Genomic DNA, 123667 nt, shown 5'->3' with positions numbered 1-123667 from the left:
TTTAATACCTTTAATGTATCTAAGTATTGTTGTCACTAATATTGAAGTTTAATTTTTATTTTTACATAGTGGCATATTTAATTAACACTACAAAATTATTGGTGGCTATACATAAGGTGCTTTACACTTAGCGACCGCAATAACTATAATTACCATTTCTATCATTCGACCTAAGGGTCGTAGTTGTCGTGAGCGATCGTTCGACGTCATAGATGACGTCTCTGTTCGCGACCATATCGCACCTACTTCGCCCACAAAATATAGGTGGGTCAAAATTGGCTTACATCAAAACATGACGGAATTTGAAAAAACAACCGTCAATATCTAATTGTGAATGCTATCTCTCATTCGATTCGGCACAAATGTAACGATAAATTCCCGGGATGTTGAGGTCCCGGGATGATGTCCATGTTGAATTAATTTTTACTCCAATGCAAGCGAAATACTAACTTACAACCTGTTATTACAAGCTGCATGTTTTTATCATGCCGCTTTATTGCGAGCACACAGCACTAAATATGCGTTCCACCCCATGCTTCCACCTATAAAATTCACCTGCAATACCCGCGGCGTTTTTACGTTTATGTAAACTAAAACGGGAACTTCGGTCGTGGTCAATGGCGTTGTAGGCATTATAAGTAAATATACTGTAAAGAGAAATATATATTGTATGTAAGGCCTAGTTCCAAATCAATACCATTTTAGACGTATAAAAAAATCTTATATGTGTATTATATTGATACAGTAGTAGATAATTAGATTAATCAAAAATTGTCCCAGAACATTTTCTTTTAGTATTATTATATAATAATATATTATATTCATTTAATTGTGGTAAGTTTTATAGAAGAAAAAAACCTATTGAGTATATTTCGATAATTTCGAAAGTGTCAAAGTTTTAAAACTTAGTCGTTAGCGTCTTTGTCTCGTCGCTTGTTGCAATGTTCTTCAACAGTAACTTAAATAGCAACACCAAGCCTTGGTCATACTTTATAATATACAAGTTTAGCTTAAATTATATCATAAGCAAGTTATTTTACTCTTTGAATTATATTTTCTTCTGTTCCTAGAGGTGAAGTATATTTATTGTGGAAAATTTGTCTTGATTCTTTATTTAAAAAAATGGTTGTCTGTACAGTCGGTATACGGGCGATAGTTTTACGTGATAACGTCAAAGAAACAAAGTCAAGAATTGAATTATTATCACTGAATCATTTCTAGAAATTTTGAAAGAAGGTCGATTGGCGTTAGCTGTGGTTAACACACGTGTTAGAGAGATCTAATTGTTTATTTTGTATTTTCAATTCGGTTTTATTTGTTTGTCAGTGGAAATAGTTGGTATTTTGTTTTTTTTAATAGCTGTTACTAATATTTATAAGGTTTGGTAAGTTTTTTATTTTTATTTTTCATTATTATATATATTAGGTTATAATTATTTTGTAAACTAAGTTTTTTTTTTTTTTATATTTTATATTTCTTTATTATTCATTCTTGAGATGGATTTAGATCGCCCTCCGGATCCCCCGGATCCTGATGGACCACATCCCTCGCGTAAGCGTCTGGCAGTTGATGACCTATCCATAACTAATCCCTCACCCAAAATCACCGTGAATGATCCATCTACCACTATCCCGTCTATTCAAACTATTTATGTGCATCCCTCTTTCTCCGAAGCTCCTAAGAGCTACTCAGATGACGACAAAGGCCCCTTTTTAGTCCACGTCTCGAGAGAAGCCTCAGACCCGGCTGCAGGAACTACCATCCGAGCCATTAAATTTGGACAATTCCTACATACGCACAAAATTAAATCCATCATCAACGATGGAGTTAAGAACATTGGGCGAAATAAAATATCTGTCGAGTTTTCATCAGCTCAGGCAGCAAACTCTTTTATGTCAAATCCGATTTTAGAAATGTGCAAGTATAAAACTACTGTACCGACGTACAATATCACAAGAATGGGCTTGGTTAAAGGCGTACCAGTAGACTGGTCTATGGAGGAACTAGTCGAATCTCTGGAGCTTCCTTCTGGTTGTGGTCAGGTCATGAAGGCCAGACGCCTAAATAGAAAAGTTAATAATGAAGGTTTGATAACCTGGGTTGCAACTCAATCTGTCGTCTTGACTTTCAGGGGGCAAATGCTCCCGGAAAAAGTTTTTTCCTACCACACCTCCCTTCCTGTAGAAACCTACAAGTTCCCTACAATCCAATGCCTGAACTGCTGTAGGTATGGCCATATCAAAACACAGTGTAGGTCGAAGCCTAGATGTTACAAATGTGCACAACCCCACACAGGTGAGTCATGTGATGTTGCTGAAGACAATGCCACATGTCTTCATTGCTCAGGTAAACACTTCACAACACACAAATCATGTCCTGAGTTCTCTCGCCAGCAGTCCATCAAAATTATTATGTCTCAGGAAAGCATCTCTTACCTGGAAGCATCTTCCCGCATCCCCGCTGCTAACAGATCCTACGCAGAGGTAGCAAAAGACATGTTTACTCCTATTATATACTCCTCTAATATTCCCCCTAAAACTATATCATCCTCTCCTATTATCCCGATCTCTTCACCATATAGGTCCTATCGAAAAACAACGGTCCGAACTCATCGTCCCCAAGCTTCTTTAAGCAAAGGGTATGATATCCAGGCCCATAAAGCCATCATTGGTAACTGCCCCTCTTCTCAACCTAATGGCTGTGCCCTCAACATCAACAATAATCCCATCCCTTTATCTAATAATCCCAGTCTCTTTCAAAATTTAATCCTATCCCTTGTTACTTTCTTTAGCACACATACTGACTCTACTTTACCGACCAACGTTGCCTCCCCTATATGTCAACTTTTAAATGCCCTCAATAATGTCTCAAATCAATCTCCTTCAATGGAATTGTCAGAGCCTACGTCCCAAGAAACATGAACTCCTCTCATTAATTAATCTCCATAATCCCGTTATTATTGCCATTTCTGAAACATGGTTGATCCCGGGCTCCCGTTTTCGGTTCCCGGGTTTTGCCTGTTTCAGGGATGACAGAAGTGACGGCTATGCTGGCAGTGCCATTCTTGTCCGGTACTCCATTCCCTTTTCCCATATTCCTCTTCCCTCCTTGAGTTCTAGTATCAACGCTGTTGCTATTAGAGCTTTTAACATTTCTTTTCTTTCTCTCTATATCCCTCACCCACGTACCTGCCTCGGTCCCGAACTGCGGTCCATTATTTCTTCCCTTCCCAGTCCTATCGTTGTTATGGGAGATTTCAACACTCACCATACAGTGTGGGGTAGCCATTTTTGTGATGGCTTTGCTCCTGTTTTGGTGGACATCATTGATGATGTTAACCTATGCATCCTCAATGATGGCTCGCCGACGCGGAGAGTTCACCCTCACCAGAATCCCAAATCGGTAGTTGATCTCTCTCTTTCCTCTGCTTCTCTCTCTTCTCTAATATCCTGGAAAGTCCTATCATCTTCCTGTGGCAGTGACCACTTTCCTATCCTCTTGTCCATAACCCAAAGCCCCTCCCCACGTATTATCCCTAACCCTTCTCTTAAACAATACAAGCTCTGTGACCCAGATTGGCATGCCTATGCTACATTTGTTGACAACATATTAGATCACCTCCCTGGTTTTGTAGATGATGGAAATGTTCTTATTTACTACAGCAAATTTTATAACGCGATCATTTCTTCTGCAAATAAATATTTCAAAAAAATTAAATTGCAAAAAAAATTATTCATTTATAATCCTTGGTGGGACGAGGAATGCAGTTCCCTTATAAAAGAGAGAAAGAAAGCTGAGCAAACTTACACACTATCTATGACAAGTGAAAATTTTATCAAATATCGACATATTGAAGCAAAAATAAAAAGGGTATTCAGTAAGAAGAAACAAAATGCCTGGACTAGGTTCTGTGAATCCCTTAGTCCCAACTCTCCTGCATATCTAGTCTGGTCGAATCTTAAGAAATTTCGTCGGTCTCTCCATTGTGAAAATCCTACATCCAATGATCCAGCTGTATGGCTTAACGATTTTGCCGATAAACTTGCTCCTCCTTATGCTCCTTCCCAGGACAGCTTTGTAACTTCAACGCCATCATCTAGTTCTGATGAGATGGATGCCCCCTTTTCTTTTTCAGAATTACTTTGTGCCCTAAATGGCCTTAAGGACTCATCTCCCGGGGAAGATGGCGTCCCCTATTCTTTCATTGTTAACCTAAATGATAAAGCAAAATTATTTTTTTTAAATATTATAAACGCCTGTTTCACTTCAGGAATCGTCCCACAACCATGGAAACGTCAAATAGTTATCCCAATACTGAAACCAGGCAAAGATCCCTTAGACTCAAATTCTTACAGACCTATTGCTTTGTCATCTACGTTAGCCAAAATTGCTGAACACCTTATTAAAAACCGCCTGGAATGGATAGTGGAAAGCAGAAATATCCTCTCGCCCTCTCAGTTTGGCTTTCGAAAGGGTTTGAGCACCATGGATAGCTTGGGTATTCTGTCCACAGACATTCGTATAGCTTTTGCTAAGGGCGAGTTCCTGGTGGGGGTATTTCTCGATATCAGATCCGCTTATGACAATGTCCTTCTTCCGTTACTCAGGCAGAAAATGCTCCATCTGAGTATACCTCCGAGGTTGGTTCATTTCATTTGCAATCTGTTATTTTGTAGATCCATAGTGGTTAAACACCTACATCACTCTCTCCCTCCAAGACTTGTTTGGAAAGGTCTCCCCCAAGGCTCAATTCTTAGCCCTCTTCTCTACAGTGTTTACACACATGATCTCGAATTGTCTGTCGTCAGTTTTTGTAATGTCCTACAGTATGCGGACGATATCGTTCTGTACTGTAAATCAAATTCTCCGACTATTATTAGTACTCAACTAAATTCTGCTTTGCACTATCTTGACCAGTGGCTTTCTAACCATGGCCTATCCTTATCAGTCCCTAAAAGCCAAGCGGTTGTGTTCACAAGAAAGAGAAGTGCTCCTCCTTTTGATTTGTTATTGGGGGATCAACGCATTCACCTCACTGATAAGGCAAAATTCTTAGGCATTTTCCTCGATAACAAACTGAGCGGATTTTCTCATATAGATTACATTGCCAAAAAATGCGAAAAAAATATAAATGCTCTCAGAGCCGTTTCAGGTGTTTGGTGGGGAGCACACCCTTACACACTAAAATTAATATACAATGCCATCGTACGGAGCCATTTCGACTATGGTTTATTCATATTAGAACCCCTCATTAAGAAATTTTCAGAGAAATTAAATAAAATCCAATATAAATGCCTTAGAATTATTCTTGGTGCTATGAGGTCCACACCCACAAATGCCTTACAGGTAGAGTGCGTTGACCCTCCTTTACATCTCAGAAGAAGAATGTTATGCGATCGTTTTGTCATAAAAGCTCTGCAGTTGTCGTCCCATCCTCTGTGGTCCCGTCTTATCGAATTATCCTCTCTTTGCCCCAAACGCACGAAAAGATCCCCTTCCCTCCTTTTAGACAGCTTTCTTAAATTCACCAGTCTTCCCCATCCCTTAACATCATTCCCTTTAAATCCTCTTTTCTGCACTCCTTTCCAAGCCCTAGTTTACATCCCTCCTGTTATCACAGATCTTGGTCTAGTCAAAGGTGCATCTGAAACAAAAATAAACTTCCAACATGTGGTCCATCAAAATTGGTCAGACTTCCTCCACATCTATACAGATGCATCTAAGCTCTCCCCAGATAGCTGTGTCGGTGCTGCCTGCTGGATACCTAAATATAAAATTATACTTTCGTACAAATGTCCCCCTCTAACCTCGGTATTCACAGGAGAAGCCGTTGCTTTATTAGAAGCAATTCGTTACACGCTTTCTCATAACATTTTGAAAACAATTATTTGCAGTGATTCCTTAAGTTGTTTGTTAGCAATTAAAAATAACCCTTTCCGTAGTAAATTTAGAATTTCCATCATTTTTAAGATCAGGGAGGCTCTACTCTCATGTTATCAAAATGGTTTACAAGTTGTCTTAGTATGGATCCCAGGTCACTCCGGTATTCCAGGTAACGAGACTGCTGACTCTTGTGCTAAATCAGCAATCCATCTTGGCTCCTTAGACCATTTTTATAACACATGTCTAGACCTGCGGGTTCTGGCGCAAACTCATCTGAACCAATCGTGGAATACATCATGGGCTGAGTCAAAATTGGTTAAAGGCAAATTTTATGCCTCCATCCAACCTTCTATTCCAAGACGCCCTTGGTTTTTTCTTCATAGACATACAGATCGCTGGGTAACATCTACAATCTGCCGTTTGCGTCTTGGACATTCGTGCACTCCAGTTCATCTGGCTAAGATTAGGGTGCGTGATCATTCCCTGTGTGAATGTGGCCTACACGAAGGTACACCATCCCATATCCTTTTCAACTGTCCAAAACTCGTTTGTCCCATCTATGATGTCCTTCCTTGCAAAATCCCCCGTCCTGTAAATATTGAATGTCTGCTAATGCTCGTGTTTAGTCCTTTCTGTCCCTTCTTATGTAAATATATTAAACGAAATAAAATTAAACTGTAAATTTTTGTTGATGGTTCTAACATTACTTAACTATACATAGATTACTAACAATGTTTGGATGTGTTTGTTGTACTCTGTATGTTTGTGTCGTTTTAGGTTACGGGCTAACTATTAAATACCTACTATTACTACGACCTTCAATAGTCTATTGATGCCGTATTCTCAACCGCACCGATTAATCTCCTTCGTGTCTTCTCCATTCTACGTGACATTGGCGAAATCATCTGTGCTAGTTTGGCACTGTTGGAAGCCATTAAGCTGAATGAATGAATGAATGAATCATTTCTAAGTGAACTTTTAGCTCTGACGTTACCCGAGAACAGAGATAAATGTGTCATAAGCCTTTGAATTTAATAGCAAAGTATGATTTTGTCTCACGAGTTCTGTTTGTATTGGTATAAAAAATACAAGAATTAAAACAAAAATTAAAAAGTGCTTACGTACAAAGTATACATGTCAGAAGTGAAACTTTTTGGAAAACTAATTTTTAAGTCTCATTTATATTTATACAAGTCTAAAGCTTTAGATTTCCGTTCCAGCGCCATCGACAAAAACGTTGCCGTTTCATTAAAACGTTGCCGTTTCATCAAAACGTTGCCGTTTCATCCGTAAAAATTTTACCCACATGCGCCTAAAGAAGTTTCACTTCAAAAAATAAGAATTAAATTAACGATATTACACCTCTCGATATCAAAAACTTTTTAGATTCAATTCTAATAAGCCTATTCTCTTGTCTTACTGTCTTACATTCTTACTTACTACTTGGTGCAGACTGCAGTAGGCATGATCGATATTAGAAAAACATCGATGTTGACATCGATGTCATAATCGAAAGCCCAACATCGATGCTCGATATTTATCCAAAACTAAACATCGACGTTGGATAACATCGATGATTTTTACATTAATAATTTACAAAGAAATAAAATGCAGTGAAATAGTTTGAAATAGGGATGATCGATATTAGAAAAGCATCGAGAGTAAAGAAACTATTGGAACAGCTTACTCTGGTTATCATCGGTTACGTCATCGGTGACAACTAGTGTATAATATTTAAACTTAATATAACCCAGCACGCCAGATGGCCCTAAAGAGTATATTGAATTATTGACGTTCCCATATTTTATTCTCAAAATATCGATGTGTCGATATTATCGAAGTTCAAACATCGATGTCAAAACATCGATGTTTTCTAGCTAAACATCGATATTTATTCACCATCGATGAATATCGATCATCCCTAGACTGCAGTTTTTATCTGTGTTTGTCTATAAAATAATATACTTTGTATGCTACTAATTTACTATCTGTATCAGTAAATTAGTTTTTATGCGATTGTAGGAAAAACTGGTATGGTAATTTTTAATGAAAAAAATCTTGATTTGTATAAAGTTATTTACATCTTGTGCTGTAAATCTTTAGTGTGTTAAAATGGGTGATGGACAAAGTGAAACTCAGCCACTTTTAAAAGACGGTGAGTAATTACGATTTTGTTATTTTGACAGCTGATGATTCAACCAAAATTTTATTTATTTTATTTGTTGCTAAACAAAGCATTATAGATAATTTGATAAATGTTAAGTTGTCTGACAACACGATAAGATTATGCAAGTATAGCTGTTACTTAAAAAGTAGCAGCAACGTCGGTTACGTATGACTAAATAATATGCTAAGGATTTTTTACAGAAGAGGAGAATGTCAGCACAATCTCGCCGATTGGGCCCGATGAGCTCCCTCCGCCGTATCAACAGGCAGGCATGCCAATGGTTACCTGTCGTGTGTGCCAAGCTATGATAGATATCTCTGGCAAAAGAGAACAACATGTTGTAAAATGTTCTGATTGCAATGAAGCAACGGTGAGTCTAACATGATATAGAAAAATATTCATTTGTCGCAACTATATATAAACCTTTAAAACTTACCATATATTGTATTTGAAAAACATTATCGATTTAAATAAATTCAATACTTTAATTTTTGCATTTACTTCCTATTTAAAATATTTTATAAAATTAATTTTCAAACTATTGCACACAATCATTCAACTATAAAATAATTTTAAATATTTAATATAAGTATGCTTTTATTGTCCACACAAAACTGTACTCAATAATATGTATGTAAAAAAGCTTTGGTTTTTAAAGAGATAGTTTCTTTAATCTGTAACTCTCCTATAACTACTTATTTAAAAAATATTACATTTATCAGAAGGACAGGTATTTATATGATATAAAATTCCTAGTTTAAATATTTTGGGCTTTTGAGAATTCCAAATAATTTTATAATAATCTTTATTAATTATTTCCAGTAAGTTAAGGTACATATTATAATATTTGTGTTATAATTTTATTATATTACCTTTGTACATTTTTCAATGGATGACGCAATGGTGTAACGGTCATAGCACTGCTTTGTGGCTGTTGTGTTATCGGTCGCGGGTTCAATTCCGCACATGACATAAATTTGTATTAGCCATACTGATGTTTGTCGTGGTCTGGGTGTTTGTGCAGTCTTTGTGAGCTCCCACACCGTGCCTCAGACAGCACGTTAAGCACATTATACTATGGTGTACCAAAAATTATATTATCAGTATATTATTTTTTTTTAAATGTTTTAAAAATTTAATAATAATATGAAAGTGTTATGTTAAAATAAACCTACTGAATTACTATCAACCAATAAAATTAATTTTTATATCTTAGATTTTATTTGCAAATGAATCTATATTTCTTGTTGTGTGCAAATAATGGTTTTTATATATATTGATGGGACTAAACATATAGTTATAAAACATTTTGTTGATTAATCCAAATATGAGTACTATAGTATATAAACTAGCAACCCGCCCCAAATTCGCACGGGTGCAATGCTGATACTAAATATACTAGAGAATGTCTTTATTTATAGTGTGAAGCTAGCATGGTTATTAACATAATAACAACAACATTCAAATATTTGTCGTTAGATTACACGTTGTTACAGAATGAGTTGAAGAAATAAAGGTTCACTGCTCGTTCCCCGTAGGTGATGCGTGATAATATGTATTCTATATGTTGACCCGACTTCTTAATAATATTTGTGCTAAATTTTAAGTAAATCCATGCAGTACTTTTTGAGTTTATCCCGAACATACATACAGACAAACAGACAGAAATTCTAAAAACTATATTTTTGGCTTCAGGTTCGATTGAAGATTACACCCCAAGTATTATTTTAAAAAAATATTCAATGTACAGTTTTGGCTTTCCTACCATTTTATTATATGTATAGATTAGATTTAATATCATATTGTTCAATGACACATTCATACTGAATAAAGACTTCATTAATATTTGAATATAGTTGTTTCTAATTTGAATACTGAGAAACATTGTATTCTTGTCTGAGTTAGAATGATATTGTATTTTGCCACACTGTTATTTGTTGCCCCTGTTATATATTATATAATTATGCAGACACTTGATTTACGTTACGTGTGTATATCTAATTTTATCTTACACTTCTATTCTTACTTTTTTCTAGACACCATATATTGTTAACTAAGTCTTCATATTACATTAATTGTTGATACTTTACAATCAACTTCTTACAAGTCGAGTAATTGTAAACTGTTCTGGTTGGTAAACAAATGATATAAGTTATAAATTGAGTTTGATCATTGATAAACTTGGTAAAGCTTTAGATTAGGTAAAACCGAATTTCGGGACCGTGGGGGGATGGGGGGGGAGAGGGTGGGGAATGCTTCCCCTGGTACCACTGTCACACCTCGGAACCCCATGCTTATGGAGATATAGGGGTAGGACAGACTCAAAACTTTAACCATGGATATCTCCATAACCATGGGGTTTTGAGGTGTGACAGTGTTACCTTGTATAGATTCCCCTACACCCTCCACCCTCCACACCCAAAAACCCCATAATTCGGTTTATCAATTCGGTTTTACCTAATCTAGATCTTAGCCATAAACTTTTAAAGACTGGCAAATTAAACAAGCTAAAAAATCCTGGTAGAAGATGAAATGTTATAGAGATGGATGCACTTCACGAGATGCTTGCCTTATCATTGTTGGTTCTTTCCAATGGTGCTTCCTCACATGATTTTTGCCCGCAGATGCTTCTTTCCAAAAGGAGATAAATCATGATCGTATGTGTGCAGTGTCTCATATTATCTGAGACTTTCTAGAATTATTTAGCTTTAGGTTTTTTAAGTAATTTCCTGCTATTTTATAAATTTTGGGGATTTAAACGTAACTATGAATTGCCTTGTTGTCATGTATAAAAAGTGTTTCAAAAGCACACTGTGGATGTAATTAATAAAGCAAAGTTGCAATTTTATTCACAACAATTTTTCGATCTCTTGCAGCCCATTCGAAACGCTCCACCCGGGAAGAAGTACGTTCGTTGTCCTTGTAACTGCTTGTTGATATGCAAGTCTTCATCGCAGCGTATTGCCTGTCCCAGGGCGGACTGCAAGAGGATCATTAACCTCGCGCCGTCCCCTGTGACGCCACCGGTACCAACCCTACCTGGAATGTGCAGAGTAATCTGTGCCCATTGCCAAGACACTTTCCTAGTAAGTTTTTAACTACATTCATAGTATTCAGTTCATTTTATGGTATTATAAAGAAGTAAGACTTGATTTTTGTTTGTTTGTAATGGATAAACTCAAAAACTGCTAGACCGATTTTAAAAAAATTACATTACTAATATATGTATACACTATATGTTAACAGGAAAAAATGGAACAGCTAAAATCCTTTAATCCACGCGGAAGAAGCGGTCGGAAAGCTATTATTATGTAGATTGAATGATTGATTGGTTTAATGTCTTTCAGTTGTGCTAGTGGAGCACGATATATTATTAAGTAATTACGCAAAGTAATACAGTATAAGTAACGTTAACTTCACTGTATTTCGTAAAGTACCTTCAATCTCATAATTTTTAAATAACAATAAAAATTTTATTTAATTTTATTCGTTAATCTACACTTATGAAAGGTTCATTAATTGCCTTTAAAATAGATATTTTATGAAGTTAAAAAAAAAACATACACAATGTTTATAATTGGTAACTTTTATACTGTGGCATAACGCGTTTGGAACATACGTAACACTCACCTCATATAGGAATACACATTGATATCATTGCATGGTTAACTGACCACAGTAATAATAGATTGCGTTATTATGTAAACTATAAACTTTATAGAGAATATTTATAATACGTTCAATATAGTTATCTAAAATTATAACGCTGAAGAGTTTGTTTAAACACGCTAATCTCAGTAACTATTGTTTCAAGTTGATTTTGGTGTTGGATAGTCCAATTACCGTCGTAGACTATGTAAAATTTTAGTACGTTAGTTCCTCAAATTAACGCTAGCGAAACCGCGGAGCAAAGCTTACTTACTTTCGAGTTTTTACGTAGTAATTCAATAGTATGGCTTAAATAATTTTTGAAGTAACACTTCTTTACACATGCTTGACTTGGGGAGTAAGCTACTGAATGCGCGATGAGAGCGTTAAGAAAAGTGTGATCGAGAGAGGCGAACGAAAGTTGAAAGAGAGATATGTTAGATGAAGCTAAAGAAGTTTTAGTTCAGCCGTATGGTCTAAAGCACACTCATTTTTTTTAACCATACTGTACTCCTCGCTATTAGAGATGCCACGAATAGTAATTTTGCCGAATACCGAATACCGAATGTTCGGCGAGGCTCTTGGCCGAAGCGCCGAACATTCGGCAACCGAATATTCGGCCACACTTAGTACTTTTCGCGGACGACAAGACACAACTCGTCACCGTACGAGTTTAAACTTGCATCGCTGAAGTACCTAATACGTTTGGTAGGCGCGGGCGGTTTTGTTTCATATTTTCATTTGTGATTGTGATTAGGTCACGGTCGTGTCACAACCTGCTTTATTTGTTGATCGTTAGTGCATCGTACGTACTGTATACTAAAATATAACATTTAACGTGATTGATTACCATAAGAAATATCATCGTTTGTTCGAAAAAAGCAAAATGAATCAATTTAATAAGAAATCGCCTATTTGGAACTATTATAAAATTTATAGTGACGACAATAAACTGGCAGTTTGTTGTGTTTGTTTCTTACCACTGGTAGATTTTAAATATTAATTTGTTAGTTCTTTTTTGGTTAAATAAATATCTTTGTGAGTAATATTTTGAGTTTTTTCATAATTTATTTGGTAATCCTTACTGTATTTTATCTTAAATAAGGAAGTAAATCTTTTTATCATGATTTCACGCCCAAACTGCTGAACCGATTTAAATGAAATTTGGTACACAGATACCCTAGAGCCTTAAAAAGGACATGGGCTATAATTTACGCGATGTCGCGGAAAAACAGTTAGTAAGTAATAAAAAAATTGCTATTCGGTATTCGGCCAAATGGTTAACCATATTCGGCCGAATACCGAATAGCGAGAAAAAGAGGCCGAATAGCCGAATACCGAATAATTGCCGAATATTCGTGGCATCTCTACTCGCTATACTGTCAGTTTTTAATCAGCTGACGACCTGGTATGTGTGCGTCAATGTTGCCACTCGTGAGTTTAAAAACGCCAGATTTTGAATGTAGGTCGTAAGTGTGTGATTTTTCTAGAGATTTTTTGAATACGTGACGAAACCCTAAGACCAATCCCCCCGCCCCTGCAACCAATCGTGGTATTAATGAAGAGCTCCTTCCTCCCTGAACGGGTGACGTAGTATGAACTATGAGTATGTAATAAGGCTTAATTTTCACTTTATTTATGTTCAGGTCACCAACCCGCCTGCCCAGCGTGGTGACTATGGGCAAAACACATGAGTTCACGCTATTTTTGGCGTAAACTTGTGGAGGCCTATGTCCAGTAGTGGACTGTAAAGGCTGTAATGATAATGATTATGATCAGGTGAAATTCTGCATTTCAATATGGTATGTGGCTGATGAAATAAATTTAAAAGTATGTACTTAAAAAGTGTTACTCCTTTTATTTCATCACTAACATAGGACGAATTTGAAGAAAAAAGTCTAATCATTGTGTATATATTAATATCAGGCAGATTATCACTTTTTTATTTTGACGAAGCCTTCTTTCATTATAGTGAAATAAAAACTACACACTCAGAAATAAAAAAGAAACAAACGACAGTACATAAATAAATACGAACGAAGCAAGAGCTCTTGCGCGATTTTTGGTGCGGTGATATCGAATAGGTCAAATGACGTCACAGGCGAATCAGATACCGCAGACGTTCCGTACTCAAAATACGTAACCTTCAATCATCTATTTCTAAGTCATTCATTATTAATGGATTTCAAAAATTCTTTCAGTGATCGATTAGTATTGATCTATATTTTAATACCATTACGTTGAATATAATATAAACAACATCATAAAACTTCTCCAATTCTCCCTCTCTCTTACCTCGACCTCTAGTTGTAATAAATGTTTTTAAATATTAATTTTTTGAATCATTAAAGTGTTTACATTATTCCTCCGAGTAGTAGATACTTTTTTCTTCTTTTTTAAAAGTATTAATAATGTTTTATATCTACATATATTGATTAGAAATAAAAATTAGTTTTGAATTTAGTTCGAGTGTTTTGCTTACGACATCAAAACAAAATTGCTTCAAAAGTGAGTTTTGATTATATAATAAGCGTCAGCTTATTTCTTTAATGTTAGTAGATTCTATTATAAAAACTTTAACATTATTAACTGTTTCAAATCAGATATTCGAAATAAACAAATGAGTGTATGTAGCAGTAACGTAATACAGGTAGGGTACTGGGTAAGGGAAATAGGGCATAAGTGTCACCTTTCTTGACAGCCCCGTACCGTAAATAAAAACATTGCATGTTAAGCGTCAAATGGAGCAGTAGAGGAATGTGCAATCGACTTATGGAAAACATTGACTTTATAGGTTTTCAAAGAGCTGTGTAATCTTATAATATTTGAGGTCTTGTGAGAACCTTCGAACAATATTTTTTTAAAAGTACTCGTATATAATAATAGGATGTAACGTGTTAAAATCAACTCACTGTAGGTGTTCTATCTTTATTGTTAAAGCGTTTAAGGTCTTATTTCGTCTTAACGTACTCGTGTACGTTTAAGGGGGCATTCATAAAATACGTGAGATGTTTAAGGGGTGGGAACGAGTCAAATCTCATCTAATCTTACGTTGGAGAGGGTGAGGGGGGCTCGGCAAATATCACGCTATATTTTTTCTGATTGAAACAGCCCACATTGCACCAGCTAATCAAGCGCGTATGTTTCGCAAAGTGCGACCCTAACGGATTGTCACAAGACGAGCTAATGAGTTACTGTACGCAAACGCCAACGGCTTCGTGTGGCTAGATCAGAACGAAGTTGAAGGAGTAGATGATTTTACTGAAAATCATATGGACATGTTGGTTCCAATAGTCTCTCTTGAGACCGCGCATGATTCTCCATGGACTGAATTAGAGTAGATATTCTTTTTTTAATCACAGTAGTTACGATTTAGGTATTCTATTGTTAAATTTTTATTACACTTATAATTAAACTCTTAGCAATATACTAGTCTTAACTAGTCGTAAATAAAAGTATGAAGCAATTTTCTTTTTCTTTTTACAATAACAATCCATCGCGTTTACGTAATAAACCCTCATTTTGAAAAATCTCACGTGAGATTTGGGGGTGAATAAAATTTCACGACAACTCACCAGGGAGGGAGGGAGGTACAGAAAATTTAAAAAACACCTCACGTAATTTATGGACCTAAGATATTTTGAATTTTTATAAAATTGTTTTAATAGTCCTAACAATATTTTCTGTAGTTATTGAAAAGTATATGTTTATAGTAGTATAAGTGTTCTTTATACTTCTTTATGATGTTCTTTGTGAAGACATTTTGAGTAAAAAAATCGGTTAAGATACGAAAAAATTAATCTGACTTTACAATGTCAAAAAACGATGGCAGTAAAAAGTGATATAATACTATTATATTTGTCAAATACGCCTGTATTGAGACAAAGTAAAAAGTATTGAAAAAATATTACTATACTGTACTCACAATTACACTTTTTCCGCCACATTGCTATCCTTACTTAAAATCCTATTATCGGTCAGTACAAAAAAGATCCAATCAAGGAAATTGTCATCAAATTTAAATATCATGTCATCATAACAACAGATAATTATTGAGACGGAAGAATGCTACATTATTGCTAAATCATTTTTCGTTTATTAATATGCATTAAAACCGTGTTAGTGCTAAGAAACGCTTCCGTATACTTTGCGGTTTTGACACAGATCTGTGTCAAAGCGATCAAATGCTTAGGGGAAATAAAAATTACACTTAACTTACCATAAATATTATATGCATTCTTCATATTTATTCATTTCTTTATTCTTAGCATATGTATGTCTCGAGCTTATATTTAATTGGGTCGTCTGGAAGAAATGGCTAAATAGCCATAACCGCCCATTGTACTTCACAGTCTGTAACTGTCTTTAAGTGTGTTTAATGTTAAAAGTGTAGTTGTGGTCTACAATAAAGTATTAATAATAAAATATTATGTCTTTGTTATTGTTGTAAAATAAACACCGTAAACTACGTCGTCATTTTGTCTCAAACTTTAAGCTGCACTAAGCCCGATCCCTACGTTCAAAAGCGATTCTTTTTTATTGAGGTGGGGTACAGCAGGAAATATCTTGCTTAAAATCCGTAGTAGCTCCACTGGGAAAGTTCAAACTAAGTAACAAACGAACAATCAAACAAACAAACCTTACAGCTTTATAATATTACAGAATATAAGTGTAATTATCGATGAATAAATTTTATATTTTAATTTTACGCATACGCTTCAGCCTGTAATTTCCCACTGTTGGGCATAGGCCACTTTCCCCATGTAGGAAAAGGATAGGAGCTGAATCCACCACGCCTCCCATTCGGGTTGGCGGATTCCCTACCATAAGTAACGATCGCTATCAGGTGTAAATGATAATCAGGACCAACAGTTTAACGTGCTCTCCGAGGCAAGGTGGAGAGACCCACAAGGATTAACAACCCGACCGGAAATAAATATTTGTATAAACACAAATATCCACTCCAAGCGGTAATCGAACCCGCGACCGTCGATGTTTAGGCGCCGCCGACAGGGCAAGCGCACCTTTACACCAGCTGTGCAGTGCCCGTGACTTTCCTCCGCGTGGAATTTAACTGTTATTGTTCAGTTCGCAGCGTTACAAAATAAATTTATAAAATAAAAATAGCCTAAATTACTCATTATTATATCAGCTATCTGCCAGTGAAAGTCCCGTCCAAATCGGTCCAGCCGTTTCTAAGATTAGCCGGAACAAACAGACAGACAGACAAAAATGTTATTTTGGTATATGTATGTATGTTTAGTGTATATAAAAAGCTGTTATTTTCATATTACAAACAGACACTCCAATTTTATTTATTTGCGTAAATTATTGCAATGAAAATATTTTATTACAGTATCAACTTCTGAAAAACGCGCCAGTTAGGTGCCCGCACTGCCGGAAAGTTTCATCGGTGGGCGCCCGCATGGCCCGAATGCGGGGCATCTTATTCGCGGTCCTCGGTCTCATATTCCTTGCCATAGCGCTGGGTGTGACGCTCGGAACGCTCTCGGCGGCTCAGACGCACGGCGGCGGCGTTTACGTAGCGTACGTCGGAGCCTTCCTCGTAGCGTTCATTCTCTGCAGCCGGGCCATTTACTACTTCGCTATGAAAGTCAGCACGATCGAGGGGCCCATGTAAGATCATTGACGGATCGCCGTTCGGTTCTTGTGATAGTATGACTAGGAAATATCTCGATTCCATATTGCATTCTGTATACACATATTTTATAGGATTCGTTAGAAATGTGTAACCATTATATTGAATGTGAACTGTGTTATTTTGTTTCAAATTGATTTTATGACAATTATGTAGGTTTGTATACTTTAAACTCTATAGATAGTTGCATGTAATTATATGATTTTATAACCTTGACTGTTACCGAAGTAAATCGATTGGTAATCTTAACGTGACCGGTATGCATTCCGAAATTGAAACTATGTTAAATGATGTATGTCACACGGCGGGAGTAGAAGTCTATAGTGACTACTTGATATTATAAAGAGTATTTGTTTTTGTAAAATTGTACAGTTTAAAACGAATTAATACAAAAACGTTACAAAAATGGCAAATTACTCTTGCTGTAATCTCGGTTGACGAATTTGACAAAACACACTTAACAACTATTTTATATTATGTTGTAGATTTATTTTAAAAGTATTTACAAGAGAGTTATGTAAGTTGAAGGGCGCGTAAAATAAATTTATAAACTAGTTTTAATGCTTGCACATAACCTTACATAGATTTGATGTTGTTTTAGCTTAAATTATCGAAATGTTGAAAATGTACGATTTAACTAACGATATTGATTGATAACGCATGTGAAGTAGTATCAAAATGAAAGTTAGTAGTTAACAGTGACGATTTGGATATTAAATATTTTTCGTTCATAATAAATGTACAGTCAAATATTATATTCCTATGTAAGCCTTCTCTTAAGAATTATTTGATACTTTATTTTGACACTGAAATAATTATACCTAACAGTTTCCGATAAGTAGGATACTAATGGTAACGAAAATAGTAAATATTTATACATTTTATTGACATTATGTGTGTTACCGTAAAAGTCGAAACATTGGTAAATCCTAACAAGTAAATACTTGTAAGTTTTAACTATTATTTATTATGATATAAGTCTATGGTATAAGTCTGATCTGCTGCCATCATTAACTTCAAATATTTACCATTATTCGTTTGGTATATCTTGGGGGTTACCTAAGAAACATGAACTTGTAGCTGGGCGTGGTTCGGCTTCCGCTACCGTAACAAAATGTATGTCTGCGGTTTGTTACGCCGAAGGAAAATTTACTCATACCGCAGCATACCGTCTATACTTTAATACTCACAGTCATATACTAAATTTATTGTAAGTCCTAGGATATACCAAATTATGATGGTAGGTGGCCAGAAAATTAAAATGAGAGATCATTATAAAAATTCTTATAAAGTATGTCCAGCGGAAATTTTTCATCTATAAAATTTAATTTTAAAAAACTATATCGTTTTTATTTGCTTTTATTTCAATAAACTATACCATAACAAAGCGGATATCATTTTTTTAAAATGATATCGGCCAAATGATGGCCGTTTTTTCTTCTTCTAAACACTCATGCAGTCTGGCTCTTGGAATTTTGTTTTGCAAGGCTTCAATTGTTCGGGGATTATTATTGTAAACCTTTGATTTAAGGTATTCGTATAAAAAAATCGCAGGCCAGGCGTCCGAAGAGGCCATGGAATGTCTCCGAACTGGCTTATCAGTTTATTAGAAAAAAATGACTTAAATTTTTCCAACGACGCCCTAGCTGTCTGAGGAGTGCCATCATCTTGCAGAAATAGTGTTCTATTATTATATCCAAGATGCAGCTGTAATTGCGGTAACAGGAACTCGTCTATCATACGACAATATACCGGAGCAGATACTGTTTCTCCTTGGTTTAAAAAAATAAGGGCCAATTATCCCGCTGGCTGGCTGGCACACAAAACTCTCGTTTTTAAACAACGTAATCGTTTTCATGCCGTTCTCTAGGGTGGTCGGAGTATCACTATCGCATATTTTGCTTATAAACATATCCATCCATATAGAAATGTGCTTCGTTACTAAACAAAATGTTTCCAAGCGTGTGAACGATCCAGCATTCTTCTTATAGTCACTAGTATTCGATAGTCACTTTCGTTGAGACCCCAAACAATTGTCATTTTGAATTGATGGAACTTTAATTACTTTTTTAACCGACTTCAAAAAAGGAGGAGGTTACTACATATATTATGTATGTTCGGGGATAACTTCATCGTTTATGAACCGATTTTGATAATTCTTTTTTTTTTTTTTTTGTTGGAAAAGTGCCAAGTGTGGTACCATGATAAGGAAACCAGGATCTGATGATGGAATCCCAAAGAAATCGAGGGAAACCCTCCAAAAAAAAACCCTCGTCTACTTACTTGTCGATATAGGTAATTGAAGTCGGTTTTTGTCGTTTGCGAGCAAACACAATTATTCAAAAAAACATGCACTGATGACTTTTTCATTCCTGTTGAGGCGGCAATTTGTAGTATCGATTTACGTGGATTTCGAATAATTTCATTTCGAACTTGAGACCTATGTTCTGGCGTTGTTGCTGACTGTGATGGTCCCGGAGGAGTTCTGTTGACAATTCCCATCACTTAATCGTCGAATATCAAAATGATGGCAAAAATCGCGACGCGTGCGAACCAAAGATTTATCAACCTTCAAATACTGCTCCAGTGACTCATGGCCACAGGGCGACTAACAAATCGAAAATCTCACGCTACGAATGATACTGCTCCCACCTAACTCACCCCGCCAGTAATTTGATAATTACTATTTAAAGTTGAAAAATTCCCATTGGACACGTTTTATTTACCAACTCATGTCAGATTTATATTATAGTAAAAGTGAAGATTTACTAACTTCTGGCTTTTACAGCAATGTATATTAATATTATGTAATGTATTCTACTATGTACTTGTATGTTAACGTATTAAGTAAACTGGACTTTATAATTATTATCGAATCTATTATTATTTTAGTATAGTATTCATTATCTGTGACAATTTTTGACTCTTAAATATTAAACTAGTCGTTTTCTTTATATATATATTTTTTTTGTTTCAAAATTTTAATACTTAAAAAAAGTCCTTGTTGTAGGGATTTTTTTTGTTTTTATTAAACACAAATTTTTTTCAAGAAATATGCTTAAACTATAGGGCAAATAAAATTTGATACCACAACTAAGGTAATTATTTAGTATAAATAACTAGCTGACCCGGCGAACTTCGTATCGCCTAACAGTCGATTCTTTAATTTTATTAATTTTTTTTTAGAATTTTTCTGTCCGTAAGAACCATCCTCGTACTTCAAGGAATATTTTAAAAAAAGAATTAGCGAAATCGGTCCAACCGTTCTCGAGTTTTGCGCTTAGCAACACATTCAGCGACTCATTTTTATATTATAGATTACCTTAGCTGTGGTATATAAAAATGAAGATCTAAAAAATCTACTGACTCATGAAAATAAAGCGACCTATTAATATATTACTATATAAATTTATTATATTATTAAATAAGTCAAAATCACTATAGAGGATAAACCGTTATCTGGCTTGTTCAAATTAAATATTAAAATTAACTCAATATAACCCGTTTGTGAAATAACTTTTACGCTTCGTCATCGTATATTTCTCTACATTTCTGTAACTAATGTGCTCGAAAGAAGTGAATTTTTTTATTTTTTATATGTATTACTTATGACTGGATCCGCGGTTGCGTTTGGAAAAATGTGTTCTCGTTTAACATCTTTTTAAATTAAATGTTACATGTATAACAACGTAAGTCACTAACTAATTAAGGCAGGTTGCTATATTAAAAAAAAAAAAAATTGTTTTGATCACGGACGTAAATTGACTGGTTCGTGACAAAACAATAGATTTTTCAATATAAGTAAACGGCGTCTACGACGAATATCCGAGTTAAAAGCAGATGACCTAACAAAGAGTGTTTAATTTTAGCTTATTTTGTAATTTGAAAAGATACTGACAATTAGGAAATCATTTCAATAGATTATTAGTCTATTGAAAATGAAACGATTTTTCATTATAGGTAGTTGTTTAAAGATCTTTTTGTACGAGTGCCATGTAATATCACTAATACACGTATTGTCTTTTGTTATTTGACTATTCGATCTTTAATTAGTAGTTAATAATTTGCTATATATCAGAAGCTAATAAACTAAGTTATTATTTTGTAATATGTCAACAGTCCAATAATTAAAAATAATTAGTCATACATTAATCAAATCAAAACCAATCGTTCACACGTACTACACCCGACGTTACATTTAGTACTTGACTAATTTCCCGGACAGACTTCGTTCTGTCAAAAGTTAATAGTAAGAATTTATTTATTTTTTAACTTTTTTTCTTAGTATTAAAACCATCCCTGGCCCTTAAGGAACAGACAAAAAAAAAATTAGCCGAATTGGTCGCTTAGCAACATTCATTTTTTATATAGATAATAAATTTTACAAATTTTTATTTCTATTGTTAATACACAAACATTTATTCAATTGAAGTATTTACGACTAAATCAGTCCTTGAGTCATCATTGAGTTTTGATTTTCGATTCTGGATTATTTATATTTAACGAAAGATTGAAAAGAAAATAAAATACGGTAAAAATATGGTTGAACTGTTTCCTGCCTACCTTAGCTCTTGAATAGTCCTGGGCCGCGGGTATTTTCGAAGGCACTTTTCTTTTTGAGGTAGGTACCTTTTTGGCGTAACGCTTATCTATCTTACGCTATCGAAGTACGATACATAGCACTATACATACCATATTTTAACGTATTTATCAAAGACAAAAAAAAAATCAACAATCGATTTGTCTACACTCTAGATAGAATAAAGGCTAATAGGGTAGGAGATATAACGTCTTACCATAAATACCTTCTACTTAAAATAAAGGATTATTAACTAGCTCTTATAGCTGATTACTATATTCAAGAAACGATTCGTTTTATTCACTAACCGTTAATTTAAAACGTGTTTGAAATGAAAAACAAAACGATTCGTTTTTGGAATATAAAAACTGGGCTTAAGAAAGAAAATGTTTCGTACTATAGAATACGCTGCCAAGAGCTGATAATGAATTAAATTAGGATTTTTGCTCTTCACAAAAGCAATTAAACTTATTTCCTGTTGTTATGACAATAATTCCAATTTTACGGCTAGTTTGCCCTCCACTCTTTTCCTGGTCAACATAAAATACCCAGACGATTTTAATATAAGATAAATTTCTTCATTATTTTTCGTTTCTATTTAAAGAGAAAATCTATCAGTTAAAGTGTGATTATTTTCGACAGGCCAATTAAATATTAAGCTACTAATTTAAAATATATCGTTTTTATGTATTAGCATATACTTATTTATATTTTTAAAGATACTGGTTTTCATTTAAAATATATAACATAACTTTCACATAATTTTTTGTGCATGTTATGTTGATATATATCGAATTTTAGTCTCTACTTTCTCCACTTTTTTTTTATTACAAATTATCTACAATATACTACTTTAAGAACAATGTAATATAAAATATGACATATTACATCTGATAAAAATATGTTTTATGATTAAATTGTGATTAAATTCAATTTGGTTTTATTACGAAGATTTTTACTGTAACTTTATTACACACATTATTTCGATAATTATATTTAAGACGATTGAAGCGTGGTCCCTGTATTTAAAAACTATTCGTTTTAATCACAAAACATTATATTTCGAACACGATATGTTCAAAACTGAACGTTTCGTTCTTCCTTTCGTATCTCGAATATAGGAACTAGGCTTAAAAGTATCTAAATAAGTTTCACTTGTTTTCATCATTATAGACACAATAAATATTTGGCTTCTAAGTTATGAGAGTTTTAATTGTAATTTAATTTTTTTTTTGAGTAATTTTTAAAGGGTTAAAAATAATCGTTTTTTTTCCACAATATTTATTTTATTGCTTAAACAAAAACAAGTTACATTCATGCTTTAATTTTTTTTTTTTTTTTGCCAGAGATACACTAAATTTGTTTGAATTAAAATACAAATATGCAAATATTCAATATTAATAAATAAATAAAACTAATTGCGCTAAACATTAATGTAGGTGTAATGAACATTTTAATTGATATGCGGTTACACGCTCAAACGTCAGTCCGAAACTCCTAATAGGTCTCTTTACTTAGTGCTTGTGTGTATCTGTAGACAAATAGTTTTGCTCTCACCCAATTTAAACTGTTTCTCATATACATAACAATGTCCTTGCATCTTAAAAGAGTGAAATTCGAAATATAATTTGAAATAGTTTCATCGATTTTATCAATTTCAATATATTTTGATTAAAAGTGAGTGTACTTTGCACTTGAAATTTAAATAGAGTATAGCAAATAGCAACATTTTATTTATAAATAGCCTCATCGCATTAAAACCTGCCTGAAACTCTGAACCAATCGGATCATTAATGATACATCCGACGATGGTAAATAAATATATCCACAATGTCCACATTTTTGAGTGCTAAAACGAATCGATGCAAGTAGCCGAACCATAAGGGCTGTTGCAAATTATAATATATTTTTAAAAATATTATTATTATTGTAGATAGTTTACCTACTGTAAGAAATTTTGTATAGTTTTTTATTTTAATTTATATGAAAATAGAACGTGCGTTTGAGGTACCCTTATATTTTTTTGTAAAGATTTTTGAACATATTTATAATTATTTCTTTATTAAAGAATCTAAACTAACCACGACTAGACGTTTATAGAAGACATTCAAACAGCAGTATCTTAAACTCTAATTTATTATTCAATAATTTATTACGTTAAAAGGAATGTTATATCTGAAATACAAAACGTACGTTGATAAAAACATCGAAAATAAGATATAAGTATATAAATTAAAGGCACGTAACATTTTTGTCAGGCTCATGTTCCTAATTCTTTAATGTTTGTTTTAATCTCTATAATCACTTTTCACAGCATAACTATTACTTTAATATTAGGGGCCTGATCATTTCAAGGTTCATGTGACAGAATTTCACCCATAAGAAATCGTTTAAAACCTAGGTAGGTAAATAAAACGGATAATATAAATACGGCTAATGCTTATTATATGTATCCTTGTGCTGGTATCCGGTGACGTAGCCGGAACTGTCGACGAGATCTTTTCTTCCGGCTATCCCCTTGCCTTTGCCGGTTTCGTCAAATCGTTGTTTGTGAGAGCCGGTGTATTTGGTCGTATCTGTCAATCTATCAACGGTCGCAGCAGCAGCGGCAGACTTCGTCAACTGTAATTGAAAAAATAAAATAATTTCAGGGCGATTAATATTGCTATTCTACTACAGTACTACTGCAAGTTGAACGTTGAATAAAGTATGTCTATTCATCTATTTATGTCTATTTGAAGCTTGAAGATTACAAAACGGTCATGTAATATTGTATGTGTAAACTGTAAGTTATGATGTTCTCCACCATTATAGTTTGAGATACATGTAAAAAATTCATAGTAGTAGCAGAGTAGTTATATATAGTAGAGTAAGTATATGTCTCCAAATATATTACACAAAAATTATTATCAGCGTTGCTATGGTTTATTTTTGAGGGCAAGTAGCAAGCTGTCTACTTTTCATATTTGGAACAATCATTAAAATGAGATAACAACTCCATTTACGTTTTTAAATAACAATAGATATGAATGCCCAAACTTACGTGAGTTGATACGCCAGGTTGTCCACAGGTTGTCAATTTTGTCTTTATCTCTTCTAACTCTACCTTCTTGCTCTTAGCCAGGTCTTCTAAGAACTTTTGGTAATCATCAATACCAAGCTTCACTGATTTAAGTTTTTTAAAGTGAATGGCAGTGTCCGTTGTAGTGATTTTCTTTCCGTCGATCACTTTAGCTTGCTTCATCCATTTATCACTTTGTGACAGGGTAATTTGTTTACCATCTGACTTCGGATCTCCGAACTTGGAGAACATCTTAAAAGCATCCTAAAAATCAAAGAATATTTATTTATTAATACTAATAAGCATCCTAAAAATCAAAGAACATTTATTTATTAATACTTATTAATATAATAATATTTATTAATACTATAATTTGTAAAGGGACGGAAATAGGTATAACACGAATATAAATATTACATTAAAAACGGTGAATTTATCGTATTTCATATATCACATTTCTTTCATATAACTATTTTCTGGTACAATGAAACACCTGCCTATGTAAAATCAGATAATGACTTTTTACTCAAGGACGAGCTCTGTGCACCAGTCACGAATCGAGTTAAGTTTACCCACACCTCGACTTATTGCTACTGCATAAACGATGTTCAGAAGAAATAAAGAAGGTGAGCTGTACATTTGTTTGTCGACCATGTTGTATACCTAAATGTGTTTGCTAGCAAACAAAAAAAAATGCCTTCAATTACATCAACAATATACAAATACAACGTAAATAGATTTTTCTGAGATGCCATCATCAGATCCTGGTTTCCTTATCATGGTACCACCAATGGGATATTAAACCTATGGGACAGATACACTAACAAAATCATCAAAATGGATTCACAAACGGCGAAGTTATCCGCGAACACTTAAAAAAAATATACATATACGGTCTAACTGAGAAACCTCCTCCTTTTTTGAAGTCGGTTAAAAAACCACTGTCTTTAAAAGTGATAAACTCAATTGCAATTACTTTTGAAGCTTAAATTGAACTTTAAAAAAGTCATAGTTCTTTGTTTTTTATAGACTTCATTTTATTATATTAAAAAGTTAAAGAAGATTTTATAAGTATATTGCTGCAATATTGAAATCAACACTAACTAAAATATTTAACTATTTTTACAAAAATTATTAAGACAAAATTTAGAGCCTCTGTTTTTCATGCACTTATTGGATTGCGTATATTAATTAGTCTATTTCGTCGACAATTTATACATTACAAATCAGTAAATAGATAGGGTAGTGGAGTGAAGAATAGTGGTTATGTTTTTGGGTACCTACTTAAAACATTTACCTTAAATGGTATGACACTGTCGTCATTCTTGCTCGGCGTTCCGTTGGCTGATCCCGGAGCCGTTCCATTCTCCAGCTCGACGTCCTTCACTTCCTGTGTCACTTGTTCCACGGCCTTCGCGTTATCTTCAGACATTGTTGCGACTGAAAAAATATAAATATTTTAAACAAGTGTAGGTATAACTGATAAATATGTATAGTGATTGGCTCATTGCACTTAACATAGCAGTGACTCCTTTCTATTTCAGGGCTGTGGGTTCGATTCCCATAACGAGTGGATGTAGTATTTGTGTATGTATTGTGTCAATTTATTTAAAAAAAAACGTATAGTTCGTTTATTACATAACAACACAGGCATTAGTTTACCTTAAGAACAGACAAACGTATGTGTATGTCACATATATATTTTATTTATACATTTTATAGTTTTCACTTCAAACTATCGCAGTCCACTACTGGACATAGGCCTCCATAAGTTCGCGCCAAAAATGGCGCGTACTCATGTGTGTTGCCCATAGTCACCACGCTGGGCAGGCGGGTTGGTGACCGCAGGGCTGGCTTTGTCGCACCGAAGATTATATTATTATTTATAGTTTTACCTTCATTTAATTTATATGATATTAACACAATATTTTACCTACCTTTTTTAATTGTATCAATTAGAACTTAGTTAAATAAAATATTAAATTTATATTTTATCATTTTATGTCCAAATCAAATGTACATAAAAATTACCTACTTTAATCAGGTAGGCCTAAAAGAATTTTTAAACATCATATACGTACATAGGTAGAAGTATATATAATGCATTGTTTATTGTATTATGTATAGAATTAAGAGTGAATCTGAAACCATGTTACGCTAACCGTCCATTGTTTTCCAAACCAAGCATGAATCCAACGTTTCAACTAGACCTTTAATTGCAATATTTTATACAGTGTCACTTTAAGTTATCAGGCAAGACATACAAAAAAGGTTATGAAAATTATGTGGTGACATGGGACACCAGGTAGGATCGAAGTTCCTTCGGATATATGATGATGTAGTATAGAAGCAACAAAATTTGAAAAAAATGTTGAATTTTATATACCTATATTTTTTAGTTCTTGATTTTTTTTTTTTTTTTTGTTGATTGGTTATTAATTAGGTACATAAAAGTATTTAGGAAGTTTAGTATTTTATAAAATAATAAATACCGTAAAATAAAATAAATCAAACAAAATAATAATAATAATTTAAACTATTAATTGAAATAAAAAACATGTCTGTTTATTTTTGTCGACAGTATAAAATTACATAAATAATTTTAAAAAGTTTAAAATATTTTAGTTTTACAAACGTCATATTATACAGTCGTGAGACTGATATTGCGTCACTTCCGTTATATATGTTTCTTACGGTTTTATTTAACATCACATTTTTTTCAGTTCGTTCGCCCAGCCAAATGTCAAGCCTGCCGTAAGTAACTTCGTTCCAAGAACGTTTGTCATTTGCAACCCTCGATATCCTCGTTTTAAACTTTTTGAACATTACGCTTATTGAAAAGTTTAGATTTTTTTTTACCAAAGATACACCTGCCTGAATAAGCCTTTTAGATCTTGCCGTTCTGGACCACGAATTCCCTTCGGCTTGCGCTATTCTAATCAGATAATTTTTAATGTTTTTTATCTCTATACAACATATACATATATACTTAATTGCCTATTTTTGTAACTATTGCTTTATTTGGGATTATTAACAGTTAGTGATTATTTTGATAGCCTAAAAACCCAAGGTAACAAACGCAAAATAGCATAACTTTAATATGATGTCATACGAAAACGATCAAACAGTCGTCTACATGTAAGCATTATTGACAAGTTAGTTTGGTTGCGTCTTAGTTTTGCGCTAAAAGCGGCAATTACATCACCGACCTTGTCGAATGAACATTTTACTACATCAGATTCTGTATCCGTAAATATCAGCTGAGATTCATCCTCGTCTCTAGCTTGTATTGATAGCTAACAGTCAAGGAATATATACATATATTTATATATGGTGTGTACGTGTTAATCTATACAAATAAATAAAATTGGAGTATCTGTTTATAAAATTAAAATTACCCCTTTTTACTAAATTCATATGTATATAATATTAAAACAAAATATAAATATAATAATAGCTTTTTACTAAATGCATATGAATGTATAAACGACACATGTACCAAAATAACATTTTATGATAATTTTGTCTGACTGTCTGTTTGTTCCGGCAAATCCTTGAAACGGCTGAACCGATTTTGACGGAACTTTCACTGGCAGATAGCTGTATAGATGATGAAAAGGATATGATGTAATAAAGTGTAACCTAGGCTACTTTTATTTTAACTTTTTTTTTTATAAATACATACTGAATAGTAACTATTTTATTAAATTCCACGCGGACGAAGTCGCGGCCATAGCTAACAGTATAATATATTAAACTTAGACAGTTTTATATAAAATATGTTGTTTTTATTTTTCAAAAAAGTTTTATTTTTGTATTTTTAATTATTTTATGTAATTTAGTTTCGTAATATTTTTTAGTTGAATTTCAAAACGCTAAATAAATTCTGGTTCAACTTTATAAAATTTACCAGACAGATTTTAAGTTTAGTAAAGTAACGATAAAGTAACGAATTAATTTACTGGGAAATTCGATGGTGAAACCGATATAAAATGTTATCGGTTGGATACTGCAATAATTCAGGTAACGAATCATTGCTTTTTTTCGGCAAGTGGTGGAACAGCCCCACTGTTACAACGTTCTGTCGTATAACCTACCTTTATCTACGTTATTTTGCTGTGTGGTTACGGCAGTAAGAATATAGCCACCCCCTCTTTTCCCGTGGGTGTCGTAAGAGGCGACTAAGGGACTAACTCGCGGTTTATTAAGTTTTTTAGATGCCCGACGTTTCGATAACTTTACATTACAGCAACCATGGTCACGGGAGGACTACATTAGAAAACAATATGTTAAAGATATTTTATTAACGCTTTAGTTATAATTTTAATGATGAACATAAATATCTTAACATTGACGTAAATCATAATAAAAATATTGTTAAATACTATTTGTTAATTTACCTACGACTTTAACTAACGATAAAAACATAATAATTTCCTTTATTTCAACAATATCAATGTAATTCATTGAAGCATATAAATAAAATGATAGCGATCCTGTTTTAGAATTTTAACCTTGAGGACTAAATTGTTACAGCAAAATTATCAGCTAATTTGCCGAATGAAAATTTTTCTATTAGACCTGCGCAGAAATCGCTGTGGGTGTTCTAAATAGTGGGTGTCTAATAAATCTAGACTCAATCATTTGACCTACCACTTAAGAGTGAAGGTCGTATATAATTCAAAACTATTTTATTAACAAATTATTTATGATATCTATAATTGTAATAATTGCGTTGCTTGCAAATGAAAAAAAAGCTACTTCAATTATATCGACCGAAAAAATAGTCAAATAAGTCAATACGAATTATTAGACATAAGTCAAAATGTACTCAGCAGAACTCGATCAAATTTAAATTGAACTACATAAAAAGCATCAGCTATCGATTTAAAAAAATCGAAATCGTATTCGAAACATAAAAAAACACAGTCGAATTGACAACCTCCTCCTTTTTTGAAGTGGGTTAAAAACAGGTTTAGACAACCATGGAACAAAATAAATATTTGCTTTGTAAAAAATTTAAAAACTTAAAAATGTTTTTGAATAACGTAGGTAATTTAATAAATAAGAAAATGCCTAATATACCTATTGCTAAAAATTGTAATCATGTTTATTGGCTACTAGCATTATTAGTTATTGACAAGTTCATGACAGTATATTATTCAACGTACACTGGATTAAATAATAATAATTTAAAGAAACAACAAATTATAGTAACGCGCTGCGTATATTTATTTTGTTTAAGAAACTGTCATTCTTAAAGATCAAAACAACTATATAGGTGTTCCTTTTTATAATGTAGGTAAAAAAAAAATATGGAAATGTTAACAAATACACAATTTGTACAATGCCATGTCATTTGTCATGGTACAAATTGACACCATTGAAATGTTGAAAGAAATTTCAATAAAATTTTATGTGAATTAAGCCTTAATATAGCTACGCATTTATAACTTTATTTAATTAAGACTAGAAAACCTATTTATTACTTAGATTGTTTCTACGTAAAGACATAGGTACCTACCTATTACGCCAGGACGTTTTTGAATATATTATCCCACCAAAAACATTTTCATGTAAAATGTTGCCAAGACGAGATCATATGGCTCGCACTGTCAAAAAGTTATCAGATCTCATGTAGAGCCAAGCTTCTAACTCTACACGCCCTAACTCTACACACCCTAACTCTACAAGCCCTAACTTCACAAACCCTACACCTTAGTCAAAATATGTGGCTTGGCCGTTTCGCTACCGTCACGTGGGCGTAAGATGAAAAATTTATTCACTGTTTATTACTTTTCTGTTATACAAAAAATAAAAAGAAGAAGAATAATTGAGATACATATAATACAAATAAAAATAAAAAGAGAAATTATATATATATGTATATATAAATGAGATAGGAAAGTCGTCATCAACAACATCGGCAGCCGGTAGTAACGAAACAGCCAAGCTCAGCCAAGATCTCGTCTTGGCAACATTTTACATGAAAATGTTTTTGGTGGGATTTCACTTCTTTTTGTAAGTTGCTTATGACGATATTATAGCTGCATTTTACCTCCGACACATTTTATACCGTAAATATTATCCAATCGTCACCATATTCGGCTTAAGCACGCTGTTTTTGATTTTATGTTGAACTGATATGCAAACGGTAACCTCCGCCAAAACCTAAATAGCAAAATTACAAAATGTAAATTTTCGACACAAACTAATAACCGATTTTTATTTTTTATGTATTTTTTTATTATTATTTATAACAAGGAGTAACAAGGAGTCCCTATATCAGTTTTCAGACCTCTAGCATCAAAATTTGCGGAAGTCTCATACAAACTTCCACCCCCTAGTTTAAGGGGTTGGGGGGTAAAAGTTCCAAGTTTTAGAATTTTTTTGTTGTTTGTGTACTAATACTAGCTTACATACCAAATTTCAGCTTTCTGGGACTTCAGGAAGTACTCTAAGAATTTTGATGATCATCAGTGAGTGACGAAATCGGGGTTTTTTAGATATCAATAAAATCTAAAGTATAAGAGCTATGCAATTGAAACTTTATATGTTTATTTAGTTCACTATTGAAATCATATCCTGATAATTTGGTTTATCTGGTATAATCCAAACCCAAGTTATGAGGGTTCAAAAAAACGACGAAGCGCTTCGAGAAAAGATAGGTAGTGCTTTTCGTTTTTTTTTTTTTTTGGCTCGTCTTGGCGGGGGCACTACCGTGCCCCCAGATACACAAGACAAGAACTAAGCACATACCTAGTGACAAAGTCGTCAAGATAAAGTTAACTTTTGTACCTTCTGAGTCGCTCATAATTGAACTGACTGATTTTAGATGGTATCAAAAATTAAGTCTGTCTGGTATTTAAGAACGTCTAAATATGAAAACACAACCTACTCCATATAGAGATAAACGATATAAATCCAAATTCCAGAGTCCAGGTGTGAAAAAAATTCGATTTACTTAGTGTTTTTAACGCCAATGCTTCTCAAAATTAAACCGAAATTAGATCTCATTCGATCGATCTTAACAATCTCAATACCTGCTATTTGTGGTTAGGGAAATGTTTTGTAATTCCGACGCAGCATCAAAGGGGGTCCTCTCAGCGATAAACGTGCAAACTTTCATCTTAGAAGGGTTAGCATAGACAATCTTGTATTTCCATTAGTGTTTCTTCCCATTTAGAACGCACTTAATATACGATCCTTTTTAGCCTCGTTATTTCCATTTTAGTGAAAGTAAATGACTAGCAAAACACTGTATTTTTCGATAACAATTTTTTAAATTAACAAAAAACAATGTACTTAAGTTGAACTCAAACGTAAATATACAACTTATATTTACTACCGCTAATGGCTAATTACGTTCCTAATTTTAACCATTCGTTCAGGGTGTGAACGAGTCGTCACACCACCTCTTGACCTACTTTGCCGTTTAATATTTATGCAACACCAGGTATACCTACCTACTACTACCATTCATGGTTTTGTATCTGACTGAAATGTTTATTCCAAAACCTTGAAATGCAATGTTTCATTGCTTTATTTTTAATTTCAGTGCTTACTGAATATTTCTTAGGCATTTTAAATGGTTAATATATAAAATATACATAGTAAAAGAATTATTTTTAAGAACAACATATTCGAATAAGTTAACATTTTTATTATAATAGACAACGCGCGTAATTACTTCCAATAATAATTTTAAGTGCCTTGGCTGTCCGAATGGCACTGATAATTCGCTTATAATAAGCCATTTCTACATGACATCATTAGAACATCCTCATCTTCGATCAGATCGGATTGTGCTGTATAAAATCATAAAAATTTAGTTACTGTGCCTAATTTGCTCTTAGAAATTAATATATGTATGTGTACCTTGACAAAGCCTGGTTAGACCTAAACGCAAAATAAACACCTTCACAATAGGCCCATTTAAAACCAAACTTCGTCAAAATGAATCATGAGTCGACTAATTACGAACTACAATTAACTAGACAGTTGCTGTAGTATCGACATGTTTGTGGACACGTTTCTCCAATTTGCCAAAATTCGTTAAGTGGTTCTAGAAAGTAATTACAATTGTCACTTTACGCTCTAAGTTTCTTAATTTTATTTAACACTTTTGTAATACACTCGTTGACGGGATCTACATTCTTAAGTTGCTTTACTTTATAAATGCTTTTGCTGTTTCTTTGGTTTTTTGATATTTAATTTATTTTATTGTTAATCTTTTTTGTTGTTGTAACGATAGAACAAAGTTCTTTTATGTAAGCGCTGGGTTATTCTATGACTCACGAGTTCACCATAAGCTGTTTTTCTGAATAATTGAACCCTATCGTTGAAAAACCTTTATAAAAATAAATAAATAATCCTAATTGTTCTATTTATTCTTAGCATATTTATTTGTTTCGATTTTTCAAAAGCTTTCAAAAGAATTTTTCAAAAACAAAAATGCAGATCAAAATGGCATACAATCTTCTTCTTCAAAAAAAATTACATTAAATCGGGACAGAAGATATTGACTTCAGAGAATATGCATGAACATTCGAACGAGCAAATAGGTACTTTAGGCCTTATTTATCTAGGTGTATAAAGACTATAAGTAGTGTTTAAAACTCAATAAGAGATGTCAATAGGTCATACGTCTTTTTCATATAATAAGAATAAAATCATAGTTCTTTTATAGGTCGGTAGGTACAGCCATTTTTAAGTCATATATGTAAGTGATGTTTGAATTTTGTATGTTATTTTTGTCACATATACCGATGACTGCAAGATTTTTCACTGTTAATTATACATCTAAGAAATATATCTAAGAAACTAATTACCCCCAAAGTGTTTATGCGACAATAAAAGGACAATATTGGTCTTTTTAAACTTTGCTTGTTATAGTTTAAAAGATAACGAGATATTTACTTTTCAATGTTTCAGTCAGCGCCTGAAAAAGTACTCCAATGGAGCTAGTAATTTATAATCTACAGACAAATATCTACAGCTACCATCTACCACAATAAAACCGTTTGTTTCGTATCATTTAAAATAGCGTGGTAAAATTATTCTAATGTAAGGGAAGAAAACATATTATTATCGTAATAAAACTCGACCCGCGAGAATAGCGCGTGACCTGCTCCATAGCTGACGTCACTCTGCTCGCAGATACGTTCATATTTCATAAGTAGATATAGCAAACCACCATAATGTCATTTTTAAAAATGTGCTGTTTACTTCATTTAACACAAAAACACACGAAATAATCTATTCGTTGTTATAAATATATGTATAATTATGTGTAAAGAACGACGTTTCACTCTTATTGCATTTAAATTAACAAGATGAATTATAATAACACCTATAGACATCAACTTATTGACCAACAAAAAGAAGACTTCTATTAACTTCAGTTATCATTTAGCTCTAGATAACACATTAGTAGGATTAACACGTATCCGAACCAAAATTGTTTCTACAATGCCATTACGTCACCATCAACTATTATTACAATAGTTTCATTTATATATATTATGCATGTACAATAACACGGAGATAATTACGCAATAGTAGAATCGCTATAAATTGTAAAAATTAATCAAATAGCTCAATCTCTCTTCTCCTTCAAAAAATACCTTAAGAGCCATTTCACAAAAATCGGTAACAATCCGCGAAATTGTAATATTTTGACGTCGTTAATCTCAGTGTTGGATGCAATAATGTAATTTATATTCTTGAAATATAATAGAGCAACCTTTGTTGTAGTCCATAGTCAGATCAGAATTTTCATTTATATTATGTGTATAAAATTATTAACCTTTTCATCAGCCTCCTCCCTGGGTAAACGGTCGCAATGTATACTTTGAAGTCCTACTTTTCAATAACCTCTACGTTGAAACCATTTTAAAAAAATATCATAATATGTGGAATATAATTTTGTTGTCCACTATCATAGATTTTTATTCCATTTGTATCTCTATTAAACGATAAAAAAAATTTAAAGTTACGAATATTTTCCAAATAAGTACAATTTTAAAAGCGATATTTCTCTTAGAAAACTAAGAAATTTTAACGAACTATCTTCATCAAAGTAAACTTACATCATTAAGGAATACAAAAAAAATAATTAAAAGATGTAATTATTTTTAATACATTTTATATTAAATAATAAAAAGATAGTATATATTGCCACGCATCAAGCCCGGTAAATCAGTCGAGCGCTAGCGCTCTTAGAGGTAAGGTCCACGCCAAATTCTGCACAGCCGTCTCTTTCGCTCACACGCGCCAAGCGCCTGTTGTTATAGCGGATAAAACGCATTTGATACTTTCATAATAAAATATAAATAAAATAAACATATTACGAAAATGACTGTAAAATAATATAATGATAATTTCTGTAAACCAATGTATAATTTAATTTTCTTTTCTCACACTATCAATACAAATAGGCATTTCAATCTGTTTGTCTTGTTATTTGTTAATTAATATGTTTGTCGGTGTCGATGTCATTAAATGCTTTTTTATTCATATCGTAAATATTAGATTCATTCGTAAACTGAAAAAACTAAATCAATTTAAAAAAATTGTTTCATAAAATTGATTTTTTTAATTTTATTTTAAATTTATTGACTGTTGTTATATAACATACTTGAAATTTTTAACAAATTAATTATGTAAAAAACATTTTATACCATATTTATAATTTTTATTATACATCAGAAAATGATCACGATGGTCTTTTGGTTGTCACACTATACGTACTAGCACAAAGATCGCGCGGCTCGTACGACTCGCGCGATGCGACCAAATTTACCTAAACTTGCAGAGCGTAAAATTGTGAAATGGCTCTTAAACTACATTATTTGTCACTAAGTACGTCATGATCGCCTACATCTGTATAATATATATTTATTATGTGTATATATATTTATGTGTGTATTTTATATATGTAAGTATTATGTATGTTTATTATTATTATCATATTATTATGTATTGTCTATTAGTATTTTGTTCGAGTATTCTAAATTGCACACCAATCGTTTGTTTACTTCCTAACTGCCGTTTCTATTTCGTGTCCTATACCCAAAGGTTGTCTGGAAGAGATCGCTCTTTCAGCGATAAGATCGCCTTTGTACATCTTTCATTTTATTTTATTTTTTTATGTTGTTTCTTTTAATGAGTATTATAAATAAGTAAAAATATTTAAAAAAATATTTTTTCTATGTGGCAACACCTAACATATATTACCGTCGTATTAGAATAAACAGAGGCTATTTTATATGCACCTTTGTACTAATTTTATTTTCGTTAAAAGCCTTTCGTTTAATTAGGGCAAAGGAACGTAATTCTCTTTACTTTTGGTTTACTTATACCGCAGTTAAATAAGTAAGGACATTATTCCGCTCTTATTCTTACAAAATATAAAGTTGGAGACATTGGGTCAAAGTTTAGATGTTAAAAATTTGATAGGTTTTTTTTTTTTTTTTTTTTTTTTATGTTACTAGGTCGGCAAACAAGCGTACGGCTCACCTGATGGTAAGCGATTACCGTAGCTTATGGACGCCTGCAACACCAGAAGCATCGCAAGCGCGTTGCCGACCCAATCCCCAACCCCCCAGGAGCTCTGGTCACCTTACTCACCAACAGGAACACAATACTGCTTGAAAACAGTATTATTTTGCTGTGATCTTCTGTAAGGTCGAGGTACTACCCCAGTCGGGCTGCTCCATATTTTGAGCAGGAAATTCCTGCTGTGCCCTACCTCAGTTGTTAAGGTCAGGTATACTACTGGATGATCTAAGTATTTCATGTTTCATTCAGGAACAAAATACTCTGTATTTTAACTTTGTTTACATCAACCATCAGTCATGACAATGACTTATCCGGCGCAGTAATTTAAAGCGATAATGCAATTATAAATAAAAATTTGTTTAAATAATAGGAAGTCGGAATTCTAGTTGATCACGCAGAACATAAAATGAAGGTCAATTTACAAATATATAATATGTTCAAATTGGTTCTTGAGTTTATCTTAGTCTCACACTTTTCGTTTTACATGCACTATCGTCAAAATTAATTAAAATTATTAAAAAAATTAATTAAAGATTTAGATTAGAATCGCGCAAAAGTTAATAACGGCTCAGTTACATAATTTATAAGTAATTTATTCACTGTAAAAACTGTACACAAAATGGTATACAATGTGTAAACGTTAGCAAAAAGACATTCTGTAAACGATGGGAATTCTAAAGTGAAATGACATGCGAAATGTTATTGGCCTCACGGTTATCTACTTGTACTTATTGTTAGGTAAACCTACTAGTTTTTTTATAAAAAGTGATGAAAAAAGTGATGATATATGTGACGAAATATACAGAAAGGTTAGGGACAAGTTTCTCCTAATTTAACTGAGCTGGTCCTTAAAGGTACTATAAAAAAAGTGTTAATAATGGGTATAAATAATCTTAACAATACAATAAGAACTGAGAAAGTTAGTTATACTTAAATGTCTTTTATTGAAAAAGATAAAACTAAAATATTTTTGACTTTTTTTAGATATTCCGTATGGAATAAAATAGTACGCTACAACTCTTACGCCGAAATAACTTATACCTATGTCAAGTAATTTGGGAAGTATATATTCGATACTCGGGAAGCAATCGAAGCGAGTAGCACCGAGAGACTTATTGAAACACGTCATCGTTTCTTATGTCTCTATTACGATTGCAGAAATCATTACAGCCTATGCAGTCCACTGCCAGACATAGGCCTCCACAAGTTTACGCCAAAAACAACGTGAACTCATGTGTTTTGCCCATAGTCACCACGCTGGACAGGCGGGTTGGTGACCGCAGTACTGGCTTTGTCGCACCGAAGACGCTTTTTGCCGAAGATTGCAGAAAAGTGTAATATAAAATAGAAATCTTTTTAAAATACTCAACAGTATAGGTATGTATTTGATTATTTTTATTTATTTAAAATAACAAAAGTTGATGTTTAATAATTTGTTAATTTTTCTTAAAAATCAGATAATAAGTATCTACGACGACGCGTTGGCGCAACGGTCACAGCACTGGTTTGTGGCTGTTGCGCTGGTGGTTGCGGGTTCGATCTCCGCACATGACAAACATTTGTATTGGCCATAGGAACATCCATTAATTACGTGAGCTCGGAATGGTAGGAAATGGGGTCCAACGAAATCTCGCTAAATCTCATTTAAGCCGAAGGTGGAAAATCGAAAATCTCACATCAACTCCAAAAAATATAAAATATAACAGATATTAATTTATTTTTTTATTGGAATAAATTAACTAGAGTATAGATACTTGAACAGTTTATTATTTCCCGTCAATCTCTATTATATTCAGTGTCAATCTCACGTAAGGAGAGGGGTGGGTCCAGATGTTTCAGGATTCAGATGTTTCATTCGAGTGTTGTGCAGTTCTTGTGGATCTCCCCTCAGTGCCTCAGAGAGTACGTTAGGCCGTCGCTCTCGGTTGTTATCATGTACACTGATAGCGATCGTTACTCATAGTAGGGAATATCAGTGAGGTGGATTAAGCTCTGATCCTTCTCCTATATGGGGAAAGAGACCTATGCCCAGCAGTGGGATATTGCAGGCTGAAGCAAGATAATAAGTATCTATTCCTCTTTTTATATTTCTTTTTGATTATGATTTTAAAATTCTTTATTGAACTAAGTAGTAAGGTATTTGTTAAAGCTGATGGTTTTCAATTTTTATTTCTAAATCATACAATAAAATACATATCTAGTGTGACGCGATAGACAAATTAAAGAAAACACGTATGAGTACAGGTAACATAATATTATCGTATGTTTTTGTTTTCGACGAAGGTCAGTGCAAGCCACTGTGACTGTTGTCTTATCACGAAATTGCATGAAAATGTTAACACTGATAACGTTTATCGCTTGAAAATTAGTTGTTACAAATTAATATATTAATAAATCGCCTTATCTGAACATAGATTGACGACAAAAATACAAGATATATAAAATTAATAGACTAAATTCCCTTTGAACTCTTTGTGAATGTCCTGTACCAAAACTCATTTCAGTTTGAATAGGGGTCGCCATGGGGCAAACTCTGGCTTATAAATTCTTTTTAGCCGTAATAACACTAATACTTTGCCAGCTTCCAAGGTTTTTGTTATTAAATGTCGCAAAAAATATCACATTGTCTTATATATTATAATAACAGAAAAGAAAAATTAACTGACAAAAATCATTTCCATAATTTATTACAACTTATGTTTACAAATATGTGTTAAACAATGTATTACTAATTTGAATTATTTATTTATAATAGAATTAACAAATATACACAACAGTGTTTTTGTGTGCTCGCATGTTTATTACATCAGTATTATTATTAATCATTTAAAATATATAAAAAGACTCACATATATACTCACATATAGGTATATGAGGTGGGAAGCGTTATGCGTTTATTCTAATAGATGATATCACTAGCACAGCTCACCGGCTTGTAGCGGCGCGCGTCTTGCGGCAAGGCAGCTAAACTAATACTGGCGCGTTCGCCGAGTGCCTCCAGCTCGAATCTCGAGGACTGTTGTCATACCGCCATGGTCAGATTGAACGCGGAGTCGCGGCGCACAGCGCATGCGCGTGCACGCTCCCTACGTTCCCACTTCCCGGAGAGCAGACGCTATACACGGGAATCACGCTATACCACCCATTGTTTAGATATTATAAGTTTACCTTATTATCGAGCCTTGCCTCTACAAATGTATTAAATGCTTACATGTGAGGCAATTATACTGTATCTACTAGGTCATTGTTTTGCCATAAAAAAAGCGAATCCTATGATTCTCATCATAGGATTAGAGGACATACTCAATCAACAAATCCCGTTTTTGAGTTTTTTGATCAACAGAGCAAAAAACTCAAAAACGGGATTTTCAATATTATACGCTCAGGTTTGTCTTCTGTTCCCAGTTGTTTGAGTAATAAGGAATACTTATATATAAATACTAGCTGTGCCCGCGGCTTCGCCCGCGTTGAAAATAGTATGTCACAAAGTTTTCCCGGCAAACTTCCAGTGAAACTCTCATCAAAATCGGCTTAGCCGTTCCGTAAACCTTCTTCTTGCCAATGGTGGAGCCCTCTCTCCAATGGTGAAACCGCATGAAAATCTGTTCAGTAGCTTTTGAGCGAATCGATCACATACACTTTTGGAGACTTTGTTTTATAATACACTAACTGTTGCCGGCGACTACGTCCGCGTGGTTATAAAGATATGCATTACTATTAACATGTTTAACGCAAATTATTTTTTTATTTCAGTCACTTGAAATGCTTATCAAACTGAGTAACTTTTTAAAAGGCACCATTTAGTATAATTTAATAGTTATTTTTATAAAACCTCTGTATACACCACATTTTTAGTTTTATTTTCAGGCAGAGGTGGAATATCGTAAAATCCGTTCTTAGCGGACGTCTGCTAACTATAATCTACCTCCCTGCCAAATTTTATCTTTGTCCAACCTCGATGGATAGACCATCCAGCGGTTTTTGAGTTCTCGTGATGAGTGAGTTAGTGACCTTTCTCTTTTATATATATACATTACGATGCATTTTTTGGACACTTCCTCACCATCTATAGAGCATATATTTTAAATTTCAAGTCTCTTACTTCAAAAATATAAGACTTTCATACAAACTTCCGACCCCCGCTTTATACCCTTACGGGTCGATTTTCGTAAAATCAGTTCTTAGCGGATGTCTAAACCCTATAAAGAACCTACCTACCAAATTTCAAGTTTGTAGCTGTTATAGTTTCGAAGGTTTCGTGATGAGTGAGTCAACCTACCATCCCCCGTTTTAACTCCAAAAGAGAGTGGATTTCTAAAGATACATTATTTGGTCACCTTTCTACAATTTAAAGAGCATACATTTTAAATATTAAGTCTCTTACTTCAAAAACATAGGACTTTCATACAAACTTCTAACCCCTGTTTTATCCCCTTAAGGGTTGAGTTTTGTAAAACCCGTTCTTAGCGAATGTCTACGCCCTATAAGAAACCTACCTGCCAAATTTCAAGTTTGTAGCTGTTATAGTTTCGGAGATTTCGTGATGAGTGAGTCAATCTACCATCCCCAGTTTTAACCCCAAAAGGGAGTTGCTTTCTAAAGACACATTATTTGGACACCTTCTCACCATCTATAGAGCATAAATTTTAAATTTCAAGTCTCTTACTTCAAAAACATAGGACTTTCATACAAACTTCCAACCCCCGTTTTACCCCTTTAAGGGTCGAATTTTGTAAAATTCGTTCTTAGCGGATGTCTACGCCCTATAAGAAGCCTTTCTGCCAAATTTCAAGTTTATAACTGTTATAGTTTCGGAGATTTCGTGATCAATGAGCCAACCTACTATCCCCCGTTTTAACCCCAAAAAAGGGTTGATTTCTAAAGATACATAATTTGGACACCTTTTCACCATCTATAGAGCTTACATTTGAAATTTCAAGTCTCTTACTTCAAAAACATAGGACTTTCATACAAACTTCCAACCCCCGTTTTACCCCCTTAGGGGTCGAGTTTCGTAAAATCCGTTCTTAGCGGATGCCTACGTCTTATAAAGAGCCTACCTGCCAAATTTCAAGTTTGTAGGTGTTATAGTTTCGAAAATTTCGTGATGAATGAGTGACCTTTCGCTTTTATATATATTATAGATATAGCATAAACATAGTGGGAGATTAGCTATTTATTGTATATGGTTCATATTCCCATTATAATACATGCAAACTCCGGCTCTAACATGGATGAAAGGATCCAGTATTTTAGATAGGTACTTGTTTTAAAAGTGTATCAAAATCTATACTTGTATATTCTAAGCAAATAATTTATTTCACTATCTTTGAGACACGTATAGTAAATAGGTAGGTTATATACTTATTTCAAAAAGTATTGAAGAATATATAGCAAGACCTAAAACAGGATTTCTAAACAGAAATATGAGAAACATAATATAATACTACAATATTTTTATTTAAACTATTGGCGTTGTAAGCTAGTATTAATTAAGAGTATACACAGATATAACCGACAAACAGAAAACCTACTACTGGAACATGGCTGAGCTGATGACCCAGTTTTAACTATATGCGTGAATATCACGAAGCTACTTTGCCAAGCATCGACATCGTTCCAGTTATAAACGTACACAAATATACTTGTCTTACCAAAAAATATTATAACTTTCTTAGTTAAGCAATTGCAACTAACATTATGTAGGTACCATGGTCGAATAGTTTTAAATTTTAATAAAACTAAAGGTCCTGTTTTTTTTCTCATGTTATATTTTTAGAATTTATAGTTTTTAACATTGTCTGCTTCTATCCATCCAAATTAAAAAAATATCTTGTAATCATAAAAAAAAACTTTACTAATATTTAAAATATAATATTTAAAATATTAGTACTATATAGAATTTAAACAACAAAAGTAGGGTAGGTGAAAATAAATTGAAAACAAAAGTATCTTTCAGGCTGCAGTACCTCGCCACCCTAGTCTGTAGCAAGATCATCGTATTGTTTTTAAAACAACGAGAAAAAAAAACTTTGTACAGTTATAAAATCAAATTAATAATGTGTTTAAGATACTACTTACTTTTATTTAATCAATAAACCGAACGAACGCAAATTCACAACGCGAATCTTTGTACCTAGGACTGAGTTCTGAGTTTTTTTAGGTGAATAGATTAATGGTGCTTGTTAAACCGCCAATAGGTACTTATTATTAAAAAATTACCTTTTTACATGTCGACCATCTGTTTAAATAAATTATAGTTTAAAAAAACTAAAAAACCATGCTTTCATAGCTAATCGAACTAAACAGTAAAAATAATTTTTAATTACAAAGAGTTTATATTACAGTAGTAGAAGATCGAACATTCAATCATAATTAATTACTTCAAAATAAAATTATAATAAAATTGAATAATTCAATTCAGAGTAAAAAACGCGAAGTGTATTTTACTATATTTTCATAATTTTTTACTATGTTTTTATAACTTTCCGCACATAGATAGTTGCAAGAAGAATAATTGTTACATTTATCAAGATACAAGCACCCCACGCTTTTCGCACAGAGAATCCGCGATAGAATTTATTAATCCTGGCGGTCCTAATAAGGATATTGGAAAACTGTTATTGAATAATTGCATTGTCATCGGTCCTTGATACTAAATTGGTGAAAATTATGCTCAAAGATTCCATTACATACATACATACAACCCTAGCTAATAAAAGCGTGGTAAAAAGATAAAACTCTAACCACAATTGATTGCAACTTGTGAAGTGACGTCTATTAAAGTAAACTTAGCCTCACGTCGATTATCAATCGTAACAATAAAATTTACACTTTAAACATAGTTCCTATAAAATATTCCGTTCCCTGGAGTTATGTTGAAGCAGCGCTTTCACAACATTGCACCAAACCTATCTTTCGCTAAAAAAAATTGTGAAGTCAGATCAATCTATTATTATTATCCCCCGATTACTCACAAAAATTCATATAATGTATTAAAATTCTTAACAATTTACCAATTTACTTGCCTTAACCTTTCTTGTCTCACCACTACGCCAAAAAAAGTGCTGAAGCATAGGCTCAGCAAGCTTAGCACTGAACATTTTCAGAATTTTGTTAGAGCTGAGCCGCATCTTGTTTAATAGAGAGGCGGTCCGTTTCCTCCAGATTGCGAAAAAGGAGTCAGTATTCGCTTCAGTGAACATTGCAGACGCACTACAGGAGAGCATACCTGTGGGCCAGCATATTACATCTAACGGCAAGTGCCCTTCGTTTACGTTCTATGTCAGCATGGTCCCTGAAATCCTCGGAAATGTAATGACCTAGATATTTAAAAAGTTCTACCCGTCTTAATTGAACATCGTTTAGTTTTCACACTGACTCGTAGTCAATTGCCTGTCCTGCGGATCACAAAAACCATGTACTCATTTTTATTTACATTGTACGTTAGGCCATGTTTTACCGCGTATTCTTCACAAATTTTTAATAGCGTCCTGATAAAGCCAGCTGACGGACCCAGCAGCACCATGTCATCTGCGTAGTTAAGATTACTACTGCTGTCTACTGCTGAGTACCACAATCAGCTCATTTACACACAAATTGAAAAGCTTAGGTGAGGTTATACCCCCCCTGCCTCTCCCCGCAATCCAACCGATAAGTATCTGATAAGGTTTCGCCCCACTTCACATAGTTTTCTTGGTTTAAATACCAAAATTTCAGCAAAGAAATCAATTCGGATTGTATACCTGCCTCGCGGAGTTTCCTCCATAATATGTCGTACGCGTCGACTAGATCGAAGGCTTTTGAAAGGTCTAAAAAACAGGCATACACCGGTGTCTTTCTACTCGTGTAGTATTGGGCAGTCTGTTTTAGACACAAAATGCCACTTTCCGACAAGATTAGGCACAAATCCAAACTGCGTGTCGTGTATATTTAAAAATCGATCCAAATTTTGGTCTTTCAGACTGTCCAACACCTTAGCAAGTACTGTAGCCAGAGATATTGGCCTGTAGTTATCAGATTACTTATCAGAAATATCTCGGGTCTTATTCTTAACTAAGGGGATCACCACTGTTTTCATCATGTCAGCTGGTAGGTAAGAATGTTTTAAACATAATGAATAAAACATTACTAGCAAACTATAAAAATGGATCCCCGCATGCTTAAGATGCTCGATACTGAGCCCGTCATGACCAGGAGACCTACCTCTGTTCATTTTCTTAATAGTAGCTTCTACCTGCTTAGCAGAAAAACTCATAGGTATAGTCGTAACGGTCTCGGCATCGATCACCCGCGACGCAGGTCCCAGGGGCGATGTCACTTTAAAATAATTTTTAAACAAGTTGGCAATCCCCTTACAGTTTACAAACTCGACACTACTATCAGGAGCATCCGAAGGCATGTATACCGAAAACAATCTAATCGATTTCTCGCCTATCGTTCCTCTGATTGCAGTTAGCCTGACACTACTGCAATTTAAAACAGAAACTGTGTCAAATACACCTTTTCGCCATAACAAAGCAACCACCAGCACCATATGACCTCCCTCTGAGAATACCCACGGTAGTATCAACAGCTGTTTTGGATGTATATTCAAAGTTATCACTTACCGAGCCCAGCAATGGTAGGTCATGACATGCCACATGACAGCCAGGTCTCCTGTAAGGCTATTACATCAGCGTAAACACATAGGTTCCTAACAAACTCTACAGACTTTTTAAACCCTTTACAATTAAACGAAAAAAAAGTACTTTTACTTTTATTATCCATTGTCAATTTAATTTAGTTCTTTTCTATCACTAGTCTTTTTTAAACACTATAAATTTCCTAAAACAAATGCCTTCCGGCCATATTTCATCTTTGAGAAACAACGGTACCCTATAGCTATCCGCATAAAAATATAAGAATCGTAACCTTTATCCACTTTTGGCGCGATTTTCTCGATTCTTTACTCTTTTTAACCGACTTCCAAAAAAGGAGGAGGTTCTCAACTCGACTGTATTTTTTTTTTATGTATGTTACATCAGAACTTTTGACTGGGTGGAGCGATTTCGACAAATTTTCTTTTAATCGAAAGGTGGTGTGTGCCAATTGGTCCCATTTAAATTTATTTGAGATCTAACAACTACTTTTCGAGCTATATCTAATAATGCGTTTTTACTTGACGCTTTTTTCGTCGACCTACGTTGTATTATACCGCATAACTTTCTACTGGATGTACCGATTTTGATAATTCTTTTTTTGTTGGAAAGGAGATATCCCTAGTTTAGTATCATGATAAGGAAACCAGGATTTGATGATGGGATCCCAGAGAAATTGATGGAAATTCTTGAAAATCCGCAATAACTTTTTACTGGGTGTACCGATTTTGATATTTTTTTTTGTTGGAAAGAAGATATCCTTAGTTTAGTACCATGATAAGGAAACCAGGATCTGATAATGGGATCCCAGAGAAATCGAGGGAACTTCTTGAAAATCCGCAATAACTTTTTACTGGGTGTACCGATTTTAATAATTTTTAATTTAATCGAAAGCTGATGTTTGTCATGTGGTCACATATAAATTTAATTGAGATCTGATAACTACTTTTTGAGTAATCTTTGATAACGCGCAGTTACTTGAGTATTTTTTCGTCGATCTACGTTGTATTACTCGTCGATGTAATTGAAGTCGGTTTTTTTTCGTTTGCGAGCAAACACAATTTTTTTTTCGATTACGAAGTTGAAAAGTTTGTTTGCTTGAACGCGCTAATCTCAGGAACTACTGGTCCGATTTAAAAGTATGAGGGTAGTTTAGTACACATATTATTATAAAGAGGATTTAATGAAAGTCCTAGGAACAAGTGTAGATTGTTTTATTATTGTAAAAAATGTTAAAGCAGTAGACACTAAAATAAGAACTGGGTTCTATGAACGTTTGTTTATCTTTAATTGAACTAAATACATCGAAAATACTGTTATAAAATTCTATATACTTTTTGTGAAGGTTTACATATGTATATTATAAAGAAATCTAATTACTAGTAACAAATGATTTTAGACTAACTAATTACTATAGTTTTATATAAATATCGAATTTTTCCGGATCTTTTTTATATATAAATTTTTTTTTTAAATATTAAATACATTGTAAAAATGCATAAAATTTGCGTAGCGTTAATTTAGCATCCTAATATACTTACTACTAAACAAATATCGTTGTTGGTGCATTTAATATTGTCATACAATAATAGACGCCGTATATATATATATATATATATATTATACTTAATTATTATCTTGTGTTTCATGCAAATTCATTTTTATATTTACTTTACAACAATATGTATATAATTTTGAAGCCTAATTTTCTAATAAATGCTATGGATTAATTACCTTGAAGCTTCTAAGCATAAATATTATTGTATCTAGTGTCATACCCAAGACAAACTGTAATTCTCAATAATTCAATATATTATTTGATTACAATTGACTTACAAACACAATAAAAAACAAAGATATACTAAAAATTTGTTTTATCACATTTTTGCTGACAATTTTTCTAGTTATATAGCTAATTTTTTTTGTACTATGAACTTGCTAAATTAATAATGTCTCCTAGTTTTGGGAGGACAACATCTGGTACGGGTGATCTTCTTTCAATTCGCATTCTTTCTACATCCTTATCATTAGTAACTCCTGTCTTTACAAGAAGCGTTTGAAAACCACATCTCACACCAAACTCAATATCCGTATTACATCTGTAAAAATAAATTTGTATATTTCATTCATCACATTTTTATTGATAACATCTAGTTAGTTTAGAAACAATTAAATCAATTTAAATACCTATCACCAATCATTAAGGTTCTCGCTGGATCCAAACCAAAGGATTCCAGGAATTTCCGGACATAATCATTTGGTTTTCCAAGGACTAATGCTTTCCGTTCAGAACATGTCTCGACAGCTCTTACCAATGTACCTGTACCAGGTATAATAATTGAGCTAGATTTAGGAAACCGTTCATCTGTGTTGGTCGCTACAAATAAACATTCTTCATTTGCTAAATACGATGCTGCTTTCATGAATTTGGGGTAACTAACATGCTCATCAAAACCAACAACCACAGCTCCAACTTCTGGATCTAATTCTGATGTCGTCATAGATTTAAAATCTTGTTTTACAGGGTCTGGCTGAAAACAAGTATCATTTATACATTAAAAAATTTACAATATTGTAGACAGAATTAAATCCACCTTTGGTTCAGGATTCAAACCGAAAGATATTAAAACCAGTTGAAATACTTATAAATAATTTATTACTATTTACATCAACAACAAATAAAAGTAAGAAGAGATAAGAACTAAAAACAGACATCAAATAAACATATGCTTCAATATTTCTTAGATCAATCTTAAAGTTAAATAATGTGCTGTACATTTGTTAATTAAATTCAATTCTCGCTTGGCTAGTTTTTCATTAAATTGAACAATGAGCCTGTAAAATGGTGTGATGAAAGAAATTTACTACCATTGTTACACAACACACTTTTTTTTACTAATTGACTACAAAAGGTGCATTGAAACTAAACTTTACTTCAGCCTATCGCAGTCCACTGCTGAACTTAGGCCTCCACAAATTCGCGTCAAAAATGGCATGAACTCATGTGTTTTGCCCATAGTCACCACGCTGGGCAGGCGGGTTGGTGAGCGCAAGGCTGGGTTTGTCACAAAACTTTTTATAATGATAATGCAGGTATGTAAAAAATAAAATAAAATAAAATAAAAAATAAAAAAGCCTTTATTCGGACATTAAATTTACAATTATGTTAAAATTATTCACACATATGACGTTTTTTAATTTTCTGTAAGTCCGTTTGCCAATCGACAAAGGCCTCCTCCAACCTATTCCATTCTAATCTCTCTCTGGCCACCCTACTCCATGTTGTACCTACAACCTGTCTGATATCATCATCCCACCTTTTTTGTTGTCTACCTCTTTTTCTTTTACCTTCCCTTGGGTACCATTGTGTAACTATTTTGCTCCACTTGTCCTTTCCTCTAATCGTGTGTCCCGACCACTTCCATTTTAGTTTTTTTATTTTTATGGCGACGTCCTGTATCCTGGTTTTTTTCCTAATCTCGATATTTCGCTTTCTTTCCCCCTTTTTTACTCCTATCATATTTCTCTCCATTGCTCGTTGGCAAATAGCAATTCTGTCCATTGTGTTTTTTGTTATGGCCCATGTTTGGCTTCCATACATTAAAATTGGTAAGATACAGGCATTAAAAAGTTTACTTTTTATTGTAATACCTACATTTTTGTCTTTCATGACTTCTTTTAGATCCCAATACCTTTTCCAACTGTTTGCTATCCTTCTTTCGATTTATTTATTTATATTATCATTAGGTGATATTAGCTGACCGAGGTATATATATTCGTCTACATAACTGATTTGTGACTCACCTACATTTATACCGCTTTTATATCCATTACTCATAACTTTTGTTTTCTCGGGATTCAATTTTAGTCCTACTTTTTCACTCTCATATGCTAATTCGTTTAACATTATTTGTAGGTCACCTGGCGTTTTTGCGAATAACACAATATCATCAGCAAATCTTAAGTGTGTTAGCGTGCGGCCGTCGATGTTTAAGCCCAGATTTTCCCAGTCGAACTTTCTGAAAATCATTTCTAAAACAGCGGAGAAAAGTTTTGGAGAGAGAGGATCTCCTTGTCTTACTCCTTTTTTAATCTTAAATGAATCTCCTTTCTTTTCTAGCTGAATGCACGCTGAGCTATTTTGGTATACGTTTCTGATCAGTCTTATATATTTCTGTTCTATCCCTTGTTCTTTTAATGCCTCCCAGATGTTTGCATGTATCAACGAGTCAAATGCTTTACTGTAGTCGACAAATGCCAAATAGTATATAAGTTGATGTTCCGTGTATTTCTCAATGATTTGTCTAGCAACATGGATATGATCAAGTACTGAGTAGTCTTTCCTAAAACCTGCCTGTTCTATTGGCTGTTGTTCGTCAAGTTTTCTTTCCATTCGTTTGAGTATGATCTTTGCAAATATTTTATATAGATTGGACATCAAACTTATGGGCCGATAATTTCCGATATCGTACTCATCGCCTTTTTTATACAGAAGGATTATATTAGATTTAGTCCATTGCTGTGGAATTATTTCCATGTTGATGATCTCATTGAAAATTTCTCTAAGAATAGGTATTATTGTATGTTTTACTTGTTTTAATATTTCGTTGCTTATTCCGTCAGGTCCAGGAGCTTTATCATTTTTTTGGGTTTCCAAAGCAAATTCTATTTCTTCTTGCATGATACTGGGTACAGGTGAGATGTCCAACAGTTCTATTTCTTTTTCCTCTGCAGTACTTTGATATAGTTCCTTGTAGAATGATGTAGCGATTCCTAATATTCCTTGCCTTCGCTTCTCCTTTAATCCATTGTTATGTTTCATCTGTACGATCCAGTCCTTTTTGTTTGTTAACTCTTTATATGCCTTTTTTATTCCTCTTGTCTGTAAAATATGCCTTTCAATTGTTTCCATTCTACTCTGTATTCTGTCTTTTCTTATACTTGTTTTTATTTCTTTGCTCAATTTTGCTATTTGCTTTCGACTATCGTTAGTATTCTTTCCCTTGATTAAGTCAGCTCTTTGATTCAGAAGGTTCATAGTGTTTGTAGTCATCCACTTGTTAGATAGGTCTTTGCTACAGGTCCCTTGCTGAATAGATGTTTTGATTGTTCTTTCTAACCAGTTATATTTTTCTTGCAACTTCATATTTGTTGTGTCTTGTTCATAATTTGTAAGTTTTGATATTATATAATTGCCTATTTGGGTTGTTTGGTATTTATTAGGTTTTCTATTTATTGTATTATTTCTAGGTCTTGGGTTCTTTGGCGGGATTGTCATTAGCTCTGCTCGAATCATCCGATGGTTGGTATTGAAGTTAAAATTACTTATTACTGTAATATTTGAAAAGTATCTACTTTTATTTGTCATTATGAAATCTATTTCATTTTTTGTTTTGCCGTCTGGCGATATCCAGGTCCACATTTTCTTTTTTTTCTTTTTGAACATTGTGTTTAAAACCTTCAAACAATTTTCCTGAGCAAAATGTATAAGCTTTTCTCCGTTTTTACTTCTGGTCTTTTTTCGATATACAAAAGGTCCTAGAACTGTGTTTTCTTCTGGTTGTTGAACTCCAATTTGGCCGTTGAAGTCTCCCATTACAATAAGGTTCTTGTAAGTATGGTCTTGGATTGTTTTATTTAGTTCTAGGTAGAATGAATCTATTGATCCTGAATCGTATTGTTCTGTAGGCGAGTATACTTGTATAATGGACCATGGATCTTCGTATCCCGGTAGCTTAAGATTAATCAAAGCTATGCGTTCTGATATTCCAATGAAGCTCTCCACGTAATTTAGTAGGTGTCTTTTAATGATAAATCCAACACCATGGTGACCTGGAGTCGTTCCTATATAATATAAGAGGAAGTCTGGGTAAGAAATAATTCTTTCTCCCGTTCGCCTTACTTCACTCAGGCCGATGATGTCCCATTTGATCTCTTTTAAAGCATGTATGAGTTCTACCAGATTTTCCTCGTTTTTCAATGTGAGTACATTAAGGGCTGCTATATAAAGTTTTGGAACTTTTGGTTTTCGACGCCTGTTTTTGCTATTCTTATCTTGTGTTGTTGGAGGGTTGTGGTCTTTTCCCCCCACGAGGACCAGTCGTCTTGGGGGAGAGATATTTGTTTCTTTATTGTCAATTACTTTGTTCTGTTTATTATTTGTTTGCTGTTTCCGGTGACCAGTGTTTAGTTGTTATTGTTCTTCAGCGTCTAGGTTTCCAGTAAAGGATAGCGATCGACCTTTCATTTTATCAAATGCGTTAATTCTCTTGTTGGACAAAGTGTTTAATGTCTTTTGTTTCCTCGGTTGTGCATCCGTTTCAGGAGGGGTAGGTGTCTGCCTTTTCCTCTTCTCCTTTATAGTGTTTCTTTTAACAATTAATTTATCATATTTAATGATGGCAAAATTTCCTTTTTTCCTTTCCTCTATAAGCTGAGGTTGTAGTGCCTTTCTTTTTTCTAGTGTTTCCTTGGAGTAGTCTTCTGCAATATATATATTCTTTAGTTTCTTTTTGTTTTCCATAATTTCCCTCTTTTTCCATCCGCTTACAAAAGAAAGGAGTACAGGCCTCTGTTTTCCACTTTTTTGTATGTTTCCAATACGGTGTATTTTGTTTATTTCCCATTCTTCTACATTTATTTCCAATTCTTGTAAAAAGCATTCCTTTACTTTTGTAAATAGTTCTAACGTAGACTCTTCTTCTTCTTTCATCCCATAAATTATGATATTGTTAAATTTTTTATCTCTTTCCATATATTCCACCTTTTTCTCTAATTTTACTAGTTCATTTCGCAGCTTTTTGTTTTCTTCAAGGACAGGTTTAATTTTTTCGTCTATTTTCTCCATAATATTATTGGTTAATTCTAGTGTTTGTTTTTGCATTTCTATTTTCAATTTGCTGTATAAAAGTTCGAATTGATTTTCCATATTTAATGGGGAGTTTTAATTTTCGTTGCTGGCAACACTACGGTGACTTTGACGTTGACAGTCTTCTACAATATTGAGAATTGTCTATAAATGAATATTCGTAACCTACCCTCCACTTGCGTCTTCTTCAATTTTGGTCTTCGTAATTATCGCAAAATTATACAATATGCACTGATTCCGGTTCCGGCTGTCATATCGTAAACAACACAGTGTCAACGTTCCGAAAAATTATTTGCAATAAATAGAAACACACAGTAGTTCTCCAAGTTACTTAACGATACGAAGAAAACAAAGTGCTATTTGCGTGTTACGCAGGTATGTAATAAAAAAATAATTTCATAATAATTATTTCAATTTTTTTAGTAAAATAAAATAGATATTATTTTATCAAATAAAAAGTTACTCACTCCTATTCCGATATGTCGTATGCCCACTGCTTTCAGTTCATCTCCTATGCCACTTGAGCCTACTAAATACACTTTCTTACGAAATCCAATGCCTCTAAGATAATGAGCGACTAAGTAAGCCGTTGATAGAATATCTTCCTATTTTAGAATAAACATAGTATTTAAATATCATGTGTATCTAGATTATTAGTTACAGTATGTATACAAATAAAAAAATATATGTATGCAAATAAAAAATGGCCAATTTAACAAAGAAAAATATCTAAACATATAAAATGATTTTACCGGCTCTGCAATAAATCCTAGCTGTTGAGCTTTGAGGGCAAACTCACTTCGAGTTTTTGTTGAATTATTTGTTACATAGAATATCTTTTTTCCAAGGTTTCTAAAAAAGTTCATAGCTTCTGCTGAGCCAGGTATTGCATTATTGTTTATCCATAAGACTCCTACAATTTCAATTATAGGAAAATTAATGAACATTAATGGATCAAAATAAATCATAATCCACTTTTGACTTACCATCACAATCACTTAAAACAGTGTCAAACGAGTTTAAGAATTCTTTCACTTGATCCTTACTAGCCTCTTGAAGATTGAAAATCGCCGATTTAAACATTTTTTTTGAGGTTTTTAATACTGGTGTCTTTGCTTTCCCGCTACAATGTACCCTACTGATATAATACAAATTAATTTTTATATTTTTTTTAAAAAATCGAAACATTCTTTAATTTAAGTAATACTTTAATTTAGTTGTTAACAGAAAAATAATATTTAATGAAATTCATAAAATACTTTGCTTTATAACCTACCTTAAGTATTGAAAAGGTCGAACAAATGTCAATTTCAAGAACGTCAAATCAATGTCATCATGACTACATTCCATTTAACGTCCGCAACGCCATCGACCACTATCACTGAAATTGCCGCTCCACTAGGCACTAACGTAAAAACACCGCAGGCGTTGTAAGCGAATTTTATAGGTGGAACTCATATTTATGTGCTGGATGCTCGCAATATGGCGGCATGATAAAAACATGCAGCTATGGGGGCTGTAAGTAAATATTTCGGATGAATTGGAGTAAAACTTAATTCAACATAGATTCCCATGAATTTATCGTTGCCTTTTTGACCAATGAGAACTGGAAACCAATGAGAGATAATGACTCGGAAAGTTTATGAATTTCTAATGACATTCACAATTTCACATTGCATTTTGTTTTTCCCGCCACGTTTTGATGAAAGTCAACTCTGACCCATTTATATTTTATGGACGAAATGGGCGCGATGTGGTCGCGAGCAGTGACGTCATCTATGACGTCACTCGTTTTTTTTCGTTGCCTTGCAATGCCAAAAGTAGATTTTGTGACATCTTCAGTCTATGAAAGTTGAATAATTTTAAAATTGACAATCATCCATTGCATAATTATGAACACATACCTAGTTTTAAAGTTAACACACTACAGCGCATTATGCGGTATAATGCTCAACGGTGAATATTTCAACCACAGTCTTATACATAGATTAGAACACTAAGCCCAATTTACATAACTTTTCGTTCGCTACAACGCCGCTGTACGTTACGACTGTCGCTGAGTGCGGTCACGTGGTGCGGTAGCAACCTTCATTGTAATTGGTTATATTGAGTGACGTTTCATTCTATTGGTTATATTTAAAAATAATGCGTGACGTGGATAGAGAAAGAGATAGAATGCTATATTTTTAAAAATAACTAGGTCGGCAAACAAGCGTACAGCTCACCTGATGGTAGGCAATTACCGTAGCTTATAGACTCCTGCAAGACCAGAAGCATCGCAAGCGCGTTGCCTACCCAATCCCAAATCCCTCCCAGGAGCTCTGGTCACCTTACTCACTAACAGAAACACAATGCTTGAAACAGTATTATTTAGCTGTGGTCTACCGTAAGGTCTTCCCCAGTCGGGCTGCTCCATAATTTTAGCAGGAAATTCCTGCTGTGCTCTACCAAACCTACTCAATTAAATTAGCTATTTTATCTTCGTTGCACTCATGCGTTGTCCGTCGTCATCGTCCGTAACATTGTTTATATATTGTTGAAAATTTTTTTTAAGAACGTTTTTTATTTTTGAAATAATAAAAAGTTAATTTAGAATATATATATATATATACAAATACCGCAGAACACTTGCACGAATAAGTGAAAATATAAATGCTATACAGTCGGCTGATGCGAGCTATGGGCGCCGCCATATTAGCCTTGGCTGCTCTGCCATGTGCCTTTCACTTCACCCCTACTCTGCAGCCAGCTGTAATGTGAGTGTGACATGCAACATGCGATAGCGGATAGATGAACGTAAAATTTTGGGGCAATAGAATAAAAGTTAAAATAATTATATTATTTAGGGTGCTAGATTTTCAAGAGAATTTAACTATACACTTTATTGTATACCAAAACAGAAATAATATCAGCTTGATTTTAACAAAGTATCATAAGGTAGAAAGGGCGCCCTTATCGTTAAAAAGCGATCTCTTCCAGACAACCTACCTAGGAGCAGAGGAGTTGGTACTGTACTGAGAATTTGTTATGTATGACGGAATACGTGATATTGGTACTATTTAAGTTTTTGGGAGTGTGAGGAACATGATCCTCCGACCAGACGTGATGTTGTGTCTGGCGGGCTAACGCCCCGATATTGGTACTATACGAATCTCATTTTATTTATACTCAATATTATTTTCTACATTTTATTTTTTGACTTCTACCATGTGGATATTGACGCTTCAGCCTGTAATATCCCACTACTGGGCATAGGCCTCTTTCCCTATGTAGGAGAAGGATCAGAGCTTAATCCACCACGCTGCTCCAATGCGGGTTGGCGGTTATATTCCCTACTATGAGTAACGATCGCTATCAGGTGTACATGATAACAACCGGGACCGACGGCTGAACGTGCTCTCCGAGGCACGGTGGGGAGACCCACAAGAACTCCACAAACACCCAGACCAGGGCAAACACCTGTATGGCCAATACAAATGTTTGTCATGTGTTGGGATCGAACCCGCAACCGCCAGCGCAACAGGTACAATCCATAGCTGTGACCGTTGCGCCAACGCGGCGTTATGAGGATATTAAAAGAAATAAAACTCCTTTTTTGAAGATAGAACAAGGTAAAGTAGAATTAGAAATACTACTCATAACACCCGTTATTTATGTATGATAAATGTTATTATGTGTATATGTTGCAGTCAAAACTCTTAACCAGTCAAAAGCACTATTGACTAGCAAAATCAGTCAGAAGTACTTTTGACCGTTTGCTTTAGTCAATAATACTTTTGACTAAAATAACAGTTAAAAGTACTTTTGCCCAATGGAGCTGGTTAAAAGTACTTTTGACTAAATGATTTCGTCAAAAGTGGTTTTGACTGGTTGTATCAGTCAAAACTCTTAAAAAGTTAAGGTGGTCGATAAAAATAACGACAAACGCACATATAAACTTTTATATTACTCATTATTAGTGGAGAACGTGCTGATATTAGAACAAAAATGAGTGACTACGAAAAGAAAGAAGGCTTTTTGCAAAGAATTTTAGCGATGGAAGATATGAAAGATAGTCATTTCAATGTGATGACAAAAGAAAAATTTGAAAAGTTTGCAATGGATGTGGAAGACGCGAAATTTAATCAAAAGGAAACACCATTACAGTACATTAGACTACAACGCTTTAACACATTAAAGTTTGTGGTATAAAAAAATTAGTTACAAACACAGAACCTGTCAAATATTTTTGCCGGCTGAGGAAATCTACGACATTTATTGATGCTGCTCATATTTCTATAGGGCATGGTGGTCGCGATAGACTTAAGAATGAAACGGCAAAAAAGTACGCTAATGTTACAAAAGAAATGATTAATATATATTTATCAATGTGCGAAGTATGCCAAAGGAAGAAAAGCAAGAAAAGGTCAGGTTTAGAAACCGATCCTGCACACTGAAATGAACAGCCGCTGCCTAGTCGATCTGATTGACATGCAATCGCAAGAAGATCGCGGGCATAAATTTATTATGGTTTATCAGGATCATTTGACTAAATTTATTCACATCTAACGAGTTAATAGTGCTTTTGACTGACGCTTTTTTGCAGTTAAAACTACTTTTGACGGAGAGCGTCAGTCAAAAGTATTTTTAACCGCGAATTTGCAGTCAAAAGTACTAATAACCAATAATTTTCAGTCAAAACCACTTTTGACCAACTTGTCCAGTCAAAAGTACTTTTGACTGATTTCGCTAGTCAATAGTACTTTTGACTGGTTAAGAGTTCTGACTGCAACATATATAATACGTAATACGGTATTAATATATTTTAATTTTTCATACACGTAACACTGAACGAAATTAACCTCATTCTCTATTATTAATTTTTTTTATTCACTCGCGGACCGCGGTCCTCGGAAACAACATTGAACATAGTTGACTTGATAGTTTACGACTTTACACACTAATACACACTGTAGGCCTGTTTTACCAGTTGTGGATACTGGATAGCACTATGTGACGGAAGACGATATTGAAGAGATAAAAGTTTTTGATGTGTTATGAATTTTCACCACCGAATATCACTATATTTATAGGATATTTCTGTTCGCAAAAATGAACCTAAGGCTTGTAGTTAATTAATTGAGGTTAAACAGGTACGAATGCCTTATTGTACCTGCTGCTGTTAAAGTCTAATCGTAACTTATTTGCAGGATAAACTTTATGTGTGTATATTTAAGTGTGTATTGTATATACATACACAAATATCACACATACTGTTTATCTCAACAAGAATAGCTATCGTTGATAGTAAATATGCCTAAATACAGTAGTTGACACTTATCTGTGTCGTGACTCGTGAGCTCGATAGGCATATAACGTGTGCTCTAAGCTATTAACAGCGGGTCATTTTATAAATTTTAATGAGGCGGTACAGTAACCTGCGTCAGAGTTACTGTGTTCAGTGGTGACAGAAGAGTTTAGTTTAATTTTCTTTTTCTACTAGCATATCGTGTTATTAACTTTATATGTAGTATATTACGCGAATAGCAACTACGTACCTACACTGTTGCAAGTACTTAACTAACGCTAGTGTCGGGTTGTGCGGCTTAGGCAATCCTACTAATGTGAGTGTCAATTTTCGAAAATTGCTAATATTAAGCTACAATTCATCTTATAAGGTTTTTAATGTCGTTTATGCTTTTAAAGTTTAAGATTTTTAATGTTTCAATAGAAATAAAGTCAAATCATTTTTCAATAGAAATAAACTCGGTATAAATAACTTTGTGGATAAATCTGGGATTGTACTGCAATTATTATTATAATTTTATTTTAATATGTTATAAAAAAGATAAATATGTCACGATAAACCGAAAATACGTTATAATAAAAAGAAATCTGAACAAATCAAATATTCATAAATTTATCGTCTTTTATGATAGGTGAAGATTAATTCACCGTGGCACATAGGTATAACTTTAAAAATATCTTTTACTCGTAAAATAATATTACTGGCATCGTAGTACCTACAATTTTGATTTTTTTGATACGTTGATTAGAGCGTTCCTTGCCTTCGAGCTTCGCGATTTTAGAATTTATGAACCGTCAATTCAATGTTTTCTTGAAAAAACTCTCACATCCATATACGGAACATACAATTTTTTTTAGGATGGTTTGCGTGACGGTAATACACTTACATCTGTCATTATTTGTTCAATTCCTCAAAACCATGCAGTTCGGTACCACCAGATGTCTAACGAATTTTGTCCGATCCCATAAAATTTCAGAACTTGTAAAATTTCGAAATAAAAAATATAAAACTACTAAGCTTTATTATATAGATGATGCAAAATCTATTACATTTTTTATTATTTATTTATTTAAAAAAAAACAGCGGACTATTTAATAACTGACATTGCAATTACTCAATAGGTGATAAGTACACATTTTAAATATTTGTTGATAATGTTTATTATTTATACTTACTTGATTATATATAAAATATAACAAAGTTTATAGATAACTCAGATAAAATACTTATATAAAATAAAGGACGTATGGGTACATACCACGTGACCCATTTTTTACAACTTTGACTCGCCTTTCGTCCTCGGTGATCACCTCGGTGTGTATTTGCTATGCCCTCCCCCTCTCTATTGAGTTTTCACTTACTAATCCAGAAACATGGTTTAAAATCATGTCGTGAGTTTAATGGCGGCTAAACACTGCCTTCCATATTTGAATATAGCTCGGAAAAGCGTAAGATTTTTCTAGAGGGTATCTGTTACGGGACGAAAACCTAAGATCCCTCCTAGTAACCATGTAGTGTAGTAACATTTAGTTTATAAGACATGTATTTTCATTATATGTAGGCAGAATAAATCAGAGCGTTGTCCGGAACACTTGTGCGCCTTTTACTGTATCTCCCCGTACCTCACACCTCATGGCGACCCTGCCATGCCGTGGCGGTTGCGAGTGTCGGGTGACCGGCGCAAAACGCAAACGCGACGGATTCCAGTGTGCCTCGGTGCAACTTTTAAAGAATTTATAATTTATAATTTATAACGAGCAGTGAATAAAGTGAGACTTTCATTAAAACTATATCTAATTAATAAATAATATGGGGAAAAATTACTCGAAAAACGAAGATAAGGAAATATTAATAACGCAGAATGCCGCTGCAGGGAGTAACACTGGAGGAATTACAGAAATCGAAAGTAACATAAAAACGAGTAATATTTTAATCACCGTGGCCCTAATAATTTTTATTTGTACTATGGTTTACTTGGCATGGAAAAGCTGGAGAAATAAAGAAAGAAAATGGATAGAAAAAAGAATGCAGTCTGAATTTTTTACGAGAATTCGGCAGAGGTTTTCTGGCAGATTCAACCCTACAAACGCTGACGGAGGAGATACGGTATAGTGAAAAGTGAATAGTGAAAGTAAAAAGTTAAAAAGTAATAATAATATAAATGAAAAGTGAAAATATGTGAAGTGAAAACCTTTCCTTCCCCTCTATTGTTAATTTCTGTGTATAGATTTCATACCATATTTACGTAAAATATGTAAGAACTATGTGTAATATTGACTGTAAGTTTAAAACTATATGGAAAAAGAATTAGAAATTATTTTAAATAAGTTAAGTGAAATTCAAATTGATTTAAGGAAATTAGGTCCCACTAGAAGATTACAATATACAGGTAATGTGAATAAAAAAATTGTAAAAGCTGAAAAACTATTTCGTGAATATAAAGATATTATTAATATTTTTAACGAACAAAAATGTAAAGTTGAATTAAAAGATTATGTTTATGGAATATTAGAACGCATTGAATTAGTATATAATAAAATTTTAAGTTACAAAATTAATTGTGTGGATAGTATAATGGAAAAATCGGAAATAACAAAAATGGATAGGTTCGACTTAAAAACTGCTACTTCTTTAATTCCCGTAATGGATAATACGGAAGAAACTACTGAAAAAATTATTGACGGAATTGAAATGTATGATGAGTATCTTGTAGATTTCACACAGAAAAAATTATTAATTTCATTTGTATTAAAAACCAGGTTAACTAAATGTGCTAAATTAAAATTAAAAAGCGAATATAGTGATGTAAAGAGCTTAATCCATGATATTAGAAATTCTTTATTAACAAAAAAATCAGCAAATGCGATACTTAGCCAATTAAATAACTTATCTCAAAATAATATGTCAATTCATGAGTATGGAGATAAATTATCTGAGTTATTTGTAGGCCTCACTATAGCACAGAGCAACGGAAACCCGAAGGCTTGTGAGATATTGAGACCTATTAATGAAAAATTAGCGATTAAAAGATTTGCAGATGGATTACGTAATAGGCGACTCAGCACAATTATATCAGCTCGAGACTACTCCGAGTTGAAGGATGCAGTCCGTGCTGCTGAAGACGAGGAGTTGGGACAACCTTCATCGTCTAACAATATATTCAACGCGCAAAGAAGAGGTAATCGAATCCCCTACTATAGGTCTTCCCAAAGAGGCAGAGGCGGACGAACCAATAAAACTAATTTTTACTCACATCGTGGACGGAACAACAATCTCAATAATACCCCTCGTACAGGTATGTATGTTAAAAATAATTATAATAATTCAGGATATTATTCTAACAAAAACCACTCGACCCCGACTCGAGGTCCCCGTCGAGTTTACAATAGTAGCGGTAACCGTAGTAAGCAAAATATTTGTTCGGTACAACTTGAAGAAGAAAAAACTACTGAACCGAAACAGTTTTTTCGGGACTAAAAATTATATTTTAAATTACGAAAACAATGTAAAATACATATTCTTAAATATCTATAGAAAAAAATGTTCGTGGTTACTAGATACCGGTGCATCTTTATCGGCTATTCGTAGTAGTATATTATCGAAACATACACCGATACATAAAGACCCTATAGTCATTAACGGTATAGGTGGCAAGACATATTCAGAGGGTTATGTTTATTTAACTTTACAGGCGTTAGATGGAACTAATTATGAACACAAATTTTATTTGTTTGAGGAATTACCTTGTAAATCAGATGGAATAATTGGGTTAGATTTTCTAAACAATTTTTATTCGATTATCGATTTAGAGAAAAATATATTAATGTTAACAAATGAAAAACAAAGCCAGATACCATTATATACTTCACCTAAATTATGTACAGACTATATAACGATACCAGCACGATGCGAAACTATTCATTATATAAAGTTAAATTCAGATGTGAAAGAAGATAGTGTGATTGTACAGGAAGAATTACAAGAAAATTTATTTTTAGCTAGTTTAATAGTAAAACCAAAAAATAACATAATACCTATTAGATTAATGAATACTAGTGACAAAGAAATTATTATTCCAATTTTTCAACCTCAGCTATTACCATTAAAAGAGTATAATGTTTGTTCTTTTGATAAGTGTACTTCGAACTCTACACGTGCAAAAACATTGTTGCAATCTTTGAAACTTGATCACTTAGGTACAAGTGAACGTAACAGTATAGAGAGTATTTGTTCAAAGTATGCTGACATATTTTATTTACCCGGTGATAAGCTTACGACTACTAACTTGTGTGAACAATCAATTAATTTGAAACGAAATGTAAATCCAGTTTATATAAAACCATATAGATTACCACATAGTTTAAAACCTGAAGTAGATAAACAAATTAAACAAATGTTAGCTGATGACATAATAGAACCATCACAAAGTGAATGGTCCAGTCCGATATTGTTAGTACCCAAAAAATCAGATGACAAAAATAATAAAAAGTGGAGATTAGTTATAGACTATCGAAAGTTAAATGAAGTAATACAGGATGATAAATTTCCATTACCAAACATAACAGAGATATTGGATTCGTTATCAGGCGCAATTTATTTCTCTCATTTAGACCTAAGTCAATCATATTATCAATGTTCATTAAAACCCGAATCTAGACCAATCACATCATTTACAACTAGTACAGGTCAGTTTCAAATGAAACGTCTACCTATGGGACTAAAGATCAGTCCCAGCGCTTTCTCTAGAGTCATGTCAGTAGCTATGTCAGGTCTTAACTATATAAATTGTTTTATTTATTTAGACGATTGTGTTTGCTTCGGAAGAAATTTAGAATCACATAATAAAAACTTAATAGAAATTTTCGAACGCTTACGTAAAGTCAATCTCAAACTAAATCCGAGTAAATGTCAATTCTTAAAAACAGAACTATTATATTTAGGCCATACGATATCCTCTAAAGGAATTCAACCAGACCAAGACAAAATTAAGACTATTCAAAATTACCCAATACCGACGAACGTCGATGAGTTGAGACGTTTTGTGGCAATGTGTAATTACTATAGAAAGTTTATTAAAAATTTTGCTGAATTAACTAATTGTTTAAATAAACTTTGTAGGAGGAATGTCAAATATGAGTGGACTGAACAATGTGAGATATCATTTAATATTTTGAAAAATGCTTTAATAAATCCACCCATTCTACAATACCCTGATTTTTCAAAAGAATTTATATTACAAACTGATGCTTCAGGGACAGCAATAGGTGCAGTACTTTGTAATAATAACATGAGAGCTGTAGCATATGCTAGTAGACCTTTGAATAAAGCTGAATTAAATTACCCAACTATACAGAAAGAACTACTTGCCATAGTTTGGAGTGTAAAATATTTTCGACCATATTTATTTGGACGTACTTTTACTATTATGACGGATCATAAACCCCTTATATACCTATTTGGACTAAAAGACCCTTCAAGTAGACTTTTAAAATTTCGGTTAGCACTAGAAGAGTATGATTTTAAAGTAGTATACGTGAAAGGTAAAGAAAATGTAATAGCGGACGCTTTATCGCGAATAAGTATGACTTCCCAAGATTTGAAAGCTATGAATGAAAGTTTATTAGCAGTAACAACAAGAGCACAGGCTAAGAAAGTAAAAGAGGCAGAAAGAAAGAATGAAAGTGGAGATGATAGAATGATAAGCGATATTCCAAGTATTGACCCGAACAATTGGCCTGATCAACCAAGTGTTGTGGAAATACTTAGAATACCGAGTGGATCAGTTGAGTTAAGTTTAATACAAGGGAAAGAACTAAGAAAAATGAAAGAGAAAAAATATATGGATGTCGAATCTGAATGTTTCGCATTCAATAAAAATAAAAATATATTATATGTTAACCTTGATTTTAAAGCACATTATACGCGAGACGTTTTTGTGGAAAAATTGAGGAAAATATGTGAAAAGTTAGAAATTAGAGAAATATGCATTATAAAGAAAGAAGATAACGCGTTATTTATAAGGAGTCTTATAGAAGAAATAAAAAGTAAAAATAAATATAACGGTCCAAGGATTTGTATTTTGAAAGGTATAAAAAGAATAGATAGTGACGAGGAAAAACAATTTATTATGAACGACTATCATCTGCTACCCACAAGCGGACATGCTGGGATTCGCAGAATGGTAAATAACATAAAACGTAAATTCTACTGGCCAGGAATAGAAAATGATGTTAAGAGTTACGTTAGAAAGTGTGAAAAATGTCAAAAAATTAAACATTCTAGGCATATTAAGGAACCCCTAGTTATTACAACCACAGCTAGTTCTGCTTTGGAAAAAGTTTTTCTAGACATAATAGGTCCATTAGATAGAGATTTAGAAGATAATAAATATATATTAACAATACAATGTGAATTAAGTAAATTTGTAGAGGCATATCCTCTTAGAAATAAGGAAACGGTAAGTATAGCTAAGAATTTTGTGAATAATTTCATTTTAAGGTTCGGAATCCCAAAGGTCATCACTACGGATCGTGGAACTGAATTTATATCGGATACAATGGAACAGGTTTGTAAGTTACTAAATATAGAAAAACTAAGTTCTACTGCATACCATCATCAAACTATTGGTTCTCTTGAAAATGCACATAAACATTTAGGTTCATTTTTGCGCATACAATGTGATAACCATCCAGAGACATGGAGCCAATGGCTACCATTTTGGTGTTTTACATATAATAATACAATTCACTCAAGTACAAGATATGCACCATACGAGTTAGTTTTTGGAAAATCATGTGAAATACCTAGTAGAATTTCTTCTGACATTGAACCTTTATACAATCCAGACAATTACAGTTTAGAATTAAAGTACAGGTTACAGACAGCTAATAGGGATGCGAGAGAAAATTTGTTAAAGTCTAAAGAGAAAAGAAAACAGAAATATGATAAAAAGGTAAATAAAATAAAATACAAACCAAATGATATGTTATTAGTAAAAAATGAAACAGGAGGAAAATTAGATACCTTGTATAATGGCCCGTATTTAGTTATTGAAGAGCAGGAACCGAATGTAAAAATTTTGAGAAATAATAAAATTGAAATTATTCATAAAAATAGAACAAAACTTTTTGTAAAAGATAAATAATTAATGTTTATTTCTAAATCATTTCAAATTATTGTATACTATATTTAGATACATACTAATTGTTTTATTACTATTACTTTTACTTATTAAAACTTTTCATATTTACATTATATACTTATACAAAAAAAAAAAAACTTAATTATGTAATTAATTTTTATTTTTTTTATTTTGCCCCGGTGGTGTAGTGTAGTAACATTTAGTTTATAAGACATGTATTTTCATTATATGTAGGCAGAATAAATCAGAGCGTTGTCCGGAACACTTGTGCGCCTTTTACTGTATCTCCCCGTACCTCACACCTCAACCAAGCGTGTTATTTTTGAAGATCCCTTCCCCCTAACGGATCACCGTGTATGTTAACTACGTTACCTAAAACGCATACCTAATTATTAAACTGAAACTGATAATAATTGTTACACTTCTAGTCATTTTAGTAAACAATTCAGTAGTAATTTAGTAGTTAATTATCGATATTTTGAGGGAAATTACAACTAACTTTGAATGAAGTAGTTTTTATACTTAAACTCACGTAATAATTTTGTCTGTAAATTGTTAGGAGAGATTCATAAAAATATTTTTATCAATGCTTTGATAAAATACGTAGTTTAAGTGAGAGAATGTTTTCAGACAGTTGAGCATCTAAATAGATATTCACAAAAATGGAAACAGAAAACCTAATTGTAACAACGAAAGATAACATCAAAATTGTACGACTTAACAAACCTAAAAAGAAAAATGCTATCGATTACAACATGTATGTTCGAATGGCTGAAATATTGAAAGATGCCGCAATAGACGAAGATATTTCAATTGTCGTGTTGACGGGAACTGGTGATTTCTACTGCAGCGGCAACGATCTCTCGGCAAACGATGTTCCAATGAAAACTTTATTCGCAGCTGTTGTAGAATTTGTAAAAACGCTTATAACTTTTCCGAAGCTCTTGATTGCACTTGTAAATGGGCCCGCTATAGGGATAGCTGTGACCACTCTAGCATTATGCGACTTTGTTTTTACTTCGGAAAATGTAAGTAAATTAATAATTATGTACTAATGTTTTATTTATTTTTATTAATAATCATTGTATTTTAACAAAACACCAAGTAATTTTACCTATAACTGTGAAAATAGCTCTGAAAATTATACTGTTCGCTTTCGTGTATAAACTAAAAAAATAATAATTTGCGAAAGAAAAAAAATCGACTTCAACTTACATTGAAAAGTAATATAACGTAGGCAATTTAAGAAATGTGGCACGTGGTCCCATTTAAATTTCATTGAGATCTAACAAGTACTTTTTGAGTTATATCTAATAATGTGTATTTACTTGACTGTTTTTTCGTCGACCGTGTCGTGGTATTTGTGTTATACCGCTTAACTTTTCACTGGATGTACCGATTTTGATACTTCTAGTTTTAATCTAAAGCTGAAGTCTTATAGTCCCATTAAAATTCAATTGAGATATGATTACTATTTTTTGAGTAATATTAATACCGCGCACTGACTGGTTTTCGTCTACTTACGTTATATTACTTGTCGATTTAATTCAAGTCGTTTTTTTAGTTGTACGAGCAAACGCAAGTATTAGGTAAATAAGTTATTCCCACTTCAGCCTATCGCAGTTCACTGCTGGACATAGGCCTCCCCAAATTCACGCCAAAAATGGCGTGAACTCATGTGTTTTGCCCATAGTCACCACGCTGAGCAAACGGGTTAGTGACTGCAGGGCTGGCTTTGTCGCGCCGAAGACGCTGCTGCCCGTCTTCGGCCTGTATTTTTGAAAGCCAGCAGTTGGATGGTTATCCCGCCATCGGTCGGCTTTATAAGTTCCAAGGTTGTAGTGGGACTGTGTTATCCCATAGTCGCCTCTTACGACACCCACGGGAAGAGTGGGGGTGGTTATATTCTTTACTGCCATAACCACACACACTGTAAAAATTTTTTGTAAAATTATCATTTTTTTACTCAACATGAGATGGCTAAATTACTAATCAGTGTGTATGAATTCAAATTATAACACATTTTGAGTAATTTTCCAAGACATATGAGAAAATTTGCTAAGATGCGCTTTAATTTTACAATCTTAGAGTATAAATCTTACTTGTATTGTAATTTCACGGAACAGTTTATTAAATTTTAATAACAAACTTTGAAGATTTACCAAAATTTTTAGTAATTTGAGATACTATATTTTTTTGTAAAATTACCAAATATTTTATAATTCGAATTACTGTGAAGTGTTTAGAAATTTACAAATTTTGTTATTATTTTTACAATTTGAACTGTAAAATTACACAATACATTGTAAAATTACTAAAAAATACTATTTGTCTGTTGCCATGTATAATTTTACTAAACAGGTTATCAATTTTCGATACCAAGCTCCTTAAATTTACTAACATTGTTTGTGTTTTGAATTACTAATTTTGTTGTAAATTTACAAAACAATATTGTAATTTAAACTACAATCAAAGTATTGAAAATTCAAAAAAATTTTTTGGTATTTTTACTATTCTTATTGTAAAATTACACAATGTATTGTAAAATTACTAAAAAATACTATTTTTCTTTAGCCTTGTTTAATTTTACTAAACACGCTGTCGACTTTCGTTTCCAAGCTTCGTAAATTTACAAACATTGTGCGTATTTTAATTTAATCTGTGGTCTAGTAAGATTGTGAAACAATAGTTAAATTCGAATTCTAATGAATTCATTGGAAATTCAATAATCTTCTCATTAATTTTATTATTTTGACTGTAAAATTATACAGTGTTTTGTATAATTAACAGTATAATAGGGTAACTACTTTTTTAGATGAACCAAAATTGTTAGTATTTCGGTTTACCATAGTTTCTTGAAAGATTACAAAAAAAAATGTTTATTTACATATTATTGAAATTATTAAAAATTTATCAATATTTTTATATCATATTTATATGTAAAATTTTGATTTGAAAATTATATATAGTAAAGTTATGATTAATAAAGCATTTTTAACTTCCCTCTAAAAAAATTAAAAAATTTTTTAAAAATCGGGAAGTTATTGGTTTTACCCCGTTTTTCGAAAGTCGAGTTTTCATCATATCTCGACGTTTAAAGGCCCTAGAAAGCTTCCCTGACTATTTTTACGAGGGTGTCTGTATGTCTGTGTGGATGTGCCCGACTAGAAAAAAGGTCAGGCTCAACCAGATCATGTATCTGGACCGGATCAGGATACAATGAGGCATGCCGGATCCGGCAAGCTCTATCAGGACCAGGTCTGGTCCAGACAAGGATAGCCTGATGTAAAATATAATCAAGTAGGGTAAGGCATTCTGGATCAGGACCCGGTCCGGTCCAGATCAGGATAGCCTGATGTAAAATATAATCAAGTATGGTAAGGCATACTGGATCAGGACCCGGTCCGGTCCAAATCAGGATAGCCTGATGTAAAATATAATCAAGTATGGTAAGGCATACTGGATCAGGACCCGGTCCGGTCCAGATCAGGATAGCCTGAAAGAAATTACGCGAACTGAGCCTGAATCGCGCTATTAAAGTTTTTAAGCGCACTTAGTATATATACAGTTATTAGGACAGTCTAGCAAGGAGTCCATTTCTACACAGTGGAGCAGTCGTAAGTAATAGGAAATAGTTAATTAGTAGTTAAATATTAGAAGTTAAGAAATAAAATTTAATTAATAATAATTAATTAATAACATAAAAATAAATAAAAATAATTAATATCTAAAGTAAAAACATAAATAAAAAAAATAATACATTAGAAAAAATAAACGGAAATAAATATCATAATAATTATGTTAAGTAACATTTATAATATCGTCGTTTTTTTTTTTTGTTAAACAATTTTTTCAAGAATAATTATACATTCGTGTTTTTTAAAAGGACCGGACCGAACCGGCTGATCAGGATGAGATGAGATTTCTTGATCTGGACCTGATCAGGATGAGATAAGATTTCCTGATCGGGTCCAGACCAATCATCTGCGTTACATGCCTTATCTAATCCTGATCAGACATGCCTGGTCCGGTCCTTCTCAGGAAGTCGAAAAAATTTCTACTCGGGTGTGTGTGTACGCATGTAACCTCTTATAACTTTTGAACGGCTTGACCGATCGAAACGAGACTCGTGGCATTCGAAAGGGTGCCACTCAACTTAGACTTAATTAAGTAGTATAGTTACAAAACAGCATAGTAAATTTACCAAACATTTTTATGATCAATTATTGATTAAAATTACAAAATTGTATAGTAAAATTACTAATCAAATTTTCTGTAACTGCTTGGCAAATTTCCAAAAATATTTTGTAATTTTATCAAACCCAATTCAAATGAATTGGTTGGTGTAGTTACGAAACTGCGTAGTAAATTTACTAAACATTTTTATGATCAATTATTGAATAAAATTACAAAACAGCATAGTAAATTTACTAAGCATTTTCATGATACATTCTTGAGTAAAATTACAAAACTGTATGATAAAATTACTATTTAAATCTTCTGGAACTGCTTGGTAAATTTCCAAAAACATTTTGTAATTTTCTCAAATTGAGTTGAAGCATTCTGTTTAGTAAATTTACTAAATTGTTTTGCGTTAAAACTTCCCACACATTTTTAGTAAGTTTACCAAAGAAATTTTTAACAGTGCAGGTAACTAAATAAGTTATTCAATAAAAAAAATATTAAGTATTATCATTATATAAGTTTAATTCACTATCGGCCGTGTTAAATTACATAATTATCTCTGATTTAGAGACTATACTATAGCTTTGACACAAAATTCATATTAATTATACCAACTTACATATTAGCTAATGTGAGAAGAATGAGAGAAATATAGATTACTAAAGCCGGTTATTACTTAATTTCTAATACATGGTTATAATTTATGGTTTTTATTACAGGCATATTTCTGCACTCCGTTTTCAAAGTTAAATATAGTAGCTGAAGGCGCCTCCTCGATAACATTTCCAAAGTTATTGGGGGAGAGGACGGTAATTATAGTTTAATGAAGTCATTTTTACTAGACAAATAAACGTGCTATCTATCTAATGTTAAGTGAATACCGTAGCTTATGAACCCTGTAAGACTAGGATCATTACAAGAGCGTTGCTGAAATATTCTCGACCTTCCTCAATTGTTCTGGCTACCTTACTCATCACTGGAACACACCACTACTTGATAGCTTTTTTTTTCACCAAGAGGAAATCCCTAACGAATGCCTCCACCCCGGGGGAGCTAGAGGGAATATCCGATTCCAACGGACTAAAAACCCTGGAGTCACCTGGGTCGGGATCACGGGGACGCTAAGCACTTCCGCGATCCCGCCGGCGTTGCCCAATTTGGGCCTGTCACCGACGACCGCGACGAAGCGACCTCCGAGAGGCTCCCTCAAACACTAAGGTCGCCTCCCTTCTCGGGATCGTGCAATGCGGACGGTCCGCGGCCAATCGCCCGCTGGTTCGGCGTTACGGCGGCAGGTTGGCCAGGTAGGCCCTGCGTCACCAACCGCGCCTTCCGCGACGAGCCGGGAGCGAGTTCGGGTCCTGTTCCCGCTCCCGGTCAGCCGCTTCCTTCCGCAGCATTAAGACGCTACAGAAGGTGGAAACTGCGGTCCAGCTTTCCTCACTGCTGACCACGACCACAATCAATGCCGGCAGTTGAGATCCGCCCCGATGATCGCAGATAAGGTGCTGCGCTCTGCACTCCACGCTGGGCGCCGCAGGGGCCACGCGCTTGTGCTCCGCCGTGTTCACGGCAACGACGTCGCAATGGTGACATCCCGACGCCGGCTCCTGCCCCAACACTCGGCACAGATATCACTACTCGGCACATTCCTGCCGCGCAGTGCCTCTGCCCAAATCGGTGCGCCGTGTAGTGCCATCGACGTCACGACTACAATGTATAGGCGTCTGCATTTGTCGCTGGGCCTTCCGAGATTAGGCAGTAGACGCTCAAAAGCCCCAGCAGCGGCCAGAAGCCTCGGGGCCAATCGCCGGAAATGCCCATCAAACTTCCATCGACCGTCGAGAACAATTCCAACGACTATCGATGTTCCGGGTGTGAGTGCGCCCCTGGGCCCGAAAAAGGCCAGGACCTCCGCCTTTTCCAAAGCTACCTCCAACCCGGAAGCCCGAATTCTGGCTGCGACGCTAGCCGTATTAATGCGGTCCACTACTTGATAGCTGTATTATTTAGCTGTAATGTTTTGTAAGGTTGACGTGTTATTATAAACTTCATAAGTATGTCTATATATAGAAAATAAAATTATTTAAGAAATAATAATAAATTACAAGTATTTTTTTAAAACAAGTTGTAATTTAACAAAATCAACATTTTTTTTAAACATTATCAACATTTAACGACATTACACAATTTAAATGATATAAATGTTTATCGCGAGATTTAGATTACTTTAATTTACAAATTATTTAATTTACTTATTTATCTATATCAGCCTATCGCAGTCCACTGCTGGACATAGGCCTCCACAAGTTCGTGCCAAAAATGGCGTGAACTCATGTGTTTTGCCCATAGTCACCACGCTGGGCAGGCGGGTTGGTGACCGCAGGACTGGCTTTATCGCACCGAAGACGCTGCTGCCCGTCTTCGGTCTGTGTATGTTAAAGCCAGCAGTTGGATGGTAATCCCGCCATCGGTCGGCTTTTTAAGTTTCAATGTGGTAGTGGAACTGTGTTATCTCTTAGTCGCCTCTTACGACACCCACGGGAAGAGAGGGGTGGCTATATTCTTTGCTGCCGTAACCACACAGACATCTATACAGTAAATCATAAAAAAAATACTTATACCGCCTAAATCTAGCAAGTGTAACGTGATGTGTACCGTGTGAATGAGGTTAACACGAAATAATACATACCTTTAGAAAAAAAACTTTTCAAAAAAATTATTTTGCAAGCCTGTATAAAATTATCTTCCTGTATGAAGTCATAATTTTCTTATATGTTTATAAAATGTATATAAATTTAACTCCATTTCAGGCACTGAAAATGCTAATAATGGACTACAAAATGCCCGCTAAAGAAGCTCTAGAATGCGGATTGATTAGTTTTCTCTACAAAGATGAAGAATTTCATGAGAAAGCTTGGGATTGTATATCTGAAATTTCAAAACTACCAATGGATTCAGTACTGGGTACAAAAAAGTTGATCAGAAGAGTGGACATGGAGGCATTATTAAGAGCTACCGAATTAGAAATTAATGAAATTGAAAAAATATCGTTAAGTCGTAGCAAACTGTAACTTTAACGTTAATTATGTTGTATTGTTATGTCTCTATTTAGTTTAAACCCAAGTTAAGATTAATATTTTATAAAAAATGGCTTGGACTTAATGTAAAAAGAATGCCAAATTACGAGAATTTTTTTACTACGAATACGCCTGAAAAAAGAAATTAATTTTTTTAAAAATGAAATTGTAAAAATAACTTGAAGACGATATAAAAGTTTTTACTCAATCTTTAATTAGTATTCATTTATTAAAGGGAATTTAGTCACGACGTTATATGAGTTAATGTTTTTACCATTCACTTTTTTAACCTCTAGTTCTAGTCACATATTACAATTATTACAAAAATCATCGCCTTAATCCCATTATCAGTAATTAACTACTTATCAGTAAATAAAAGTTATGATCACGATGTATGATATTCCTGTATATAGATTAATGCCATTGCCTTTGAAAAAAAATACTTTTTCTGTCTCGTTTTGGCCACATTGTGTTATGTGAATCTTCTATTTTGTTACATTTTAAAGAGGTAATTAATTTGCTATGCTATTTAATATAAAATTATTTTGTGAAAGTTGTAAGAATCAGAAAATCATTATAATCGACACACGTCATATTTGGTACAGCCTTCATTATATAAATTAATTCTTCGTATGTAATGGTAATATTACTAATTCAACTTTAAGTTTATCAAAGGATGTGTTTTGTTGATAAAAGACTAAGTAGTTCTCTATTATCATTTTGGCGTTTTGATCCATCAGTACATAAACCATAATAATTCGGAAAGTTTTATTGTATTAATACATTACACGTTCTTTACTGTATGTCCAGCAGTGGACTGCAAAAGGTTGATCTGACTCACTGATTGACGTTCTTTACTTTCCAGTTTATAGTCCGTGATTAATTGAAATTGCTCATCAACATTTTAGATTTAACAGATACCCAAATAATTATAACACCATGCAGAATTTAGTTTTAGTTGTTACCAATAAATATTTTAGAAAATACATTTAATTCATTTATTAGCCTTAAAAACTTCGTTATTTGCGAATGCTCTACACTTTAGCCCAAATTGAACCATAACCGAACCGTACAAAGTGAGAGGTTCAATGATATATTTAATAACTATAGTTCTTGTATACTACGGATATCTTAAATTTATACATTTTTGTTACTTTTTACATTCATGTTAATGTTTTTATATAGTCAATTCCTATAAAATGAAATCACTGTAGATATTTTCGTACCTGTTTAGAAAAACGATAACAGATTCTTAGCATTCTTTATACCTATGCTTTAACATCTCTTTAAAATCAAAACGTTTTCTCCATACAAGTTTTTTTTTGTAAAATGTACTTTTGAACATTGTAAAGTAGTATGGAAATGTTTTTTGAGTCCAACTGATATCATTGTACCTACTTGACCTGTTGTATATTTTAAACTTAACCTTAAACGTATTAACGTAGCCATATAGATTACGTATGGTAAATGATTCTTTGTTAAATTATAAAATTTAAATAGCTACATTTTGTACTTAATAACAAATAATGAATTCAAGAAGTTCTAGTCTGTCTTCCATTTCGGATCTTTTTCGTCCGAATAATCCTAGAAAACTAAGATCGAAAGATTTAAGCTATACTCGTTTAAATGTTTTGAAGAAGGAAATACAAACAGACACACATTTAATACCTCTGAGTAAGTATCGCGTGAAATTTTATTTCCAAACTCATATCCGAGCTTATTTTGATATAATTTTTATGTTATTTATTTATCTAATTTCTTAAAACCAAACGCGTTAACTATACATTTAGTCATTACTTAAGCATTAATTTTTAGTAGTATTGCCTAATGGCACGCATGGCATGGCATAAGTAAAGTTGTAGAAAACTATGCTTTTAATATAAATAATATAATTTTGAATTACGTTAATTATATGCAAACTCAAAGAAGATCTTTATACCCTATTGGGCACTGACCCGGTCAATGGATTATCGAGTGAAAAGGCTAAAGACCTCTTGGACTATTACGGTCCAAATACTTTGACGCCGCCATCGCACTTCAACTGGGCACGGTTGCTATTTAAATCTTTATGCACAGGTATCTAAAATGTCTACGTAAACATAATACATAATAATCTACTAAACGTAATAAATAAATTCTTACTTAATATTACATTGATAAAGTTACGAAAAATCTAATGTAACGCTTTCAGGATTTTCAATTTTAATATGGTTTGGTGCCATACTTTGCTTGTCAGCATACGTAATAGAGTTTTCGACAAAACTGGACCCTAGCCCTGATAACCTTTACTTAGGGTGTGTATTAATTGCCGTGGATTTAATATGTGGCATGTTCAGTTTTATACAAAATTATAAAAGTTCTAAGGTTCGTAAATTTTATCACCATATAAATAAATAAACACCTCACAATCAACGGCCTCCACTAGGATATTCATAAGCAGTCCGTCTGAGGAATTTCTAACCTTACAGAAGACAACAATACTGCTCTCAAGTAATGTTGTGTTCCTGTGGTGAGTAAGGTGCAAAAAGAGCTCCTGGGAAAGATCGGAGACAGGGTAATTGCAAGCATCTATAGGCTACGGTAACCGCTTACCATCAGGAGGTCTGTAAGATTGTTTGCTGACCTAGTCCTTAAAAAAAAGGATTTACTCCTGGTTCGGAGATCAGGAAATACACACAACCATAATCGCCAAGACCACAACAAACATCTACATGTATGTACGGGGATCGAAACCACAACCGCCAGCGCAGCAGCCATAACCCAGTTCTGTGACCGTTGCGCTAACGCGTTGTCGAAATAAAAAAAATTAAGTCTAAAACGTGTAAATAATACCAATCGAGTATATTTTGTGATTGTAGTTTTTCCCTATAAACTGAGTTATACATTTTATTATTTTTATAATTATACAAGAACTACAGCGAAGAGAAATGTTATAAGATTAATATTTAATTAAATTGTTATTAAAAAAGCTACCCGCCAGCTTTACTATTAATGTAACTTGGCTAACGATATTTCAACCGATTACTCTTACTCTGTACCAATATGATATCATAAAATATATGAACGTCTCACACGTAACGGTTAGTTATGTTTGGATTGTAAAATCAAAATAAGAAGTCACTATTATATTTCTGAAAATTCAACTCCAGGACACGTCTGCTCCAGTGGCCATCAGTCTTATGACCGATGGTTCTGTATATGTATCTAGTAATTTTAAAATTACAGATAATGAAAACTTTTAATAGTATGATACCTATGTATGCAAACTGCTTGCGCGACGGGGTCTTAAATCGAGAAACTCTAGTTCAAGATTTAGTCAGAGGAGACATTGTTCACGTCGAAATTGGTGATGTTATACCTGCCGATATACGTATAATTGATAGCAAAGGATTTAAAGTTAGTTTCTACTGAATTCATTATTCAACATTAAAATGATTATTATATAAACTATAATAATAATAATATTTTTTTAATATTATGCATCACTACATAGTATAAAACAAAGTCGCTTTCTCTGTCCCTATTTCCCTATGTCCCTATGTATGCTTAAATCTTTGAAACTACGCAACGGATTTTGATGCGGTTTTTTTAATAGATAGAGTGATTGAAGAGGAATGTTTACATGTATAATAACATCAATTAAATATTGGAGAAATACTGTTATTTTTGAGGTTTCTAATGTGATGTCGTAAAAAATTACATTTTTTCCGCTTACATTGAAAACGCAGCCTGAATCCTACGAGATTTATCAAAATAATGTACTAAGTATTGTACACATTAAAAAGGTCTACAGAAAACTCCGCTATGGTATATGTCTATCTCTTATGGATATCCCACAATAAAATTTTTTTTTGTCATTTACTTTTTACGACAAATAATGGCTAATTTTCGAAGCGATTTTAACCAATACAGCATTAATCCTTATCTAATTAAATACATAAATACATTGGATTTTATATAGATCTATATGGCGCTACAGCATATGGTTTAAATGAATATTTTCGAAGATATTAGAGATTTAAAAATTGCGGTACGTAGCGTTTGCGGCGGTTCCGGCCGGCTTTTACTCTAAAGTTAACGCGTGTGGGCCACGGGCAGTAATGAATAAATCAAAACTACTGGATCGATTTTAATCATTTTTTCAGTAAATGACGTAGGCTGTAATTATATTTTATACCCGTGCGAAGCCGGAGCGGGTCGCTAGTATTGTATAAAATATATATATATATATATTCGCATTATCTGGCCTGTCTCTTTACTTGTTACGTTTCATCCAATTTTCACGTACCCATTACACGTATTTCAAGGTTGATAACTCTTCATTAACTGGTGAATGTATAGCAGTACCACGAAGTAACACCGATGGAACAGAAAATATTTTGGAATCGCCAAATGTTGCTTTCTTTTCAGCGCTTTGCGTCGAAGGTTGGGCGTCAGGTATGGGAGTATTTGATTTCTGCGTCAAGTTCGTCATTATTTTATTTTTTGTTGCAATAAAAGAAATAATATTATGACGTAGTTCTTGAAAATCGATAAAACTGTTGTATTTTTTTTTTTTGAATTCTTGACGAGAGCGTTACGAAAAATGTGATCAGACGAAACGAAAAGAAGTTGACAGGGAGATATTAGTTAGTAAAGATAGAAAGAGAGAGAGTTACGTTTCGTAAGTTTTACTACAGTCGTGTGGTAAAACACACTTGTTTTTTTTTTCGTGATTATTTAAATACAATATTTAACATTTAATTTATTTGGGTATATGTTAATTCTGAAATAAGATTTCTTAACAGTATTTTCATAATTATGTAATAACATTCTAAATTATTTCAAGGAGTCGTTTTGTGTTGCGGAGATCTGACAGCTTTAGGGCGGGTCGCGGGTCTGGCTGCACGCTTACAGCCCGCACCTTCACCGCTCTCGAGAGAAATCAAACGATTCATGCGTTACATGTCAACTTGGGCACTTGTATTAGGGGTTTTCATCGCGACTGCCAGCATAATTTTGGGTTATCCTTTTATGCAAACGACTATATTTGTCATTGGTATCATTGTTGCTAATATTCCAGAAGGTAAGTTAGAGTAAAAGAATTTAAATTTCTTTTGACATTGCTTAAACGTTTGAAGTTTATAAAGAAAAAAATCAATGCAATCATTTTTAAAAATTTAAAGTTAATTTAAGGTTTACAGCCAACAATTACAGCCTCCTTAACATTAACGGCGAAAAGTATGGTTCAGAGGAAATGTCTTGTAAAAAATTTAGAGGCTATTGAAGCTTTAGGAGCCTGTACAACTATTTGTTCTGATAAAACTGGCACTCTAACCGAAAATAAAATGTGCGTTCGCCACGTTTGGACGTGGAATAAATATTATTCAGTTTTGGACGAGGATTTCCCAAGTGGGTGATATGTCAGGAAGTTTTTTATCGTCTAGAGTTTTTCACGAACTAACGCAAATCATATTCCTTTGCAGATGTTTTGCAGAATAATCAAGGTATCTTTTGTTACTAGTGAAAAATATGTTTAGCCATTTCTTGAAAATAAAAGTTCAATCAGGATTTTTCCAGCATGGAATTCTTTAAAAATATGTGGATCTTTATGCAGTAATGCATCAGTCGTTAAAGACGGAGTCGTGCGTGGCGATGCGTCAGAAAAAGCAATTTTTATTTTTTTATTTAACTATTGTGATCCAGTAACAATTAGACAAAGATATCCCAAAGTGGCTGAAATTCCATTCAACTCTGTTAACAAATACCAAGTCAGTCTTTAAATTAATTTATTTTCCATAACGTTTCTTATTTTGTTCTAATACTAAAATATGTTATTAATGTTTGAAGATCACTATTCATCTGGACGAAACGTTGTCAACGTATCTGTTAGTTATGAAGGGTGCTCCGGAATGTATACTCTCTCGATGTGTAACAGTCGCTTTTAACAACAAGTCTATAAGCATGACCGATGAAATTAAACAAGAAGCTTATAAAGCTACTGAAAGTTTAGCTAATACTGGTATTAGATAGTAAAAAAGATACTATTATTTAAACGTAAACATTTTTTGTCAATATACATCAATCTAACTGTAGGTAACCAATTTGTGGCTATCTGATTTTATTTTGATAAGTCAAACAAAATTAATTGACTTAAAACAGTTAACTGAAAATAGCACATACTGGTACCTGTTAGACAACAATCCTGATAATTTTTATTTGATATCTGCTAAAACAAGTAAACAGCATAAATGTTCGTCACTAATTAATGTATTGGATGAACCTTGGAGTAGGAGTGTTAAAACACTGAGCTCCTTCTCGAACGTCTTGCTTCCACTAGTGACAAGAAACACGCGACTCGAGAACGATTATCGTGATATTTAAAACTAAAATGTACTACTAAATTAATTAAATTGTACCTCATTGAAAAATTAAAACTTTAAGATCAAAATATTCATATCAGTAAAGTATATGCAGGTATACTACGAGTAATAGGTAAGCGTTGTGTAGCGTCACTTCCAGCGACTTTTCATACGATTTCACTCCTCATGTTTTTTCATACCGTGCGGCTGATATCGTTTATTAAATAGTATACTCCAAAAAAAATATCTTAGATAAAATCTTGTAATTGAACTACGTATATTATTGAAAATTTAATAAAATTGGCTGTGTTTGATTCACCAAGGCTCTATCAGACTATACGATATTTAATTTATGATATAATTTTTTATAGGTGAACGAGTTTTAGCATTTGCGGATTGCCAATTAGATTCAAATACATATCCATTGAATTATTCATTCGACACAGATAATCTCAACTTTCCAATTGATAAGCTTCGATTTCTTGGCCTCTTTGGATTAAAAGATCCACCAAGAGAGGAGGTAATTTACTTATAAAACTACAAGGTTTCAATACATACCTACCTTAAATATGGAATATTTAGTTAACTTAAACTAATTACCTAGGTTCGCTCGGCAATCCAGAGAGTCCGAGAGGCAGGAGTTCGTGTGATGATGGTCACTGGTGACCACCCTGCAACTGCTCGTGCCATAGCTTTAGAAGTTGGCATTGCCACCAGCCGAAGTTGTCACGTTGTAACTGGTACTGAACTTAGAAATATGTCGCCAGATTTATTGTACTTAACCCTGGAAAAACATTATGAAATAGGTAAGTTAAAATAATTGGATTATTATCTTAGTATGATTAAGACATTGATGTTTAAAATATTTTTATTGATGGTATCCGTATCTTAAAGTATTTGCACGTACGTCTCCGACACAAAAACTACAAATAGTGGAAGCATGTCAGAGGCAAGGCGGTGTCGTGGCAGTGACGGGGGATGGCGTAAATGATGCACCAGCATTAAGACGAGCAGACATCGGGATTTCTATGGGGATCGCTGGCTCACAAGTAACGTTATTTCTTATTTAATTATAAAAACTAAGTTACCTTTTTAGTAAATTATTGTTATAATAACATCTACGTAAAAATAATACCTAATGTATGCGTTTAGAAAAAAGATTTAAAATTGGCGAAGTACGGCCATGTCTCTTTTGCTTTGGATACGTATCTAACTTTAATAAGCTTATTGCTGCTGTTACATTATACATTTAAATCAAAATATGTGACAATAATCACAAATGCGCAGGTATCAAAACAAACAGCTGACATTATATTAATGGATGACAACTTCGCTACTATTGTAACGGGAATTGAAGAAGGTCGCAAAATTTTTGATAATCTAAAAAAGTCAGTTTGCTACATTCTGATATCCAATGTTCCAGAAATTTTGCCCGTGCTAATGTTTATTCTATTTTCGATACCCCTCCCACTAGGTTCGTACTATCTAAATTAAATAATAATTACTCGTAAATAATATTTTTAAATAAATTTTATCTACAAAATCAATCTTTACCTGATATTTGTAAAGTAATGGCAAACATGCAATCGATTTATCCCAATAATTATTCACAAGGGTCTAGATGACAAATAATTAAAAGTTTATATTTTCCAAGCCATGCTTTGCTTGGACAGCACGTAACAATACTAATATAAATCTTCCCTGTTAGGGGTAATGACAATACTTTGCGTGGATCTCGGTACGGATATGTGGCCGGCGGTGTCTCTGTCTCACGAGCAGGCTGAACGAGATGTAATGGCACGCCCGCCTCGTACGTCCGACCCACTTGTTTCGGGTCGCATGTTACGTCTCGTGTACTTACACCTCGGCCTCGTCGAGTTCTCCGCTGGCATGTTCGCGTACTTCATTGTCATGGCTGAACATGGATTCTACCCCTCGCAATTGTTTGGTTATTCACTTTAAATCTATACAATATATATTAATCGATAAATGTGTTTCTAAGACGACTGGACCATTTGGTACATTTTTTAAGTTTTCTATTACATTTTTATTGATTAGCTGTGCCCACGACTTCGTCCGCGTGTAATTTCACAAAAAAGTTATTATACAGTTTGCAGAGTAATCAAATAAATAATTTTCTAAAAATAAAAGTAGCCCAAGTTAACGGTTCAGCCGTTTCAGAGATTAGCCGGAACAAACGGACAGATAAAAATTGTAAAAAATGTTATTTTGGTTTATTATAGGTACCGAGTATATCAATATGCATTTAGTAAAGCGGTTATTTTAATACTACAAACTGACACACTACAGTATAATTTATTTGTATAGATTCTTACGGAAAAAAATCAGTGCTCAGAAAATTGGAAAATGTTAGAAAATTCAACGATTACTTTAACTTCACTTGTTTGACAATTTGCAAGTCGGACCAACGTCTGACTTGTGACATTTTAGACTTACTGCAATAAAAGCTGCTAGCTAAATAAAAAAACACTTAGTGGCCTTAGTAGTCTAGGATTTACTCTTGTGTCGGGGGTTCTGAAATGCACACAATACAGACACCAAGACCACAGTAAACATCTATATGGTGTATACAAATGTTTTTCATCAGCGTGAATAGAACCCGTGATCGCCAGTCAAATAACCAGTTCTATGACCTTTACACCATCGCGTCGGAAATTGTGAAATTTGACGATTTAAGTTGTTTATCAGCCATGGATAACAAAATTAATGCGATATGAAAAAAAGTTGGGAAATATATTTAAGTTGTTAACCAGCAACAGATAAATCTTATATATAAAATTCTCGCGTCACAATGTTAGTTACCATACTCCTCCGAAACGGCTGGACCGATTTTCGTGAAATTTTGTGTGCATATCGGGTAGGTCTGAGAATCGGCCAACATTTATTTTTCAAACCCCTAAGTTGGCAAAACAACGTTTGCGGGGTCAGCTAGTGTACGTATAAATCTGCTATTTGTTGTAAAATGACAAGTAGGATACACATGTATTTGTGTTTAAATATTTGTCTAATCAACGGCACGAATAATTTATTTTATATTTAATTTTAAAAGGGAAATCTATACTGATATTATAAAGCTGAATAGTTTGTTTGTTTGTTTGTTTGTTTGAACGCGCTAATCTCAGAGACTACTGGTCCGATTTGAAAAATTCTTTTAGTGTTAGATAGCTCATTTATCGAGAATGGTTATAGGCAACATCATCACGCTAAGACCAATACCAAACTACTCTCTTTTTGTGTTGGATAGCTCATTTAACGAGGAAGCTCTATTTTTTCCTCAAATTAATGCGTGTGAAACCGCGGGGCACTGCTAGTAAAATATATATCCAAAATACCTATTTCAAATTTTTTCTAGCAATTATAGATATACCTAATATTGTGCGCACGTGTCATGTGTGTTTTTTATCGTATTATTAGTATCTCAACCGATTACAATTAAATCAGTGTGGTCTCAAGGTCTCGTCCCGTATAGCATATGTTTTACCATAAACAAGAGGAATTGCTACTTGCTTTATCGAAAACCTAACTTGCATTGTATTTTTAATAACTTAGAAGTATTCTAGCGAGTGCATTTTTTGTAAAGAAAAGTACTAAATATTTATATATATTATTATATATAAAATAACAAGCCTTAACAAGCATCCATCTGATATTAAGCAGTTACCGTAGCTAATGGACGCAAGGGGAGAAGCATTGCAAAAGCATTTCGGAAAGGAGCTCTTGATTGTGATCAAAATCAGACACTTTTCTTTTTAGAAAAAAAAAAATTCCTAAGTTGGTGCGATAAATACGAATAATATTGAAGATATATTATTTTAAAGGCATTAGGCAACAATGGGACAACGAAGCGGTGAGCGACGTCCAAGACTCGCTAGGTCAAGAGTGGACCTACGCGGAGCGCAAAGAACTAGAACGCGCCTGTCAAGCCGCCTACTTCGTGGCTGTAGTCATATCACAAATGATGAACGGAATTATTTGTAAGACAAGATTCAATTCTCTATTTCACGTCGGTTAGCGATTTTCATCATTTTACTGAAAAACAAAAATAAAACTTCTAAAAATTAGTTTAATGAATATATAAAAAAATACTTTTCAGGTATGAAAAACAACGTTTTGAATGTGGGTTTAGTATTTGAATTCTCTCTTGCATGTATAGTATGCTACGTTCCAGGTATCAACACGTTTTTTAGAACGTACCCTCTACGTTTGAAGTGGTAAGAAATTTTTATTTATCTAAACCGATTTCCAACAGTTATATAGTTAGTTGTTATACATATATCGACTGTCCCTACGTATAATATCGAAATTGAAAAAAGGCACTTTACATTTTTTACGCTGAATGATTTGTTAAGTATCGATATTGAGTATAAGCTCATGAAAAATGTGATTTTATGTGTATTTTATAGCATTTTCTCTTTTTTCTTTGAAAATATACATAAAAAGTAGTTTTTTCATGCAATCAAAAAAATAGAAAATTTTCAGTTTCGATACTATACGTAGGGACAGTCGATATGTCAAAACTTACTTAAGAGCCATTTCACAATTTTTCGCTCTGCAAATTTATTATATATATATATTCAAATTTCAAAAATATAACTTGACTTGGAATTTATTAGATAAATACCAACTTAATAAACTGGTATAAAATTTGGAATTTATATTTACAGGTGGTTCTTAGCTCTACCATTTGCAGTATTCATGTTAATATTTGATGAACTTAGAAAGTATTGTATTCGAAAAGAGTTGTTCGGTGGGTGGTTTAATAAGTTGACTTTATATTAATGTTTATTTCCTATTAAAATGAAAAAAAAATCATTAAAAATTAAATCTCTCCTCATTGTAGGTACTTAATCATATTTCACTTTTTTTTGATATCAAAAACGAGAAGAGAGTCAAAAGAATATGTGATATAATAGACAGTGCGTTAAAATGAAACACATTTTTTTACGAAATAGGAATATATTAATTATCTCACAAAATAACGCTTGAATCATACAATAGTCTATAATAATAGCGATTTAATCTATAATTTCAAATTACAATTTATTTGACATAATGAGCAAAAAACTTTAAATAGTTCTCTAAAATTTTATATAAACTTAAGGTAATTTATTATATGACACAAGTCATCTCTATATTTCAATGAGCAGAAATCGCCTCAATGGAAATATCAATAGTGTTTATTTTAAGTTCACAACTTTACACCCAAAAGACTTAGTTTTTCTCTTTATGAGTAATATGAGTACGATCAACTGAAATGTTTTTCTTTTGTTAAAATTTAATAATTGTTTTCAAGGTAAATAGAATTTCACTGATATTACAAATAGGTAAGGCACAAGTGAAGTGTGATAGAATAATTTAACTGTGTTCTTTTAGCTTCACTTAGGTTTGTTATGTACATAAAGTAAATATATTGAAGTAAAACAAATTACAGATAACTACAAAATACATGGATATATTTAAAAAAAGTTATGTTTTTCTCGTCTATGTTGTATTAGTACAAAAACAATGTAACAATTTCTGAAAGGATAATAATTTGAAAGTGACCGTTATTTAAAAGTTATCAGAAATATATGAAACTGATTAAAGACTGAGAAACATTTAACAGTAACATTTGAAAAGTACTAAAAAATAAAAAACTAAAATATTATAATAATGCCACTTATTAAAATAACAGATCTTAAAATAATACAACTGCAAATTAAGTAATCTTTTAGAATGACTTTTACTAAGCACAGCCAAAACTACATAATAAAAAGTAATCGTTATTTTTTACATCGTACAGAATTTAAAAAAATCTTATACACAATTATATTATACTATTTAATCAACATTTTTATATATATGTGAAAACTCTCGAAACTACACACAAAAAATGGCTTAAACATAATTAAACAAAAAAAAAAGACGGAAGACCAAAAGTATATAAAATTAATAGCTCTGAAATACATTTAAAACGGTATTAAAAGCGAAAAAATCATGACATGTATATAAAATATGAATCTTTAACTGTATCACTCCATGTCACAAATCACAATACACTTTTGGTTCTTTTATTGACATCATTCGTTATACATTTAGTACTATGATTTTTATAAAAGAAATTCAGTCTAAAACACGCTTCAATTAAAGCGTGGAGTATTTAATACATAATGCAATTTTATTTCTTTATGCCAGTTGATTTTGCGTTAAGATAAAAATTTTTATTAATCGACTCGCAATAAAAGATAATTTACTCACTAATTTTTATTTTTATTTTTTTATTCCATTAAACCTTTTTTAAAATAATATTGTATAATTGAACTATGTTTTGTTAAACTTTTAATAGAATTTAAAACAAGATAAAACAGTTTTCAATATTAAAAGATTTACTTTTTAATTTTAATTACATTACTATAGGTACATAAAAAATATATTAAGTAGGTTTTAGATATATCACAAATTAATCTATTTTTGATATTTCGTAGTGAATTTTAAAGAACAAAGGAAAAAAAAATGGCGAGTGATAAACTATAACGACAAAGGAAGCAAAAAATATAAATTGTCTTTGAATTAAAATAAGTCACTGTAATAAGTACTTCGTATTTGTCTAAGTATTTTTTTTTTCTTCATACTTTTATATTATAAAACTACAGACAGAAAATTTACTATATTTTAAGATATTTTGATAAAATTGTGTTAATCACAGATATTTCTAATCAGATTACAAAATAAATGCTTGTTCTTTTTACTTTAGCTAAGAACTATCACGAATGTAAAAGTCTACTAGGGCTGTCTGCCATCACATGAAATACAGAAAGCCTTCCAAATCCTCGGCCATTTGGGTAACATTGAGTTCTTTCTTAGAACACACCCGAAAAATACATCACTACGAATTTCAATATGCGAATTTTTACCTAAGATTTAATTCAATTAACGTTTACATTGATTGAGGTCACGACACTAAAAGCTTCCGGGTTTTACCCGAACACATTTTATAAATATAAATTACGTCCCTCGAACGGTCCAACGACAAATTCATACCCTTCTCACAACGTGTCCGTATACCTATACTTTAAAAATAAAAACATATTTTAACCTATTATAGTAACAAAATTATTACACATACATTATACAAAATATTGTCAAAACATTTGCTTATTCATATAAAACAAAATCTGTACTGTTTGATGATGAAATATACACTAAATTGTAGATAATGTAGGTAGGAACAAAAACATGTCTTTTTCTATGTCTTATAAAATTATACTGATAAAACTATATAGTTTCTTACTGATAAAACTATATAGTTTAATTGAACGTGAACTATTGTATTTTGCGCACAAAGGAAGTTGAATTCTACACATAACTTACGAGTTTAAAGATATGACACGAAAAGTTGATTTATGCATTATCATTATATTATTATAGGTATAATTTATATTTTTATATAAAATCTTTTTTGGTGATTATTCTATATGTATAAGTATATATTAAGTAACTATTTATTTAAGTAACTATACATTGCACGTTCAGTAAAATTAAGGTATTTTAATAAAATTATACGACAAAAGTGAGTAAAAAAGCGTCAATTAAGTATTTTAATTCTTAATTATTAGTTTAAATGTCTATTCAGACCTGTATTACCTGTAGGGCCTGCGTGTGGAAATTGCGCTCCAAGTATTCTATTAAAAGATTCTTACTTTGTAAATTTTTGTTTTTGTATGTTTCCAAAAGTGAAAGTAATAAAAAATATTACTAATAACGCTGGTGTTAATCATGATCCTTATTACAGTGATAAAAAGGTGGAAGTAGACTAGTATTATTAATAATTCGATATAGGACTATTTACAACATTGTTATATTTGATAACATTTTTATCAGCGTTTTATTTTGAGTTTTTATCAGTATATTGAGAAAAATCTGCGTTTTTTTAAGCATACCAGCTTATATTTAAGTACAATTTTTTGAAGCAGTCCATTGTTTACTGAACTTTATTACTAAAACCACGCTGCCCGACCATCTTTAAAATGGTTATTTCTTAGAAACTGTAACAGAGTCTTGATATTTTTTTATATGATGAGAAATAAGTTAAAAACTAAAGGGATTTATCATACAGAAACATTGCTGTTTCGTTTATAGCTTGATAACAAAAGTTGTAACAAAGACGTTTTAGTTACTACTTTAGTTACTTATTTTTTATTATTATTACAATTTGGCAAGAACAAATGGCACTTGTAATTTGATCGTTATATTTATTGAAAACAAGAAAAATATATAGGTTATTTATCAAACATCTCGCATATAAGCTCGATTAATATTGTTTACGACTTGGGTTTTAATCTTTCAGATAAACAATTAATCACAAAGTAAGAATCTTTCATTTAACACTGTAGCAGTTTTAACTTAACCCGCTATGTAGAATAGTCAGTAAGTACATATTAGAATTCAATAAATTTTTAATATATCAGAGATGCGTATTATAATTGTTAATATAAATCTGTAAAGACTATTCTTTGAATCGAATGACACACCTATCAATCTTATATATATCATTTAAGTAACTTCTTCGACAATACTAATAACTACACTAATACAAATTACTTCCGGTACGTTAGCATCAATTAAAATGTGACCTACCAGGCTCTGAAACGAATAATTAATACGTTTTACATTTATTTTAATGTCAATTTAAATCAAGTGCTTTTCAATCGAGACGTCAAATGTGCGTGTACAGCGGCGGGACTTCGCAAGTCTGCGATGGAGTGACGTGTCTTCATCAAAGCTTCCTCGCGGCACACCTCGTCTTGGAGGATACAATCCATTATTTTAGCTACAATTGTCGACGGTGGAACATGAGGATTCCCTGTAAATATTCGTAGCAATGAAATCCGTGTATACTTATAAAAATGACGAATATGTGTTTTAATTATTGTTTTGTTAACTTTGGTATTTGCAAATTTTAATGTCTGCGGTTTGTGTAAAGGCCAAAATACATATCTTTCTTTCTTTCTTCCTTTCTTTAAAAATGGTCGCAATCCTATTTGTACCTATATTTTACAACGTAAATATTACTATAATCCTTTACATCGGCTCTTCGGATCTCGATCTTCGGATCTCGGTCGACACATGTTGGCGAATGTGAAAAGATTATATACAAACTCCTTTCTTACTTTCTATTTTTTTTAAACCAAAGTTTAAACCTTTTGAATAAACTAGACTGAAACGAGCTGCAAGTGTTCTACTACTGGACAAAGACGACTTCTCCATTTAAAAAGAAATAAGAACGAAGAATATGGAAAGGAAAAGAATTGACGGCACGGATTGACCGCTATGCCGTCGTCATTAAGAAGAAAGGGTAACTTCTCAGTCAGGACTTTTGAAAAATAGGTATTTGAATAAAATGTTCCTATCTCGTTATATGCCGCCGCCGCGCCCCGTGGCAAGAAAGGAACAACTGCAGCTCAGACCGTTTTAGGTAGATAATTATTGACCAAAACAACATTTCGTAGTTGACTATTTCCTCCCCAAAACATGCCATTTTTTATGTAACTAAAAATACCTTCATCTATTCTTTGAATGCCTCTATGTTCTTGTTTTTTTGTAAATATGCGTAATTTTTGTAATGTGTCTGAATATGTATAAAAAATTAGGCAATATTTCTAGTTTTTGAAGACTCCAACTCCCCCTATGGTAATAAGAAAATGAAAAAAAAACCCAAGGCATGGCCAAGACCAAACTGCATGGTCATGGCAGTTAAAGGTTTTATGTTACAAAATATTTGATCTAGTTTATTATCCAAGAAGGAAAGTCGACTACGTTTGTATGGAGAAAGAGCCGGTATCCTTTCGTCTTAAGAGTTTATAGTAACAATTGAGACCGATATTCCGTGCTCTAAGAGATATGATATATGGGGGTCGGCATCATAGACAAATACCCAGACAATAAATACATATTCGTATAAGTCTAGATATATTATAAGCGGATCCTGCACCAGAATAATACTCGTTAAGTATATAATCATAATAAAGTTTGTTTCTAGCAGCTAATATCAAAAACTAAGTCCAAATTAAAAGTAATTTTGTATCAGAAAACCTGCGCACTGAGAAATGTAAGGAACATCAGACTACCACTCAATACCACAGTAGTAACATGTGTATAACAGCCGTGCGTTGAATATAATAAATAAGACTGACTATTAAATTTTGATCAGCATGTAATTAGTAGCTTCCAAATCACAGTTGTACACAAATAAATTTTTATTTAACTATTACGTATAATAATAAAACAGTGGTAAATTCCTGTTTTACTGATTGTATGTTTTTTTTGTGTGTGTGGGTAACCTCGTAACTTTTTACTGGGTCTACCGATTTTGATTTTTCTTCTTGTATTCGAAAGCTGGTGCTTGTCACGCGGTCTCATTGTAATTGAGCGGAATCTGATAATAAAGCCTTTTTTTTGTTTGGGTACAATTTTATTTATCTATTGAAAAATCCAGCCACAAGATATAAATACACTACGATATAATGTAAATAAAATATGTGCATTTAAAGCAAATATAATAATGATAAGTAAACAAAATAATGTACTTACTGAACTGCTATCTCTGGAACTTGATATGACCTATGACACCTTGAAGGCAAAGGTTTCATAAAGCGGCAAACAGGTGTACAGTGTTCTGTTAGTGGGTTAATATATGTTGCAATGAGAGTTAGTTCCACTTTATTGTAAACATACTTATTAAAATTATTTATTATATATTATGGAACCTAAAGCAAGATAAAATGAATAACATTATTTAACATAAACATAAAACTACTATACGTGTACTACTGATGGAATAATTAAATAATATACAAGTTCACTATTTGACTATTCCGCTTATGACAACATTTGAAAATATTCCTTTTTAAAGTTTTTTTTTTTTTTTTTTTAAATAGTATGATCAATCAAGATCACGGGTTAGCCTGTAATATCCCACTGCTAGGCATAGGCCTCTTTACCCATGTAGGAGAAGGAACGAAGCTTAATCCACCACGTTGTTCCACTACAGCTTAGCGGATATATTCCTTACTATGAATAACAATTGCTATCAGGTATATATGATAACAACCGGGACCGTCAGCTTAACGTACTCTCCGAGGCACAGTGGTTCGATCCATAAGAATAAACAATCAGATAAGAAATAAATATTTGTATAAAAGCAAAAATCCACTCCGAGCGGGAATCGAACCCGCAACTCCGGTGTCTATGCACTGCCGACACGACACACGCACCCAGAGCGGTCGTCTGCGTCGGCGAAGCGGTAATCTTAATATATCTAAAATATATAAATAATATATACTCTTAATATATATAAATTACGTGTCACGTTGTTTGTCCGCGATGGACTCTTAAACTACTTAACACGTGCAGTTTGATCCAACTTGAAAGATAGGCTTTATTTTATTTCGATATATATAATTATAATATTCAAGAAAAATAATAAGGCGGTACGAAGTTCGACAGATCGGCTAATAGTATATAGATTAAAATTATTTTATAGAAATTTACTTGGTAATAAATTAATATGGCAACAAAAAAGTCAGTAAAAGCATCCGGAAAATTTTGTTAAAAAAAATTAGTTTTGAGATGACCAAACCCAAAAAACTGCTGTATTCCGTTAATATTCTGTAGCAATCGTCACTAAAAATCTATAATCTAGATCTCATTTTTACAATAGACTACAACACAATTTTAATGATACAATAGTATGACCTTGAGGTTTACAGCCATCACGACAATATTATCCCTCTGATCTTGCTTCCAAGTTGTATTAGAGTTTTAGTGAAATGTTTTCCTTTTTCCTTATAAATAACCGTTGTTAGTGATGACATTAAAAACAATGTCACAAAGTTAGTTAACAACATAAACAAGGAAATCCATAATCCTTGCTATATGCTGCATGCTACTTGAGAATATGAAGTCTGTCAGCAGACAAATAATAACCATAATAAAATTTATGAAGTATATGTATTTTGATGATTTTTTTAATAATTATAGTATTATCTTCTGTGTTTGTACTAAATAATGATCCCATATTAGTAAAATCTGATTTCATCATTTTTATATAAACACAAAAATCATAATAAATTGTTAGTAAGCATTAATCATTTATCTTTCAATTTTGTTCAAAGAAAAATTCACATACCTGTAAGACCTCTATATCCAAAGACACCACAATCGTGCATTCTCATTGAATGTTGCTCATCTTTTATAAACTGTTCTGTACTAATACCTTTGAGCTGAAAACATTCAAGCAATTAGTAAAAATATACAATTGACATTTAACAGTATTTGTGCAAACCAAACCAACTACATATCCCATTAAATCAGTCTCACTCATATAAATACTATAACAACTAAAATAGTCAATCAAATATTCATTAGTAGTCAAATTTAGATGGGACCACAGCACTAGCTTTTGATTTTAAAAAAAGAATCATCAAAATTAGTGCCTCCATATAATGTTATTGAGTCAAATTGAGAACCTCCTCCTTTTTTAAGTTGGTTAAAAAACAATATGGTATCTTTTCTTCAGTTGATAATAAATCCAAACAAACAAAAATATTTCTGTTTTCAGAAGATCTTCATTATTTATTATATAATTATTATATTTTTTGAGAAACGTCTTACTTTCGATGGCACTAAGAATCTATCTGGTATCCGCTGTAATTTTTGTTGTTTTTCGCTTGGCCCAAATCCAAGTGCTAACAGTACTGACTCAGCATCTACTTTTCTAGCTCCTAAAACATTTAAAACTGAACTACCACTGGATCCACTTGCATCTGACTGTAAGGAAAAAAAAATTCATTTAATTATTTAACTATCAATACACACATACTTTTAACAGCATATTTTTTAATTATTAATTTATAATACCTGTAGAGAATGATCTCTGAATAGTGGGTTTTTCAACCTTGCCGGATAGCCTTCAGACTGCACTGAGTGGTCCCTTTGAAGTTTTTTTTTTACATTTCTAGATTGAGGGGTACTCGTAAGTAGTCCACTTTCTAAAGACTTTCTCTTCCATCCCTCTCTATATCCAGGGACATCTAAATTTTTGTCCTCGTGTAAAGTTTCTTGAGTAGCTTCTATCACTGTATTTTCTGTTACAGAATCATCTACTTTGTTTTCATCTGATCTGGTATTTGATTCTTGAATTTGTTCATCAGGATTAGAATCTTTTTCTACAATAATATCTGGATCGTTTTGACTTTCAGCCTCTGAATCAGCTGGGAGAGAATCCAGCCACTGCTGAACTGGACTGCTTCGTCTCATATCGTCTATAACTCCACTGAGCCAACCTCGAACTTTACGTTCTAATATTGAAGACACAGACTCATTAAATGTATCTGTCGTGAATAAAATACAACAAATATAAATAAAATTCTTTAAAAGCATTTAACTTAATTTATTATTAAACTTCAAAGTTGAATGTGAAATGATTAGTTGAGAGATTTATTAGTACCGCATTTATTTACAAATATTGTGGGTGGAATATATTATATGCGCAGTGTTAATTACAAATCAAATTTTATCATTGTCATGTTTATTTTAAATATAAAGTATGAATTTGTTACAGACACAAGGTTGCCGAGAGTTTTTCTAAACAAACCTGCTTTAGAATCCATTTCCTTTTCAAAATTAAGGCTGCATGCAAGAGAGGATATATGAGATGGACGTGCAAATGTTTTTTTTTTTTTTGTTTTTGAGGAATTCACATAAGGATAATAATACAGTTCAACTTAGTTAAACAACTTACCACTCTAAAACAATTCTTTAAAAATTTCAGCGTAAGTTATTATCACAATTATGAAGGAACGCTATAGTAGAAATCAACAGATTTTAATCAACAAATTTAAAACGTGAAGTATATGAATATATAGAGTTCAGTTCAGTTCTTTGCTTAATGGCTTTTAGTGAATAAGTACATAGAGAGTACATGTATGAATATGAAACACAATTAGTGACATTTTGGACTGACGTTTCCTATCAGACTCTGTGGCTCCCACTCCAGTATTGCTAACACACTGACATTTAAGAAATCGGTGTTTCTACCAACTAAAAATCGGGAGATTGCTGCTTAAATAAAAGAAAATAAAATACATAACGTTATAATAACATCTTTATCAATTTGTATTCTGAACAGTATACCAATCTTTTTGTGCCATTTTAACATTTTATTCCTTACCAATAAATAAATCATCAATTACATCTCATCAATTACTCATAATCAATTACTCTCGCTAATATACCTTTTGGAATGTAATAATACAATTATGGATACCGTGCACAATCTGTTTCGTAGAGACGTTTACATTAAATAAGTACTTGAAAAGACCTAGCCCATCCCAGCCTGCAAAATAATGATATTTGTAATTTAAAAAAAAATACAAATCGACAGATTCTCAATAGCTCAATTCAATTACGGTATCCTTTAAAATTGCTCACCTTAAAACATTTAATTAAAAATCAATAAAGTCGTTGAAAAAAAATTCATTTATCAATACTTTCAAACTCCTATATCTTTTGATGTAGGTATACAATATTTTAAATTGCTCAAAATGTTAAAAAACTGCTCAAGTTGCATTTATAATTGCTCAAGTACAGTTTGGAACAGTTCCACTTTCCTTAACTGTTAAATAAATATAAATATAAAAGGAAAAAGTGTGCAATATCTATTAAACTGGACAAAGCTAATTTAAATATCTGATTATAATGGACTTTGATTTTCATAGCGTATTAAATATTAATAAATATTTATTAATAAGCTTCACGAAATTTATTGAGGTGAGGCACAGCAGGAAATATATCAACTTTACAGAAGGTCATAGCCAAATAATATTGCTCTCAAGTAGCGTCGTGAGTCCTGTGGTAAGGTATTGCAGGCATCAGAGGCGGCTTGTGACATTTTTTGATGGGGGTTCACAAAAAAAATAAACGAAAAACTATCATTACCAGCTTACCATTTTTTTTTTATTTGTAAAGAAAATCAATTCTGTCCATGCAGATTCACCAACAGAAAACAGAACAGAAATCAAAATAATTTATTGCTTTTTTCACAACCACACAACCTTATGTGTTTTGAAATGTTCTTCACACTAAAAAACACGCGAAAAAGATTTAGTTCTCATACTACATTATTGAGTAAGTACAATTTCCGGACGCTTCTGGTTTTGCTGTGTGGTTACGGCAGTAAAGAATATAGTCCCTCTCTTCCCGTAGATGTCGTAAGAGGCGACTAAGCGATAGCACAGTTTCACTACTACCTTGGAACTTATAAAGCCGACCGATGGCGGGATAACCATCCAACTGCTGGTTTTTAAATATTACACAGGCCGAAGACGGGCAGCAGCGTCTTCGGTGCGACAAAACCAGCCCTGCGATCAAAACACATGAATTCTTACCAAAGTGTTGACTGCGATAGGCTGAAGTGAATTTCAGGACGTGGTAGCTTTCAGTTTGAGGCATATTTTGAGTCTTTTCACAATGAGCAGCGCTCCTGATTAGGCTAATTTCTCATACGAAATCCTTTGGTTCGCGCATCGACCTGTGTCGATGTTTCATTTTCGCACTTATTGAATAGAGTGCTAGAAATCGTATCAAATTTAGTTTCATAGAAGCTTAACGCAGGCGCTCCAATCGTTACAACTTGACGTAAAATGTACGCGTAAGTATAGGTACAATGGCGTAACTACCGGAAGGATAGGCGGGGAAGTGCCCCGGGGCCCCAAAGCTCAAGGCAGGCCCCCTCGGACTCTGACTTACAAACTATAAATTGAACTAATGAAAATTTCTCCCACATCCGGAATATAAATAAACCAGATTCTATGAACGTGAATTTAATAATGGAAACTTATTTGAAAAAATACAAGGGAATTCCTAACAAGTCTCGAACATCTTTGTTTGAAAATTGCAGTGTGTATTCTTAGGTTGATATCACAGTCGCGCAGTCGAACAGCGCGTTTCAACAGCACACGCTTGATGAAAGGCGGACATATGAGAAACGCGGCGCGTTTAAGCAGCGTGACTATAAAGTGCTACAAGCAAATGTGAATTTACAAGCGCGCGAGTTTAGTGAATTTATATAAGCGCGTGCGCCTGGATGGCGGAGCTCGACGGCGTGACTATGAAACCAGCCTAATATTGCACGCCGCGAAGCGTGGTACTTTTAAGTAGGTAGGCTGGTTTTTAGAACATATTATGTGCTAACTTTCAATAAGTCATCATTTATGTTGTTTGTGAATTCATGCACTGCATATTGAATGATATCAATTATGAATCTAAAACTTTGCAAAAGTGCAACATAGATTTGGACAAAGCAAGTAGAGCTAACCAAAAATATAATGCAAAAGTGTAAATTTATAGAAATAAATTTCTGATTTTTGATGTCTTTAACGCCGTTATCCACAGATGTTCTACGCCTTAGGTGTGGGTGGCGTTCAGGAGTGTGGTGGTACTGTTCTACAAAAGAGGCGACAAGTCTCTCTTAAAGAATTACAGACCGATCTCACTTCCAAGCCACGTTTATAAGCTTTTCGAGGGCAGAAGCGCGTATGTAGTAATGTATATGCAGCGTATATGTGTAGTGCATCTATATATACACCAGATATGAAGAACATTGCATCTGATTTTGTTAAGTTTTCAGAAGAGCATTTTACAATTTTGTTGCATTTAAAAAGAGGTCAAGTGATATTAAATAAAGCCGCATCTGTAATGAAGTAAATTGTTTTACTATGAATTTTTTTGTAACTTAACCACGTTGTGATACATCAAACGGAAAGCTGTTTTTGTTACAATGATATAATATATAGAAAATACGATTGTTTTAGTTTAAAAACATTGTATGAACAGTTCCAGTAATGTAGTATATGTATCAACTTAATGTACCTATATTATAGACTGATGTGATGTTGAAATTTGAGTAAAAAAAAATGGTATTTGATATTATAATGTTACTGTGTTCAAAGAAGACCAATATTATCGCTTTATTATATATTTTTACTAGCAGTGCCCCGCGGTTTCACACGCATTAATTTAAGGAAAAAAAAGGTTATAGCGAGTCGAGAAGCTTAAAAGTTCGACATATGCTGTCGCGGACTTTTTTTTAGAACTTTTAAAGGGGAACAATTCTGTGCTACATGATTTTTGCGTAACTTTTACGCAGCGCACGCAGCGGAAGCTCTCAAAAAGAAAAAGAAAAACCCGATTTTGAAACATTCTTCATTGTTGGTCCGCTCCTATTGGTCTTAGCGTGATGATATATTGCCTCTAACCATTCTCAATAAATGAGCTATCTAACACTAAAAGAATTTTTCAAATCGGACCAGTACTCTATGCGATTAGCGCGTTCAAACAAACAAACAAACAAACTCTTCAGCTTTATAATATTAGTATAGATTCTGCATTTCATAATTGGCGAGCACTTTTATCTTATACTAGCTTTTACCCGCGGCTTCGCTCGCCTTGAATTTTTTTTAAATAAAAAGTACCCTATGTTACTTCTAATACCTCCAAAAATATGTATACAAACATTCATGACGATTGGTTAAGCAGCTTTCGCGTGAAAGCGTAACAAACCAAGTTACATTCACATTTATAATATTTATAGGGAAGTACGCGACTTGTATGTTAATAATATCTGTGAAAAGATAGCAGAGTCAAATACGTCATTTGCTCGTCACACCTATGTGGTAGTATATATATTTTTTTAAATCTAATATACAAAAATTTCGTGTCACGATGTATGTTAGCGAAAAAGTCCGAAACTACTGAACCAATTTTTATCAAATTATGTAAGCATCTGTAATTTGTTCCAACTTGGGAGGTAATTTTTATCTCAATTGGACCCGGTAGGTGGCACTGCTATCAGTATATAATCAATCAAATTTGGTAGCAGTTTTCCGGGCAGGACAACGTCTGCAAAATTATAAAATAAAGACAAATGTTATGATTTTTATCACAACTGTAAGTAAACGACCACTCTGGTGTAATGACCTAAACACCGACGGTCGCAGATTCGATTCCCGTTCGGAATGGATATGCGTGGTTATACAAATATTTATTTCTGGTCTGGATGCAGTAGGATAATACAGGCTGAAGCGAAACGAGCGCGAGCCAAGGATAGCCTTTAGGATCCCTTGATATGGTACTTAAGACCACCTAATTAGAATTATGACCATTTTGTACGTACTTCTTTTATACGTATATTTGCGCGAATTTTAATAATATTATGATATAATTTTTTTTTGTAAATTATGATCCCTAGAATTGCGTACCTTAATTATATTTACTTTTATAATATTCATGTAAGTATCTACTTATTATTTAAAATATGGTGATTTTAATTAATTATCACATGGTTATATCCATGATAAATTAAGATAAGTACAAAAAATTATAGGGGTATACGATAAATTAAACAACAGGAAATATAAATAAAGAATATTTAATTTTCTATAAACACATTATTCCTTTTTATAATCTTTTTTATTAAATCTTGGCTCACATCATATAAATTGCGGATCGCAATGGGCTTTCGTCAACGAAGTCGTGTGCGTGGATGGAGAAGAGTTCAGCGGCCAAGTCGTGGGCCGACGTCGAGACGAAGTGCCCAGCACGCGCGGCATCTTAGCTAAACAATTTGTGCATCGAGGTCAGGTAAAGATAACTTTAATTTCTAAATCACATTTGGACACTAATATACATGTATAACTACGTTCAACAAGTGTCAATATTGAGCAGTACGAGAGGGGCCGCGGTAGCGCGCGGCACGCAGCCTGCGTCACGCAGGCGTGTACACGCACTCGCTGAGACGTGCGCCTGGTGTTTCTTCTCCCGGCTGAACCGCAGCGCGCTTCCATTGATCTCGCACTCTCTCTACGTGCTGAAGCACGCGTACCACGTTCATTCCCGCCAACTTTCGCACATCTTCTTCGCTCCAATCAGGGTCCCGTAGCAGCTCGGCTAATAGGTGAGGATAACGTGATACATCTTCCAATCCTTCTGGCGGTGCATCAATGCCATCATATCCTGCACCGATACCCACATGTTCTACTCCTGCTACTCTCCGTACATGATTAATATGCGCGACAACATCTTTTATAGTTGCACGTTCCCCACAGGTAACAAGTTTTGCATAAAAATTAATCATCACCACTCCCCCATTTTCCGCTATCATACGTAAAAGATCGTCTGGGACATTTCTAGTTGAATTGCAAATTGCTGCAGCTCCAGAATGAGAAAAAACTACAGGAGCTTGCGATATTTCAAGAGCATCACGAGCAGTCTCGTCACCGGCGTGTGAAAGATCAACGATCATTCCTAGACGATTCATTTCACGAACCACGGCGCGTCCGAACTCTGTAAGTCCACCAGAGGTGCCAGCGGAACGCGCCCATCGCGTATCACATGTATGAGTCACCGTTAAATACCGAGCTCCTAAATGGTAAAATGCACGAAGTACGGCTAAAGAATCCCCAAGTGCATGGCCACCTTCAACTCCTATTAGTGAGGCGATTCGTCCTTCACGATGTGCATCCAACAACTCCTCTGCGTCTGTAACTAAAGCAAGGTGCTCAGCATTCATTTCGACTATCCTTTTGATAACATCCATCTGTTCCAGTGCTAACTGCACAGCATCTTTATCACTGGCACCACAAGGAACATACGCTGACCAAAATTGCGCGCCAACCTGGCCGAGCCTTAACCGTGGAATATCTGTATGCGACCAGCGCGAACGAGCCCACGGTTCCAAACCTTCCAAACCGCCGCTTAAATTAAAATCACCAATTTTATTGTGAAGGAATTTTCGAACATTCCATGCCAAATCATTATGACCATCAACTAAAGGAGAAACACGTAATAAGTGTTGAGCAGTTGATAGTCGTTGTTCGTGAGTAGCGCGTCCGCCGCCGCCGAGGGCAAGTGGTAATGCTAGTACACCGCTAAATGCGCACAATATTAACAGCAGTATGAGAACCACGCGCCAACGTGTCCGCGACGGTGAGGGCTTCTCGTCAGAGCTTCCTGACGCAGACGCTGATGCCGAATCTTGTGCCCAAGGACCGCATCTTTCCGCCACATCTGGGAGGGAACCAGGAAAAGTCATGCCCTCCGGTACAGCCGCCTGAAACAGATAAAATAGTATGAGCAAAAAATTGACGACTAGACGGATGTCCGGTTTTTCACCCGCGTCTTATTTTTGAATATTAATATTATTTACTGTACTGTATAATATGTTTTTAAGTGTTGACTTTTAAAATGCTATAATATAAAAATATATGTTTTTTTAATGTTAAAATTACAAAACGACCATATCCTTTTAAACAAAAATAATTTAAACAAAATATTAAATTGCGTCTCTCGTACAATCTTTTAATATACATAATTGTGTTTGCTCGCAAACGAAAAAAAAAACCGACTTCAATTACATCGACAAGTAATACAACGTAGATCGACGAAAAAATAGTCAAGCAACTACGCGTTTTCAAAGATTACTCAAAAAGTAGTTATTAGATCTCGATAAAATTTATATGTAACCACATGATAAACATCAGCTTTCGATTAAATTAAAAATTATCAAAATCGGTATACCCAGTAAAAAGTTATTGCGGATTTTCGAGAGTTTCGCTTGATTTGTCTAGAATCCCATCATCAGATCCTGGTTTCCTTATCATGGTACCAAACTAAGGATATCCCCTTTCCAACAAAAAAAGAATTATCAAAATCGGTACATCCAGTAGAAAGTTATGTGGTATAATACAACGTAGGTCGACGAAAAAAGCGTCAAGTAAAAACGCATTATTAGAAATAACTCGAAAAGTAGTTGTTTGATTTCAAATAAATTTAAATGGGACCAATTGGCACACAAAACCTTTCGATTAAAACAAAATTTGTCGAAATCGGTCTACCCGGTCAAAAGTTCTGATGTAACATACATAAAAAAAAAAAAAAAAAAAAAAAAAAAATACAGTCGAATTGAGAACCTCCTCCTTTTTTGGAAGTCGGTTAATAAAAGAGTAGATAAAATACCCGCGTGCTAGTACGCGGCTACAAACCAAAAACACGCTACGTAGGTACTATACGCAAAATAAAAACTTGTCCTTGTAAACTAGTATATAATAAAATATACTTATTTGGATTATTTAATGGATATTTTACATTTTATATATTTCTCATTTTTATTGTAACTGTGTTTTACTACCTCAACTCAACTTTGCCTACTGTGTAATTTAAATAATGTAAAATCCGAAATTGGCTTGTGTTTGGATACTTTGTATTGGTTTAAGAAACATAAAATGTAAATGTGGATTTTTGTACAAAAAATAAATAAATAAATAAATAAATAAATTAGATAAAAGAAGTAAGAAAACATAATCAAAACCAAATTCTTATTTTAATTCCTCAGCAAATGTACATATATTGTTTATTAACTACAAGCAATGGCCACATAAAACAAAAATACATATCAGAACGTGGGAGACCAAAGACCAATTAATTTAATTCTAGTTAATGGTCGTAGCTACTTCACTTACAAATATACAAAATACTCACTCAAGAAAAACTAACAATTCAATTAATCAAAAATACCGATAAAACAATTTTTATTTTCTAAACACCTGAAATCGAAATAGTTTTACGTACCTATGTAATAGTTTTATAGAAAACAGAAATTGTCGTAAAATGACGACCATTCTTTTAGCAATACAAAATGTTTCAATAATAATCCAGCTGCTGGCTTTAAAATACATAGGCCGAAGACGTCTCGGCGCAACAAAGCCCAGCGTGGGCAAAACACATGAGTTCGCGCCATAATGTCTGGCGTGGCCTTGGGGAGGCCTATGTCCAGCTGTGGACTGCGATAGACTAAAGTGACTTACATATTTACGATACGATACAATCTATATATGTTTATCCGTATGTCCTTTATAGAATCGTAAACTATGCATTTGATTATGTCATGATCTTCAGAAAAGTGTTGTGCATGAGCCCATAAAGGTTTCTGAGTTGTTACGACCAAAAAAAGCGTAGCAACCCGCGCAGGGTACATCTAGTACTTAAATAAAAATAGACTTAGGTGATTTGATGTCACAGTAAGTACATTAAGTTGCTAAAAACCATTTCCATAAACATAAAAGTAAAAAAAAAACGGTCAAGTGCGAGCCGAACCCGCATGTGAAAAATTTTATCCCACCGTAAAATATAATACATCTTTTATCTAAATCGAGTTGAAAGCCAAACGTTTAAAATATACTTTTCTTATACGTACTAAATTTTTAACTTTTTTATTTTATTAATTTTTTTCTATGACTAGTTTTTACGATGCGAAATATCCAGTAGAAGAAGTAAGATAGAAGAGTCTTAGTAATGTATTAAATGGCAACGTTACTACTTAAGTACGGAACACTAAAATCGTCTGTCAAGCTCACGACATGTAAATATTAAAAAGTATATACGTATATATGCGACTTTTATTCAGATTTTTTTAACTTACAGAAATGTGCCCGAATGAATGTTTTGCCAAAAAAAATTAATCTTTATATGACTGAAGAAAATGTTTTTAGTTTTTGAAATAAATAGTCTATATGCTGAACAAGGCAACAAATTCTAGAATGCATCCATACACAGACATGACAATAATTTACCGCGTATTCAATTATGCAAAGGGAACACATAATATGAGTAGGGGCTGGGACCTGAATAGCCTGTGACCCATTTACAGAGAGAACTAGCGCGAACGACCCTTGTTCGTCGGAATTTCACTTTAACGGAGTGGCCACTATACAAATATTGTACTTAGGTTTTTTTTAGGCTGTAAAAATATTTAACAGTAGCATACTTTTAAAAACGTTTCAATTTTAAATACAAAATCAGTTTTAGTTATGTTCGTTTTAGAAAAATCATTTGGGTATGTAATGTATGTAACGTCCTGTTCAATTATATCTGATAATACAAAGTACCTGAGTGACCGAGCTTAGCTCGGTATTTTTAAATCGTGTGTTTTGGGAATTATATTTAAATACGAATTACATATTGATAAAATATCTATACATATAATAAAATGGTAGGAAAGTCAAAAACTGTATATTAAATATTTTTTTTAAAAGAATATTTGGGGTGTGGTGATCTACAATCGATACCGAAGCCAAAAATATAGTTTTTAAAATTTTTGTTTGTCTGTATGTATGTCGGGGATAAACTCAAAAAGTACTACATGGATTTACTACGGAAATTTGGCACGAATATTATTAAGAAGTCGGGTCAACATATAGGCTACATAATATCAAGCTGTCACCTACGGGGAACGAGCAGTGAACCTTTATTTCTTCAACGCATTCTGTAACAACGTGTAATCCAACGCATATTTGAATGTTGTTGTTATGTTAATAACCATGCTATAAGCTATCTTCACACTATAAATAAAGACATTCTTTAGTATATTTAGTATCAGCATTGCACCCGTGCGAAGCCGGGGTGGGTCATCATTACAGCCTATACAGTCCACAGCTGGACATAGGCCTCCACAAGTTTACGCCAAAAATAACGTGAACTCATGTGATTTGCCCATAGTCACCACGCTGGGCAGGCGGGTTGGTGACCGCAGGGCTGGCTTTGTCGCACTGAAGACGCTGCTGCCCGTCTCCGGCCTGTGTATTTCAAAACCAAAATAATGTGTGGATGGTTATCCCGCCACCGGTCGGCTTTTTAAGTTCCAAGGTGGTAGCGGAACTGTGTTATCCCTTAGTCGCCTCTTACGACACCCACTGGAAGAGAGGGGGTGGCTATATTCTTTAGTACCGTAGCCACACAGTACATTTTTAAATTACTTTATATATTTTGACGTGACAACGTCTTATAAATTGGTTTGCCGGGTGACACTTCAAGAAACTGCGTTACGCTCCGCTCACGTTATGCGCTCACAATGAGAGCGAGTGAGAGGCACACGTCCCTTCCACTCGGGCATGGTTAGCCCGCCTAAGAGCGAGAGAGACAGACATAAAAAGTGAATGAAATTCAGTGCGAGATTCTTTGTATAAATTAATGTTTTAAATATAATTCTTTGTATAAATAAATGTTTTAAATTGTTACTATTATTTCATCCTTCTTCCTACTATACGAATGAATATTCACATTAAAATTATTTTACCACTCAAAAGTCGTTGTCACGTAAAACTTTCGCCCGTATACCGACTTTACAGGCAACCAATTTTTTATATATATTTTTATTCCAAGCACCATTTTGGCACACGTGCGTTGTTTGCCTTGCGGTAAACGATTACCGTAGTCTGTGGACGTCTCCAGGAACATCACAGTGAAGCTCGTTGCCGACCCTTCATAAACATTTTCAACCCCATACTATAGTCCTAAGGAAAAACCTCGTCAGAGAGCTTATGTCACAATTGGAGTGTTCGCGGGAGAAAGTTCGACGATTTTTTTTAAATGTTTTATGTCTATGAAATTAACACATCAATGATTGAAGTCTTAAATGGAAAAATAAATACTATCGCGCATGTCAAGCCGTTTCGATGTCCAGCCCAGCATTATTTTTGTCTTCTACGTGACATTGACGAAATTATCTGTGCTCATTTGGCACTATTGAAAGCCATTAACCTAAAGAAGAAGAAGAAGATTATTCTTGTCAAGTCTGTTTGTTGTACATTATTATTTTGAAAAAAATGTTATAAAATGATCATTGTAAATAAAAAATTTGTGCTAATAAATAGATATTACGAGTACATATAAGTATCACACATTAATATTAACAATGATTTTATTTAAGACTAACTGTGCCCTCGACTTCGTCTGCGTGGAATTTAAGAAAAAAGTTATTGTCCAGTTTGCAGAGATTAAAATGAATAAATTTCTAAAAAAGTAGCCTAAGTTACTCCTTACTACATTAGCTATCTGCCAGTGAAAATCCAAAATCGGGCCAGCCGTTTCAGAGATTAGCCGGAACAAACAGACAGACAGACAGGCAAAAATTGTAAACAATGTTATTTTGGTATATGTATCATATATACATCGATATCGATTTAGTAATAAACGGTTATTTTAATATTACAAATAGACACTCCAATTTTATTTATTTGTATTTAATTTTCATGTTTTTAAAAACAAAACGAAATATTTTATTATTTAGGTTTCGTCATTATTTTAACGTAGCCTTTTTAGATGTTTAGAAAGATGTTAATACAATTGCTGTTACTGTTAACGTACTATACTAAAGTAAGTTAACAACAAAGACGAAGAGAAACTGATGACGGTTTCAGGCTGGCAACCCGTAAGGTATGATTCATAGCGATAATAGAATTAGACTAGAATTACTAAACACAATGTGTTTTCATGCGTTTATAGGAGAGGTCCATAACAATAAATAACGTGTGTTTTGTTAATAGATATAACAAAATGAGCATTGCATAAGTAATGAAGAGTTCATCCATAAATTACTTACGTCACACCATAAAGGGGTCCTCAAAGTGTGAATTATGTGACAAGGGGTGGGGAGGGGTCCAAATTTTGTGCGATCACATATCATACACAGACGTGCTTGTGTGTGTGTGTGTGTGTGTGTGTGTTGGAATTAAAATAATTTTATTTTTCATACGTATAATAGGGATTGAAGTTGATTTTATTAAAAATAAATTAAATGGAAACAAAAATAATGTCGAAACTGATGTCTTAATTTCGCTCGCTTCAGCCTGTAATATCCAACTGCTGGGCCTCTTTCCCCATGTAGGAGAAGGATCAGAGCTTAATCCACCATGCTACTCCAATGCGGTTTGGCGGATATATTCCCTACTATGAGTAACGATCGCTATCAGGTGTACATCATAACAACCGGAACAGACAGCTTAACGAGCTCTCCGAGGCATGGTGGGGAGACACACGGACTAACAACCAGACCAGAAATAAATATTTGTATAAACACAAATATCAACACCGACTGGGAATGGAACCCGCAACCTTCGGTGTTTAGGCGCCGTTGGCACGGCAACCGCACCATTACACCAGAGCGGTCGTCAATCAATGTTTTAATTTAATAAATAATAATTTTTAGGTGTAAAATTGCAAAATATGTAGCGTCACACTAGGGAAGAGGCCCCCCTCTTCTAAATGTGACCATATATGACAAGGACGAGAGGAAAGGTAAAAATCGTGAAATAAATAATTAGTGTAACGTAATTTTTGTGACGAAAAGGAATTGAATTAAACTGAGAGACTTCCACGTTATTGCAATTTTTGTAACAACCTTTAAATTTTACAAGAAAATGTTGTAAGAAGAAAGGTACCAATACGCATGAAAAAAAAAAATACAGAGTAAATAAAAAATAATACACATGTAATACAATTGCATACATGTAATTGCGGTACGTATACTAAATCTTTAAAAATAATATATAGATAGTTGTAAATTTGCTTGTCACTGAACTTCCAAACGTATGAATTGATTTTGATATTCGCAATCGCTTGGGACAATTTGTTGAATCACCTAGTACTCGTATTGTTAGTGAGTTAGTGACCAAACAAATAGACGAAAACTTTAACAAAACTAGTTCATCTAATTGACGATAGAAAACAGAGTTTAAAAATATTATATATCAATTTTGTACTAGATATTCTTTACAGATTATTTGACATTTTGAGTTATTGTTCCGTTCCTATGAAACAAGCTGTACTGTTTAAACTTCTTCTATCTTAAACTAGTTATCATATACACCTTTTAAAAAACGTTTTATTGAAATATAACATTGTAAATTACAAAAATTACTCCCTTATAAAAGACAAGTTTTTTTTTACTGAAAATAAGCTTGAATCTAGGTCATAATTCTGAATAACGCTTTGTGGAATATTTTTTTAAAGATTGTTGTTATTATAATAATCATAATTTGTAAGTTATTAATAATCATGATTTATTAATCATAATAATCATGAAATAATGCAGACACATGCAGACAAATGAAACGATTAAAATGCAATTCAAACAACCACAAATTATGTGCACAGATGAACTAGCAAACAAAAAATTATTACTCGTATTATTCAATTACAATGCAAATTTCGTTGAAAACTCAATAAATCGGTTACCGCCAAAACGTCCAGATTATTACGTAACAACAGCGTTATTGAATTTAATAACTTACACTATTGAACAAAGTTGTGAAAGCAAACATTACTGATTCCGTCTATTGTTACATTAAATATAAAAATACAGTAATTTCTTATAACCTTGATCGAAATTACATCTAAACACTAAATTTAACCTTTTATTTATCTTTTTAAATATTTTTCATTAACTAGAACAGTCCAAATATGACAATGTTTTTTTTTAGAATATTATTTAAAAAATTTGCAAATCAAAATCACGTCAACGTTTATAACTTAAGCATTTACTTAATTCAGCCGTATATTTAACTTTATTGGCTAAGTTTATTTCATGTTTCCCGAAATCGCTGGGAACTATTGAGCTAAACGATAGTCGTAACAAATATACATTTTTAATAAACGGAAAGAAGCCTCGGTCTGGCATTTTCCTTTGATCAAAAAGGTTCTTCGTCCGTTCTAATTGGTAACAATAATTTGCTCGGACTTAACGGATTGTGTTCCTGACGTAATGTTACAACAAATAGGTTTCTTGGCTATGTAAGACAGCTTTTTATTGATCACTTAATCTCGTAACATACAATAGGCCTTTTTCGATATAACATCACAGTAAGGTATTTATTTATTTATTTATTTATTAAGGTTTGCTAGCAGTTGTTACATTTATGATACATTACAATATTAATTTTATTATAAACTACATTTCTAAATGTACGACCATATTAAAGCAAACATGGCATGCAACGTTATCCTGTTAATGTAAGAATAGAAGAGAACTTGATCAAACAGTGGCAAAAACTCAGAAGAAAATAAGGCATAAAATTAAAAATGATAATTAAAGATGATAATATTTAGGTATATATAAGTTTCCGAGTAAGTTAATTAATAGTAACAATAGCAATAGTTTTTATAAAATTATTAATAATAGCGATTGTAATACTGTATATAATTTCCAAAAATAAGTAGATACAGTATCACAATAGTTGTAAAACAAACAAATTTTATAAAGAGAATATCTTTACTCGATTTTGAGCTTGTAATGGAGATAGCTTACATTCGGGATTATATAGCATATGCACTTTTGCATATGAAACTGCGTATGAAATGTATTGTGAATCCTAACTACATTTGCATATTTGTGCTGGCTTTCTTGCAAAGGTTTTTTTTCCATTTATGAAACTTCTAGTTCCTGAAACTCGAAGTTTTGTAGATTTATTATAGTTTTATTATAGAGAAGCTTACCTATAGTGTTGAAAAAAGAATATAGGTCCAAAAATAAACAATTGTTTTCGAGTTAAATATAGGTATGTCCTTGTCATTTAAAACGAAAAGTTTTAAATGACAAGGACATACCTATGAGAAGAGAACGCTGCAGATCTCTATATCTATCTGGTCTAGTTTTGCAAGCGCATCTACGCCGTAGAAACCGCGAATCTACGATTTTCATTCTGGCACTGTTGATATAAATACCTAGCACGTAAAAAGATAAATAAATAATCAGTCGTCAGTGTAGTCAGATTTTTTTCTGATAGACTGTATCTTTTTCGAAACTTATTATTATCTAACATAATATAAAACCTTTTTCATGAAAACGAATACTATTAATTCTTTTCTTTTTTTAATTCTTAATTAACGTTTATAGATGAATGAAATGAAATCGAATCAATTCCATTATTCGAAAATGTGTTGATCTTAATTGTGCAAGAAAACTAACCAGTTTATCTTAGGATTGTTTTAATACAATAAAATACAATTTTCAGTTTAACCCGAACAAATAAAATTCAATATACATGTTATAAGTTAAGAAATATAGTTCCATCCGCAACTAATACTTTTACAAAAGTAACGGAAAACATGTCACCTTGAAGAATTAAAACAAGTTTTATTCACGAGGAACGAAAGTTCGAAGCATTTTGCGGGCGAAACAAGCCAAGAGTAAAGTAGTGAAAACATAGGGAGCAGGCGAGCGAGCGGGGCGGGTGTAGCTGCATCGATTCGCTGCAAGCCGGGTTCGACTCGGCCTGCTCCAGCGTCCGGCATAATGTTGCGTGAAATTCGCGCCCCCATTGTTACCTTACAACTAGCCAGCCTTCCGCACCGCTCCTTTATAGGACACGGGCCTGGATACCCCGTGAACCGGACGATGTTTAATGAATGCCGTGCGTAATTGGTAAGGATTTATTAATAGTAGCGCATTCTATCGACACATATGTGGCTTAAAATAATTGATCAATAATCGTTTAAACTGAATCTTTTCGATTAAGTTCAAAAAGAGTATACTTTTTTATTCTAAAACAATAACTTTTAATTGTTTTCTGCAAACATCTTCTTGTTTATAATGATTACTTCAAATTTTATAAGACAAATATAATTAGAATATGAAGTCTAATTGTAGAATCAGTTACCTACACAATTCTTAGAAGTGTAAATTTTGTCGTAATAAAGTAAGCATTTATTTTATTTTATTATACACTTATAAAAAAAAATACAAATTAGCATCAAAGCAGAATTCAGTAAAGATTGAATTTCATTCCATATTAATAAATACAGAGTTTCCTTTCATCTCACGTGCTGTAGTAATTTATCTCTGTTATACCTACCGGGGTACCTATAATCACAATAGTTGCGACTCATCTTATCCGGCCAACCATGGCGCGTCTGTTACAGTTTAAAGGTAAAGCTTTTTTAGGTGACCGAATTTTTAACTAGGTCATCTTTAAAATTAGATAGCCACTCCCGCCAAAAAGGTCCCCCAATCATTAATACTTGATAAGGATCATTATTTGGTATGTATTGGATAGGTATACCGTACCACTTTGTTAATAACCCAGAGCTGAGAAAATGCCTCTCTTCTATCTAAACCTCTACTAAGATTTATGTAAGGCTTAAAAAGTATATCTATATTTATGTACACATCACTTAAAAAGTTTCACACAGTAGACACGTTTTACACATGAAAAGAGAGCTTTTTAAAACCTTTTTAAGTGCTTAGTGCATTTTAGATGCGTAGATGTGCGTACGGAGGCTATTAAATGTTAAGCACTTAAAAAACTGAATTGGCCAATTTAACAATGAGCATGTAGCGAAACAACAAACAAATACATAAAAAATTATTATTTATTTAAATGATTAATATAAAATATAAGTGTTGCAGTCAAAACTCTTAACCAGTCAAAAGCACTATTGACTAGCAAAATCAGTCAGAAGTACTTTTGACCGTTTGCTTTAGTCAATAATACTTTTGACTAAAATAACAGTTAAAAGTACTTTTGCCCAATGGAGCTGGTTAAAAGTACTTTTGACTAAATGACTCCGTCAAAAGTGGTTTTGACTGGTTGTATCAGTCAAAACTCTTAAAAAGTTAAAACGGTAATATAAACTTTTATATGTGTATATATATATATATATATATATATATATATATATATATATATTTGTTCTAATATCAGCACGTTCTATAATCAAAACTAATAATGAGTAATATAAGTTATATATATAAGTTCTATAATCAAAACTAATAATGAGTAATATAAGTTATATATATATAACTTATATTACTCATTATTAGTTTTGATTATAGAACGTGCTGATATTAGAACAAAAATGAGTGACTACGAAAAGAAAGAAGGCTTTTTGCAAAGAATTTTAGCGATGGAAAATATGAAAGATAGTCATTCAATGTGATAACAAAAGAAAAATTTGAAAAGTTTGCAATGGATGTGGAAGACGCGAAATTTAATGAAAAGGAAACACCATTACAGTACAGTAGACTACAACGCTTTAACACATTGAAGTTTGTGGTATAAAAAAATTAGTTACAAACACAGAACCTGTCAAATATTTTTGCCGGCTGAGGAAATCTACGACATTATTGATGCTGCTCGTGTTTCTATAGGGCATGGTGGTCGCGATAGACTTAAGAATGAAACGGCAAAAAAGTACGCTAATGTTACAAAAGAAATGATTAATATATATTTATCAATGTGCGAAGTATGCCAAAGGAAGAAAAGCAAGAAAAGGATGGGTCAGGTTTAAAAACCGATCCTGCACACTGAAATGAACAGCCGCTGCCAAGTCGATCTGATTGACATGCAGTTGCAAGAAGATCGCGGGCATAAATTTATTATGGTTTATCAGGATCATTTGACTAAATTTATTCACATCTAACGAGTTAATAGTGCTTTTGACTGACGCTTTTTTGCAGTTAAAACTACTTTTGACGGAGAGCGTCAGTCAAAAGTATTTTTAACCGCGAATTTGCAGTCAAAAGTACTAATACCCAATAATTTTCAGTCAAAACCACTTTTGACCAACTTGTCCAGTCAAAAGTACTTTTGACTGATTTCGCTAGTCAATAGTACTTTTGACTGGTTAAGAGTTCTGACTGCAACATAAGACATTTAGTCGGGTAACATTCATTAACATATATTATTAATGTTATACGACACAAGGTTTCATTTAACCTATCAATATCAACTTATCATTTATCAACTTATCATTTATCGTTCAATTTTTAACCGACTTCCAAAAAAGGAGGAGGTTCTCAATTCGACTGTATTTTTTTTTATGTATGTTACATCAGAACTTTTGACCATGTGGACCGATTTCGACAAATGTTTTTTTAATCGAAAGGTGTTGTGTGCCAATTGGTCCCATTTAAATTTATTTGAGATCTAACAACTGCTTTTCGAGTTATATCTAATAATGCGTTTTTACTTGACGCTTTTTTCGTCGACCTACGTTGTATTATACCGCATAACTTTCTACTGGATGTACCGATTTTGATAATTCTTTTTTTGTTGGAAAGGGGATATCCCTAGTTTGGTACGATGATAAGGAAACCAGGATCTGATGATAGGATCCCAGAGAAATCGAGGGAAACTCTCGAAAATCCACAATAACTTTTTACTGGGTATACCGATTTTGATAATTCTTTTTTTGTTGGAAAGGAGATATCCCTAGTTTGGTACCATGATAAGGAAACCAGGATCTGATGATGGGATCCCAGAGAAATCGAGGGAACTTCTTGAAAATTCGCAATAACTTTTTATTGGGTGTACCGATTTTAATAATTTTTCATTTAATCGAAAGCTGATGTTTGTCATGTGGTCACATATAAATTTTATCGAGATCTGATAACTACTTTTTGAATAATCTTTGATAACGCGCAGTTACTTGACTGTTTTTTCGTCGATCTACGTTGTATTACTCGTCGATGTAATTGAAGTCGGTTTTTTTTTTTCGTTTGCGAGCAAACACAATTATGTACATCCGCCATTGATACTACTTATCTTAACTTGACATTAGCATGTTTCTCATTATAAAATTAAAATATTGCATAATGTATTTTATAACTAGTATTGTAAACACTACTGAAAACCAAATTATTAGTAATTAAAGAATTTATTAAAATACTTGTAAATCATTTAATATTCGAACGGTTCGACTTTTCTGTGAACTTTATTCGCCTACACGTTATATCTATTATTTATAATCTATTATCTATTATACATATTATAAAATGGTTGGAAAGTCAAAACCGTACATTGAATATTTTTTAAAAGAATTCTTGCGGTGTGATCTACAATCGATACCGAAGCCAAAAATATAGTTTTTAGAATTTTTGTCTGTTTATCTGTTTTTCTGTTTGTCTGTATGTATGTCCGGGATAAACTGATGAACGATGATGAATGTACTGATTTCTTTCAATTTTGGCACGAATATCATTAAGAAATCGGGTCAACATATAGGCTACATATTATCACGCTATCACCTACGGGGAACGGGGAAGCAGTGAAATTTTTTATTCTTCAACGCATTCTGTAACAATGTGTAATCTAACGTCGCATATTTGAATGTTGTTGTTATTATGTTAATAACCATGCTATAAGCTAGCTTCACACTATAAAAACCAAGCAATATAAGCAACTTAGGCCGATAAACATAATTAAATGAATATAAGTAGTATCAAGCCAATTTTAAAGCAATGCAATCTATGAGATTTAAAAAACATCATCATCAATCCCTTTTTGGATATAAACAATATAAATTTGATCATTTTGGTGAGGTTAATAATTGTTTTTAATATGTAATAAGGAGTAACTTAGGCTACTTTTAATTTACAAATTTATTTATTTTATACCTGAACAATAACTTTTTTGTTAAATTCCACGCGAACGAAGTCGCGGGCATAGCTAGTTGTCGATAAGTCGAGTGCTTAAGCGCAGCAGTCGTAACAGTAGCAGCGACACTCAGCTAGCTGGTTGAATATTAACTTTGATTCGTATATCTTTGGTAAATTAATTATTAGATAAATATTTATCTCGTAAATATATATGATAATGATCACGATTCAGCCTGTAATATCCCACTGCTGAGCATATGCCTCTTTCACTATATAGGAGAAGGTTCGAAATTCTCCGAGGCACGGTGTGGAGATCCATAAGGACTGACATCCATGCCGGATAGAAATATTTATACAAAACTTACCTATACGTACACCTACATCAGAGTGGTTGTATGTATAAGTAATGACCATACCATAAGGAATCATCCTCAGAATGTTCCTACTCTTATCTTTAAGTAAAAGTTCCAGCTGTTTTTAAACTCTTAACAGCGGGTACAACCAGATGCTTGTAACATAGATATCATTTCTGCAGTACATTATTATTGAATTGTTTTTGTATCCCCTTTTTCTGCTTTGTATTATTACTCCCGGCTTTTATTGCGAGGGTCTGCCTTCCGACTAAAGCTCCTCCACTTTGCGTGATCTTTTGCTTCATATCTTTGGATATTATCATAGCTTTCGTGCTTTTCTTTGTTTGTTTGTTTATTAACTTTAAATATACTAAAATGATTGATTTATATTGTTTTTGACGATAACATAAGTTATAAATCATATATATAGCGACGAATGTACAGGTAACAATATACTTATAATGTATATTATTCAATATTCTGCTAAAATAAATGCAGAGATAAACAAAACTGTTATGAAATTTACCCGAGACTGTTTGTATAATTATATAAAAGTTTTACCATAAAAGACAAATAACAAAATTTTGTTTAAACAACATCATTTTGCCAATTCAAACAAATGGCTGAAAATTTGATCACTTTGTTTGTTTTCAATTACGGTCGAACTACCGAATACACTCAGATTCCTGTTCCTTTTATTGTGTGATATAAATAGCAAATAAAAATTATTCATACAATAGAAATCGCGTATTCTTTACTTTAAACGTAGTTTTTAATACAAAGCATCATCTGACATCAAATATTTACAGAGATAAATTAATCGTTCTGTTTGAACTAATTGAAATATTTTTCTTAAGCTGGCGTTCTTGCTAATTTCTATCTAGTATAAATAAGAATGAAAGCAATATCTATATTTGTGCTGACACAATTCCTCAACTGTTTAGTTGCAAAGAAAACATCGTGATATTCTGATTCTCGAGTCAAGAATTAAAATACAATATAAAAAGATTCTATGTTGGCCTATATTTGCTTAGTTCTAAATTAAAAACTTTCTGATTAATTATTTATCTTGTAATACTGACATAATAGTAGTGAATAAAAAGTGTTTTCACCAATTAAATGAAACTAGTGGTCGAAATTCGACCATAATTATAAGTTTGAACATTATTAAGGTTCTGTCGTCAAAGACTATACTTCTATAATACAAACACAAAATAGCATATATGCTTGTGTGTCAAATATATAGTAGTATGTGTGATATTATTTTTTGTGCATAATTAAAAAAAATATAAGCATTTCGCACTCCTCTATATCTTAATATATAATAAATCACACACATTGTTTGTCCACGATGAACTCCTAAACTTTCAATCGCGAATCAAACTGCACACGGTGTGTAAATTTGATTAAATTTGCACACCGTGTGCACTTTGATTCAACTTGAAAGATAGGCTATATTTTATTTTGATATATGAAATTTCAATATTTAAGAAAAAAATAAGGCGGTACGAAGTTCGCCAGGACGGCTAGTAAACTATAAGTGTGCGAAATTTCATACTACTCTGACCGCGCAATTTACGTAATAAGGAGTGCAAAGTTTTTTTTTCAAGTATTAATAAATATAGATAACGAAATAATACATTATTTAGCATTATTTGACAGCGAATGCTAAGAATAATTATTACAAAGTGCAATAAGGGATACATAATCACTTCTGTAAAATAATAAATATTTATTAATAGAAGTTCCTATAAGTTCTCTAAAACAGTAAGTATTAACTATCTTTATTTCTATTTGAAAAAAAGTTTTAAAAATGTGGTAATTATTAACGTGAAAGGGATGTTCCCTTTACAATCACGCCAAAACTAACAAATTCACAGCGATATAAATTATACGAAGCTTCACAACACCGTGTCGAATCTTCTAACAATGCCTTACAAACATTTGATATAAGGATCAGTAAAACTCTTTATCTGAATAACTTTTTTCATTTCAATGCAAAAAAGAAACTCGATTCATTTAACTGTTATCCAGGAAAGTTTTTATCGGGGTTTGAGATAACTGTTTATAAATTTATTAAATTTATTATTAAATTATTTAGTTACCATTCTTGTTAAAATTTAACAATACTATTTCATCACTTCAGGCTAATATAGTCCACTGCTGGACATCCTGTGTTATTCCTTAGTCGCCTCTTACGACACCCACGGGAAGAGACGGGGTAGCTATATTCTTAATACTGTAACAATCTATTTAGATAATTCAAAGGATTGAATTGTTTTAAACTTTCACAATTCATACTTACAATTAGCAGGTTTTTATCTCCAAATCCTTCGAACCCTAACACGTAACAATATCATTAGTACGCATTTTGTTGGGTGAAAGTTCATGTATTATTTACAGAAATGTAGCGATTTATTTTAACTTTAATTCGGCGTTTTAATTGTGTTTGTGTATAAGCTGTACCCGCATCTTTGTTTACGAATGCCGTCGCTTTAATTCAACTTATAGATAAATTACTTACGCCAGCTTCATATTAACCTTACATACAAAGGTCTCTCTGTATTCTAACTAATTTAAAACCTGTCTCGGAATGTTACACTTAGAATCATGATATTGTACTTCGAAATATGTATAGAACAGTTTTTAAATATGTCATTTCAAACGGAAAAAAAAGAATTATAAATAAGTACACATTTTGACTTTTATCGCCTCTACCGAGGGAATCGTACCAAATTTTCAGATAAAAAGTACCCAATGTCCTAAATTGTAGTATAAACCCAAAATGAATGAATTACGAATATTAAATACTTCATTAAATTCACGCTATTGCATACATTAGAATAATTATTTTAGATATATTTAAGATTGTGTTATACATTTAGTGTTGGACCTTTGGAACTATTTTAAAACGAGCAAAAAGAAAAAATAAATTATACATATCGGTATTTTTAACGAAAAGTAAAATAAAATCAGAAGCACAATAATAACTAAAGTAAAAAATAACATAATAATACTCCATATTAATATGTACTAGTTATGCCACCACAGGAAATTTAAACGGAACCATTTATTACTGACATAATTAAAAATTACTAATAATCAGCTATAATTCAGCAAAATAAAATCGGCTTAACCATTTTTGCCAGATTTTCAAACTCTGTAATCTTTTACAGATTGTTGAAATTCTCACTAATTCAGGACTCATTAGGACTCATTTAGGCAATGCAGGGAGCAAGCTTTATCAACCATAGTATGATAACTAAAGTCAGGGCTGGATTAGATAAGCTGAGAGGGTTCTTATCGATTAGTGGATGGAGGAACTGAGGTCTCCAGCGGCGAGCTCTGTGACGGTAGATGCTATACGTCCCAACCTCAATCACTGGATCAAAAGGCCGTGCCGCCTTTTGCTGCTGGTGATCTTCTTCTTCTTGGTACTGACTTTCAAGCTAGCACAGGTACTCACCGGCTCCGGTTACATGGCTGCTTCGGTAAGTACCTGCATAAAATCGCCAGGAGAGAAGTTACCCTTGCTTGCCATGAGTGTGGTGCTCCGATGGATACGGCGCGTCACAATCTAGATGAATGCACCGCTTGGAGACCCCAGAGCCAGACCGTAGTGGCTCACTCGCCATCGATGTAATAGAGCGCTCACGGTGCCCGTGACATTTGCTAACTGTGACGGTGACGGGAGCCCCACACTTCCGTCGCCTTCGGACGGTGGGCTAGTGCGTAAATGAAATTCCCAGTGTTAAAAAAAGGGCCGGATTAAATATCGGAAATACGAACAAATATTATTCTTTAAACAATCATATATAAATATAGTCAAATCCATACATATTCAAGGACAATATAATTGTTTTTAAAAACAATACACATAAATATGTGAAAGAAGACTTATTTGGAAAACAAAAGAAAAACTTCCTGACCCGTCAAAATTTAGATTTTTTCCTCGTGTAGAAGTCTTGGAGCGGTTTTCCCCTAAATTCGGCCCTGGGTTAAATATATGCCTCTTAAATCTCATTAAATATTAATTTTTACAGCCAGTGAAAGATATATGCTTAACATAAGCATTTTCTGTGAGATATATCTACCACCACTCTTTTCTGTTGTGAGTGGAATACATGTTGTACATGGTTCAAAATTCATAAAGACTGACAAGAACTAGCAAAGACTAAAGAGTAACGTAAGTATACGACATACAAGATCCAATCAAGTCATTTCAATAAGATGAATACTGGTAATTTACGTTTTATCAAAATAGTCGTAAACATTTTTAATGATTAAAATAACCAAGCAGAGGTTTGAATTATTATAATAAAGGCCAATAAAAACCTAGATAAATAAGTAGAAATATGTAGGAAAATGTCGGCGTAGAATTAATACCAATAGCTTTACGCATCAAACAAATAAGAAATGTTTCATTTTAAAAAAGAGAAAAAACCCACACAGTAATATGAAATCTACTAATATTTTTCGCCATAACCAACTGAAAAATTATTTTACGTAGCACAAAAAAAAATTAATTATATGCAGATAAAATTACGGCTGAAAGCTTGCAAAGTTAAGCTTTTGAAATGAGTTTTAGTAATACAATGGTTTTTAAACCAAGCCCAATTAATTCAGTAACTGAAAATGTACGAATATTTTAAGAATTTTTGTAGAAACGCAAAATGGTGCAATTAATATATATTTGTATTAAATATAGCAAAAGCAGATATGGGGAATATATACAAATATATAACAGCAAAGCCTTGTGATTTTATGGATTTTTTTCTATTCAGACTTAGAGACTAGATTTTTTGGACATATGAATGAACGATAGATGTAAATAATATCATATCACATTTGAGTCAAAAAAAAAACTACGCCAAGTCACTATTATTTTATAATATTTTTTTTTAATTAAATGTTTTTTTTAAAGTAAATGACAATCTTAGTCTTTGCCAATGTTAATTCCTTGAGTATGTAAAACACAACTAGGAATATCGGGCTATTCGAGTAGTAATATATTTTATTTGTTTATTTATTTATTTATTAAATAGTTATAATGCTATTGTACAACATAAATTTTTAAAAGATAAATATATAATATATATATAATAATAAGTGTTGTTATTGTGCAAAATTTTGACACCACGAATTTTGGTTTGCAAAAAGCACCAACCCTGTATCGCGTGAATAATAAATGCTGCACGTTTTTATTCTCAAATCAGACGAAACTGGTTACTATCACATTTAGAGACATTGCATTTACCTTTTACTGAATAACATACCAAAACGTTGTCTTCTTTTCTTGATAACAAGATTTAATAAAATCAACACACGACAATGAAAAAACTTAAGAATATAGAGAATTCGAAGTATCATTAAATTCCTTTAAAGTAAAAACTTTCACTTGTTGTTGTCAGTAATGCACGAGTGAGCTTTCGTTTTCGTATATCGTCTGTAAATTTAATTTGTGCTTTTATTTTATACTGTCTTTATCTTTCTTACATCAATTTAAAATAATATAACGCTTATTTTGATAGTAATCCGAAATAAAAAAAATATATATTTACCATATAATTTAACCAGCATATTCCCTTTTTTTTTTTTACTAAAAATCTTAATTCTTTCTATAAACTATGGATGGATGGTCTCATAGGTCTGCACAGTGTATAGTGTTCATTTTTAAAAGGAAAACAAGATTTATTTTCAAAGATAAGCAGATCGAATAAAAGTGACATTTCGAAAAGTTATCATACTTTGTTAATAATAATAACAGGCAATTACCGAATGAAAGAAAATGTCGAATATACGTAGTAGTTAATAAATATAAATGAAAAACGGTACCACTACTTAATCGTCCAACATTAAAAAATGTTTTACTCCTCTTTCAAGGGTGTACACGACTACACAGATAGAAAATAGAGCGTCGGATATTTGTGTAATATTTTAATGCTACATTTACTTAATGTTCAAAACGAATCACTGATGTTTGCTCCAAGTTAATGAAGGGACGTAAAAGGAAACTAGGTTGTTTGGAAAACCGATGAACGTCCAGAATAATTCCTTAGATTAAATTTATTGTTGGTTGGTATTGTTGTCTTTTATTTTCTTACAAATTATACGAAAATTGGTTCTACTAAATGAAATGGCACTAAATGATATCTAAAACGTATCTACAAAATGAATAAGACTATGATTAAGTAATACCCAAAAAAATTACTAATATCTATTTTAGGGTCCAGACCCAAAGGGTACAAACGGCATCCTATTACAAAAGCTCCGCTGTCCGTCAGTTCAGCTGTCTGTCACAGAGCTTTATTGTATTTTTTACCCGTATTAGTAGATAAAGAATGTATGTAGTAGTCGTAAGGATAACGAAAATAAAATTAAGTGAAAAGTTAATGCGGGTCCATTGACCGGATTTGTTTCTCTGTTATGTGTAGTATAACGTTGAAAGGAGAAGAGGTTGGTAAGTCAACCTTAAAAATGTTCTAAAAACAAAATATTTTCATATTTTTAATTGTTAATTTTTTTTTTAAATAGTGTCAAGTACATAAAAAGTAATCTCAGTACCTACTCAGTACCTCTTATGTATCTAATGCGTCACTTCAAAATAGATTTTTTACCTGTCATCTTATCTGTATAAAATATAATTGCTGTACTTGGCTATTAAATCGAAGTGATGTAACGAACAGATACTCAATTTAGCATTTTTAGTATTCAAGTGGTCTTTAAAGACATTTTAAATCGTTCTTTTTCCTTTATTAAAATCTAGTTCAATATTTCAATTATTACTATGACCGACTTTAATTCATTTCGATCGTGCTAATGCGCTTTTCCGTTTAAATGGATTTAAAACTACAAATGAATTTGTTGTAATTATATTGAGCAAGATAATGAATAAAGGTAAATTGAAATGACTCACTCTTCCGAGTCCTTAACCTACTGAGAAATTATTATTATTACATCTTAGACGCGACTGAAAACAATTACATTCATGAAGACTTTTTTATTTTAAATATGACACAAAAATTATCTTTAGTGTAATTATTAGATTATGAATATGGTAAAATATCGACAATGATGTGTTATATATCATGGTACAATTGATAATAAAAATCAAACCAAATAATTTTGTATTCTTCATATGTTAAGCCTAAAAAATGCGTTGTATATGATGGTATAGTAAAAAAGTATTGAATTCATTGTAAGTATGTAGCTTTCTTGTGAAAATGCAGAAGTACAAATAAACCACTTAAAATCAGGAAAAAAAGATATAAAAATATGAAGGAACTTTAATATCACTTACAGAAACGCTATCGTGGCGACGTGATACAACAACACAACTATATACACAATGGGTGACATGTGAACACTACAAACAGACCAGCGTGGAGAGAGCCCCTAGCGGGCTGTGACAACATGCGGATATGAGGGCGCGAATATTCAACACATACGTGGGCGTGCGGAGAGGTGATCGCGCGACACACGCACGCCGCCGGCGCCACCTGGTAGTCCATATAGTTCCCGTATCCCATGTGGTCGCAGGTACAAGCGCAAGTTTCGATATGCCTCCTCAGCTCGAGTTCGAGCTCCCAAGGTGGCTCCATGAGCGCGAGCAGGCGGCCGGGCGCGCGCCTCGGCGTGCCCGCGCCTCCTCGCGCTTCTACTGCGGCCCCAGGCCGTGCGCGGGCCGCACCTGCGCGAAGCCACCTGCCGCCCCGCCCCCCGCGCGGCTCCTCTCAGCATGCAGCTCGCAAGTTAACGCAACGAGGCGCCGGCAGCGGCGCTAAGATCTCGACAGGACCGAGATGCTCGGGCCGGTGGACGAACGGCCGCAACGGGCATAGCTGACCGCGCGACGGCGCACATAGCGACGAGGCCGGCTGCCGACAGGGGAATGCCGCGGCCGCGAGCCCGGCCAAGCGCCCGGGCGGCCCGGCCGCGCCGGCGCCCCGAGCTCCACGTGACAGCCTGCTCTCCGCCCACCGCCCCAGCCTCCGCACCCTGCATCGCCGACCACCGGACAAATCTTTCCGATGCACAATCGTCAACTTCAATTTATGTTTCTCAGGTTGAAAATATATCTAAATTCAAAAATAAATTTTATAAAATCTAATAATGCAGTGAATTTTATCAATTTAGTAATGATTTGGTGGAGATCGAGCTCAAAATACAGATAATTAATAAAAATAAATAAATTTACACAATCGATGTGATCGATTAATACTGAAATAGGTCTCAACATTTCGTTCAATAAAAAAAATAATATAATAAAAAACATAAAACAGCATTAAATTTACCAGTTTCTAGGGAGATCTGTTATTTTTAAAACAATATTAAAGTTGGCTAGCATAAAGAAGCATTTTAGAAACCTTGGGGGTGAAATTGGAAATGAAAACTAAAAATATTTCTCAGGAGGAAAATCGCAGATAAGAGCGGGTCTCGTACCTATATGACTAATCATTGAAAGATAAATTCTTGTCTGTAAAATTACAAATTAGATAATTGTTAAATACTTTCATGTTATATTATATAAATAATATTCGTTGTGATTTGATCTACTTTTAGCATCCAAAGCGACTAACACCACATGAATCTGTTTACTAACAGGTTACTACGGTTTACTAACGGTTTACTAACCGTAGAAAAAAGAAATAATGTGAACCCTTGTCTTAAGTGTTTGTGTGGTTTGTCATATTTTCAAATTTCATTTTTCATTTTGCCTGGTAACTCCTTCATTAACACTATTCTGAAATCTCCTCCTTAATCATCTTACATTATTTTGGTTTCTATTTCATTCTTAATTATTCTATTCAAAGTAACTACTAGAATATAAACACGCTTGTTTGCACAGTTGTTAGTGACCCTGCTTTCTGCTAAAGGGTTGTGAGGACGATTCCCGCCCCAATTCTGGAGATAATATATGTATTTACGTATGTATACCAATTTACATTTATTTAAAAAATATATGAATATATAGGTATCGTCATCAGCTGTTGCCTAGAATCTAGCTAGGCATTAAGTTCCCTGCATCAGGAACGATCGACCGGTTGTGTATGTTAAAGAAACTTATTTTTAAAGAACCATACATGTACGATTACATGGTATATTTTTATCTCTTAAATTTCAGCATATGTTATAGTATACAAGGTCAAACAATTTATTTGATGATGGTGTTGACTAAATTTACAAAAAAAAATTAAAGACAGAATATATTGAATGGATAGAATACAAAAATGTGTGTAAAATAGTCTAAACGACAATGAGAACCATATTAAAATTGGTAGCGTAGAGTAGAAAAATGTGGACAAAATAATAACAGACGCAAACAGCGCTTTATTTTATACGTTGTAATAATGATGATAGTGATATATCTTACTAACGCTATAAGCACGAAAGAAGAATGGTTGCGGTAAGCCTCTGGACGTAGGCAGTGTTATTTTTTTAGAATTTACTACTGACTAACACTAAATTTCTAATTTTAATAAATTATTCTTAAGGTTGAAATTTATTAACCGCCTTAAAAAAAGGAGGAGTTTACTCAATTCGACCGTATAATTATATAGTTCGACCGTATATACTACCTGACCCTACAAACATTGTTTTGCCCTATATGTTATTAACCCCCTTAACACCCCCCCTCCCTCGCTTATAACTAAAGGGTATAAAAATAGATGTTGGCCGATTCTCAGACCTACCCGATATGCACACAAAATTTCATATAAATCGGTCCAGCAGTTTCAAAGGAGTGTTGTAACTAACATTGTGCCATGAAAATTTTATATAGAAGACTAGCTTTTGCCCGCGGCTTCACTCGCGCAGGAAACCTACCTAAGCTTGTTAGATGAGCACACTCTCGAGCAGGCCACGTAAAACTGGCCCTGCGGAAACAATCCCCCTAAGATCAATTCCTGCTGTTTTCACTGACTGACCCTGAGACTTATTGATCGTCATTGCGAAACAGACCTTAAGGGGGAATTGCAATCTTAAACTCGAATGGGTTCTCCGTCGGTATAAGTGGTATCACTAATTCAAATTAATGTTATAATGATGTATTTGAAGTTTGAAAACTTATAATTACTTATTTTTTATTCGAGTACACCTACGAAGGTTCGAATTGAATAGTCACCCCATTCTGGTGAAACGTTTGAGTTCAGAGTTTGTATTGGGAAACAATTTAATTAATTTTATGTCATGTCCGCCGTCTTAGACTTTGAAATAGCTACCATTTTAGCAACGTCCCAAAAAACATAAATAACGACACTCATGTAGATTATTAGGTTTATTTACCCCATTTCACCCCTAAGGGGTTGATTTTCGCAAAATCACGAAAGACGTATTTGCTTATTTATTTTTGAGAGTACTCCTACTAAGTTTCGAATCGAAATGTCTATTTAATATTGTTTCGCCATAAAAATTTTGAACCACCATTTTACTCCTTTAGAGGTTGAATTTCGAAACATCATTCCTTATTTATTGTATACATCTAATATATAAAATTCTCGTGTCACAGTTTTCGTTGCCATACTCCTCCGAAACGGCTTGACCGATTTTGATGAAATTTGTTGTGCTTATCCGGTATCTATGAGAATCGGCCAACATCTATTTTTCATCCCCCTAAATGTTAGGGGTAGTCCACCCCTAATTTTTATTTTTTATTTTTTAGACAAAATTTTTAATTTCTATTTTTTTATGATACAACATTAAAAAATACATACAACCCTAAATTTTCAACCCTCTACCATCAACCCCTATTTTTAAATAGCGTTTAGCGGCAAGACAACTTTGCCGGGTCAGCTAGTTATAAAGTAAAATTCTGTGCAAAATTTCAGCTTTTTAGGTCTAAGGGCTTGAGCTGGGCGTTGATGAGTGAGTCAGGACTTGTCTATATATAAAGAAGAAGATCTATACAATATACCTACTAGCTGTGACCGCGACTTCGTCTGCGTCGAATTAAAAAAAAAGTTATTGTTCAGCTCGCAGTGTTATATAATAAACAAATTTTAAAATACAAGTAGCCTAAGTTACTTCTTACTATATCAGCTATCTACCAGTGAAAGTCCCGTCAAAATTGGTCCAGCCGTTTCAGAGATTAGCCGGAACAAACAGACCGACAGACAGACAAAAATTGTAAAAAGTGTTATTTTGGTATATGTACCGTGTATACATCCATATGCATTTAGTAAAAAGTTATTTTAATATTACAAACAGACACTCCAATTTTATTTGTATAGATATTTTTTATGTTGGTTCGGGGATAACTTCGTTATTTATAAACCGATTTTGATAATTCTTTTTGTTTATTGGAAAGGAAATGGAACTGTGGAATGGTACTGTGATAAGAAAACCAGGATCTAATGATGGAATCCCAGAGAAATCGAGGGAAACCCTCGAAAATCATAATGAGGACTAGTGCGTTTGTTAATTTTTTCGTCTACTTACGTTGTATTACTTGTCGATGTAATTGAAGTCGGTTTTTTTCGTTGGCGAGCAAACACAATTATTTTATTAAAAATAATGTATTATCAAACGTTTAATAATACTGATGACTGTTTTGTGATAACGATCTCGTTTGTTTCGTGTTTCTTACGTACATAATGTATGGTATGTTATGTATAACCACTATTTTACTATATGCGTTTGCAGACCTCCGATAAGTAGATTTTCTGACACAAAAAAAAAGTGATAGCTTTAAATGGAACAGAAACATAAATTTTATTAAATAGTGACTTATCGCTGTAATACATCTTAGCCAAGCCCTTTAGTCAAATAAAACGTATTAAATTAAAACTCCCGACTGAAGTGCGTACTTCAACTAATCCATGCGAATATACTATATGTACATATAGAACGAGTACCGAAAATTTTGACTGCGTTGTTATCGGTTCACACAAACGTTGTTCCGTCCGTTTCACACATTCTTGAGAACTGTTAAGTTCTTGAAGAAGAAGAGCT

The 123667-nt window shown here is 33.2% G+C and overlaps 8 protein-coding genes and 1 pseudogene across 9 annotated transcripts; 3 read left to right on the top strand and 6 right to left on the bottom strand.

The window, feature by feature from the left end:
- Positions 1 to 7852: 7852 nt before the first annotated feature.
- Positions 7853 to 18143, top strand: LOC123659859 (type 1 phosphatidylinositol 4,5-bisphosphate 4-phosphatase). Its single transcript, XM_045595025.1, has 4 exons — positions 7853 to 8038; positions 8251 to 8420; positions 10927 to 11136; positions 17055 to 18143. The coding sequence occupies exons 1-4, from the start codon at positions 7996 to 7998 to the stop codon at positions 17337 to 17339; spliced, it is 708 nt and encodes a 235-aa protein (XP_045450981.1). The 5' UTR covers positions 7853 to 7995; the 3' UTR covers positions 17340 to 18143.
- Positions 18144 to 23200: 5057 nt separating this feature from the next.
- Positions 23201 to 39603, bottom strand: LOC123659846 (tubulin polymerization-promoting protein homolog). The gene is made up of 4 exons (XM_045595012.1): positions 39421 to 39603; positions 26295 to 26437; positions 24980 to 25261; positions 23201 to 24558 (listed from the first exon to the last, which is right to left on the bottom strand). Exons 2-4 carry the CDS (start codon positions 26427 to 26429, stop codon positions 24370 to 24372), a joined length of 606 nt encoding a protein of 201 aa, XP_045450968.1. The 5' UTR covers positions 26430 to 26437; positions 39421 to 39603; the 3' UTR covers positions 23201 to 24369.
- LOC123659380 lies at positions 39459 to 44960 on the bottom strand (annotated as a pseudogene).
- A 1435-nt stretch (positions 44961 to 46395) lies between these two features.
- LOC123659638 (glycerol-3-phosphate phosphatase-like) lies at positions 46396 to 53431 on the bottom strand. The gene is made up of 6 exons (XM_045594838.1): positions 53343 to 53431; positions 53053 to 53201; positions 52819 to 52979; positions 52534 to 52671; positions 47386 to 47729; positions 46396 to 47297 (listed from the first exon to the last, which is right to left on the bottom strand). Exons 1-6 carry the CDS (start codon positions 53414 to 53416, stop codon positions 47126 to 47128), a joined length of 1038 nt encoding a protein of 345 aa, XP_045450794.1. The 5' UTR covers positions 53417 to 53431; the 3' UTR covers positions 46396 to 47125.
- Positions 49807 to 52293, bottom strand: LOC123659640. The gene has a single exon (XM_045594839.1). The coding sequence runs from the start codon at positions 52124 to 52126 to the stop codon at positions 51392 to 51394; it is 735 nt and encodes a 244-aa protein (XP_045450795.1). The 5' UTR covers positions 52127 to 52293; the 3' UTR covers positions 49807 to 51391.
- A 3485-nt stretch (positions 53432 to 56916) lies between the features above and the next one.
- On the top strand, positions 56917 to 72745 carry LOC123659484 (enoyl-CoA delta isomerase 2). Of its 2 annotated transcripts, XM_045594698.1 has the most exons (5): positions 56917 to 57037; positions 57549 to 57669; positions 65125 to 65522; positions 69399 to 69488; positions 71493 to 72745. In XM_045594698.1, the coding sequence occupies exons 3-5, from the start codon at positions 65157 to 65159 to the stop codon at positions 71751 to 71753; spliced, it is 717 nt and encodes a 238-aa protein (XP_045450654.1). In that variant the 5' UTR covers positions 56917 to 57037; positions 57549 to 57669; positions 65125 to 65156; the 3' UTR covers positions 71754 to 72745. The 2 variants fall into 2 exon arrangements, with proteins under 2 accessions (XP_045450654.1, XP_045450653.1); XM_045594697.1 differs by lacking the exon at positions 57549 to 57669 and having other exon boundaries at positions 56917 to 57198.
- A 233-nt stretch (positions 72746 to 72978) lies between these two features.
- On the top strand, positions 72979 to 82915 carry LOC123659627 (sodium/potassium-transporting ATPase subunit alpha-like). Its single transcript, XM_045594828.1, is given in 17 exon segments — positions 72979 to 73433; positions 73686 to 73835; positions 73951 to 74123; positions 74985 to 75155; positions 76067 to 76196; positions 76588 to 76824; positions 76935 to 77128; positions 77246 to 77509; positions 77589 to 77760; positions 78472 to 78620; positions 78705 to 78906; positions 78995 to 79149; positions 79388 to 79574; positions 79809 to 80048; positions 81940 to 82128; positions 82215 to 82332; positions 82786 to 82915. Coding segments are annotated over 17 exon segments (2994 nt in total). The 5' UTR covers positions 72979 to 73285; the 3' UTR covers positions 82901 to 82915.
- A 3420-nt stretch (positions 82916 to 86335) lies between these two features.
- LOC123659832 lies at positions 86336 to 119180 on the bottom strand. The gene is made up of 6 exons (XM_045595001.1): positions 119167 to 119180; positions 91755 to 91789; positions 91019 to 91491; positions 90773 to 90928; positions 90288 to 90381; positions 86336 to 86963 (listed from the first exon to the last, which is right to left on the bottom strand). Exons 2-6 carry the CDS (start codon positions 91768 to 91770, stop codon positions 86794 to 86796), a joined length of 909 nt encoding a protein of 302 aa, XP_045450957.1. The 5' UTR covers positions 91771 to 91789; positions 119167 to 119180; the 3' UTR covers positions 86336 to 86793.
- LOC123659379 (dipeptidase 1-like) lies at positions 96924 to 121666 on the bottom strand. Its single transcript, XM_045594594.1, has 4 exons — positions 121645 to 121666; positions 119476 to 119763; positions 119167 to 119378; positions 96924 to 98267 (listed from the first exon to the last, which is right to left on the bottom strand). The coding sequence occupies exons 1-4, from the start codon at positions 121664 to 121666 to the stop codon at positions 96924 to 96926; spliced, it is 1866 nt and encodes a 621-aa protein (XP_045450550.1).
- Between the last annotated feature and the right edge of the window lie 2001 nt (positions 121667 to 123667).

The sequence above is a fragment of the Melitaea cinxia genome, chromosome 14, assembly GCF_905220565.1.
Source record: "Melitaea cinxia chromosome 14, ilMelCinx1.1, whole genome shotgun sequence".
Taxonomy (NCBI): Eukaryota; Metazoa; Arthropoda; class Insecta; order Lepidoptera; family Nymphalidae; genus Melitaea; species Melitaea cinxia.
This window is presented reverse-complemented; position numbering and strand designations above follow the sequence as displayed.

What these genes read in the sequence shown, in the direction of transcription:
- LOC123659832 (XM_045595001.1), bottom strand. An exon ending in GATTCTTAGTGCCATCGAAA is followed by an intron (nt 90,382 to 90,772) that starts GTAAGACGTTTC and finishes GAATGTTTTCAG; the next exon opens with CTCAAAGGTATTAGTACAGA. An exon ending in TGGATATAGAGGTCTTACAG is followed by an intron (nt 86,964 to 90,287) that starts GTATGTGAATTT and finishes GAATATTTACAG; the next exon opens with GGAATCCTCATGTTCCACCG.
- LOC123659640 (XM_045594839.1), bottom strand. Translation starts at nt 52,126, where the DNA reads ATGGAAAATCAATTCGAACTTTTATACAGCAAATTGAAAATAGAAATG.
- LOC123659484 (XM_045594698.1), top strand. Translation starts at nt 65,157, where the DNA reads ATGGAAACAGAAAACCTAATTGTAACAACGAAAGATAACATCAAAATT. An exon ending in TTGTTTTTACTTCGGAAAAT is followed by an intron (nt 65,523 to 69,398) that starts GTAAGTAAATTA and finishes TTTTTATTACAG; the next exon opens with GCATATTTCTGCACTCCGTT. An exon ending in AGTTATTGGGGGAGAGGACG is followed by an intron (nt 69,489 to 71,492) that starts GTAATTATAGTT and finishes ACTCCATTTCAG; the next exon opens with GCACTGAAAATGCTAATAAT.
- LOC123659846 (XM_045595012.1), bottom strand. Translation starts at nt 26,429, where the DNA reads ATGTCTGAAGATAACGCGAAGGCCGTGGAACAAGTGACACAGGAAGTG. An exon ending in ACAGTGTCATACCATTTAAG is followed by an intron (nt 25,262 to 26,294) that starts GTAAATGTTTTA and finishes TTTGATTTTTAG; the next exon opens with GATGCTTTTAAGATGTTCTC. An exon ending in AACCTGGCGTATCAACTCAC is followed by an intron (nt 24,559 to 24,979) that starts GTAAGTTTGGGC and finishes TTTCAATTACAG; the next exon opens with TTGACGAAGTCTGCCGCTGC.
- LOC123659638 (XM_045594838.1), bottom strand. Translation starts at nt 53,416, where the DNA reads ATGGAATGTAGTCATGATGACATTGATTTGACGTTCTTGAAATTGACA. An exon ending in TGTTTTAAGTGATTGTGATG is followed by an intron (nt 52,980 to 53,052) that starts GTAAGTCAAAAG and finishes TTGAAATTGTAG; the next exon opens with GAGTCTTATGGATAAACAAT. An exon ending in TACGACATATCGGAATAGGA is followed by an intron (nt 47,730 to 52,533) that starts GTGAGTAACTTT and finishes ACTTGTTTTCAG; the next exon opens with CCAGACCCTGTAAAACAAGA.
- LOC123659379 (XM_045594594.1), bottom strand. Translation starts at nt 121,666, where the DNA reads ATGACGATCAATAAGTCTCAGG. An exon ending in GACGATCAATAAGTCTCAGG is followed by an intron (nt 119,764 to 121,644) that starts GTCAGTCAGTGA and finishes CATAAATTGAAG; the next exon opens with TTGACGATTGTGCATCGGAA. An exon ending in TCACCTCTCCGCACGCCCAC is followed by an intron (nt 98,268 to 119,166) that starts GTATGTGTTGAA and finishes TATCTGTTTCAG; the next exon opens with GCGGCTGTACCGGAGGGCAT.
- LOC123659859 (XM_045595025.1), top strand. Translation starts at nt 7,996, where the DNA reads ATGGGTGATGGACAAAGTGAAACTCAGCCACTTTTAAAAGACG. An exon ending in CTGATTGCAATGAAGCAACG is followed by an intron (nt 8,421 to 10,926) that starts GTGAGTCTAACA and finishes GATCTCTTGCAG; the next exon opens with CCCATTCGAAACGCTCCACC. An exon ending in ATTGCCAAGACACTTTCCTA is followed by an intron (nt 11,137 to 17,054) that starts GTAAGTTTTTAA and finishes ATTTTATTACAG; the next exon opens with TATCAACTTCTGAAAAACGC.